Source organism: Topomyia yanbarensis, chromosome 2 (assembly GCF_030247195.1).
Source record: "Topomyia yanbarensis strain Yona2022 chromosome 2, ASM3024719v1, whole genome shotgun sequence".
Lineage (NCBI taxonomy): Eukaryota > Metazoa > Arthropoda > Insecta > Diptera > Culicidae > Topomyia > Topomyia yanbarensis.
Genome location: NC_080671.1, coordinates 146,784,896 through 146,929,074, shown reverse-complemented (window position 1 = coordinate 146,929,074; position 144,179 = coordinate 146,784,896). Strand labels below are relative to the sequence as shown.

At 37.0% G+C, this 144,179-nt stretch overlaps 1 protein-coding gene across 7 annotated transcripts; it reads left to right on the top strand.

Moving 5' to 3' along the window:
* Window positions 1–66,049: 66,049 nt before the first annotated feature.
* On the top strand, window positions 66,050–143,659 carry LOC131681663 (protein held out wings). 7 transcript variants are annotated; one of them, XM_058962604.1, is made up of 5 exons: window positions 66,050–66,936; window positions 67,008–68,069; window positions 115,412–115,579; window positions 116,565–117,171; window positions 142,410–143,659. In XM_058962604.1, the coding sequence occupies exons 2-3, from the start codon at window positions 67,101–67,103 to the stop codon at window positions 115,463–115,465; spliced, it is 1,023 nt and encodes a 340-aa protein (XP_058818587.1). In that variant the 5' UTR covers window positions 66,050–66,936; window positions 67,008–67,100; the 3' UTR covers window positions 115,466–115,579; window positions 116,565–117,171; window positions 142,410–143,659. The 7 variants fall into 7 exon arrangements, with proteins under 7 accessions (XP_058818587.1, XP_058818588.1, XP_058818590.1 ...); XM_058962605.1 differs by having other exon boundaries at window positions 116,547–117,171; XM_058962607.1 differs by lacking the exon at window positions 115,412–115,579 and adding an exon at window positions 92,059–92,110.
* The last annotated feature ends 520 nt before the right edge of the window (window positions 143,660–144,179 follow it).

Genomic DNA, 144,179 nt, shown 5'->3' with positions numbered 1-144,179 from the left:
ATATCGAAAAACAAAAATAATAGTGTTAAATTGCCACGTCAGGTATTTTATTTGTAACTAGTTACATTAAAATCGGTTCAGCCATTGCTGAGATATTTTATACATGACATTAGTGTACGTTAGACCGGCAACAATTTTGACTTTTTTTCGGAACACTGTTAAATCAAACGGGAACTGGCTTCACATACCATTTGTCAAATATGAGCTTTTTCCTAAAACTCTAGTTCACTCACAAGAGTTTTCAAGTTTGTATGGTAAAATATATGAAAAATGTGCAAAAGAAGCAACAAATTCATTAGAAAATGCCATTATCATCTTGTGTATTCCAGATATATAGCTTAAGGTGTAAGGATCAACATTGCCGAAGACTGCAAATTGATCCGATTTTGCAGTTAAAAGATACACTCAAGTTTTTTTTACGCTGTTTTTTTTGCGCGGTATTTTTTTACGCGGTTTTTTTTACGCGGATTTTGAAATTTACGCGGTTTTCATTTACGCGGATTTTGAAATTTACGCGGTTTTCATTTACGCGGTTTCATTTACGCGGCCTGTATCCCCCGCGTAAAAAAAACCTGAGTGTATTCTCATATAAAATTTTGGGTTGCTTCTCTTTCTCGCACATGTTTAGAATAGGTAATTTTGAAAAAATTGGTTGGTCTTTAAAATTAAATAACTTTGTCGAAAAACCTCCAATCAATATGTAACCTTCAACAAAGCTGTTCGTTATAAAATAAGCTATGTGACCAAAATTTGTGAGGTATGCAGAGTTACTGTGGATTTTTTAAAAATTAATTTTAAGTTTTTATTTCCGAGTTTCCATATATATTACTATGGAAACTTCGAACCTCTTGTGGGTGAACTAGAGCTATCGGAAAAAGCTCATATTTTGCATATGATTTGTGCGTTCAATTACCATTCGAATTAGCAGTGTTCCGAAAAAAAATTCAAAATTGTTGCCGGTCTAGTGTACATACATACATACACACACATACTTACAGACATTGTCCCAATTTGTCAAGCTGAGTCGATTGGTATATGAGACTCTGCCCTCCGGGCCTCAGAATACGTTTTCAAAGTTTGAGCGAGTCCTATACATGCCTTTTGTAAGAAATGTAAAAATAAAAGCCAATAAAAGATTTCAGCGGTATGCCAAACAATATTGGTCATGATTTTATGTAGTATCTAGTTTAGAAGAAAAGAATAGAAGAATATGCACTTATATCCACTATTGTCTTAAAGATAGACACAAAGCTGGTGGTTGGATAAACTGCACACAAAACAGAGAAGCCCGAAAAAATCGATGATAGTTTTCAAATAAAATTTTAAAATTCTGAAATAAAGATAATCGTTTTAAGCGGACATATCTGCGATTTGAAGTAGTAGTTTCTATTCTGCCTCTTTTATTTATAAACCCATATGCTGGTGATTCATACCTATTCCGCAGTGAATTAGGCACGTTCATTTCGTCGAGATTTTCACCGTAAATTATAATGTGTGGTATTCGTCCCACCTGATGTGTACAATGCCATGGGAAGTGCAAAAGTCGACTAGCACACCTGAATGACGTGGTATAAATGTGTGAGTGTGTAGGGTAACTGATCCCTATGCATCTCATTAGTTAGGTTTCCATACTAGTTTACCGATCACTCGGCATACATTTAATGGATTGCGCTAAACCCCTTCATGCCTGGCTTTTTTCTTGGATATTGGCCTATAGATTTTAAAACCTATTCTTTCCAAACATGATTGGAAGAAAGAAGTCGAAAGAATTTGTTTTTCGATCATATGTAAGATGTTTTATCAGTTTTTATTGGAATTTTAAGACAGAAAACTTATACCACACTTAAATGGTCGTTTACTGAAACTGTTCGTGCTTTGTAGCGAAAGCTTGAATCTCCTCCTTTCATCCTACCATTTGAGTTGAACAGAGCTAGCGGACGATTTTCTATTTCATGAAATTATGTGAATAATGAGATGAATTGGGAAGCTTGTACCCTATTTGCAAGACGATGGAGAGACTTGGCGACTAAAATCCATTTCCATCTACACGGGGAACTTTATTTAGCCACTGATAACATATTTTCCTATCTCGTTCTCTCGTTCCTTCTGCATTGGACATATCCGGTCTATCCACTAATTGAATGGTTATTGGAAGTATACGCTAGAAAATGCATAAAAATCACAGCAGAATAAAAGAGATGGAAATAGGAAATATGCTAACTCAGCATATTTTTGTTTCTCAGTGTAGCGCCGAGTTACCTTGCTAGGATCCATAAGATCAAAACGAAGCTGCAGACGACGCCGACGACGAATACGATGATGATGATGTCGGAGATGGCGGTAGCGGTAGGGAATTAAAACAAGCAGTTTATATATTTTTTCATCAAGATCGGTGATGAAACGCTGAAGGTTGCAAACTGTGTGCACTAAATTACAATGAATGTCGCTGATTGATTGAATAAGTGCTCGAGTCATAGGTACAGGCTGATTCATAGAGGCTTGGTGGTAAATGGAACGCTGCTTAAGTTTGATAAGATCAAGGTTTGCATTGTTATGTGATCAAACAGGTACAATGTAGCGTAACGTTAAAATAAAAGACATCAGAATCTGTGAAATAACAAAAAGAAAAACATTTCGCCAGGATATGGTTGGGAAATTTTGTCTATGTATATGTTTTCAAGTTTGACATGATCAAACATCATGAGATCACATCGTTGATCCCATTCATATAACTAACTCAGGTGCTCTGATATTTGTTTAAAATCGCAGGCGGAATTACTTAACGTTTCAACATCTCACAAGTGAATGTATCTTAATCTGCTTTGCTTTCACTGGTTCCCGTATGTACTGAAAATTATGCTAAGAAAAGATTTTGTATATTTTGTGTCTCGAAATTGGGTTCACTTTCAAGCACATCCATTACGACGCGATTTGTGACGGATAATTTATCGTAAACCGTGCCTTCTTGGTGTTGTCTTCGATCATTTTATTTGGCGCGAGAATACACGCGAGGTATAAAGGTAGGACACAAAATTTACTGAGGTGCGATAAAATGACGACAGCGTGCTGGTGACCAACAAGTCACATCCCACACTATATACATTCAGGAGACGCCCCCAGGGTACCGCGTGCGGTCTCGGCTAGTGATGCCCGTACACTTGTGAAATTTTCGTAGTTTTTTGATTTTCTGAATGTCGAGCTTGGATGGCTTTCAACCACCCCCACAGAACCCTTTCAAAAATATAAAACTGTTCGCCACGGTACCGGTAAAATAATGTGATGTTTGAGACTGTTTAGTTTCATTTATCCAGACTGGACTGTGGATGAGAAAAATATATAAAACATTAAATTTTAATAAATTTATATTTGTTGTTGGATTACTTTCTTGCATTGAGACATATCCTACAGCCACTGTACACTTTTTTTGCATACCGTCTTGCATATTACCGAAGCATAGTTTCACTGATATTAATTATTTTGTGAAACAAGGGCGCGTTTTTAACATATAAACTTTCAACAAAAGACTACAATTGGTATTTAATAATTCACTAGAAAACTCATAAAAAAGCCTTTAACTGTGTGGATCAATGCTACCATTTAAATTTTTCGATTTGTATACAATATAATTACACTTTCCCTATATCTAGAAATGATACCGTTCCATTCTATCAAGCGTGTTCAATTTGACTGTTTTCTCAGCATTGACTTAAAAAAATGACCTCGTGGTAACCAAATAATTGAACCAATCGATCTGAAAAGTTCAGTGGTTATTTACAATCACAATAGCCATTATTTGAATGTAGGAGTTTCAATTGAAATTATTATTAGGGGAATCAGGGGCTATTCGGACCTACCTAAGCAAATCGCCCTTTTAGGTGGATAGATTTGAAAGCATTTATCGGTCCAAGGTCCTAATTGTTAGTTGGAAACTTCAGCAACCTTTTGATGCTATAAAAGCTCATTTGCACCACTCCGTGGCAGCGCTAGGCGACGATTTACAAAAACTATACGTTTTTCGATTCTTTTACTATGTAGGGGTAATTCGGACCTCACTACGGGGTAATTCAGATCCTATGACATATTTATTGGAAAAATTGCTTAAATTCCGTTCTAAAACTCAATCTGGTTAGTCACAGCTGTCGATCAGCTATCATGTATTTTCTTTGCTGTTGCGCTTGCAATGGTATGCGTAGCCGCAAGCCGCTGAACGATGGTTGTTGGTGTAGGGGTTCCGAATAGTCCCGACGCTCATTTAGCACAAAGTGGTTAGCGTCCTGAAAATATCTGTGTTTTCACCAAATCAAAAATCATTCCATAAAATAGGAGACTCAAGTTCTCCAAAACACATAGTGTTATTTTTTAAAGTTTTATTTGATGCTTTAATCACGGTTTTACCATTATAATGATTTCTGTTTTGAGGATGCAGCGACGCAGCCAGAAATTTGGTTTGGGATGGGGGGGTTGATGAAAATCGTTGTTTTCCGAAAACGCTAAAATTAATTGTAAGTTGAATAAATTAGTGAAAGTTCAGAAACAAAATTAGTCTAACAGTCTTTTATATATTTTTTGTAATATGTCAATAAAGTCAAAGAATGCGAATATAAAGAGCAATTTTAAATGTTCAAAAACTTTTGTAACGGTCAAGATCACATAATTTCGAAATCATCAACTTTGTAGGTTTAACAACTTCATAAAATGCTCATATTTTGATATAATAATTTTGGTGATGAACACTCCTAGAAGTGATTATGGAGAAGTAACTCTTCAAATATATTAAGAGATCACCAAATTATTTTATTAGAAGATGCATTGCTTTGCATTGTAATATACTTCAAAGATACTTAACATCCAAAGTTGACAGTTCCGAAATAATATGATCGTGACCACAAACAATTTTTTTCGAGCAGTAATTTTACTTTTCTTCATTATTAAAGCTTTCAAATCCAAAACGAGTCCTCGTATGCAACAGTTTATTACACCATTCAATAGAACACTCAAATCTACACCATTTATAGCCACTAACTTGAAATATTTTGAAATTTTATTATTTCCAATCCTGCTTAAAGGCTATTTATATAATTTATTATACAACAAAAATCAAATGCTAATAAAAACCGATCCTGACCAAACGGAATAAGTAATTTTTCATCATTTTCCTTCTATTTTTCACAATATTATTATTGTAAATCACATTGAGGTTTTATGTCAACTCTACGTATGCTCACAAAATACATTTTAGCAAAGGAAGTTTGTTTTAAAGACAATCAAACTTCGCTTCCCATTCGATGCATTGTCCCTAATCCATATTTCCGAACATCCCACAGTGGTCCCAAAGAGCAAAAAGTGTTTTTTTAGATTGCATCAAAACTGTTGACTTTAGCAATGTGACGTCTTTGAGAAAGTTTCTTTGAATAGAACTTCCCTTCCTTCTGTCTTATCGGATTGATGATTAATCCCCCTAATAGTGAGTTATGAAATTTAACTTCTACAATCATTCAGATAGACAAATACTTACTTCAGCGAAGTAGTATAAAAACTCGTTACAAACATTTTACCTGAAGACTGCAACTCTCAATTTTTTAAGCTTTTTGAGATATGGGGCATTGTTTGCGAAAGGCCCCTTAAAAACAGTTTTTCATCATGAGTTCTCTTGTAGATTTTTTGCGTTATATAAATGTTCTAGAACATTGTTTGGACCGTAAAACTGCATTCATTTGCCGAAGATGGAAACTTGCTATATCTAGTATGTGTGGAGATATTCACGTTTTTTTTTATTGAAAATAGCTCTTTTCCAATACAGATAACTTTTAAATGGACAAAAACGGGCAAACCACTTGGTTAACAAATTAAAGTGCAAGAAAAGCACAACAAACACTGGAAATGTCAGATCTCCCTAAGGCGGCCCTCTATGGAAATACTCGAGCTGAAGTTTGTCTTATTCCGTCGACAAATGCATTTGATTACTTGCTTTTTGGTTGCACTTGTGCAATTGTTATGAAGTAGGAGCAACGGAATTGTTAGTTTAAGACGTATGCATTGAGTTTTTGACTCGAAAATTGCTGAGGGGAAGGGAGGGGGGGGGGGCGAGGAATTACCCACTCGAAAGTTTGTAACAAACCAAAACCTGAGATTAACCATGAAAATGTCTCACACACAAAATGCATGCGTCTGAAATTCTGGATGTAAAACAATTTCACCTTTTTATTCAGATACAAATTTATTTTGTTTACAATTTAAATTACTTGAAAATATGGAATAATAATGAGGATTTGTTTGAAATTTGAATTTATTTTTCGTATTTATATTAAGGGGAATTCATTTTGACACATCTACATCCTAAAACAAGTAGTTCAGATCAATAAATATTAATGCAATTTATTCAGACTAAAGCATGTAGTAAGAAATATTTTTATAGACTAGTTTTCCAATTTTCATTTTTAAGTTTTCATTTGATTAAAAATTGAAGCAAGGAGAAACGCTAGTAGACTGTTTATAAGAAAGACAAAAGACATACACAAGGAGGGGCTAATTCCAACATCAGAAGCAAAGACTGTATCAGGGGAAATAAAGAGAGGGTGGACAGGGAAAAAAGAAATTAAATTTGCAGCTTTTTGGAAAACGGAAGATCACTGGCAGAACATGATGAACAGGATCACCGACTGACCTCCTTGGATCCACTAGGAACAGTTGCGATCATATTTTCAGGTATGTAGCTGTGAGCATGTTAATAAAAAGAAAAGAGATAACTAAATTTGGATATCTAACGTGTTAAAAATATGTAAATGGGTGACATATAGGAGCGATAGTCACTTGACTGGAACGAGGTCGAAGAGATTCATTTAACGGAGATCTGGTGCTAGAACACTAGGCGCACGACCAGACAACATGATCTTAATACGCCGGAGATGCACATTCAAGGTACAAGGAAGTCACGACCTTCATCCATCCCCTTTAAACCAAGGTTTGTTAATACCTTTGGGATTCCTAAACTTCCCTACGAAATTTGCCATGTTTTGAGCGTCCTCTGACAAGAAATCCCGAAAAACTCGTTGAAGCTACGCGATCGTTCATAAATATTACCTTCTAATGCCTAAGTGTCCGCCTTCTCATTACCCGGAGTGGAGCAATGTGAAAAAACTTAAACTAATATTTGTATTTGGTAGGTTATCTGGTAAGTGCTTTCCATGCTTCATCAAACGAAGAGCCTCGTTGGAGCTGTACCGATGCCGTTGATAGGTTAATATAAAACCATAAGTTTTGTGGGGAGAATGTTTGCAGTACAGTCTCTTTTCTGATCACCCTCATAATAATTAGTATAGAAGCTATGCACAGTTCTCATCATCTGATGAACGTTACGATGATATGCGCACTACAATGCTTAGCGCGAGCATCGTTGCTGTCAGATAAATTTGTGTGTATAAAGAACAATCATTACGTTTATATAGAGTATTACCATTTCATCGCGAAATGTCTATCGTTTGAATGTGGATCTACAAGAAATGCAGTTCGCCGAAAAAGGATTCTTGGTTCCGTGTATTCCGATCAAAGGTCGAATCATCTACACAACGTAGGGCCTAGCCACCAGACGAAATATTGTTTTTCTCGTTAATCCGTCGACGAACCGGTGCCAATAACCGCGTTTTCAGCTTCATCAAGTTTTTCATTTGAGTTTATAACGTCGCGAATATTCGTAAAAATTCGGGCGATCCGACATCCAGAAAGTCCCTGCAAGACTTTTGCGCTTTCAATTCTGTGCACTCTCTGCCCACCACGGAGTAGGAGACTGTCCACGGTTGTTCGCGCCGAATATACTTGTTTCGTCTGACCTTTAATCGCATGTAGAGCATCAAGTCTGTCAAAACGTTGTACAGTTCCACTGGATGAATTTCTTGTTTTAATTCGATTGTTTCGGATGTAGTGGATGCGTAGTATATCATGGGAGTTGAAGTCTTTTAGAACCAGCTGAGGTGCGATGAATATGGAAACAATATCAATAAGTTTTTGCCATTGATTCGGACTTGAAAAGCGACAACTTTAGTGGCTGGTACCAAACAATGGCTAATCCGATTGAAATGATAACATGTTTTGATCCCCTGAACACTCCTACATAGTGTATTCTCGGCCCTGGCGAATTTTGTTAAAATTGTGGAAGATATACGTCGGAAGTTTGCTAGGTTTTACATAATGCAAATGCATTGTGTAATAACTAGGAAAATAATAGGCACATTAGAAGATGTTCCTACAATGGGGACAGGGACGAATGACCCCTCAAACAAAACTATCCATGCATCCCACAATGGGATTGTCAGAATCTTGCCGTGGCCGGTGGCGTAGCCCTTTTTAGCATTTCCTCTCGCAGGGTTCCTCAAACGAATGCTTCAGTTTTTCCATGTATAATTTCATAATTCTCTTTGCATTTTCCTTGCTGTGCCTTGTTTCTACAATGGGTAACTCTATAGCCCCATTGTTTGCAACGACGCGCAGCGCAAAAAGGCGAACAGGTAGACCAGCTCCGTAAAAAACAAGGTTTTGAAGAACAGATCTGGCCAAGACTGAACGCAATTGCTTGCATACTGACTGGCTAAAGCGACTGGAAGGAGCCAATCCCATATTTCGTAATTAAAGCCCCTCTCGGAGACTACACCATCAATCTCTACTTCCCGGGTAGGCATGTAGACAAAATACTCCTTCGAACACGCCCGACTGTTTTTTAGATAAATCACGCGATATATCGATGATGATCCAGGGGCCGGTTGTATTAAATGGGTATGGTTGGAATTGAAAAGGATTTTTTTGCCATCAAAGCCCATTAAGCCTGGAAGGATGTTTTTCGACGGAGCTACCTTCCCATTAGTTCACACCGGGCATTACATTTACCATTCATATAAATGAGTCCGAATAATTTGGCACTGTGGCAATAAAAACTCACATTTTCACACGAAAAGTAATTAGCACTCACATAACTTCACCGGATGAGTTCATCGCGGTATAATTTTTGCGCTCTCAGTCTTTCTACCGCCATTCCAAACCGCGAAAGAACAAGTCTATCGTAATTCTGTGTCGCTTTTCTTAGAAATGAAGTGTATATTTTGATACTTTTAATGATTTCCAAGAAAATAACATATTGAAACCTCCGGTGAAGACGGAAATTTTTTTCGGGAAAATCATTCTTACGCTATTTGTGGACACAAGGAATTTTGCGACTCATCTTATCTCGGAAAAGTTGGACATCGGATAAGCTTCTTCTCGCGTGAGTGAGTGAGAATTACAATGCCTGGTCCACACTATCATGCGGGATGTAGTACCCACCAAAGAAGGTTCTATCGCGGGGAATGGAAATTTTAAAGAAAGGAGTAATTGGGACTTAGCTGTGCCCATATAGTATCAAAAATCAACAAGCACGTTTTCGCTGAGCTGTCGGTCATACAAACCGTCAAGAAAGGGTGTTTTCAAATTACCATCAGCTATTATCAGGGAATTTTCATTTTCACTTACACACGCCAGTACGGGTAGAAATCATTTCGAATCTTACTACCCACTCTGAAAAAAAATATTCCGTCGGCCCTGGTCAGCTTTAAGTTTTTTTCAATCCAAACGTTGCGATTTGGGAGGGGGGGGGGGTTAACCCCCAAAACCCCTTTGGCTACGCCACTGTGAGGATGGCGAAAAAATGAATCACGTTGTATCTCCTTAAAAAAACTAAAGAATTTGATTCATCTGTCAAAATTAATGTTTTAGTATAGCGGTTCCACGAATATGTATGATAGTCAGAAAGCCTTACGATTTTCTGAGCAATCGAGGGGGTCAGAATTTCCCCCGCTGTCTTAATAGCCCCGGGTCGCTCGACTAATCATTGGTGCTCTCTTGATTATATAAAATGACGAAAATGCCTAAAATTTCTCGATACACATTAATACCTACACACAAAAAAATAATGAAATTTAAACGACATGTAAATCAATACGCATGTAAACATACCAAGATTGAATCGAAACTTTGATTGAAAATTACGTTAAAATTAATGCACTCAATTGGAGCATCAAAAAGCATACAATTTTACACGTTCATTCGTGTAATATTACGTGTCGTTCATTTTACAGCAATATGCGTGTAAAAAATACATTGAAGTGCATTGGTTTTCCGTTTAAAGAAACTGTAATTTTCAATCCACGTGTAAAATTATAATAAAATTCGTTGAAGAAAGCACGACAAGTCGTGTGGATTTATGGTGGAATTTAGATTTACATTTATATTCATGCTCCAAATATGTGCATGAAAATAAACTTAAAATTACAAAATATTTTTTTCTGTGTAGTTTATATAAAATACCAAGTAATACATTTTCTGACTAAGGACATAGTCAACATCTGTAACTCCCGACAACAACAATTTAAAAATTAGTACATATAAATCTCAAACTGAATGGAAAGTTTCTACTATTACGTGATCCATTTATTTCGAAAGATATACTTCTAGATGGTCTCCAATTTAATGCGCCAACAGTCACAAAACGAAAACATAAACATTTATGTAATTTCAAAAGTGTCAAAGCGAAAGCGCATCCCCCCTCTACAGAAATACAAACGATAGAGGAAGCTGGCGTCTTATAGTGTTAAGATTGTAAGCGCGGGTGGAAAGGCCATATACATGAAGCAAAGGGAAAATTCAAAATATAAACATAGGAAAGACACACGTTGCTGGCATCCCGCTTGCTAAATATAGGCGTACCTTAAAATAAAACCTCCAATTTACATTAGACTTCGTACATATGAACAGACGCTGAATATTAAGTCACCGTACGGAAAAAGCGTGATATATTTATACAGGAATCATCGGTGACTCCGGCTCTTTTGTATTTTTTCTTTTGGCTGAGAGATTTTCTTGTGCAGAATGGATTTCTATTATATCAAACTTATAGTCGCTTTGATTTCGTTTACAGCGGTTTATTCGATATTTATGACAATGGCCATTTGAACAGAACTTCAGCTTAAATCCATATTTTGAATCTTGTTCCTTAATGATGCTTTTCATCAGCACTACTAGGGTTGCCAAATGAACCTAGAGCAAAGTAAGGACACGACCTCGACCGAAACCAGTTGGAATGGTACAATAATAATGTAAGCCCATGTAGGCCTCAGTGTTGACAATAAAGCGCTGAAAGAAAGTGATCAATAAAGGACGATTGAAAAGTTCAAAAAGTGCCAGGGTTTAAGACTAAAATTACAGAGAACAGAAATCCAAAAAATACCTGTTAAAACACTAACGTCATCACACCAGCTTATCACGACAAGAGGTCTGTCATTTTGAAATCTCTATTTGATTACCAGTTAATGTCGTCCAACTCTTATAGCACCCCTGGTGGTAATATTTAATTTAAGGTAACAGTTAAACTTTCACGCTCGGGATAGACCTCTACTCAATATGTTAAAATAAAGGACGTGGAAATTAAGGACATGTCCTTTAAACTAAAAACTGTTGGCAACCCTAAGCATTACAGCATTGCTCGTGTAGTGTGTTGAACAATTGATGACATGTTTTACGTCACATATTGAAGTATCCAGTGGATTCAAAGCTGGACTCGACGATGATCACACGTCATTGTGTTAAGACATAACATTGTTAAGTATCCACGCATGGGTTTTTACACCGTCGCACTGAAACACAAGAATTACATTGGAACCGTATTCTTCTTTAAGACGCGGATAAACCCGGTCATATGCAGTTAAGACCCGTTTTTATCAACCCCTTGGATTATTTTAGGCCTACAAAATGGGGACATTGGCAAAATCTGGACATATTTTTTCTGTCATTTTAATAAACACAAGTTTTAAAAAACTTACGTTCAGGCTAGCGCCTTGTTGTCTCTTGCTGTATGCAGAAGCCGTCTCCGCTACACTCGGCCTATTGCTGCTTGTGCCAGCCTCGTCAGGGTCTTCGAAGGGTCCGTAGGTCGTCTTCTATATGGTCGATCCACCGTGCTCGCTGTGTGCCCCGTCTTCTTGTAGGGTCGCCCTCAAGAACCGTCTTCACCGGGTCATCGTCCGACATTCTTACGATATGTCCAGCCCACCGCAAACGTCCTATTTTTGCGGTATGCGCGATGGATGGTTCTTCCAGCAGCTGATGCAACTCATGGTTCATTCGCCAGCGCCATGTTCCGTCTCGAAGCTTAAAAATATTCTTCTTTAATCCCTAGCTATAGGGTCCATAACCCTTTCTGATTTTTTGGTATAAATTTCCCTTAAAGAGGTCACAGTCATTATTTTCCCGTACAAGATCAGAGCTTCTTTTTTCAAAACAGCCCTTATCTAAAAAAGAAATAACCAACTAAATATTTATAACTAAATATATTTTGACCATATATACAATACGCAGTGCCCATCTGGATGCTACCAAGAAAAAAAAATATTTCAAAGGATTTTGAAGAAAATTCTGAAAATAATTCGGAGTCGTCCTCTTTGTTTTAGTATATACATAACTGCCAACAATAGAAATTATGACGAATAGTATTAGAAACAATTTCTGACCAAAATGTATCACAATCATGCATTGCAACGATCATTTTTAGTTATGTCTACATGTTACTGATATATTAATAGTTTATGACATTAGATAAGCTCAATATGTAGATCTAAAGCTACCTACGAAGGTCTATTGATCAGTATCTGCCTAAAACTAGTGTAACCTACGAAGATCGCAAAAACCCACTCCCATGTGGGCTTCTAGTGAGTTAAAAGTTGCTATTTCCAAGTTACGAAACTGGAATGGCCCTATATCAACACCTTTGCACTTTGCAGACGAGAACATTCTTTGCCAAGCAAAGGTGACACAAGCTTTGCCGCCGCGCGAAACTCCGCCCGATTGACTGACGGTGTGGTTGAGGCGGCGCGGTCTACAGAACCACATCACCGATACGTGTGGACGGGAAGCTGTGGGCAGCACACAAGGCAACTTGCCATTTACCATATTCATGAATGGAGCCTGAACCTCCCAACAGTTTCTCTGCCGCTGTGCCAACAAGTTTTTACCTTTAATGTTATTATGATCTCAGCAGCGCGTTCGACATTGCGGCGAACAATCCAAACGAGTAAAAATGTTGTGAATGAACGATGGAATGAGATCAGGCGCTGGAACAAGTTCGTCCACGCACATTTTCAAGCTGAGAACGATGAATAGGATTTTTCAGCAAAATCGGATATATCTACAAAAATATGAAAAAGTCGCTTGTCAGTGCGGAGGTGCTTGGTTTGAGCCATACTGTAGCACTTATCTGGCGAAGCTTTACCTGACATTGAAGCATGATATTAATATTGAATCTATCGCACCTCATTACTATTGTGAAAAAGTACACTTTCCATACTAAAGAAACTGCCTACATTGAAAATAATCAATTTGAACCGCATGTGTATGGGTTAGTGAATTTATATATATTCTTCTAGAGATTAATATTTGGTAATAAGATAGCCAGACAATTTATCTTAATTGCCAGCTCGCAGAGAATGACAGACGGTAACTAATGCCTTTTGTGAGCATCAAGCTGGCACATGAAATCACCACTTAGGAAGCTTTAGCTCTGGCGGGGAATAAATGGAGAATTGATTGGTTTCATTAAATTAGTCAATAACTCATAAAGGTCAATGAAATTAGAAAACAGCATCGGAATTTAAAGGTTCCGCCTAGCTTTTACAAGCGATGATACAGGACGGAAATGTGTGTTTTGTCTAGGGGCTTTTGATAAGACATAATCACAACAACAACAATATTTTTAAGAAGATATAAAATACTCTTGGAATCTTATGACTTTATTTGTACAAATCTTTTTCCTACCAGACCAATTAGCGCAAACATACTTGATCATGTGCTATGCAAACTGGACGATGTAAATCGAGTGCGCAATGACACAATATTTAACAATCTGAGTGACCAGTAAAATAAAGAGCAATTACCTTCAACGTCTCAAAAGTAATCCCGCGGATCAACATCTAAAGCAAATGCTATTGCATGTATCCAAAAAGGTAGATGCCACAAAACGACGGGTAAAAAAATCTTTCTATGAGAACCTTCTTACTAACACACCACATTCAAAACTATGGAAAAACCTAAAAAGCACTTTTGGTTTAGCAAAGAAAAGCGACCAAATAAATCTAATTGTCGATGGTAAAAAAACCAACAATAATGTTTGTGAGACTTTTAATGTCTTCTTCTCTAGTATAGGGCAAAAACTGTCAAATGATATCCCCACCACCTCAAACATTTGTCCTTTAAGTAATGTTCGTCGCGTCCGTGAGTCAATATTTTTGCGTCCTTCATCAACAAACGAAGTAATTATGCTGATACATAGCCTAGATAATAAGAAGAGTAGTGGCCCTGATAACATTCCTGTCAATATGTTAAAAGGAAATTCTTGCGCTTTGGCTAGAATCCTTTCTCAATGTTTCAACGTAATTGTTCAATCTGGTTATTACCCTGACTGTCTCTAAGTGGCTAAAGTCATCCCTGTTTTTAAATCAGGTAAATGTTGTGATTGTAATAATTATCGTCCTATATTTACACTGTCCGTTTTCAACAAAATCCTCGAAAAACTATTTGTTGCTAGATTATTAGAATTTTTGAACAAACACAGCGTCCTCCATAGATTACAATATGGGTTTAGACAGGGCTCTAGCACCCAAACTGCTATAATTGAATTAGTTGATCTTATAATGAGCGAAGTGGATCGTAAAAACATTGTTGGTGCTCTATTCCTAGACCTTAAAAAGCATTTGACACTTTGGACCATACAATACTGCTGGCTTGATTGTTACGGTATCAGGGGCATTGCTCATTCTGTTATTCATAGTTATCTGACGAATAGAAAGCAATTTGTATCTGTGGATGGTTAACGTAGTAGCCTTGCTCCCAGTGTGTTCTCGACCAATATTTTAAAACAAATTTATTATCACTAAACCTTTCTAAAACTAAGTACATGATCTTCCGATCCATACGGAAAACTTTACCAACACATCATCATCCCAAACTTAGAGATTGTACAATTGAAAATGTGGACTGTTTCAAATATTTGGGTATACACTTAGGTCCTACGTTATCCTGGACACCACATATAAAATTTGTTGAAAAGCGTGTGGCATCTTCTTGTGGTATTTTATGGAGAATTAAAGCGTTTGTTGCCCAGCGAGCTCTGTTGAACTACTACTTTGCATACATTCATTCACAACTTAACTACTTAGTATCGGTATGGGGGCGAGCAGCGAGCTCTCACCTTAAAAAGCTACAAACACTACAAAACAGATCCCTGAAAATTATATTTAAAAAACCACTTTTATATTCGACTTTGTTGTTATACTCTGAAAGTGTCCACAATATTTTACCCATAGCCCACTTATGTGACATACAAACACTATTATTCTTACACGACAATCTACATAACTCCATCGCGCAGCATAATATACATTTTACAACTTTAACACATTCTCGTTCAACACGCCGAAATAGTAACTTGCAACGTATTCGAGCAGTCACAAACCTTGGCCAAAAGCGGATTCTTTTTATTGGTCCTACCAAATTTAATGCACTTCCACTTGACATGCAGAGAATCGACAATCGTACCATCTTCAAGGCTAGATTGAAACAGTACTTTAAACATAGGTTTAACGAAATATTTAATTAATGATATTGTTTTGTAATTTAATGTAAACATCCGTCAGCAGTATTTAACTTTAATTTAATTTATAATGTGGATCCCTTAACAGGAAATCTATTTCCACTGGGATTCCACCTTAGTTAATTATCTAATATTAACCAGATATAAGAAGTACACAGAAAAAAATATTTTGTAATTTTAAGTTTACTTTCATGCACATATTTGTAGCATGAATATAAATGTAAAATTAAGTTCCACCACAAATACACACGACTTGTTGTGCTTTCTTCAACGAATTTTATAATAATTTCACACGTCGATTGAAAATTACAGTTTCTTTAAACGGAAAACCATTGCACTTCAATGTATTTTTACTCGAAGACTGCTGTAAGATGAATGACATGTAATATTACACGAATGACAGTGTAAAATTGCTTGTTGTTTGATGCTCCAATTGATTTTAACGTAATTTTCAATCAAATTTTTGATTCAATCGTTGTATTTGATTTACATGTCGTTTAAATTTCATTATTTTTTGGTGTGTACGATGAACAACTCGAAAACGATTGGTTGTCTCACCATCCTGTCGTTTTTTATTTGTTCATAAGAAGCTATTTGCTACTATTCCAAAAATGTAGTTTAGTGTAGTTCAAAAATTTACTTGTATGTCAGTGGTTACGATGAAATTTGACATACCAATCCATAGTGTCCGGAGGCCGGACAAAACATCAAAAGTAATGTTTCTAATATTGCTGTTTTCTATTTTTCCTATATTCTCAAAATTTAAAGATTTTTGAACAAAAATACATTTTTAATAGCTATTTAAACGTCGCTGTGTTAAGTAATTTCAATGATTTTCATTTTCGAAATCACAATATCTTTTAAATGCATGCTGCTCTTTTCAATTTGGTTCCGATTCGAGCAAAGCTAGTTTCATTTTAAAAAGAATTTGAAGAGCTTTGTTTATAATTTTAACTTGTTCGCGAAATTAGATTTTAACCATGATTTATTTTACAAATATATCTTAAGAGTTCCAACAACAAATTATTTCTTAACAAATGAACTGTGCATACTAGACCTCTCCACATTTTGAAAAAGTTTTGAAATATACATGGATCAGGTCAGATTTAAAAACTTTCGCCAAAAATGACTTAATTTGGACATCATTTAGAGGTGTCTCCAATCAAATCGTGTTTTTGCTATGTTTCCATAGGAAGATCCCTTACACTCTGTGTTTTTAAATTCACACCTAGAATAAAAATCTGAGCTGACCCATGTATATTTCAAAACATTTTCAAAATGTGGAGGCAGGGTTGTTAATACGATACATTTTTCACGATAATTTATCGGCGTTACTCGTTAACGATAATGTATCGTCATCGGAAACTCCGTTAACGATAATGTATCGTCGCCTTCATCGTCATCGTCGATAATTGTATCGTCGTATTCATCGTCATCGTCGGTTCATCGGTTATCGCGATACATTTTGCGTTACTTTTCCTTTTATTGGAGTTGAAGTTGATGCGGTTAACTTTCAATTGTTTAGAAATAAATACCTATTGAAGGACATGTTGTTGGCAGTTGAAAATTAATAGTTTTGGACATTTTCTATACACAGCGGGGTCAAACGATGCGTCAAAATAATTTTTTTTCAACTTTTCGGGAAAGTGTATTATATTGAAGGGAAAGTTGTTGGCAGTTGAAAATCAATAATTTTGGACATTTCCATACGCAGAAGGGTCCGACGATGTGTCAAAATAGAATTTTTTCAACTTTTCGAGTAAGTTGGTGCACAGAACAGTCCCAGGTGCATAGTGTTTCCAAACGGCAAAAAGGTGATTAAAAGTTGTTTTGACCATGAAGAAAACAAATTTTGAGCTAATGTGTAATTAGTAATTTTTAGCACGCAAAACATATATTGAAAAAAACTACTAAACCACTAAGTGGTGTGGTGATTAACAGATTTTATTATAATTTTAATTTAAACTAGAATATTCTGGATTTTTAAAAGGAGAATATACATATTTCCAATGTTTGATTTCCTTTTCTAGTTGGGAAGCTTTTAGCCCCCTCCTCCGTTTCTTCTCTCCACTATGTAACAAGATGCTTCATGCTTTCTTCTTTTACCCTTAAATGTGTAGTGTAATTTATAAACGGCCTCATAATAGAGTTTTAGTCGTTTTTTGAATACAGTGAAGACCCGTTTTTATCAGCCCCTTGGCGAATTTTAGGCTGATAAAACGATGACATTGACAAAATCGGCACATATTTTTTCTGGTTCTGAAGAGACGAAGTCAAAACGCAAACACCTGGACTAACATTTTTTTTCTTTCTTTTTAACAAACCACAGCGATTAAAATATTCGTTCTGATCATTTAGTAATAATTTCCCTTAAGGAGGTCTTACAGTACAATATTATTATGTTTGTATATTTTGTATCTCTAAGATAAGAAAAATATACTAAAGAAGGAATTTACTCGAATTTGACTTGAACGTAGGCTAGAGCTCGTCAAACGATTTTGATAGTGTTTGTTTTACAGATTCGTATTGGTATTCGTCTGCGGAAATTTGCGGTTTCCATTCCAAAATATTGCTTTTTGGACACTAGAATATTCGATAAGTTGTAAGAGATACAAATAAACTTACATTACAAAAATTCTGTATTTTCTTATGCTGAGCAAAATCTTGGAACATTTTGAAATTCTACAAAATTACCAGGAAAAGTATTTTGCAAAAAGCAATTTTCAGGAAAGAAATCTCCACAAATGTAAATTAACATCGACAGATAGACACATAGTATCTTCAGCGAAGTTAATACTTAAGAAATTCTCAACAACTTTGCCAAATAAAGTTTTTTTTTATTTTCATAAATGACCAAACAAAAACTTGCTTCTCAGCTTTAGAGGGATTAATCACCCAACTTATACTTTTTAAATGCAAAAAAATATAAATAAACTTTTCTTTCACGTTTTTGCCACTTTGGAAACACTGTGCACTGGTGGATCCTCCTGTGAATTGAAAATGTCCAAAACTATCGATTTTTAACTGCCAACAACCTTCCCTTCAATATAAAAAGTTCGCGAAAAGTTGAAAAAATTTCTATTTTGACGCACCGATGGCACATTGAAAATGCCCAAAACTATTGATTTTCACTTACCAATAATTTCTTCAATATAATAAACTTTCCCTAAAAGTTGGAAAAATCCATTTTGACACATCGTCGAACCCCCTGTGTATTGAAAATGTCCAAAACTATTAATTGGCAACTGCCAATAACTTTCCCTTCAATATAAACTCTCCCGAAAAGTTGACAAAAAATTCCATTTGGACACATCGTCGAAACCACCCCCAACCCGTGCATAGAAACTGTCCAAAAACTATTGATTTTCAACTGCCAACAACATGTCCTCCAATAATTATTTATTTCTAAACAATTGAAAGTTAACCGCATCAACTTCAACTCCAATAAACGGGAAAGTAACGCAAAATGTATCGCGATAACCGATGAACCGACGATGACGATGAATACGACGATACAATTATCGACGATGACGATGAAGGCGACGATACATTATCGTTAACGGAGTTTCCGATGACGTTGACGGGTGGTTAACGTTATCGACGATGACGATTAATTATCGATTAACAACCCTGGACTGGAGAGGTCTAGTGTACACGCAGGTGAAGCAGATCGAAACGGTCACATATTATACATTTTATGGGAAATCATCATCATTTTTCGAATTTGAAAGTCTGGTTTTGCACCTTTTTCCCCAAAGGGTTTAAAAACGGCATATTTAAAATTTTGCTGGTATGGAGACGCATGGTAATTAGCGCTTAATAGCAAGATAATCAAATGTAAACAAATACTTTATATAGAGATTTAAAGTAGTTTTATACAATTATTATGTTGATATTGATATAATTAATCAGTAAATGAAGATATATCACAAAAATGTAATTTTACTAATAAGGTTCGATAACACCGCATGGGAAAATATCTCATTTTTTATAACTTTTGACATTGAAAATGAATTTAGCACCCTAAAATTAGCTCGACGTGTGATTTTCAGCCAGACTATTTTTGGTTTTTTCCGACTTTTATTTGGAAACCCGACACCGTGCAATGATGCGAAAATTTCTATTAAATATGCATTATATAGATGTTTGATAAATAGTACACCGATATTTTATTCTATGCAAGGTTATAGATAATATAGCTTAACCTAAAAGTTGTTCTAAAAACAATGCGGCACCCTTGTTAATGGAACCAAAGTAGACTCATAGCCCTACTGAGGAAAAACCATCCCAAAATCTTTAAAATTGTGACTGATTCTTGCTACGTTTCACCGGCATGGAAGACTACACATTTCCCACAGTCTATAAGATTATTTTGACTCAAGAGCAATTTTTTAAAAGGGCCTAAACGTTTCTAAGTGCATTAATTTCGGAAAAAATTTGTCGATTACTGTATTTTACACAACAAAACTATTTGAGAACGAGTTACAAGGATTGAATACTTCTGTACGGAAAAATATATACAGATAAAATATTGTATGAAATAAATATTGATTGTATTGAAATCTTTTGAATGCGATTGCATGCTGGAGAACTTATCGTTAAAAATGTTTTTCTTTTAATAACTTTATACATGTTTTTAAATTCCATACTAATTGACAATCAAAACTGTAATTTTATTACAGAATATAATGCTAAGTATAATTTTAAATCAAAGTTAGTTTAACAAAAATCTTCCAAAATGCGATAGTTGTGGAGATATTTGGAATTTTGCTCCAAGAAAAATAATTAATTCGTGTAAATATGCTCTTTTTAAAAGTTATTTGCGTTACCCCATCATAAAATGTCAATAATCTGTTGTTTATCGTTTTAATGACGCAAAATTAACTTTTTCAGTGTATTTGGAACATGGAGACACTTTCAATAAAAAAGTTTTCCAAACAATAACTTTTGACTTATTTTTATAATTTATACTATTTGTAGTCAAAAATACAATTTTCTCTTTGAATATGACTCTAAACGCCATTCTAAATCAAAATGCTCACAACAAAAAATTTATGAAATGTAGTAGTGTCTGCCTCTAGATGACATCATCTTAAGGTTGGTGGTTAATTAAGGCTGGAGTTTGGTGAGGCGAAATGGAATGTCAACGCCGCAGTGGTCTTATTGCTTTGTGCGTAACTGTCCAGAAAATGATACATAATTGTACTGGCGTCTTTAAAAATAAGAAATTTTAAGTAATTCAAAGTGGCATAAAGTATTTTGTTTTTACCAAGGAAAATGAAAATATTTAAGACAATGAACAACAGTGTGCTGATCCTTGGAATACTATTGATTTTGTGTTAAAAGTATGAAAAAGTTATCTTGATGTCGTGCTTTGACAGTGAGTCGGCGGATTAAAAATTTATTTATTCTTGACAATATTAAATTTAAAAATGTATTAAATGGTCCTTGCTAAAGGTTATTATTCCGTGAAAAACCTGTTTTAATCTACCTAGTGGTGCAATTGTGCCTTTCTCATTTGTCCAAACTACGATTCCATGGCTCATTATGTTCAATACAATGGTGGAAATGTATATTACATATTCAGTACGATTTACACATAGTTCATACAATGGATCGACATCCACGATTTTGAGATACTATGTATGTACACTGAAACATTGCTTGAAACCATCGGCGAATCAAGGAGTAAGGTCCGTTAAGAAATTTTAAACTATTTATAATTTTAAAGTAGCCCCCTTATTGCATACTCCTACCTGAGCCTACACAAGACAAACATTTTTTTGGCCCTTCCGAGATTAGGTTGACGATTTTTAGAGCGATTGCACAACCTTTCTATATGAGGAAGGCAAAAATGTGCCAAAATCAAAAAAGTCAACTTTTGTCAATTTTTTTTTCGAGATTACATCAAATCTCAACGTTTCATGCATTTTAAAGTCATTTGGCATTCAAAATAAAAATTCGATTTTGAAATTTTCCCTTTGAGAATTCTTCGTTTCAGTTTATATGGGAATTTGCTGTGTGGTCGCACTCTTCAACCCGCAACTCCGGAACCAGAAGTCCAATCAACAAATAATTCAATAGCAGCCGATGGGAAGGTTGTACCTTTCATTTGAGACTAAGTTTGGTCAAATCGGTCCAGCCATCTCTGAGAAACAGAGGTTTTCAACATACACACAAGCACAGACATTTACCGATCTCGACGAATTGAGTCGAATGGCATATGACATTCGGGCCGGGATTAGGTTGACGATTTTTAGAGCGATTGCATAACCTTTCTATATGAGAAAGGCAAAAATGAAGAGAATTTGGCCGATTGGATCAATAAGCTAACTAATAAGCTTCACTGGATGTTCCCAGTGGACTTAGATATAAACAATAAAACGCTTAAGCAAGAGTTTTTGCAATGCCTAGGGCTAGTTACTTGCGTTGTTGTTGTTTATTTTTACGAGTCTTGCGACATTTAAAAGTATTCGCCCAACTCAAAAATTGCATTATGTTCATGAATCAAACATTATGTTCAATTCTAAATCTGGTATGTTGCGATCTACGTAAGACGCTTCTTTTCATCGTTGTGTTAGGATTTTTTTATTTCGATTATAGAGGTTTTAAAAATTTCCAACCCTATGTGCGGGGTCGGGACTAGGGTTCGCAGTACCGACCCTTTTTGGCGAGAATCGGTACTACGGTACTGAAGCCCTCAGTACCGGTAGTACCGGCAAAGTACCGGTACTCGAATATTATTTTAAAAAATTCGAAAAAAGCTAAGTGAAATTGAACTCTCAAACTGATGACCTTATTCTCAGATGATTGATTTGTGCTGATCAAAAAACATGCTTATTGTTTTAATTGATTAGGAATGGCACGACTCATATCAGCAGAAAATATTTTTCGTATGCGTCATCTTCTTTTATTTCGAAATGTAGGCCACTTTGAAATCAGTAACTGCTAAGCGGTGCGACTTTTGTCGACTTCAACAGATGGTAAATGTAAGAAACACTATTAACAACAGTAAATAAAAGCGAGAATGGCAGTAAATCCGAGCAGGTTGCTCGCATTTCCTCTCTTGATTTTCTGTAAATTAATTTGTACCTGCATACCAAGGCTCCTTAGTTTCCTGTAAACTATGGAGTTTTGCTGAATTTTTCGATCACCAATAATTACAAATCGCCCCATCTGAAGCAGTTCACCAAGTCTAAAATTGTTACCTAATAAATCGCTGTTCGTTCTTTTATAGATAAAGGTTTAAGAGCAAACCAAATACAGACATGACTTAGACCATAGTCTTATTACGCGCCACCCAGTGAATAATGGAAACCAATTAGAATGTCGCTAATAAAAAAATCATAGCAAATGTTTACATCTCTTACGCTAGATGTGAATATTTTGAAACTTAGTACAAGTTCGTTAAAATTTATTTTGACAAAATAAAGCATAAATTTAAACATACCGTTCATTACAACGGGAGCTAGTAATGTTTAACTTATAGATGGTAATTAATATAATTAAAAGTCATCTTGCAGACCGATATTTTTAAACAGGTCCCCCTACAGAGTCCACATATTTTTCATAAAAAATTCTATGGTACCGAAAGTACCGGTACTGGCTTTTGTTCAGTACCGGTATTACGGTACCAAAATGGGTCGGTATTCCCGGGATTTTCGGTACCGGTATTACTGGTACCACAACCCTAGTCGGGACTCGAGCCCAGGTGCGCTGTGTTAGGATGCCACTCAATGAATATATAATAACTAGTTTTATTGTAGACAAACTGTACACAAAGTGACACACATGCTACATTTATGACAAATCATCTGTCCAGATGTGTAGTATTTCGGGCCGCTATGTAATTAGAATGACGCCCGTAACCTTCTTGCATCCATATGAAACTCGTGACTTTATACCTACTGTATCTGACACACATATGTTTTCTATTTCGGTACCCTCGAACGAATTACAGCTTGATCTTTTTCTCTCCACCCCATCCCAACAAACGGTAATGATACATTGGAATATCAGAGCCTTCGGCTTACTCACGACTTAAGCAAATTGGTAATCTTTTCCACAATTGTCCACAACCATGAGAGACAGATGCACACAAAGTTGATAGGTGCATCGGCCTTTGCCAACTGAATCTCTTTAATCAAGTTACAATACCGGCTTATCGTGGCAACTGCATCTCGCAATTCTCACTCCAGTGCGATCGCTAAGAATTACTAAGGTGGCTATGGCATGGTTTTTGTATGAATTGCATTATTGCGCGAAGAATAAATCATTGGGCTGTAAACATGAAGGCATGAGGTTTTTTGCGTATACATGAGTGTATCTTTTATTAGTGGATAATAAAATGGATTTATATTTTGGAATTAACTGCCGGAGATTGCTTGATTATTGCGAGCCTTTATTGAACAAAACCTCATAGATATACTTTTACAAGTTGATATGGTTGTTTTCCTTCCGAGTCTTCACCAGTTCATTTATAATTGTACAGTGTTCCAGTATATTTCAATATTTAATGGAAAATTAAATCTGAGCAAACTCGTGAAGCTTTATAAAAATCTACTACTCAGGTGATTTATATACTTTATATATGGGTATTTAGTGTTTCATTGAATTTTATTGGCTTTTGGATATATTTGGGTCTAGAACAAAAAAAAAACAAACAAATTCAGTTTTATTCGGTTTCTTCACGCGATATTCATACCGTTTAAATTGTAAAATGTTGCATATATTATCAGCTTTCAATTCCAAGAAAAAAAAATTTGAGCAAGCATAAGTTTTTTTAAATATTTGATTTTTTGTGTGACCCGGCATGCCAAAAACAACGCGCGCGCGAAACAGTCGCTTGTCGCCCAATCCGTTCTTAAGTTCATACATTAAAACATACTGTTTGTTGAAATTAGTTGTAGTACCCTTTCCAGCAGTACAAAGTTATCGAAAATCAGATGAATCAGAAATTGATTCGCGCTAAACATATTATTTTTCAGAAACAGAAATTTACTCACCAGTGCCGAAAAAAGAACAAACGTGCTCCTGTACAAACGACACCACCAAAACACCTGAAATTACGTCGGTACATTAGTGACCTAATACCCAACCTATCACTATAGATGTCGCTACTGCACCTTTTCATAAAAGGCACTCGGCCAACCTGCCCCTTCGGCCAACCAGCCCCGGTCACCCCTACTAGTAGTTGCCGATATGCGGTTCCGCAAACAGTTCTACATCATATCTCCACGAAACCCCCGCGCACAACTTAAGAGCAACAACTAACGAGGGTGACACATTTAACAGGAGCAGCACAGGCAGAGGCCTACTATGAACAGCTGTGCTTGCCTTGCACCCCTTTCAGTGGTCGTTTTGCCACTTTTGCTTGCCGTTTTGAACCTCGTCGATGAAAGTTCCGCAAAATTCATTGTAATTACTAAGGCACCGAAGAAAGTATTCCCGGGTGCATGCCGCTCCTTCCAAGGAATCTTGAGTCTTGCACGCAGATGGGGGTCTCTTTCGAGCGGCATTTTTCCATTTCTCACGTACACGTGTGGGAATACGCCATCAGATAAGTGACGATGGCGGTGTGGTGTAGGTGGGAGGTATCATGGTTGAGGTTTCAAGTTGTTTGCACTTGCTCAATAGACCTCATTGTATCGTGGGAGGGTCGGCTGGCGCTGTGTCATAGTTTCATTTCCACCTCTCCCCATCAGCTGAAGGTTTCAGTACAATATCTGGGTGTAGGTTTGGAGTGTTTGGTTTCAAATTAGGTAGATTCGAAATGAGATATGCTTTTTTCGACTTTTGACACGATGTAATGAAGCGCTTTGGGCACTACCCGAAAGACACAGATTTCACGCAGATTATCCGGGCATTGCTAACGTTGGTCAGTACCCTTTCAATACGCTCTGTTATATGTCGTTATTGAAACAGTACATCTTGATGGCGTCATCTGCTGACAATTATACATGCGCTTGTAGGCAGTTTATGTGGCTTTTACTTTTAAAATACACAATTTGTACGCGTGGAATGCGGTTCGTGTGTCGTCCAAGAGCGATTTCGCTGTCGCCGCCGCCGCCACTGCCTACGTCGTGATGTATCCGAGTTTGTGCAATATGCCGGTAGGCATGGTCTGCGGTTTCCTTTGTTGATTCGAACGGATGATACTGGGCATCTGTTGCAATGATGAATTTTCTGATTTCGGCATGGGAAAAATAGGAAGCGAGTTTTTTTCCACCAGATGTTCCGGAAAAATAGATTTATTTTAAGTCGAAGAGTTTTTGGCCAACTTTGAATAATAAGCATTAATCGTATTCAAAAAAACTAACATTCTGTGTTATTATCAATTTTTGAGTTACAACAATACTTTGTATGTAAAACTGAACATTTGAGGACTAAATTTAGTTATTCGTTTAGTAAGGTTGCGTACTCGAGTAAGAGACAGTCGTTTTTTAGATGTTCCGACATGATGCAACGCGACGCTACAATTTTTTTTTAATGATTAAATTTGGTAATGCTCAGTCTAGCTTGGGTAGTTGTCAAAAGACTATCTAGAGTCTGAGTTCTCCAGAAGGGACATGGGACAAACATATATTAATATATAAATGTAACGCCATTGAAACACGTAACAGTGTTTGCCACTGCAAAAATAGAGAAAGTGGTAACAATGATAGCTTACGAATTTAATTTAGGTGTTCCTTCCGAGCATAAATATCTCGAATCAGAACTATTTAGAAGAAGCAAAGAAGAGTTAAATCATATCACAAGTTCTTAGCCAGAAATGTTGATGGAGATGGCCTTTAAAACTTTAAGACATTATTTAATTAGTTAAATAATTAAATTGAAAAAGGCGCAGTGTATGTCGCCGAAACGTCGAATAAAAGTATATATACTGTCGTTACATTATCTCCAGATTGAAAATCGAATTATAACCTAAAACTAAAGACTTGAGATGCCCAAACTATTGGAAACGACATAACATTATTTTGTAGAGAAAACAAAACCTCAGCGATTTTGCAATTTAAAGATGATTTGAAAAAGACGTCGAAACATTTTCTCCAGACTGAAAGACTCGAAATATAACCTAAAGCTGAAGACTTGAGATGTCGAGATTATTGGAAAGAACATGACATTATTTTGGAGCACAAAACCTCAACGATTTAGTAATTTTAAGATGCATCAAAGATTTCTGAATTTTAATGTAAACTTAACCGTTTTAAAAATTTGGAGTTCCAGTTTATATAAGAATTTCATGTGACCAAAAATAGACCTACATTTCTACGCAATCGGAGCAAACGTCGTTGAGAATCACGGCGAGAGTACCACAAGGTTCTATATTCTGGCAACGCTTTCGAATATTATGTATTAGGGCATTGCAAAAAAAATTTTTTTTTGAATTCTCAAAGGCCCCCCTCTCATATTGTGACAAATGTCAAAGTAAGCTCAGATGCCAAATTTCACATCATTTGGACAATTTTAGACCCCCGCCCACTTCGCTTGAAATTTTTTGAAATTGGTGCTATGGGAAAATATAGAAGAAAAATACATTAAATGCTATAACTTTTGAAGTAGCAATCAGAAAATTACAATTTATACCTCTTTTGAAAGGAAATAATTTTAGTATTTGAATGGAGGTATTTTTGTCTCTAGGAAAATACGGGAAAGCGGGGTACTGGGTCATTTTGGCCCCAAAATCCCCTATTTTTAATGATTGTTCTGCTCCGTGATACAAATCATACATATTTTGTAGTTTTTCTAATGTGAAAGTCTCAAAAATCGATAGGAGCCTTTTTGACCTTTGTCCGAATACGAGAAGTTGGGGTTAAATGGCCTTTTGTCATTCATATTAAACTTTATCATTTTCTCGTGAACATATCTCTATTATTCTTCACTCAATTTTCATAAACTATACCTTGTTGAACGTGGAAAATCCTTAGGATTATAACAAAAATAGATTTGTTACCGGTAAAATTCAGGAACATCAAATTATCTGACATATTGTGTCGATTTCACATTTTTATCATAACATCGCACATATTAACTCCATTTAACAACAGAATTCTTATTTAATTTACTGCTTTTAGTGTAAAATATGCTTAGGGATCACATGAGAAAAGTTTTATTCCTAGAAAATAGGGGAAGTTGAGGTATTAGGACAAATAATTAAAAAAATGAGATTTGTAGAGTAAATATCAAAAAGTTTGATGTTTCTGAATTTTACCTCTAAAGTTTTTATTTTTGTTTTTTTCCACAGAATTTTACACGTTCAACAAGTTACATTTTATGAAAATTGAATGAAGAATAATAGAGATATATGCATGAGAAGATGATAAAATTTAATATGAATGACAAAAAGCCATATATCCCCAACTTCTCGTATTCGGACTAAGGTCAAAAGGGTTCCGTTCGATTTCTGAGATTTTTTTACATTAGAAAAACTACAAAATATGTATGATTTGCATCACGGAGCAGAAAAATCATTAAAAATATGGGATTTTGAGGCCAAAATGACCCAGTACCCCACTTTCCCGTATTTTCCTAGAAACAAAAATATCTCCATTCAAGTACTAAGATTATTTCCTTTCAAAAGAGGTATAAATTGTAATTTTCTGATTGCTACTTCAAAAGTTATAGCATTTAATGTATTTTTCCTCCATATTTTCCCATAATACAAACTTCAAAAAATTTCAAGCGAAGTGGGCGGGGGTCTAAAATTGTCCAAATGATGTGAAATTTGGCATCTGAGCTTACTTTGACATTTGTCACAATATGAGAGGGGGGGCCTTTGAGAATTCAAAAAAAAATTTTTTTGCAATGCCCTATTATGTATATTAGCGTCGAGACAGTTGAATTCGGGAATGATGTCGATCTAACTGAGCTAAAAGGATGACCATTCCAGTGGATTAAGGGAGGGTCTACGGTGTTCCACTACACCATTGGTCGGCGGAATTGCATTGCAACGTGAGAGTGAGGACTGGCGACCTAAAAGCCAGAAGACACGTTCAGAAAGCAAGATCTGAGTGTCGTATTCCATAAATTTATTCAGTAATTTAATTCAATCGCTTTTTTTTTTCTTCGGCAGACCGTTCGCCTCAAACTTATTTCACAGAATGAATTATTTCCCGCTCTCTCGCTAGCGTGTTTTTTGTTCAGTTTCCGGTTCGTTCCTCAAACGCTCGGTTTGCGTTTATCTCTGAGTGTCGATAAAGAGTAGACTATCATCTAACATCTCCTTTTTTTCGAAAAATGTATTGTGAGACGATTCAAAACGAATATTATTTTTTTCATTCTCAAAGATCCACTATATTACCTAAAACAAGTTCTTCTTTTTTTAAGCGTTTCTTTTTAACGTAAAAAAGTTCTTCAGCTTTATTGAAGAAGCTATGAATACGTGATAATAGAAGACTGTCAATCAATAATTGTTTCGAATTTTATGAATCATTATTGGTAGTTGACCTTAGTCAAGAAGTAGAATAATTTATTTTACATTTTTTTTAATTTATTTTATTTTTATTAATCTACCCTAATTACTACACTGAGGTAGTCAGAAAAGATTGTAAGGTGACATTCCGGGCGTCCACTTACTACAAGGAGCTGTTCAGAGAAGTAGAAGCTAACCACTGAGCAACGGTTACTGTATCGTGATGGCCAAGATCAAGGGTCCCATAACGCCAGCTGGAATGTGCACCGACAAATTGATAACACTAGTTTACAAGAAAAATTAAGCTTTAAGAAAAAGTAAAGTCTAAAAAAACTAATTTTGGGTCGCTGAACACGAAAACAATATTAATTTTTTTGCTCAAAGAAGCGATTTTGTGATTTTCTCAAAAAACTCGTTTTTGAGCACTTTTTGTAGTTTTTAGTCAATATTTCGTGTCGAAATCATTCAATTAATTTAGTCAATATGCAGGTTGAAAGGTGCCGAGATACCCTTTCGAAAAACATATAATATGTGTCGATCATATGTAAAATTTTTAGTGCTGCAAGCGACCAAAGTTTTAAAAAAGTGCATTTTTGACCATTTTTGAGAGTTACTCATTTTTAAATGATTTTTTTTACCGAAAAACAAATTTTTGTTTCGGACCTTTTAGAATCTGAGATGACAGATAATATGTTAACGTTAATTTTAAGCCTAATATCACCAACATCGGATGGAAAATGTTGATGCTATACCACATTGAGCGAAATGGAAATTTAATGATTTTGGCGGACCCTGCCCTTGTGCGGCGGTTTAGAGGGTCTCATAAGCCAGTCGTCAAATATTCGAGTCCCTATCGGAAAGGAATCTCAGTGGGATCGTAGCACTAGCCACGTAATATTCTGTGAACTGAGAATCTGCTGTGAAGCCGGTTGAAGCAGAAGGCGAAAATTCCTTTAATTCGTAAAATATGTACTCACCACAGACAAAACAAAACTTTTCCAACGATATTTTCACATTTTAAAAAGAGCACTTAGTTGTACAATGTAAAATCCAACACCTTTCAAATGCCGCAGGATGGATGGATGCAAGCTTGAGAAGACAGTACCCAACACAAACAATAACTAACAAGTATAGAAGATTATTTCAGCCGGAAGTATGATTGTGCGAAAATTAAAAAGTTACGATTTTCACTCAGTGCTTCATACCATCTACATTTTCATCCGATTTTTGTGACCATCTGTTTAAAATTTTCGCAAAAAGAATATTTATTTCATTAGACTCTAGAAGAATTTTCTTCTGTCCTTCATTTATTATAAAAAAATTACTAGAAATATGCATTTTTTTTAAACATTAGAGCATTAGACTTTTTTTACTTTAGTCGATTGTAATCATAATAAATGTACATTTCTCGACAAACATTCGATTACGGCTTAAAAGCCAACTGTCAAAATTCTCTTTGAAAGGAAATTCTGGACAAACCGTTACTGGCTAAACGCAGTTCATAGCAGTTAATGCAAGAGAAAACTTTTTTCTTTTGTTTACTATAAACATCTGTGACTGGCGGGTAAGAGTTTGTTTGAAATTTCCTATCAAAGAAAATTTTGACAGTTGGCCGTAATCATATGTTTGTCGAGATTTGATCTACGCATATTATACATTTTCAGACACGGCGCATCAATACCTTTCGAACTGTTTCGATCGGATCCTATTTGAATAAGATAATTGACAAATAACTAAAATAGTGCCCAAAACACCTTTTTCAAAGAAATCTTGAAAATGCTTCTTTGAAAAAAAAATAGACTTGGTCTTTGTATTCAGCGATCCAAAATTAACTGAGGAAACACCTTTCTTCTTAGCTTATCGCGATTACCTTAAAATTGTTAAAATCTGTCACATTAGATTCTGAAAATATAAAAAATTATTTTTCTGTACTAAAAAATAGAGCAAAAACAAAAAAGCTGAAGCAAAAGAAAAACTTTTTTTTAAACTCGAACTTCTTTGAAAGAGAAATAGAGTATTATTTTCGTATTCAGCGACCCAAAATTAATCTAGAAAACACTTTTTCTCGTAACTTCATTTTTCTTGTAAACTAGTGTAATCTTTTAAGACCAAAAAAAAACAGAAAACAGAAGAACAGAAAAACAGAGCAATTTTCACTCGGTGCTTAATAACATCACCAGTTTTTGTTGGATTTTCGTGATCTTTAGCTTTAAATTCACGTGAAAAGTTTGTCTGTCACATAAGATTTTAAGCAAAAATTTTTTTGCTGATTTATTTTTTTTATGAAAAATCAACTAAAAATTACTAATTTTACCAAACACTACTTTCTTGACTTTGGTTGCTCTTATCCCTAAATTGTTGATATTTTATCCTAACATGTTATACATTTTTGGAATGGGCACATCAATATTTTTCGAATAGTCAGTCGTTTGTGTTAATCGTAAGATTTGTTCCTGAGATATTGACCAAAACCTGCAAAAAGTGCTCAAAAACACCTTTTTCAAAGAATCACAAAAACGGTTCTTTAAAAAAGAAAATGGATATGATTTTTGTGCTCAGCGACCCAAAATTGACTTAGGAAACACCTTTTTTCTTAACTTCATGCAATTGACCTAAAATTTGTAAACTAGTGTAATTACCATGAATGGTTTCGTGTATAAAGTGTCCGTTTTCTCCGCGACTCATGCCAGCCTGTATCAGTGGTATAATAACTCTCATCGCGCTAATGTCATAGAAACCCTACCGTTTAAAGAGTTGCCATAGTGATTTCAGGTCTGCTAAGGTCAGTTATCTCACTAGTGTGATACGGAAGCAACAAAATGTAATATACTTTATTATTAGTTCGAATAGCAAAAATTTCGCATGAATTCATTAAGTTTAATTTTTCTGGTGTATAAGCACATTTTAATGCATCGTTTTACATTTTCTTCTCTTTTGGATCGTTTTGTACATATCCATGAACTATAATTTAACGTTCTATATATGAATCAATACATAGTATTTCTAATGTTCATTTTTACATTTTCTATGGACCAAGAAAAATTATTTAGCAGATTTTTATCAAATTTATGGATCTTTTTCTAACATTTTATTGCTCCATTTTTGTAATAAAGTGAAACATTTTTCCGATACTGTGGAACATTTCAACGTGTTTTATTGTGCATTGTTAATATTCTTTGGATCAATGTCAGTTAATTTATGTCGCGGAATGTAACATTTTATGGAACATTTCATTTATGGAACATTTTTATGGGGCATTGGTTGATTTTACTTGCTCTTTTATTACTATTTTAGTGTTCTTTTGCGACCATTTCATTTAAATTTTACATAATCTATGGATCAAATCGCCCTTTTTATGGATCATTCACACTGTTTTAGAGATTTTCAGTTTTGTTTTATGGAACATGGACAACTTTTTTTATGGATTGCTTTACAATTTCTTATGGATTATTTTAAATATTTTATATGCAAAAGTATATTTTCCCTTTCTCAAGGCACGACCCAACCGCATGGCCACCTACAACGTACGTTGATGCAGACGATGGAAATGCTGGTGACAATCGAGTCACTAATGACGAGCTCCTTATAGGCTGAAAAAGAAAAAAAGCTCTCGGTTTTGACGGTATCCCCATCTTGGCACTGAAGATCACGATCCTTTCATTTGCGGATATATTCAGGATAGTTGTTCAGAAATTCTTTAACGAAAGCTACTTCTCGGATAGATGAAAGATCCAGAAGCTGATGTTGCTGCCAAAACCAGGAAAGCCACCAGGAGATCCAACACCGGACACCTTATTACCAAAACGATATTCAACGCATCGAAGCTGTCCAACATAAATTTACCCAACCCGCTCAATCTCCCGGCCTACTCCGATCACTTCAGGTTCATCGATCTAGATCTCCTATCCGTTCGTAGAGATGTTTCCAAAGCAACTGTTATCGCCGATCTACTTCAATCATGAATCGACTGCCCTGATGTTCTATAGTTATTGAATTTCGACATTCGTCGTCGTAGCCTTCGAGCCCATCCACTCTTTCGTCTTCCTATTGCCAGAACCAATTATAGCCATTCGCCAGTAGGTGTTATTTATTCAACCGATGTTCCCACGTCTTTGACTTTTATCTTTCTCGTAACGTATCTAAGCGATTGTAAATTCCTTATCATGTTAGTTTTTGTCACTATGTTAGTTATACTGTAGCAAAATTATTGTGTTGGTTGTAGAAATCAGCTGCGAAAAGAATCATTTGAATGTTTGTAGGTTTGAATAAAACATAGCTCCGGGGGACTTTTTCCTGCTCCAAATAGAACAAGAAAACAATTCCTATCGGCATATATGCCTGCTGGATACTCTTGGTAAACTTCTGGGAAGGGTCATCCTCAACAGGCTGACGAACTACGCTGAAGGTGAGAACGGACTATCGCAGAGGCCGTTCGGATTACGGAAAGAGATCTCGACCGGGAATGCCAACCGCACAGTCGCGAGCACGTACCGAATGATATCGTCAGAGGTATGCGTCATTGCCGGGATGATTCCCACCTGCGTCACTCTGGTTGAGGACGTGGACTAGCTTCCCGCAGAGGAATACACAAAACGCAAGGAGACTGGCCAGAGCGGACTCGTTGGCTAAGTGGCAGCAAGAGTGGAACAATGCGGAGACAGGATTGAGGACCCACCAACTCATCCCAAATGTGTCGGTGTAGGTGCGTAGGAAGTTTTTGTCCGGGCACGAATGCTTCCGGAAGTACCTGCATCGGTTTGGACATGCTTCGTCACCCTTTTGCCGGGATTTTGTAAACGTGCAAGAGACAACGGAACACGTGGTCTTCAAATGGCCTAGGTTCAAAAATGTTCGAAAGGGTATCCCTGGTGTGGCAGTCGACAATATCGTCGAAGAGATACGCCACGTCGAGCATATTCGGAATGCTGTCAACAGAGAGGTTACAAGTGTACTCTTCGAGTTGAAGAGAAAGCAGCGAAGGTACCAACAAAATAGCACCGTCGGTTAGAAAGCTGCCGTTAAACCACAAATTGGGTTCTGGAGAAAAGCCGCCGCCGGGGAACTCTCCGCCAGTGTAGACTAGGCCCATCGTCGAGAACCAGTTGTGGAGTACGCGACGTAACACTGGGTTCGCGTCGTCGGGAGCCAGTGCACTGGACGCCAGGCTTGACCGGAATCGCCGGACCGATCTCGAAACCCTACCGGGTAGCTCGTGAGTACGTTAGATCCACCGCCGGAGATTAGAGCGAGTAGACCGCGTAGAATTGCTAGCAAAGGAGAAATCTACCGCCGAGTAATTCACAGTAAGGTAGATTTACCGCCATGGACTATTCGACTATATCGTGACAAGAATGGGAGCTAATTGGCTCACGAAACAGACATCGGTACCGAGAGAAATACCGCTGCCAGGAAACTCTCAGCCGGAGTAGGATAGATCACCGCTGGATAATATCCGAGTAGATCTCGATAAAGCCGGGAGCTGAATGGCTCAAGGTAGCGGGTATCGATGTCGGGAGAAATCCCTCCATCTGGGAACTCTCAGTTGGAGTAGAGTGAGATCACCGCCGGGGACTATCCGAGTAGATCGGGATATGGCTGGGAGCTGAATAGCTCACAGCACAGGAGCTAAATGGCTCATGGAACCAGCAACTAAACAGCTCACTGGGACGAGAGCAAAATGGCGACGTAATAGCTGGAGATGAAAAGTAAGAGAAGAGTCGAGAGTTAAATCAAAGCTCAAAAGTTGAGCCATTTCGTTGATCGCGTGAGGCTTCGAGATAGAGAAGAAGAAAGAGGTGCGACGAAAGCACAACGAGCCCCCCCCCCCACTAAGTAATAACTTGATGTTGTTCTGTGGAGAAGAAGGGCGAAAAACGAGTAAGGAGTGCTTTAATGGTTTGGCACGAAAGTAAGTCGTGAGTCTTACACAGTGCCAATACACTACAGACAAGTTTTTCGAAGCCTTACTAAAAACACATTGACTATGTCCCAATTTATTGATCTGAGTCGATTGGTATGTGAGACGCGGCCCTCCGAGTCTAGGAAAAAGTTTTCAAAGTTTGAGCGAATCTTATACATTTCTTTTGTAAGAAATGTGAAAAAAGAATGAAGATTTTTTTCGTGCTCAGCGGCCTGAAATTAGCATTGAAAACTTATTTTTTTGTAAACTAGTGTTATTTGTCAAAATTAGCGACGCAAAAACTTATATCTCGGTTATACCATTCTTGATAATTGACTAATAGATTACTAAGTTGTAACTGAAAAACGAATGGTGTATAATTCCAAAATTGCAGATGCAAGGTTTATTACGATTAAATTAAAATACGATAAACTTTTCAACAGTGTATGCATCGTTCTATTCGGTTTTTATAACGAGAAATGGGCCTCAGTTTTTTTTAAATACAAACGCAATGTGCAATTTTGCTGAAAGAAGTACTATGTATAGAAATTGATGAGTCATCCATACACTACATTTACATCTCAAAAACTGCATTTATCAAGAGAGGATGTAATTTTGGAACTTGACAGTGGCACCTTTTCCTGTTCCATGGACTATTTGAAGATGTCTAATGATCGAATACTTATACTGATAGCATTATAAGATCACCGATATTGCTGATGTTGGTGGTTACTACTATTGACAAACAATGAATGCATACTCCTAATTTACAACTAAAAATAGCAAACCCCATAACGAAAAAATCATTTGACGGCTCCGGTTGCCACAAAACGGAAACTCTCCACCCAAAATGCTCATCCTCTCGCCTCATTAAATGCTGTTCCGTCAACGGACTTCCGCTCATTACCGAAATTTCCTGATGAGACCAGTGAAAAAACCATCAGTTAAAGAAAACAGACAGAAAAACAAAAACAGAACGCATCTTGGGATGACTAGTTAAGGTTTGGTGTAATTGTCTTGGGGCTGATAACCTACAGTGTGTGAAACAGCTTGAAAATACAAAACAAAAACCAATTGACCTCGCTTTCTAGACGTGATTTGATTATAGGAACATACATAAAACTGCTCCAGCCGCACCTTATACTGTTTGATGGAGACGCATGATTGTTGTTCTTGCCACTCCACTTATGTACCTATATCGAAATGCTAAGAACTAAAATTAAAAACCTAACAAAATATCATTTAGTTAAGTTTAATAATGGAAAATTTCATCTTTTTTCCCACAGCTTCCGTCTTCATTGACATGTGTATCGTTGAGATGTGCCCACGTACCGCTCAGAGCGTTTATGTCCCCCTATGTTCCTATCTCTTACACGAAACGCCACAATTTGACCAAAATTCGATCAAGTTTATAGCTTCACTGACACTGCGGTAATTGGCATCAGTATCTGCCTCTGCGAAGCTGCCATTGACCAATTCGTCCATCGTTTGCCTGTTTTGGACATCGGATTTATTGAAAAATATATGCTTGTGTTCCATGGCGCACAAAGAGATATTTTCTTATTTAATTATCGTGTAGGAAGAAGCTTGTTGTTTTTCCATAATATACTACGGTTGGAGTCACAAGTTTGTGAGTGGATGGCTAGCTGATGTTTGCGGTGGCGCAATCGTTCAGCCTGTGCAAGCCAATACCAGTTCGGTGGGTTCCTTAGAAAATCACACTCGCAAAGATTTGACGACAATCCGACGCCGCCGTTGCCAGTCTTGGCCATATTTGGGCGCACGATGGCGTTCCGAAAGATTGTATAAATTAATTCCCGCTCGTTCTCTATATGGAAAAGTCTTATTTGTACATTTTGCGAAACCAAGATGAAACTCGCCCATCATGTAGACACTACTGCCAGCGCCGGTGCCTGAGCTGGAGGATTTCCCGAAGCCAGCAAACAAAAGCTATAGTAGACTATAGTTATAAAATTGAAAATTAAATATCCTGTTATGAACGAATAGCCTGTAGGTGAACAACCGAGTAATTTAAAATATCGGGAATGACATTGAATAATTCGACTTAATTCTATTACTACCAGTAAGCTATTGAAAATGTGTAGGGTGATTTCGTTAAACTTGAACTTAGCTCTGATTTAGATTTCACCTCAGTACCTAATGTCGATATCGCGAGTGCTGTCTTTATGCATGTCTATGATTTTTTTAAAGATTTATTATGAGTTGTCTGCACTAGCAACAAAAATTAGACATACAACCTCCACACTTCTGGTCCCAAAAATATCTTATAGGCTTTAATGTAATTTTTCACAACTTTTAGAGGGTCCTTCTAGTATTACGTGTCCTTTTCCATTATTTCCAGAAAAAGACAAACATATCTCAATGTAAACCAATAAGTTTTGGGTAAAATTGATTGAATAGGGGAAAAGTTATTGCAATATATGAGGAAACTTGCATATGTCGACGTTAATGATTAATGTTTACAAAAGTAATCAAAGTTTAAAGATTTTTATTTGGAAAAATTGTCTTTGATCCCTACAATATCGGGTACACTTGCTCTTAGCCGTTAGCTCTCATAAACACGTTCAAAATGTTCAGTAATACAAGAAAAATATTTTTAAAAATAACTGTCAAAATGGACACTGCTGGATGGATGGAAATTATTTGAATCACCAAAATAGCTTTCGAATAAGTTGTAGATTGTTGTAATGGGACTACCAAAACTAGAGAACTAGAAAGAAGAGGGTAGCAATTTCAGTTTCAGGCACCGGGAGACCAACCGCATAGATTACAGACTCGGACGGTCTTTATCAGGAAGCATCATCTACTGGGACGTCGGGTGGGTCTCCTCGACCCGGCAAGGGTTCCTTCAGACGATTTCGAGGTACGGCTCAGATGCGGATCAGCAACCCATCGAGATGAGCATATGATGTATTAAATCTGTATATTGATGCATTTTAGGAAGGTGTATACAAGAGACATATAGAGGAGATCGGAGGTTGCCAGTAAATCTCGAACCGGGACATTCGGTGATCTTCATCGGGCCAGAAAGGAACCCAATAGTTGAGATCGTGCAGAGCCGTACTTGGCGCATGTACAGACAATATGTTCGATCTCATGACAACCGTCGCCACAAGCACAGATACCACTATTCGGGTGCCCAATATATCGGAGATGAGCGTCTAACATATAATGATTGGAGCTGAGCTGAGATATCACATGAATGAAATCCCGACCCACATCCATTCCTCTGTACCAAGGTTTCGTAGATACTTTCGGATACTATTTATTCGGAATAGAATTTATGGAATTTTCATTCACGTTTCTAACGTACTGATGACAACTAGCGGGTAACTCGTACTGTCAATAGCTAGCGGGAGATCCGTTGTCCTGAAAAGTGTTGTACACAGAAAAAAATATTTTGTAATTTTAAGTTTATTCTCATGCACATATTTGGAGCATGAATATAAATGTAAAATTAAGTTCCACCATAAATACACACGACTTGTCGTGCTTTCTTCAAAGAATTTTATTATAATTTTACACGTGGATTGAAAATTACAGTTTCTTTAAACGGAAAACCAATGCACTTCAATGTATTTTACTCTAATACTGCTGTAAAATGAATGACATGTAATATTACACGAATGAAAGTGTAAAATTGTATGCTGTTTGATGCTCCAATTGATTTTAACGTAATTTTCAATCAATTTTTTGATTCAATCGTTGTATGTTTACATTCGTATTGATTTACATGTCGTTTAAATTTTATTATTTTTTGGTGTGTACGCGGATGGAAATACCTGTTCTTGTATATACACTCCGTAGAGTGTATTTGTTTACACAAAATTAAGCTCAACGCTTTTCGATACCGTTCACATTTAGTTGTAAATTTTTGGTTCATTTTCGCGTTTGTGAACGGTTTTGATCGTGTAGATAGGTTAGATAATTTTAGTTTTATGTTTGTGAATAAGTAACATAGGCTTAGATAGGCCACAATTCTTCCTTGCTGTCGAAAAGTGTGCTGTTTTAGCGAAACGGTGGGTGTCAGCGACAGCGGTGGTGCAAGGCGGGCGGTTTATTTACATCGTACGAGAGGCGGCCATCGTAGAAGCCCATTTATTTCCGGACCATGTTACAGTTCAGGTCGGTTCGTTTTCAGTGGTAACCGATTTGTTGCTGGAAAAAGACGGCCGTTTGTGGCATCCATCGGCTGTAACTCGACATTCTCCTCTTCGACCAACCTGAAAAGAGGCTTTCACAGTCAGAAGGCACGTCGAAAGCTCAGCTCGGACGGCTCTGAATTCAGAGATCATAACTGGTATTGGCGAAGAGATTGGTGTTTCTTCTCATTAGCATTACGCACCGTGCGAGGAAATTCACAAATTTCTTCAGGAAAAATTCTTCCTTGGTCTGTTGCTTTTAGCCACAGCAGAAGACATTCTCTCCTGGGGTTCATCAAAGTCGCATTCGTCAGTAGATAAGTTAGTATAGATGTTCATTGAGACCGGTGACGTCTTTGGCATTTCGGCAGAAGATTACGTAGAGTGTCCCTGAAGGAAACACTTCAGCTACTCCTTGAGCTGTTTGTATGCGGTCTAGTCGGGAGATTATGCGGGTTTCCCCCACAGTAGAGACACTATTCAACATCCCTTCAACAGGAGTCACCCACATGATTCCCACCTGATTTTCCACAACAAATCTTATTGTTACAAAGGAAGGCTGTGTTTCCCAGTTGTTTGTAATTAGTACAGTTCATGGCTAGCTGCACAAAAACGTACGAGAGTAGACTCGGTGAAGGTCACCCTAGGGGAAGCTGAGTTGACATTTCCGTCAGCTGCGACTTAGGCCTAATGCAATCGTTTGTATTACAGTATTCAAACTCGAATCGGAAACGACTCCACAGATTTCCGCCCTATTAGCGGGTATATATACTCTGTACTCATTCGTAGAAGGCTCGCAGCCAGAAACATTATTTGCCTGCTTGGAACTATTTAGCACCAGGGCGAATTTTCGATATTTCTGTCACGACCGAATATCGTTCCGTAAGAACTCGAAAAATCTTCAATAAATTCCAACACTTTTTGTCTTTGGTCCGGAAGAAGACCCCGAAAAGTCCGGTGGCGGAGCATGGACCTTGAGCCGGGGAGTCGATTTTGTGTCGAAACCCACCTCACGTTGAGGCGAACCGTTTTTTACACACTATGACTAGAGTCAATATGCGAATGATTGAGGCGATGTTGGTGATTATATTATTAGAGATATCACACAAGAAATACATCCAGTCGATTACAATGCTATCTTTTTCCAGTCATACTGTGATTTTTTTCGTTCGGAATTCGCGTTCCGAAGTTATGCATTAATCTTATACAAACCAATACCGGGAAAAAAATGATTCAAACTATAAGAATAAGTATTTCGATTCTTGGAAAAGCAATTGGCCGTTGGAAGTGTCCCTGAGTATATAAACTGTTTTTGAGACATGAACATTCTTGCAAATGCAAGTCTTATTTTATGGCAAATAAGTATACAGTAGGATATCGTTTTTGGAAACAATTTTATTTTTTTCAGTTGCCAAAACCGGAACCGTGCCAAAAATGGGACCTTATTTTTGAAGTTTGGATTTTCAATTTACTACTTCAAAAATGTTTTAAGGACTTTTAATCATGTGTGAAATGGAATGAGATGAAAGAAAAAAGTAAGAAAAATTAATTTTATTCATATTTTTATCAAATACAGTTGTCGCCAGTGTTCCGAAATTTCAAAATCAGTTACCTATTTCTACCTGTATTTACCGAAACCGACATTCAGATTCAACGCCTCCCTCATTCATTTACTTTCCCACTGACTGAAATTTCATGCAGAATCGAATGCTTGAGTGCAGAGGAAATATAAATTCATTCACTAACCAAAGCATTCATTTGTTATTATGTCGACAGTTTGAAGGCAGAACTTAACATCTTCTACATTTTCGAGCATAAGTGAACTGCGTAATTTATATCTGATGCACCTTTGATCAATAATCCCTCTCAGAGCTAGCATAGAAATAAAATTCACAATGCTTCTGAAACTGAACATGTCCGTACCTGAAAGCGCTGCGTCGGGAGAACGAATGACGATAGAAACGATTCAAAAATTTCATTCATCGCAGCGGGCGTGAATTGAATTTCGTTTTCTCTCACGTTCAAGCAGCGATGTCAATTTTTTTCGGCTCTGGTTGTCGCACAGTGATCACCTTCCATACAAAAGTTGGACAAAACCTCAAAGGGGTCCGAATTTGGTGAAAACTTCACTTTTGGGTAATTTTATGTCGCTGAATTCATTATTTGTGTTATTTTTATTTGCTTCAAAATTTTGGCCTCTAGGGTGGTTTGAAAATTCAACATTTACGAATATGAAGTGAAAATTCATTTTAAAAAATTGGTTTAGTGAATTTTTAGCAGAATTCACATTTATCCAAATGTTGATAATGCTAAGAGGCATTTATAAATTATATTATATTGGATAATCAAACATTACCATGCGTCTTCTTCAGACATATCATGAAAAATCTCCAGAAAGGGGCAAAACAATACATTTATTTTCGAAAAGTACACTAATTTTCAAGAGTCATGAACTACAAGCGAACTTTCCGAACTGTTTCGAAAAAAAGTGCAGCCACTTTGAATAAATAATATTAATTTAATGCACGATTTATTATTTGTTCTTCAGAAAGAGTGACTGAGAAGAAAGCCTTGTATCGACTAAATTGAATGGCAAATATAAGTCCACCGAATAACCTTACTAATGAAATCAGTTCGACCCAAATCGGAATCTTAACTAAAACGATATATTCATTTGAATAACATAGGTTTGAACATGTTTTTTTTCCAGAATTGATCATCTATTTCTTTCACCCTTGAAGGTCTGCAAAAAGTCTTTCTTTTGTCCTTAAGGCTTAATATTTGGAGAAGACTCTATGCAACCTGTTTACAAACAGAGAAAAATGTTAAATCATGAAAAATCCAAAATAAAATTTTGAGGTTTTGTACGGCTAGGCGACACTGTGCGTCGTCCAGTAGAATTCTCACAATCTTCGCGCACTTCTCGAGTATAATGCCCCTCATTACGGAGGTGTAACATATCATATAATTTCTTCGTTACACTGGACGTCAAAACACAGACTAACAGACATAAAGCTTAAAAACAAAGCTTCGCCCGCTTTAACGGTCATTTTAAATATATTTGTAGTTATAACTGTGGCCACATTTGAAATTATGGCGCCACTGACATATGAACAAGCATATAGGGGATGGACAACTAGTGAAAAATTGCTCCCAAACATGAGGGATAACCCACCAGTAACTGAGTGTTTGGGACCGTAAATAAAAGATGGAGCTAGTGTTCTGGAAAAATTGTCAGATAAATGTTTTTGAGGGGATTCCCTCATAGTGTTATGTCTGTTAGTCTGTGGTCAAAACTCAAATAATTCATAGCATGGTAGTGTTGATTTCGCTACTGGGGCTGTTATCTCTTCTTTCTGAAAATTAATGAACAATTTTTCAAGAGCCACCCTACCCCAAATCTTCAAAAAAATCATAATAAAATTAACTATTATAGACAGCCTTGTTTATTCAGTAAACTTGCCTCATTTTATTTGTGTTATTGTGTGTGCGCAGGTAAACTTCACACATCTAAACAGTCGATACTTTGAACACCCTAACCACAAAGACCACCCTAATTCCATTCATTTGAAAAAATCGTCAAAAAAATTAACAAATTTGCCAAAGACATCATAAAGCTAAAACAAACTATTATATCAGTTTTGTATTCCTAAATACGGGATTTCGATATGTACTGAAAATTTAATGCCAATTTTTGTAGTGACGTCGTAATAATCGAAAGAGAAAGAGGCTCGCAATGTTACTAAGGTTCTATTGAAAAACTACTAGGCTTATTATGCAGTGTAGCGCATTTCTCTGTACTTGACTCTTAAAGTTCACAGACTCTGGGTCTTACTATAAAAATTTATTCCGTCAGATACTAGTTACACTGTTACCACTTATATTATACATAAACATTACATTTCAATACGTACAGTAATCATTAAATATGACACGTATAGTGTAAAATATAGTTAACCCTTAAATGCATAACGCTGTTTTCAAACAACATTGCGAAAAACATCTCAAAATTATCACAGTAATGAATTAAAACTATGAGACAATTTTCACAAAATTTAAAAAATGAGTTGCGCCTTTGAGGGTTAATATGACTCCCATGTTTGGAAATAAAGTCAAACGTGCAATTGATACGAAAAAATATCTACTGCACATTTTTCAAAGACTTATTACGTACAACAAGAATGTTGCCAAAAACGGAACCCATTTGTTGGAAAAATCTTCTGAACATACTATTGAGCTAAACCCAACGATTATTTCACAAAAATGTTTAGTTCGTGGGAATCGAGTACTGATACACAACCATGCACTGCTAGGCCCCATGCAAAACTGACTCAGACATCGCCTCGTTAAAAGTTTAATAACTACTTTTATAAAGCCGGATTCGCTAGCAGTCTTCGACAAAGTTGTAGATAATTAAATTATCTTTCTTATTTTCACTTACAGTGATAATACGATGCATAAAGTCACCTAGCGGCAAAAATGCGAGTTAGTTCGTTTTCTTGTCGAAAAATCCTACAGAAAACTTCAGCCACGTTGGTCTGGTAGCTAGACTTGTCCGATTTGCTTCAAATTTGGTGCAAGTACTCCTGGTGGGACTATAAATCGAATTGAGTTTTCAAAATCAATCTATTTCTGGGCAGTCTAGTATACAGGGTCTCCATAACAACGTTTGTTACACTAACATTCCTTCCCTTCCCCGATGACTGTAACGACCTGGCCGGCGCCGTTATTAGAATATCAAAGTATAGAACTCTTGAAACGTGTACATTGAGGATGGATAGCTACTCCCAGGCTCCATGCGTTGATTCTCTGTGCAACTTCGCTTGTGCTGGCCAATCACGGAGTAGTAACTACGAATTGTACGATCATCATGTTCATGCTCAATAAATATGTCACATTGATCATGAAAATCGTTTGTTGCTTAACAGTAATGTGTATGACAAAACTGTATTCAGATCAACTATCAATGCATAAACTCTGATTGTAATCCTTGCTAATTCACTTGTAGAATACGGAGCACTCAAACGAAATGTGTTCAGAATTATCCACTGCCTCTCAACTAATTGTGATTGTCATTGAAACTTCAATTAACGCGTCCTTGACAACTGAAACCTATATATTCGCTATAAGCTAAAAGAAACATTATACTTGCTTACCCCATCAAGATTTTTTTGGGCTTTGATTCGTTGTTTTTTATAAAAGTTGATGCCTATACAATTTACATGCATTTTCAATCATATCATCCCAAAACAGGTATTCTTAAATTTCAAATGACATATTTGAATAAATTAGATACGTACATGTATGTCCCTTTTCAAAATTTTTATCTACAAACATCCATATTACCCAGTCAAGTTAAATATTTTTCTAAGATACCCAAGGTTTCCCTTTACTATAATGTATAGAAACACTCCGTCTAGAATTGAATCAAATTGGAGATAATGTAGTTTTCCATTTTTAGTCTTATACCACCCAATAGTGCAACGTTTTGAAGACATATCCCTTTATCTTAAAATCCTTCTAGGGGGATCAAACGCTTGAAATATTGTTCAAGAGAATACCAAACCTCCAAACTTGACTTAGAAATCCAGGCTACCGGTAGGATGGTGAGGTGGGGCGCTTCTCTAGATTCATCATTTCTAATAATAAATTCTTAAACCACTCTTTAGAACTGCGAAAGGAAGGAAGAAGCACTGCTGAGAGATTAGCGACATAAACGTTTAAAAATACAATACCTTCTATATATAGCAAGATTTGAGACTACTGGTAAACTAATGACTAACTGTGGAAAAATACACAATTTTGAAATTAGAAACCATATTCCACACGTGCCGTTGGCTGAAATGGTTTTTACCTTACCCGCACTTATATACCTACCTCCTAATACATTGATTCATTCCCATGCGTTACAACCAGCATGTTCAGTATGCCAGCAGCCAACACGGCAAATGTAATGCACTAATGCACCGTTCAGAATGACTTCACTTCCCTCAGCAGAATCCAGCATAGCGCACCCATCATACTGCCGCCAATAGGTACTTTTGCATTACCAGCAGCTTCTCTGCTGTCAGCCCATTCGCGATCGGCTATGCTGCATTTAGAACAAAATCATTAAAGAGAAATGAGCACAAACCTTTAATCGCTATGTTGCGTTGTATTGTTGCAGTTATGCTGCTGCCTTCGGCCGATTGATAAATGCGGGAGACGCTAGGCGGGAGGCTCACCCTTTTCGATGCTTGTTTCATGTTATTTTCGCCTTTTTCTGTCACACGACACGGACCCGTCACGGTCGCCCAGCTACGTGGTTCACCGGGAGCGGAAGGACGGAACAATTCAACGTCGTTGCCGATCACGCATAGTCAACTGATGGGTGTGGAAATCGGCGCAGGGGAAGAATAATGTTACAATCTAGCCAAAAGAAGTGGAAAATGAAAAGAGGGCTCTGTTTAGTTATGCTTTACTGAAGATGTCGGTGTGATTGGTATGGCACGAGGGGTTCGCCAACAATATCGTTCCAACAAAACTTGAACATGAGCCTTGCAATGTCAGATTTAGCTTTTTTTTTCCATACGTTTATTTGACACGGCATTTGCAAAAGCTTTTTACGCCAGTTTCTTTTTTTACATAGCACGTTACAAAAATCCTTAAGACTAATTTTAACTATACTAGTACTTTGTCTAAAACTAACACTGAAATCACTTTATTGTTTGCTTTTTTCCTTACATTGTTGTATTTCATAATGATCTAGTATTTTCGGGTGTATTTATTTACTTTTTTTTCTGTTATTGTCTAAATTTAAAAACTAAATATTCTAGGACACTTTAATTGGTGAATGATTAGCCTTGGATGAGAGTATGAGGAGATGAATTTAATTAAATTTTGACAGACGCTGTTTTTAGAAAATGATAGATAAGTTCCATGTATAGAGGATCGCGATACGCCAGGATGTCTCTAACAGGAACATGGATTGGTCTTCCTCGGACTTGTAAAGAATCTACTAATTGTGATCTGGCTTCACGATATTCAGTGCAGGACCAAACAACATGCTCAATGTCATGGTAACCTTCTCCACAAGCACAATGATTACCCTCAGCGAGCCCAATACGACGGAGATGCGCATCTAAAGTATAATGATTGGACATGAGCCTAGACATCACACGGATGAAGTCTCGACTTACATCCAATCCTTTGAACCATGCCTTCGTTGATACTTTAGGGATAATTGAGTGTAGCCATCGTCCCATATCTCCATTGTCCCAAGATGTTTGCCAACTAGCAAGTGTCCTCTGTCGAGAAGCGCTATAAAATTCATTGTAAGCGATGGGTCTTTCATATATTTCACCATCTAGTGCACCAATCTTGGCTAAATTATCAGCTTTCTCATTTCCCGCAATAGAGCAATGGGCGGGGAGCCACACTAGGGTAAATTTATAACATTTTCTTGTCAGGTTACTCAGAGATTCTCGTATCTTCCCCAAAAAGAATGGATCGTGATTATCAATCCTCTTTGAGCGTAGAGCTGCAATTGTGCTGAGACTATCAGTGAGGATAAAGTAATGGTTCGGGGGTAAAGTATTAATTATTTGAAAACTATAGTGAACTGCTGCTAGTTCCGCTATATAAACAGAGGCGGGTTCTGCAAGTTTGAGAGAAATTGAAAAATTATTGTTGAAAATACCGAAACCAGTGGCCTCACTGATTCGTGACCCATCAGTGTAAAACATTTTAAGGCAGTCTATGTGTTGATATTTACTTGTGAATATCTTAGGGATCTCCCGCGAGCGTAGATGATCCGGAATTCCACGAATCTCTGCTTGCATGGACGTGTCAAAGAATAAAGTGGATTCAGGAATATCTAGTATATTGACGTATGTGGGAACATACCCAGCAGGCGTTATTTCTTGTGACATGTGATTGAAATACACTGTCATGAATCTGGTTTGGGGTTGAAGCTCGACAAGTCTTTCAAAATTTTCAGTTACCAGTGGGTTCATAACCTCACATCGAATAAGTAAACGAGAAGAGAGATCCCAGAATCGGTCTTTTAAAGGAAGAACTCCCGCTAGTACTTCAAGACTCATTGTATGGGTCGACTGCATGCAACCTAAGGCAATTCGTAAACAGCGATACTGTATCCGTTCCAGTTTAATAATGTGAGTGTTCGCTGCTGAACGGAAACAGATGCACCCATATTCCATTACTGAAAGTATTGTTGTTTGATACAATCTTATCATGTCACTTGGATGAGAACCCCACCATGATCCAGTTATTGTTCGCAGAAAATTTATCCTTTGTTGGCATTTCGTTATTAGATACCTAATGTGGCCTCCCCATGTGCCTTTAGAATCGAACCAAATTTCAAGGTATTTAAAAGTCAGGACTTGGGCTATCGTTCTACCAACCAACTGAAGCTGAAGCTGAGCTGGATCACGCTTCCTTGAGAAAACGACCAACTCTGTTTTCTCCGTAGAGAAATCGATGCCCAGCTTTAAAGCCCAAATTGATAAATTATCCAAGCTATCTTGCAATGGTTGTTGTAAATTTATAGCTTTTGGTCCTGTGGCAGAAACCACCCCATCATCTGCAAGTTGTCTTAAAGTGCATGGGCTGACAATACAATTATCAATGTCATTCACGTAAAAATTATAGAGAAGGGGGCTTAGACAAGAGCCTTGTGGGAGGCCCATGTAACTTATTCTGAATGTCGCCAAATCGCCATATGAAAAATGCATGTGCTTTTCTGACAATAAATTGTATAAATAATTATTTAATATCGGTGAAAGACCACATTGATGTAGCTTCTCCGAGAGAACATCAATGGAGACTGAGTCGAATGCTCCTTTTATGTCTAAGAACACAGACGCCATTTGTTCTTTTTTTGCGTAAGCGAGTTGGATTTCTGACGAAAGTAGCGCCAGACAATCATTCGTTCCCTTTCCCCTCCGAAAACCAAACTGGGTATCTGATAGCAAGCCGTTCGCCTCAACCCAATTGTCGAGACGTCGTAGGATAATTTTTTCCAACAATTTCCTGATGCAGGATAGCATTGCAATCGGTCGATACGAGTTATGGTCGGAGGCTGGCTTTCCCGGTTTTGGAATAGCGATAACTCTCACTTGTCTCCAGTCGTGCGGGACAATGTTCTGCTCAAGAAGCTTATTGAATAAATTCAACAAGCGTCTTTTTGCTAGGTCAGGCAGATTCTTCACCAAGTTGAATTTAATTCTGTCTAGTCCCGGAGCATTATTGTTGCATGAGAGGAGTGCAATTGAGAATTCCATCATTGTCAAAGGCGAATCTATGAAATCGTTACTTGTGGGAGCATCGCGAGTGATTTTCTGCGCAGGAGCAGAATCGGGACAAATTTTCTTGGCAAAATTAAATATCCAACGATTCGAAAAATCTTCGCTTTCATTAGTCACGTTTCGATTCCTCATTCTTCTGGCTGTGTTCCAAAGAGTACTCATTGATGTTTCTCTTGACAAGCCATTAACGAAGTGTCTCCAATAACTAGATTTTTTGGCACGACGTATACTGTCAAATTTGTTTTGCAAAATGAAATAATTTTCAAAGTTCTCACGTATACCCCCTTTCTGTTTCATAATTTCTTTGTAGGCAACTTGTTTAGCTTCATATGCATCAGAGCACTCTTTGTCCCACCAAGGATTAGGGGGCCGTCTATTTATTGTCATTCCAGGATTGCATTTCGTTTGGGCTTGTTCTGCTGCTTCAATAATTAAACCCGCTAAGAATTCATATTCTTCGGTAGGGGGTAGCTCTTCTGTCGAAGCAAGAGAAGTGGAAATTAATGTTTCGTATGTTTTCCAATCAATATTTCGTGTTAAGTCATAAGGAACATTGATTGAATTCGTAAGGCCTAATTCACTGTTAATTGAAACAACGATTGGCAAATGATCGCTACCGTGAGGATCAGGTACAACCTTCCACGTGCAATCTAACCGAAGTGATGTCGAGCACAGAGATAGATCTAATGCACTTGGACGTGCAGGAGGTCTGGGGATGCGTGTTGTTTCGCCAGTATTTAAAACTGTCATATTAAATTCGTCACATACATTGTATATCAAAGAGGATCGATTATCATTGTAGAGGGAACCCCACAATACTCCGTGCGAGTTGAAGTCTCCCAGTATTAGACGCGGAGCAGCCATGGATTCCACTACCTCAAAAATTTGACGTTGTCCAATTTGAACTTTGGGAGGTATATATATATATATAGAAGCGATAGACATGTCTTTGCCTTTAATGTTCGTTTGGACAGCTACAGCCTCAATGCCCGCAAACAAGGGGATGTTAATTCTATAGAAAGAATAGCACTTTTTAATTCCTAGAAGCACTCCTCCATACGGGGTGTCTCGGTCTAGGCGAATAATGTTGAATTCATTTAAGTTGAAATTAATGTTTGAGGTAAGCCATGTTTCACATAGAGCAAAAGCATCGCATTTTAAATTATGCAGTAAAATTTTTAAGGAATCAATTTTAGGTATGATACTTCTGCAATTCCACTGTAAAACAGTGATGGAATCTTTCATTGGAGGAGGTGAATTACCCATTGAAAGATACAATCGCTGCAAGGATGGGCCATTGAGCAATCAGCTGCTCTAAAAATGTTCTAATTGTTGGGAGGAAAGCTGAAAGTATACTCTTTAGTGGTTCAGAAATATTGAATGCTTTAAAAATCCAATCAACAATTTCAGAAAATTTCAATAATCCTACCCCCGGCTGAGGCTCAGAGGAAGTCGAAATTTTATTATTTCCAGTAATGGTGTTCTGTTTGGATTGTACGTTCCCAAAACCGGGCGGAATTGATTTCGGTTTTGAATCGGAATTTTTCGGTTTTGGGCGCAGTTTATCTATTGGTGGAGAAATTTTAAGGCCCTTTCTTGGCAAAAGAAAGGGAAAAGAAGACTGTTTTCTTTTTCTGGAATTTCCGGGTAAAACAAATGATGTACCTTCGCACGCTCCGTCAGAGTCAGACTGTTCCGAAAATAGAGATGTGTAAGTGTTTTCCAAAAAGATGGGTTTAGGGGTAGCATTTTTCAACATTTCTGCATAGGAGCGCTTAGACCTCTCCTTCAAGGATCGTTTAATTTTATCCTCACGCAATTTATAAATGGGGCATGCAGGGAGCTCATGTGAGTTTTCTCCGCACATTAAACATTTTTCTGAATTTTCATTGCATATATCCTCTTGATGAGAACCCCCACATTTGCCACACCGTGCTTTATTGGAACAGTAAGTGGCTGTGTGGCCAAGCTGTTTGCAATTAAGGCAATTCATTACACGAGGAATAAAAAGGCGAACAGGGAGACGAATCTTATCGATAATGACATAGTTGGGCAGCGCAGACCCAGCGAAAGTCACTCGAAATGAGTCAGACAGTCGATAAACTTTTTTATCTCCTTCGTGTGATACTGAATGCAATTGCTTGCATTCAAGTATTTTTACGTCTTTAAGTATGGTGTCTTTGAAACGACCAACCCCATGCTTAATTATGTCATCAACAGTCAAACTCGATTCTGTGATGACCCCATCAATTTCAATTTCCTTTGAAGGAATATACGCTCTATACTCACGCGTAAAAAGCTCGCAAGAAGCAATTGCATTGGCTTGTTTGAGACTACCAACGACAATGCGTATTTTATCTTTATTGACTTTGACGATCTCTTTTACATCCGAGAATCGCGAAGTCAAATCTTTAGAAATTTGAATAATATTTAGCGCCTTTACTTTACGCCTAATAAATACAATCCATGGTCCCGTTGACGACTCTGGGTAAATTTTAATTCTAGTCGGATTTACATTTTCAGCATAAGGTTTAGGGGGAGGGTCTGTTACTCGTTCTCCCATCTCTTCATCCATTTTACCTAGCAAGAAAAACTATCACAAAAAGGAATGAAAAATATACCTGTTATACCTGTAGAACACACCTCATGTGTTACGTTGTAAACTCGGTGCCCGTTGTTTGACAATGTGACACTTGCTGTCCTTCTTCGTCGCGTTGCTTCTTCAGTAGAGAAATAGGCCTACCTGCAACACTTCAAAACTCTCTCCGGTTAAGCTGCTCGTCGGTATCACCACCACAAGCGCGCTCTCTCCGTTTCCACCGCCGCGGTAAACAAATGTGGCTACCTGTGGCTTGCTGCGAAAATCCCACTGTCGATGCGGCACTTTTCGGTGCCACTTGTTTTCCTTATTCGTCGTACCACTTCTGCGGTAGACGAATAGAGCAAATGAGTCTACCTGTGACGCTTCCCCTCTCGTCGATTAGAATTGCCCGACGACACCAATACAATATATTTTTTCTGTGTGTACAGGCACGATCACTGTCGATTTCTGCCACCGCGGTAGGCAAATTCGTCTACCCGCGGTTTGCTGTCAAAACACCGAGGATGTCGTTGACCACGCCTCCGACGTATCAACTGTCGACTCACACTTAACAAACTGGTCTCTCTCTCTCCCACAAAAACGCATACAGCGTCTCGCACTCCGTCACTCTCTCGAGAACAAAACCTTCCACCTGGAGGCACAACCGTCTCGGCCGGTTGCAAAAACTGTTATGAGATTTAGCTTGGTACTACCGTCGTCTACAACTTCTATGATTAGTAATATTTGGTAAATATTTGTTACATTAAAAAGGACGGAATAGTGTGCTACTATACCATAATGCAATGAAGAGGAACCCCTTGTTCAAACGATGGGTGCGGCATGGCGATGCAGACGGATATCTATAGGCCCACAGCATAAACAACCCACGACGCATGGGGCGATGCAACGAGAGATTGCTGGAGAAAACCGATGATGGCATAAGTGATCATCATCGCTTGTGGTGAGTAAATGACTCTTACTGAGTCGCACTTGAAGAATACGTCGCAGCCTCGCTCAAACCGGCGGCAGCGCCACATGCGTATGAGCTGAAATCGCAGCATATAATACGGATGAAGTCCTCATTTCGAACATCAGGCCACCGTGTACCAAACCATTTAAATGCGGCACAAACGCCATACCGCATACTTGAGCGTCTCCTCAGTAGGGTTTCGAAAGTGTACCGGGGTCTTATACATAGACACTTGATCTGTATATTAAGTCACAAGCCACGGTGGCCTTGCTCGTTTGCGCTTTTGTTTACTTTTGCAGTTTTCTCTCTGCGGCTTGCATAATTGGCGAATTTTTCGACACTTTTGGCATATTTTTATGCTGATTTCACCGAATTTCGAATTGACTCGCGCCTTTATCACGCGTGGTCGCGCTTTCAGCCCTGCCGGCCAACCATATGTTTATGCTTGACATGGGCGCTGCTGGCAGTGAGCTCATAGATGTGAATCTAAGCTAAATATTGAATTTATAACGAAATGATTTCAAATATCGCATTCAGCTATCTGTAAGTCATATGGGCGAGCGCATGAAGATGGAGGTGCGGCACGAGTGTGAAGTAAACCACGATGACGGAATCCGGCTGGGAGGGTACTATACATATCTGTATCGGGTGATGCTGGCCCGCACGGTGGAATATGCGGGATCGAGGGGAAAATGACTATAAAAAGAAGTTGGAATCAAAACAAGAGTCATCTACCCACATTTTGCTGCAAACTTATACCTATATGTGAGAACTCCTACTCTGATGTAGATGACTGCGTGAAGCGAAACTCGTGCAGTTGAGGGACGAAGAATGTGATTATTTCTCAAGTTTTGTTCGTTTGTATTCGATTTTATATACCTCTTCGAACATTTCCTTTTTCTATAATGATGAGATTTCATCCCAATTGTTACCGAAGAATGTCAATTGAATATGTTAAAAATCAAATTTTGTTTGAACATATTATAAAAATGCATTTCGTGCTACAACCGACCAAAGATCAAAATATGAATTGTTCTAATTATAAATCATTTGCAGTATCCTGTTAATCGGGAATATTACCTTGCGTCTTGAGGAACCTGTTGACGGTAGGGATAAAGCGCACGAATTAAATCGCTTCACATATCCTGAACACCTGAACGTCTGCTCCCTCCATCATTTGGATCGCTTTGATGCGTTTTTGTGCTTACACCTTCTATTTTTAACTTTCGATTTCGTTTTCATCTGGGGGAAACATTTCTCGAAATTGTGACTTCATTGGAACTGGTAAATGTGAGAACGAGCGATGGTCTAAAACGAACGAATCAAAAAAAAGGTCAGCCTAGGAAAGATTTTGGAATGAATTGCATTATAATGGTTTTCTTTTGTTCCACTGTTACCGTGTTTCATAAGCAAGTGTGTAACTTGTTCCCTGGGAAATCGAATGCTTGTTTATATCACGGATAAAAGACGCTTGTACCTAAATGTGTGTTATTTCAAATGAAGCAAACGGATAGAACAAATTTAGCAATGTGTGTTAAAGAAACTAAATAAGCTTGGATTTCCGATGTGCAGTTTAATGATTACACGGTGCTACAGTGATTTTGTACTTTTCAAATGACCTAGTATAGATTATAGATCTCATCAAATGTAACACAAAACAATGCATGAAAAATATTGTTCATCTTCAAAATCTTGATTTATAGGGGAAAGTGGTCGGTTGCCGGCACTGGTCGGTTGTTGGCATCCCGACGTAACTTTATGTAGCACTGCATACTCATAGGCGAATACACGACTACATTGGCTTTCTCTATGTAAACTATCAAAAAATCCCACGCAAACTTCAAGCACGTTGGTCCAGTACTTGGACTTCAAATTTGGAACAGACACTTCCAGTGGGACTAGAAAAACAATCGATCAGGATACCAGAAAGCATCTGATTTTGCCAAACGGTTGGATATACGTTCTATGTTAAAAATTCTTAACCCCTACGTTGAGTTTTTGAGTGAATTTTTCATTTAAGGCGGTGTTTATTCATAAAAACGCGGAATTGTAAAAATAGTAATTTTAATTTAAAATTATTATAAAACTCCCTTAATCGAAAATTTATCTCAAAAACTCAACGTAGGGGTTAGGTAATTTCTACATAGAATGTGTATGCAAATTGTGAAAGAAATCGGTTAAGTAGTTTCGGAATGGCAGGTAATACTACAAATCTTTTTTTTCAGAGGCGTTCTATAGAAAGCTTCGTCACCGAGTCGTTTGTTGATATTTTTGCATAGAAAAATTACAGCATGTTATTGAAATGATATACTATAACGTACAACAATTTTTTTTTTTTTTTTTTTTGATTAATTCGCTTCACGCAAACTTCTAAAAAATCGCAAAGAAAAGCGTTTTTTAACGCTGAAACCCGTAGCTAACCCCCCCCCCCCTTCAATTCTTTTACCAGATTTTAGCTAAGGCCTCTAGCCTTCCATATAGGTATGCTTATGTCCCTATATTAAGCAATTTGAATAATGTTGTGAGCAAACCGACAAGGTCCATAAATGACGTAGCATTTTTGAGTGTTTTAACACCCCCTCTCTCATCGTAGCATTTCGTCACAAACTTCTAAATACTAATTACGTAGCTTGACGGTAACCCTACCCCTGCTCTTGTCCCCGTAAAAAATAAAAAAAAATAAAAAAACGATGTTAGTTAGATGAAACGGGTAAGGTTGTCGTGACATTAGGTCAACCCCTATTCCCTTTAAAAAAGCTACGTAGCATGACATGATGCCCTACCCTCCTGTCGTCACACATCATCACAAAATACAAAACTCCCCCTCCCCCATATAATGCTACGTTATTTATGGACGTAGCACATTCTCCTATAAAAAAAACTATCTTTCGAGACTTTCGGCACTAAAAAAATTTCTACGTGGTCATTTTTGAACCGATTTTCATCTTTTTTAGTGTTCAGGAAAGAAGAAGAAATTATCTTTTAAACGATATGCTATTATATGTTCGTTTATTGAAAATACTATACGGTTTTGAGACAACAATATGAAAACAACCATTAATTTACGATTTTTTTCATGAAATTTATGATGATGGCTCAAAATTTTGCTTAAGAAGTGTTCTGTTTCCTTAAAAATGTAGAGAGAAAATTTAATTCCGCATCTAATGACCTATATATGATCAAAATTGGTTTAAAAATGGCAGAGTTATAAACTTTTCTTCCAAATTAGAGACTTGCTCGCATGAACTCTTAAGGGGTTAGCAAGACGTTGTCGCGCACTTTAGAATTCTAGAATTATATCTTCCGTTATTTTTTCTAATTTCAACTTCAAAATTCACACACATACTTATGAATGTATACGTAATCGAGCAAAGAAATTGAACTTTGGAAATTTTATGTGGACGGCCGCATTCATGCGAGCAAGATTCTAATTTGGTAAAAAATAGCTCTGCCATTTCCAACCGTTTTTTATGATAAATAGTTCGTTGTATGCGAAATTAAATGTTCTCTCTAAGTTTTCATTAAAATAAATGCTTTTGTTTAACAAAAATGTTGAGCAATTTTCATAGTTTTCATGAAAAAATCGAACAATAATCGTTGTTTTCATACTGTTGCATAGTATTTTTAGTAAAAGAACATTACATAGCATACCGTTGGAAAGGTCATTTCATCTTCTCCTGAAAAAATAGTTTAATTGACACTTTTTATTTGAATGCATATAGCCTTTGTTGAGCGATTGTGTTTTTGGATTATTTGTTAATCCGAATAAACCGTTAATGGTGTTTAGCACGCAACGAGCTAGATAGGAGCTAGGAAAATTGACCAGACCAGAGAACAGAAAAATTTCCCAGGTTCAGCTTTTCTGATAATACAACGTGTTTGGTCTCTTTCGAATATTGTACAAAAAATGGCGAAAGACAACATTTCGGGTTCTCTGAACGATAAATTAATTTCCATTATGAACTTAGAGCACATAATCACAGTTCAGTTGGTGAAATACTTCACAATAAATACTTCTGTTCTGGCAATCTACCGTTATTTGTTTTGTAGCACGGAATCGTACGCGTTGTTGTAATACACGTGTAGATTATCAGTCCTCTTATTGAGCTTGAGTTTGAGCTTGTGCGACCACCCCTGGCTACTACTCCGTTATCGATATGGACTAGCTGAAGTTGCACAGGGAATCAGTAGATAATTATGCTTGGGAGTAGGGAAATATCTTTCAATGTGCAACTCCTGGTAATCTTAAAGTGTTTATTGATCAATACCGACGCCGTCCAGGCCAGAACGTAGATCGCGGAAGGAAAGAGAAGGAATGTTAGTCCGATACTTGCTATTGCTAGAGGCCGTATGTACTACTGCGCACTCCACAAGTATCACGGGACGAGGATATTGGTTAATAAGTATAGAAGTTGGATGCTACTTCTTCATTACTGATGTCAGAGAGGTGACTCAACCACCAGGACTACAGATATCGATTCATCAACTGATGGACCGGGGACCAATGGCTTTACTTCCCTTCCGAAGGAAGACGTGACCACTGTGCTGTGACGCTTACCACTCAACCAGCGACCTTGTTGTCCCTTTGATGATTAATAACGGATCGTTGCTTGAATATCCGGTCCATCCTCGATCGTTCTTGTCGCAGGCGAACGAGCACAGTTTGCCGAACAAGACATACTCCGTCGACCTATTAAGAAGCGGAACGCCACAATTCTGCATTCAAGTATGTGACGTTTCTTGAACCTATTTGACTAGTCTCGATACTTATTTTCAGTTCATTCCGATCACCTTGTGTATCATTGCTTCAATTGAGTCACGTTACGTTTGGTTACGCCACTGTGAATATCCAAATTTCTCTAAGTGTTCAGAATATTTTTCTAAAATATCACACCCCATTCCACAAGTTGAGACCAGTTTGAATTACCTTTGGTCTTTGCCGTTGGTGGTTGAGTGAACTCCTAAGATTCGAACTTCACCTTCGTCGTACGTAGCTGTTCGTAGCATTATGTGTGCGTGGGGAGGACGCATAGGCTTGTCTGAGAGGAGCGATGACTTCAGTCATGTATGAGGGTTGACAATTGACCATTCGCGAGAGGGATCGAAGGCCAGTTATCGATATTCCTCAGTCATATCAGGCTGAAGAATTTTTTGGATATACCTGTCGCGAAAACGGCCAAGTTTTTTAGTTGTGGCCCAAGCTCGTTTTCACTCTTGTTTTTTCTATTCAATTTTTTTTGTTGCCTTTCCTTTTACTGGTTTGTCTTTATCACTCTGAACTGTAGTTCTGTCAACTATCTCATGTTTTTGACATTAAAAATGTCTTAGGGGGAAATGTGCATAGACGAGACGGCTATGCCGAGCAGAGCTGTCAATACAGAGCATTTAAGAGGTCAATCAAACAAGGAAAAATTATAAATATATGTGCTGAATTTCCTTTTTGCCTTATCATTCGATACTTGATGGTCGACGAGTACGGCCAATAATTGCCGCTGTACTGTACGGAACAAACAGATTCTTGCGTGATTTGGGAAATAATTATAACAATTGTGTAGCAGATTCCGTAGAAGATACGATTACCGTAAGTTTTGATAGAAATGATTTTGTAAAAGCATTAATTAGCCGTGTTTTGATTAGTGGTTTACTTGTTAGCGCCGCCTTTTTGACGATGAACCACATCTGAGATAGGTAAAACGAATTGTCTACAGGAAAATGTTTTCAGTTTGCATTTGATCATCGTTGAAATCAGTTCGCTTGTCGCCGGCGACCCGCTTCGTTAGGTCCTGGAAGGAATACTTCCCGATAGCAGCAGCAAACAAAGGCGCTCTCAAAATTGCCTCCATCACTGGACGTGTATAGAAGTCGCATTATTATCGGCAAGGAAACGGCAATATAATATTCACAACAAACGGTCCTTATTAGGACCACCAAATCGTTCTCAGAAGAATTACAATTAAAATTTCCATTTTGTGCTTTGGAAAATAACTTCCCTCTTAATGGGTTAGTTATTTTCTACAATAATATCCGAAAAATGTGTGATAAAACAAATAAACTGACCAATTGGACGGAAGCAAGAAAATACCTACTAACATTTCAATCAGAAAAGTGACATTGACGGAAAAATGCTTCGATCGTTTCTAAGTGTTTGGCAGCTGAAGTTACCGATATGTTTTCCAACGTCAATTATTTTCGCTGTTCTGTATGGAACAAACAGATTGTTGGGAAATAATGACAACAATTGTGTAGCAGATTCCGTAGAAGATACGATTACCGTAAGTTTTGATAGAAATGATTTTGTAAAAGCATTAATTGGCCGTGCTTTGATTGGTGGATTACTTGTTAGCGCCGCCTTTTTTACGATGAACCACATCTGAGATAGGTAAAACGAATTATCTATAGGAAAATGTTTTCAGTTTGCATTTGATCATCGTTGAAATCAGTTCGCTTGTCGCCAGCGACCCGCTTCGTTAGGTCCTGGAAGGAATATTCCCCGTTAGCAGCAGCAAACAAAGGCGCTCTCAAAACTGCCTCCATCACTGGACGTGTACAGAAGTCGCATTGTTTTTGCAAGAAAACGGCGATATAATATTCACAACAAACGGTCCTTATTAGGACCACAAAATCGTTCTAAGAAGAATTACAATTGAAATTTCCATTTTGTGCTTTGGAAAATAACTTCCTCTTAATGGGTTAGTTATTTTCTATAATGATATCCGAAAAATGTGCGATAAAACAAATAAACTGACCAATTGGACGGAAGCAAGAAAATACCTACAAAAATTTTAATCAAAAAAGTGACATTGACGGAAAAATGCTTCGATCGTTTCTAAGTGTTTGGCAGCTGAAGTGTCCAACGTCAATTATTTGCGCTGTGCTGTACGTAACAAACAGATTATTTGCGCGATTTGTTGGGAAATAATCACAACAATAGTGTGGTAGATTCCGTAGAGGATACGATTTGTTACCTTTTGTGTGTAGTCCTAAATAAGTCGATGGCATTACAGGATGTATCCACGAATAATATGGCTGGCTCACAAAAATGGTCGCATTTTTAATGTCATCGTGGTCGTGTCTTGTACACAACCCTTTAATTTTTTTTATACTTCTTTGGTACTTACTTGGCATAATCAGTAGTGATCATAACAACAAATAAATCGCACGCGGAAGTAATTGCTTAGAATCATCATTCAATTATTTGATTGAAATCGGCATTCTGTCATACTAATACTACGAAAATAGCCCAGTTTCCGTTCCTGGCTTCAAATTATTTTTGCAGTTTAATATTAATAAGATAAGGTTATTACGAAACCATCAAACATGTGTAATTACAATTATCTACTAGCATAATACCTGACACTAGAAAAAAAATAAGACGCACACAAATATCTTTTGTATAAGATTCCGCTTTTTATTCAAATGATCGCTGTGTAAAATCAGCACCGACACGATTGAAACTTTGACAAATTTGTCGCGTGATAGAAAAGTGAACGTGAAATTTATTAAAATATAAGCAATGCCCCTCATAGTTGGCTATCCGGAGTTCAAGTTGCTTATTCGACCACTTGTATTAATACGACAACTGATAAATTTCCTTAATTCTCGGCAGCCGGCTGCCCAGAGCAATTGTTACATGATAACGCTATTGGCACACTTACTAACAACCCTCCCCTATCCGTAATACATGTGGAGATGCAGAGGAATCCTCGGTCTATAGCAGCGACATGTAGCGGACTAACATTCCTTCCATTTCCAGAAGATCTGCATTCGGACGTGGCCGGCGTCGGCATTGATCAGCATGGAGGGATCAATATAGATTGCCCAATGTGACTCATCATGTTATTTCCAAGCATGTTATTCCAAAGAACAATTTGCAATCTCAATTGGTTCCGGTCAATATCGGAGTGCTTATGCTCAAAGACGAATGGCCCTAAGGTTAAATCTAAAATAATACCAGAGGGTTCTAAGCTCGCTTTTCAATTTGAACGAGCTGCGTAGCCGATTATTAGCATATATGACTTATATTCTACATACGATATCAATAAAAAAATTTTATTGAAAATATAGAACCATTTAATACGTAATTTTGCATACAAAATCAAATATTTTTGAAAGTTTTCTTGAACAACATCAAACAAGATTTTCAATAAAAATCGTTTCAGCGTTGAGAAGTGATTAATTTTTTAACAAATCCTACTTAAGGATATTCACCAGTTTTTGTACCAGCCTAACGTGGAAATCGACAGCCTATCGGCGAAATAAAAGAACGAACCCTACCAAATATTACGAAATTCTAAGAAGTCGCATGACCAATTTACCAATGCTTTGCTTTGTACTTATTTTAAGATTATTAGAAGAATAGTTGAAATAATATCTTGCAAAGTTTTCTATGACCAAATAACCTTAACACCAGATGTTTTGTTGAAGCAGTTGGTCAGATAAAAATAAAGCCTGTCTGTGGATAGTCGATCTCGCCGTTATCTTGCAATTTTCGGCAAGGCTGAAAAGTAATCATCGCCAGTAAAATTTAAACCGAACATCGTTGGATCTGTCTGACGCACGTTTCCTACCAACAATTTCCTCCCTGGGTGTGGTGGATGTAACAACAACAGACGCAGTCAATGCACATATGTGCGGCAATGTTCTTTTGCCTTTTTTACCAGCAGCATAAACCAGAAGCAGTGGAAACGAGGCAAGCAATAAGAAGGTAGGTATGTTGTATAAGTAGATACAAAACCCCAGCAAAGAAGTTTGTTCGAACCAGCGGATCTGCCGATGACCTGCCCGTTGGTTGTGCAGCACCGCGTCCATACCTACCATAAATACATCAAGATGGGATAAAGTCGCAGACTCGCTTTTACTGTTTTCCACACAATCGTGTTTTGAAGGGGGTGAGAGACGCTGCGGAAACGAGAAAAAATTACCGAAGAATGCTGGAACGAAATGAACAGTCAAATATTATGCTTCACTGGCTGAGCGAGCGCACCCCGCAAAGAAAACAGTCGATACATACCATCACACATAGTCCCACCCGAGATGCCTATCGACATGTGTAGACTTCTACGCTAGAATAGTAAACGCATTAGCATCTCGCAGCATAGATTATACTCTCGCTGCTGTGAGCTTGAGAGCAGTAGCACAATCTGCGCTTTGTCATCGGACACCAGCATAACAAAAACGCCCATGAACCAACATGGAGCGAACCGAATCTCCCTTGAAATAAAGAGAGAATGCGGTAAAAATTTTAAATGGTGCGAGAGGCTTAGCCGCCGGATTCGATATGTGCACTCTCTCACTCTGCCTACGCAGAGTCATTAGAGAGTCGCCAGCAACCCTGCATAGCGTCGCAGGTAGGTATTGGTGCATGCGTAGGAATAGTGTTGATTCACAAAACGGTGCACACTAGCATGCAAACCAGAAGTTGCTGGCCAACAACGGTATCGCTAGTAGTAGTAAGTGTGGGTCGACGTTTTCATGGGGCGTATGACTGTGGTGGTAAGAATAAGAGACGAACATGAATGTTTACCGTTACGTAGAGCGTGGTTGAAATGGCATTGACGGTGGAAGGGAATTATTTGCTTGGTATTATTATCTGGATTTTGATTAGCATTTGATAATGATTGTTACTTCATCTGGCATATGCATTAAGTAGGGGAGATGGCCCAATCGTGGGGTTACCATCGTTTTGGAATCCGCAAAGAAAAAGCATATATTGCAAACATTTGATACTATTACTGCCAGAGGGGAAACAACTTGACAGCTTCCATACAAATCATTGAAACTTCTTATTTTGGGTCTGTGGGTGTAAAATTCCAGTATAATTGGAAATGAAGCGGTTGATAATAATTGATACTTGGGTATATCACTTGATAGAGACATGCAGATAGGCAACTTTGTAGCAGTATACCATTCCCCTAATTCAAGCGATCCACGGTTTTTAGAAATATTAAAAAACTGGTGGGAGAATTTCGAACGATTTCAATTGTTCATTGGTTCGCTGAGATTTTTTTTAATTTCAAGCAAACAATTAGTGAGTTTACAAGAATTTCTAGACGCAGTAGAACATTGATAGATTACGTGTATATCATTTTTTATGGGGTTCATTCATGTGTGGAGACCGATTGTATAATTTCATAACATGATACTATTTCAATATTGCTGGACAATGAACCCAACCACGAGGAGGATAAAGTTACTGGTAGGTAGGTACTGGAAAATACATTCGTAACAAGTCGTGTCTCAACTTGTTTCGGGAAACCTGAATTTGACGGAATTGAACCAACATTTAGATAACAAGGCAGCTGTTCTTACTAACGTGTTAAAAGAGCGTTTATATAATTTAGTTTCTAAAAAGTATGTTAAATTATATAACTCGAACAGTTGGTACTCATCAAATATTTTGCGCCATGAACGTCTTTGGAATGGGGACACACACTCGCGAAATGTTTATTCACGAGCTTTGAAAATTACCAAATTTCATATATTCAAAGGATGGATGGATTTAATCCAATCACTTTCGAATAGTTTAAGGATATTTGTTTTTCTTTGAAAAAATCGGTTGGTATCGATAATGTAAACGCAAAAATAATCATCGAACACAAGCTGCTGGATGTGGTAAATGAATCACTAGAAACAGGGCACGTGCCGAAAGTTTGAGGTAACTCCCCATTTACATGCTTCTCACATTAGAGAAAGTTTTAGAACTTGCTGTGAAGGGCCAGTTGATGAGTTATTTAGATGGTAATAATTTGCTAATTCCGGAGCAATCGTTATAATGAGAGAGGCACATTTGCGAAACTACTTTGAACTAGGGGTAGATCACTTTAGAATAGTATAACAAATTTGCATCGAAATCAAAAATATGCATTTAATTTCCATTTTTGCATCAACTTTGCACTCCATTGCAGAAAAGTGTGCACAATAAACGTTCTACGCTGATCCACTTCGTTCGACGTTTTATTTGATGTTGAGCTATATTTCTTGCAAAACTTTGACGTCTTCCACGCAACGAAAAATACATTCTGAATTTGAAATTTAATAGAAGGAAATGTCTTAACATTGAAAAAATAGCTATTTCCCATATTATTATTTTTCTCAGAAACAGTGAAGTTTGACATTAGTTTACTATATGTATGTTCAATTAAAAAATTAAGGGGTTACACCACAGAATTTTTTTAAAAATCGAAAAAAATTTAATTTACCTAAAACATACTCTACGGGTCTTTGAAATGATATGTCAAAAGATGGAAGGCGATAATGATAAATAAATGTCAAAATTTTCAATTCGGCCGCAACGCTTCTGTACACTCTAAGCGTACTGAAAACTTTAATCGCGCTTTTCTCGAAACCACTTTTTTGAGCTGGGCGGAAATGTAACTCAAACAAATGATTTTTGATCGTTCTGAAATTTTGACAGAATGTTCAAAACTACTTTTTCCAGTGACGTACGTAGGATTTTATTTTTTCATTGTGCATTTTTTCAATAAGCAATTTTGTGTCGATATTTAACACATTGTTAGCCTTTAAGTGTGCCATTTCGCCAAAAATCAAAATATTGAATGGAATATCGCTTGCAATCGTTCTAAGGAATCGAAAAAACATGTCAAAAATTACGGGAGATAAATTTCCGGCCGTGGACTCTTTCCAAAAAAAAACTCGCCGCAGGAAAATGCTGCACTACCGCCATCTTGTGATGCAATTACTTGAAAACACTACTAGTATTACAAATTCCATTTTAAAGGATCTCGATTCGTCCCTTCATTGAGTCATGAAACATTTCCAAAATATGCCTAATTTTTCGTGCTCTACAGTGCAGTAACCACTGAATTGTTACTAGACGCAGTAGAACATTGATAGATTACGTGTATATCATTTTTTATGGGGTTCATTCATGTGTGGAGACCGATTGTATAATTTCATAACATGATACTATTTCAATATTGCTGGACAATGAACCCAACCACGAGGAGGATAAAGTTACTGGTAGGTAGGTACTGGAAAATACATTCGTAACAAGTCGTGTCTCAACTTGTTTCGGGAAACCTGAATTTGACGGAATTGAACCAACATTTAGATAACAAGGCAGCTGTTCTTACTAACGTGTTAAAAGAGCGTTTATATAATTTAGTTTCTAAAAAGTATGTTAAATTATTTAACTCGAACAGTTGGTACTCATCAAATATTTTGCGCCATGAACGTCTTTGGAATGGGGACACACACTCGCGAAATGTTTATTCACGAGCTTTGAAAATTACCAAATTTCATATATTCAAAGGATGGATGGATTTAATCCAATCACTTTCGAATAGTTTAAGGATATTTGTTTTTCTTTGAAAAAATCGGTTGGTATCGATAATGTAAACGCAAAAATAATCATCGAACACAAGCTGCTGGATGTGGTAAATGAATCACTAGAAACAGGGCACGTGCCGAAAGTTTGAGGTAACTCCCCATTTACATGCTTCTCACATTAGAGAAAGTTTTAGAACTTGCTGTGAAGGGCCAGTTGATGAGTTATTTAGATGGTAATAATTTGCTAATTCCGGAGCAATCGTTATAATGAGAGAGGCACATTTGCGAAACTACTTTGAACTAGGGGTAGATCACTTTAGAATAGTATAACAAATTTGCATCGAAATCAAAAATATGCATTTAATTTCCATTTTTGCATCAACTTTGCACTCCATTGCAGAAAAGTGTGCACAATAAACGTTCTACGCTGATCCACTTCGTTCGACGTTTTATTTGATGTTGAGCTATATTTCTTGCAAAACTTTGACGTCTTCCACGCAACGAAAAATACATTCTGAATTTGAAATTTAATAGAAGGAAATGTCTTAACATTGAAAAAATAGCTATTACCCATATTATTATTTTTCTCAGAAACAGTGAAGTTTGACATAAGTTTACTATATGTATGTTCAATTAAAAAATTAATTTTTTTAAAAATCGAAAAAAATTTAATTTACCTAAAACATACTCTACGGGTCTTTGAAATGATATGTCAAAAGATGGAAGGCGATAATGATAAATAAATGTCAAAATTTTCAATTCGGCCGCAACGCTTCTGTACACTCTAAGCGTACTGAAAACTTTAATCGCGCTTTTCTCGAAACCACTTTTTTGAGCTGGGCGGAAATGTAACTCAAACAAATGATTTTTGATCGTTCTGAAATTTTGACAGAATGTTCAAAACTACTTTTTCCAGTGACGTACGTAGGATTTTATTTTTTCATTGTGCATTTTTTCAATAAGCAATTTTGTGTCGATATTTAACACATTGTTAGCCTTTAAGTGTGCCATTTCGCCAAAAATCAAAATATTGAATGGAATATCGCTTGCAATCGTTCTAAGGAATCGAAAAAACATGTCAAAAATTACGGGAGATAAATTTCCGGCCGTGGACTCTTTCCAAAAAAAAACTCGCCGCAGGAAAATGCTGCACTACCGCCATCTTGTGATGCAATTACTTGAAAACACTACTAGTATTACAAATTCCATTTTAAAGGATCTCGATTCGTCCCTTCATTGAGTCATGAAACATTTCCAAAATATGCCTAATTTTTCGTGCTCTACAGTGCTGTAACCACTGAATTGTTACATGAACTTTAACTGTATATTTACTGTCCTTAAACAACGTCAAACATTATAGAAACACCAATAACCACATGTTCTATTGTTGTACGATCGTTGGTGGGGCAAATGCTCTTGTTCATTACTTATTGGGTCGCATTTTTGTGTCAGCTTCGTCTCGCGCCCACGCTGTAGTCACTCAAAGTCACCCCACCGGCCGGTATGAGTAAGCACAAGTGCGCGTGAATAGCATGGTGGACAGTGCGCCAGAGCGAGAAGTTCAATAGAGTATGAGCAGTCAAAGTAGATTAAGTCAAGTACAGTTACACCGACGCTGACTTGTTGCTCGATCGTTCGTTGTATGCGTGCGCTAATGGTCGTCCGAACTTGGCTTAGGCTGATGTCTGTCTCTGTCTGGCTACCTACTGTTCTGTGTCCGCTGGGCGACTGTGTTTTAACTCTCTGTGCTCTCGGGGCCAGTTCCGTTCGTTTATTGTCAACCTAACCGTACGTCGGATCAGTCGAGATTCTGTCGGGCTCTTGAAGTAATATTTAAAGTAAAATAAGCACATACAGTCACCGGAGACTGAGCGAAGCCCAAGAAGAGAAGAAAACAGCACCAGTTGTAGAGTGGTAGATTTTTCCTCTTGTACTTAAGTAACACAGCCAGGCTTTTTATTTTTCTTCTCACTTTCGGACGGTGAATGTAACTCTCATTCGTGGTACGCGGACTCCTCGATCGGTGCAAAAATCAGCAGTAGAGATAAGTGCAAGTTCCAAAGGGAGAAATTTTCGTGAATAGCACGTAGTTGGTGATTTGTGCACGATCGTAGAAACTCAATTAGTGCTCGTTTGAAGGAATTTCTGAAACAGATTGAGCTCTGCGCAGCAAGTAAAGCTGCACTCCCACAGAACGCGACCGTCGACGACGCGGGGATTGTGCGCGTGGGGCTTGGGCCACGAGCGAAGAAGTGATCGAAAAGCAAACGCAAAGAGTCGTCACGAGTGTTTTGTGAGCCGAATACTCGAGCACGGGTGCGACCAAGTGTGTTGGTGAGGTGCTTCCAATCGCGAGTGTAGTGGCGAATTTCTTATTAAAATTTTTGTTTCCGATTTTGGTCGATTTTATTGGAAGTAAGTAAAGAAGAAAACGGGTTAACTAAGGAAAAGAGTAGAAATTGAGCGGTTGTGGCGAAAATATAGGGAAACGAAATAAGTTGATTCATAGGCATTTCCTTACATACACTAGTACGAGGAACGTGTGAGAAGAGTGGTTTTTTTTGTTGCCGCTCCAGAATATTAGCGACGAACGCAGAGGAATTACTGAAGGGATGGAACGGCAGCACTAGATTATACATTTAACGAGTGTAGAAAAAGGTTGTAACCTGAACAACAAGCGGCAGAATAGAGCCTTAATTTACTATCTTCTCTCTGTTTCTTCACTGCAGTGCATAATTTGAACGAACGATACATACCAAGAGAGAGAATAATCATTGGGCGAAGTGTTCTGGAGCTATACCTGACCGAAAAGATAATACAAAATGAGTACGTATTGCAACAGCATCAGCTCGGATAACTCTCAGACGACGCAAAGCATTGCGGACTATCTGGCACAGTTACTTAAAGATAGGAAGCAATTGGCCGCCTTCCCAAATGTGTTCAATCATGTGGAGCGTCTGCTGGACGAAGAGATATCGAAGGTACGGGCTTCATTATTCCAGATCAATGGAGTAACCAAGGAACCTCTAACCCTGCCAGAACCCGAGGGAGAAGCGATGACCTTGAACGAGAAGGTCTATGTACCCGTTAAAGAACATCCCGATTTCAACTTTGTGGGTCGAATTCTTGGCCCTCGAGGAATGACCGCGAAACAACTGGAACAAGAGACGGGTTGCAAAATAATGGTTCGGGGGAAAGGCTCGATGCGCGATAAGAAAAAAGAGGAAGCAAACCGGGGTAAACCCAACTGGGAGCATCTGTCTGATGATTTACACGTTTTGATTACCGTTGAAGATACCGAGAACCGAGCTGCAATGAAAATCAAACGTGCTCTGGAAGAGGTCAGGAAACTGTTGGTCCCACATGCTGAAGGCGAAGACGAACTGAAAAAACGGCAGCTCATGGAATTGGCCATCATCAACGGAACATATCGGGACTCGAGTGCAAAGGCCGTCCCTGCCGAATTGAGCTTTGAAACAGCATACGACGGATGGAAGCAGCTGGCTGCTGAGCAACGTCTAATGAACCCTGCAGCCTTCACCGGTTTGACGACGAATCATCTGGCTGCTGCCGCAGCACGAAATGCCGCCAATCCGCTCGGTGCTCCCCTGATTTTGTCGCCACGAATCTCCGTGCCTACCACTGGTGCCAGTTTAATGACCGGTGCGGCACCACCGACAATCGACCATACCACCGGACTGATATACACCACATCACCGTACGGCGACTACACCAGCTATGCTGCGCTTGCTGCCGGAAATCCGCTGCTCGCGGAGTACGCCGATCACAGTGTAGGTGCAATGAAAACTCAAAGAAGGCAATTCGCGCCTAGAGATCATCCTTACTAAAACCGGGCAATGGGGCAATAATCAGCAATCCAACAAACACGCATAAAACACATAATTTATATATATACTTCTATTGTATAACTCTATTTTTAATAACTTTTTTTGTTTTTAATCATTGTTAATTCTGAAATAGATATAAAAATGCACTCACATCTAATAATTTAGAAGATCTTACATCTGATATAACTCGATAGAAGCGTTTAGAAGTCTATTAAAACCAATTTGTCAATAACGTTCTAAAATCAAAGCATTAAAACAAACATCGAACGAGGAAATCCAACCAATCCTTCTCTTTTATTAATCAATGTTGATCATTCTTCCAATCTTTACACCCTCCTTCAACAGCAACAATTAAATCATCCAATCGAATGTCCGAATGACTAACACACCGACACTAGTTACGACAGTAGTTGCAACACATTACCATATTGATCAATAACTACCTTTTCCTCTAATCACAATAAGTAGAACCGGCTGGATGGTTGAACTTAAACGCTACATACCGCCACCTACATTTACACACATATACACAACTTCCAGCAACATTAAAAATACAAACGTATATCAACAAAAGATATAATCAAAGTATGCCTTGCGAATGAGCCGATGCATAATGATTGATTCTTTTCGTATTAACTTGGTGCCATGGTAGTCTCGAAATATTTACGAAGCAACAAACAGAAAGAACTTCGCAAAAGAAATGTTGGAAGAGGGACTCAAATGAGAGCAAAGCTTTTGTTCATATGTCTTCCTGACGAAACCGAGCAGGAATCTTTTCGATAAGTATTCGATTAATAATATATAATATATCCACTTCCCTTAATACACATATGTGCAACAAAGTAGCGCAAAATCGTTGACGTTAATGAGCAAGTTAAAGATGTGTGCTAACACTGTTTGTTTTATTAGATGAAAACGATAACAAAAAAACCTGATCGAAGTAAGCGAGAGATTTTTAAAACTATTATTTAACAAATCCCTTTAGTGGAATGCAGAGTCCCCGATTCTCACACAACATGTCCGTGCTAAGAAAAAAAAAAAAAGTAGGACAAGAATAACACGTAATCTCAGAAATTATTAAATATTAGATGTGTTTTAACTTTTAGAGTTAACTTATACATTGTATAGTGCGCTAAGTGGACCGATAGGAGCAAAAACAGTAATTTTTTCAGTAAGATGAAAGCAAATCTATTTTATATATTAACGTATTAACAAGAAAACAATTGCAAATGAAATTGCAAATAAAACAATAACGTAACTAGCAAAAGAAGAACAGTAACACTGAAACAAAAAGATGCGATTAGGATACAAACAAACAAGAATCCAATAATAACTCATCTTCAAACAAAAACTAGAAAACAATCTCTTTTTATTCTTATCATGTTGTTATTAATGACGCTATCACAATCTCTGGATTAATACTTTTCTCTTTAATACCAATCGCTACCATTCACTTGTCTGGCTCGATGAAAAACAGGAAAAACTATCTACAAATTAGCAAATTGTCTGTTGTACTATAGTACTAAACCGCCTCAAGAACCATACGTGTCTCTGCAAGTCTGTCTAATTAACCACCCCGAAGCTTTATATGAACTTTTAGATGCGAATGTGTTGTCTTCACCGAAAAAAGAAAATCGAATATCAATAACACTATTAATAGCGCAACAGGAATTCAGTTGAAAGGAGCACCGTGTATTGAAACTAAGGAAACTTAACCCATCATTAACATTGTATTCACTCTATTAATTTGAAATAATATAATTGTCTCTTCTCTAATAAGTAATATTGATTATAGTAACACAAGGCACACATTGTTTTAGCTACCAGAATTTATTAATATCAAATTTCTAACCAGAATATGGGCGAATAATAAACAAAATGTCAGCTGAGAAACTCAAAACGTTATTATTAATATTTACTATCTCTTATCATTATTAACGTTTCTTAGAATAATAATACAAGTGCACTTCTAGTAATAATTGAATAAAGTTAATATCTAATAATATAACTCTTTTTATTTACTCACTTTTTCAACTCACCCAAATACTTATGTATTATTCTCTAATCGTTAACATATTTATTTGTTTTTTTGTTGTTTTTGTTTACCTTTAGTCTATTTAATATCTTTCATGTTTATAACCAACCTTTTAACTTACCATCTAGAAAAAGGATGCTTTACTCGCTGGAAAGAATAATCCTTTCATATCACATCGAGATTAACACCTTTCAACGTACGTCGCAAGTAACTCAAATACGGTTCGATTTTCATCTGCTGGATCAACTACATATTTTGGTGTAATAAGTCGGTTTGTATGCATTAGTCGTCAAGGTGTATGACCCAAATCGAGGATATGCTGATGCGAAGAGGTACTTTGTTTGCATTTCTGTTCGCCTTTGTAATGTAAATATGCTAGTGCCGACGCTTGCTTCACTACTAAATAAGTCTGTGCATATCGGTGTGTTAAATGTATGTAACGCACAAAACAAAATATGACAGTTTTTACTCTAGTAGGACTGATATGACCAGCAGAAGACTATAGAAAAATACATCCGCGTTGTGCTAATTGCATCTGTAAATTTATTTTCGTGACATTCTGATACCGACCTGCTGACAAGCGAGGTTACCTGTTTTCAACCGTGCATATCTTCGGATGGTGGCATCTATATAGTAAAATGTTTTATTCGTACAATGGCTCATTTTTCAATTAAACAGAGATGTCTATACAAGCCAATACCACGGTCAGTCTTCAGGTCTTGCGGTCTCAATTAACATCGTTAACTTTTGGTGCATTAGGGGTCAAAACTCGTGAAATATAATATGGCTTCTCTTGTTTGTTTTGCATGGGCTTTCGGTTACCCTGGAGAAAATTAGATAAATCAGAATTTTCAATGTTTGTAACATATACAGAAACATTTGATGCTATATTGGGAAATCATTGTGTCGCTCAAGATCTAAATCCAACTACTTTGTAAGAATCGGATATATTAATTAGCGGTTTTTATATTCAAGATTTTTATTATCCGACTCTTACGGAGGAGAATCCCTCCGCTTTTATGCTTGAAGTTTATATCTTTTTTTATATTCTAATATATTTGAAGCGGCTTTCTCGAAGCATTTTCTGTCCCTGCGACTTTTATTTTCGGTCGCTCATATAAAAATAGGTTTTATGTGTTCTATGCATTTTTTTTATTTTCCATTGGTGGATTCAGGTTTTTTTTTATTTTGATTATAGAGGTTTTAGCCTTTGGGTCATTCGTATCTTTTTGGGTTAGAGAAATCTCTTGGAAAAATCTCTATCCCTATATACGGGGCTGGGACTCGAACCCAGGTGAGCTGCTTACAAGGCAATCGATTTACCAACTACGCCACCCCCGTCCCCAAAGAAGACAAATTTATACTAAATAATCAGAAAGGTCAACTATGCCCGCCATCTTTTGCCATGAAAATTTCTTGTAGGGTTACTGTGCCCTAATTCATCTTAGCTAATGTATTCATACCACCCATTTGAATACATTAGTTAGAGCAGTGTCTGCTATCTCTATTCAACGCATTAGGTCAAATGGTAGGTTGAATAAGGGTGCGTTGTACTCAACTTTTTGATCCGCTCAAACGCGAGCAATTTACATTTTTCAAGCCAGATTTTTTATGTTACTGCTTCTTAGAAACGAAGCAAGGCTGCTGATGCCTACTTTAGTGAAATCCAATCACCGTAAGCCGAGTTACAATCAAAATAGCGTGACATCCTGACTAATGAGATGAATAAGGGCTCGTCTACCCTATGATTAATTTGGAGTTGTGTTCATTGCATGTAACCGGCGGTATTGTATGATATAGATGTGCATACTATTTTATTTTGCATACTGAATAAGCCTTGCATGCTTTCTGACCTAGCTTTGGTATATCGCAAATACTTCTACGGTTCTTTTAGTTCATCAAGATTTTACTATTCTTTTTCACTTTTGTAAACAAATTTAATTTAATCATTTCTGCGATTTCTTTTTGAGCTTTTCAATTTAACATCAAGAGTATGAGTCACAGCAAAGGTGTAATTTGTACACATAATTAGACAAATAAGAAGCCCTAATCAATTATTTGGTTGAGATTTGATGATTCTTAAAAGGATTCGTTGTATAAACAAAAAGTTCCACACCACATTGTAATAACTTGAGCTCTGTTGGCACAGTTTGCTTCACGGCGTACGGTACGAAAAGTAGAGTTGAGTTAAACAGAGGAATCATTTCTCTCGGAACAATACAGTTAAGAATCGGGCAACAATGCCGTGCCATACACGAAAGATGTAAACCAAAAGCTTTGTTGCCAAATCCCTAACGGTATTGTTTCGCCGTTTGTAATGTACATTGCACACTGTTTCACATCCCCTTCGCTGTTATGGACACTGTAGGTAACGAAAGTATCCATTTGCGTTTTTCACAGATTACAAAATTCAATATAAACATTTCTAGAAGTTTTCAAATGCTTCTGACAGCTACTGTTATTACCAAATACGTAAATTATAACAGTTTCTTTCGAGAAAACGTCAATACATATAATTTTTTTAAACAAACATATTAATTAAAACCTTAAAATTGTTGATCTCTGGAAATATTTCTAGGTCGATTAGATTTACTGTTTTTTTTAATACATTTTCTGAATTTTGTGCTATGTTTTGTCAAACGGACACGCTGATGTAGGGAAAATGAACATATATTTTATACGAATATAAAGCAGAATGCCATCAAATTTCATGACCTTGAGTTGTTGCTTGTGATCACATTGTGGTATACCGAACGAAACAAAAATGGTTAGGAGGAATGCGTCTCGCTATCAATACTGATGACGATTTTCTACCTGTTTTTCACAATTATTTTAAACATCACTTGGTTTGCAAATTATTATAAGTTACTAAGGATTATTCGCGACAAACTCTGGACAGCCAAAAAAACACATAGATCTCTTGAAATATTTAACCAAAAAATGAAATATTTCTCACAGATATTGGCCTATATCTGTTCTATCTAAAAAACATCATTCGTGGATACGTTAAAAACTTTTTCAAAAATAGCATCGAAAGAGATGCGTGATAGAAAAGTTACTATGTGTTGTCCGAACGAAAATCAGGGATAGCCAATTTTGATGCTTTGTTTCAAAATTTTTGACATTTTTCTTTGGTTGATACCTGCTGTTGGCATTTTGACTGCTCTCTCATCACGAGAGCCCATTTTGCATTTGCTTCTAGACATGCAAAACTTCACTGAGAGAGTGAGAAGATGCCACATCTGGCCAGAACAAAAAGAGTAAATAATGACTGCACTAAAATCGTTTCTGTAAGCAATCTTTCTGGTAGATATTCTTGAGTACCCTCCTGTTGGCACTGTTGCAGATGACCTGCCAAACCAAATATTTCTTGGGAAACTTAAACTTCTTTATCGTTTATAATTACTCAAAAAGTGTTGTTGACTTATATCGACAAAACATAACAGTAGGCCATATGTTAGAAATCCAGAGACTAACTAAGCTATTTTGAACACGAAGCAAAATCTATGTAACTATGATGGCTAAGTTAATGGATAATGAGCAGGAAATTCACTTGATACCGCACAAAAATTGTTGGAATAGGAAAACTACGTCATGTTTATTCGCACGCCTTAAACAACATTTTACACAGTTCCTGTACACTGTTTATTTACGTCTAACATCATAATCATTGCAAAAGTATTTCTCTGTTCTTGTTCGACGAAATTTTCCTTTCCTAGATGTCTGTGGCCCATGAAATTTGATCTCAAGCCGTATTGAGGCATCCATTTCCGAATTGTTTGCGATGTCAACTGCATTTTAAGTTCATTATCAAACTGCTTTATGAACGTCATGATTATACTTAATTGTTGTCAAAATAGGCTAGTTAATCTTTGGATTTCTAATACTTGGCCGACCCTTACACTTTTTCGGTATAAATCAACCTTGTGCATAACTTTTACAATAGAATTCTTGCAAAATAGGTGCATTTCGGGAAATTCGTTATCATTTTATTCAGTTTCGATGATGCTCTATCATGTATTTTCGAATGCTAAAAAAAATCAACATTAGTTGGAATTTTGTCCATAAATCTGAGAAATTTTTCTGCCGGTAATAATTCCAGTGATGATACAGTTTTATATACTCTAAAATGTAATTAGGATCATTAGTGTGGATAATTTTTTTTGCATCTTTCCATTACCTACTACTATTTCCAACACTACAGATTCTCGCAAAGAGAAAAATGCAAGTATTTTTGTAGTAAATTTGATGAGCTAGCGCATAAACAATTAATTTGGCGACTGGGGTGGATAAATGTTTTACTGTATATTGAAAGAATATGATCTTAAATCACGGCTTGTGTGCAATTTGTGAGCAATGCATTGTTGTACTAGAATTTGACATTTAACCTTACGTACTTTCCTCTACTGCTTATAATCGCTGAACGCTGAAGATTAAGATCGCAATAGAACAGCATGGAATTAAAGTACCTAAACACCCGATAAGAACTACTTTTCGAAAATTGTTAGCATTTGAATCCATACCTAAAAAATTGCGTCTCTTGCTGAAAAATATAGTTTAAAACAAATTTCCACAAAACGGTGATTTTAGAGATAAATTAAAATCGTTCTCCAGAAAGTTGTCTACAAGTCGCACATACGCCACATTCAGACAATTTTCATAAACTCACTCGTTGGCTATCTTCAGTTATATTGATTTTCAAAAATTTAAGAAGTTTCAGTCTGTAAGAGAAACCTCGGTGCTATGATACATTCCATGCGGATCATGACCCTATGTTCGAAAAGATTTTATTACTGGTTCTCAATGTATACAATAATTAAAAGGCTAGTGATCCGATTCTACGGACCCCTAAGGAATTTTTCTGGGTGGGGGTTTTAACATATGACAATGTCTGTACACTAGAGTGACAAGATGATATTTGACCCCCAACGGCCCACAGTGGGACCAATCTAAAAAAGGTGGGACAAAACCTATTTGAGGCCTTAGATGTCATTTTAGAGCCAGAATTTCTTCGTAGGATATGTTCACAATATTATTCTGCAACTTTTTAAATAGAATATTTTGTTGTTGGACTAAAGTAGAGTACCCGAGCAAAAAAAAAATTTTCAAGAAATTGTTTTAGAGGGTCGATGTCTTCGACAAAGTTGTAGAATATTATGTTTTGAATAACTTCTTCAAAGATACCACAGACATCAGACCTCATATTTGAGGCAAAATTGTTGTTTTTTGGAAATATGATCAAAAAATCAGTTTTTCGATATTTCTATGCCAAAAACCTTAATTGATTAATTTAATATGTTCTACAAACTTGCAGGTAACACTAAAATACAACTTTTTGTTGAAGGAACTAATAACCTAAAATCAATATTTTGGCTTCTAAAACTATTTTTCATATAAATTTATTCTATTTTCATCAAAGATTTCTGTTTTTAGGTGCACTTTTGTGCAGCCAAACTTCGGCTATTCCGATACTCCATTATTCGTAGAATAAAATTAATACTACATAGAAACAGGATATAGTTGGACGCGTTGTTTGGGTGACCATTCATGTACGACGGTTTATAACAAAAAATGTGTTTATATTATTTTTAATTTATATGCATTATTAGCTATTAACAAAATCTTATATTTTGCACGCACTTACAAGCATGTAGAACATATTGAGTTGATCAATTACGGTTACAATATGGAAAAGTGAAAAAATAATAAAAAAATTTGAATTTAAACTGCCAAAGAACAACGATTTAAGAGTAAAAAATAAATCTGCCGTATGTATTAGGTATGTTTAACAAAAATATTCGAAATTGGATATTATACAACTTTGCTGAAGTCCTCAACCATCTAAAAAAATAGAAATGATTCAATTATGTTGTGAATATTTTTCCACACACTTAGGTTCTATAATATCTAAGGCCTCAAATAGGTATTGTTCTACTTTTATGAATTTGTAGAACTAATCTTATTGGTTAAACTAAAGTAGAAATCCCGAACTAAAAAAATCAAATTTTCTTTAAATGGTTGAGGTCTTCAGCAAAGTTGTCAAATATTGTATTTGGAACAATTTTGTTGTAAATACCATTTATTTATTTTTTGAACCGAAATCGTTGTTCTTTGGCAGTTTAAATTCAAAATTTATATTATTTTTTCACTTTTTCATATTGTAACCGTAATTGATCAACTCCATATATTCTATATGCTTGTAAGTGCGTACAAAATATAAGATTTTGTTAATAGCTAATAATGCATATAAATTAAAAATAATATAAACACATTTTTTGTTATAAACCGTCGTACATGAATGGTCACCCAAACAACGCGTCCAACTATATCCTGTTTCTATGTAGTATTAATTTTGTTCTACGAATAATAGAGTATCGGAATAGCCGAAGTTTGGCTGCACAAAAGTGCACCTAAAAACAGAAATCTTTGATGAAAATAGAGTAAATTTATATGAAAAATAGTTTTAGAAGCCACAATATTGATTTTAGGTTATTAGTTCCTTCAACAAAAAGTTGTATTTTAGTGTTACCTGCAAGTTTGTAGAACATATTAAATTAATCAATTAAGGTTTTTGGCATGGAAATATCGAAAAACTGATTTTTTGATCATATTTCAGAAAAAACAACAATTTTGCCTCAAATATGAGGTCTGATGTCTGTGGTATCTTTGAAGAAGTTATTCAAAACATAATATTCTACAACTTTGTCGAGGACATCGACCCTCTAAAACAATTTTTTGAAAAAAATTTTTTTGCTCGGGTACTCTACTTTAGTCCAACAACAAAATATTCTATTTAAAAAGTTGCAGAATAATATTGTGAACATATCCTACGAAGAAATGCTGGCTCTAAAATGACATCTAAGGCCTCAAATAGGTTTTGTCCCACCTTTTTTGGATTGGTCCCACTGTGCGGCCCACCCTTGAGTCGATTCCTAGTCCTATCAGGAGTGTATTCCAAATTTGAGCCAAATCGGACAAGTTTAAGTAGCAGATTAACGAACGTGAAATTTGTATGGGATTTTTCTACAATTTTCATTGAGAAAACTCACTAGCTGACATTTTCACTGCTATGTGGCACTATATGCAGTAGTTTATTACCACGAGAAGTTAAGAAAGATAATTTTATTGCCTATAGCTTTGTCAAATACTGCGATTAAATTCAGCTTTAGTAGAAGGCGTTATTAAAATTTTAATGTTTGGGTCAGGTTTGCACGGGACCAAGCAGCGTATATTACTGAAACAGTCGTAGAATTCCATGAACTGTTGTTGTTTCCGAAATAACGATCAAGTTTAGCTAAACAAATTGTTCAGAGCAATTTCAGTACATAGTATGAGTCATATCTTAACTAGAAAATTTAAGTTCCACATTTCACCGCATAGAGTGTGCCAACACTAACTTTTCAAAGGTATGATATAGAAACATACCTTAAAACCTACTGTATAACTTGGCAAAATTGAGAGAATGTCAAAAATATTAAAGAATTTTGGCGTGGATGACAAATGGCAATATTTATGCCTACCAAATAAACGAAATGAATAAAAAAAATGGTGATATTTTAAGGAGTTTTTTTCATGATATATCCAGCAGTATCGCTTTCAAGTGATGATGACTGTAAAAAATAAGACAATATTATTACAAACGTAGTTCAGCACAACCGTTTGTATAATTCCAGTCTAAAACTAACTGAAAATAGTAGACTTGCTGTGTATTGCACTTACTTTAAACAATACCTTTTTTAAACATTAATTCCAAATTTGCATGATAAATAAGTTACATTATACGGCGAGATCCGGCAAAGTTGATGAAGCAGTATTATAAAACAAGATTTCAGTTATCCAAAAAAACATTCGAACTCTTCCTATCTTGAACGATCCGCAGATTTCAAGCGATTTTAAAATATTGAAATTTTGACTGATTTGAGGTACACCAAAATTCTATAGTGGCAAATACTATGTTTGGAAAAATGCATCTCTATGAATACATGCACATGCGTCCCTTCTACTCTCACTTTTCCACTAATCATCTGTTTATGCAACTGGAAAAAACAAATAACAAATTTATTCACAAAGATCACTTCGAAATTACTAGTATTCGAAAGGATATAGAAAATTGACCTGCACTGGTAGGTGAATAGATGCCAAATTGATCCAAAAACTAGTTATAGTCTAGTTAATAACAACAATAGTAGCAGCAAATAATTTTGGCCGGAATTCGACCCCAGTTACTCCATTGTGCGCTCTTTCGCCCCTTGAAAAACTGACTCAGACATCACTTCGTTAAAATGACAATAACTTCTCCTAGTATTGCTGAATTTATTCGCAGTCTTTGAGAAAGCTGTAGGCAATAAAATTATCTTTCTTTTTTCCAATAAATTAACTTTCTTATTTTCATTTGTTCCGGAAATAAACTTGTCCGCTTTGGCCTAAATTTTAAACAGATGCTCCTGGTGAAACTGGGAATCGACTCAGGGGTTGGCCGATTGAATTTTCAAAAATTCTAAAATCGAATTAGTTCCATTGAATTTGAAATGAAATTGCCTGATTACAAAAATATTGATTCTTGAACATAGTAACATCGAGTGACATGTGCGCAGCCGCGCCACGCCGCCGCCGCCGGTAATTTTTAACATACGCCGATGCCGAACGCCGCCTCTGAAGCATTCTTCCCGCGCGATAATTCGCGAACTTGAGAATTACGAATATGTTTACTTTTATTGAAACAATACAAACTACTATGATATCAGTTCGCAGATTATTCGCTCTGCTTCGGAAGTTTTTATGTTGAACACCACGGACGGAAAAATGAATTCTGGAACAATTATGTTATTACGTAACGTAAACAAGACTGTGAACAAAAATGTTTTATAATTGTGTTCGATTTTATCTATATCGCCTGCATAACGCTTCTGTGTGTAGATTTACAATTTATTTATATTACAATTATATTACAAATTTATAAAATACGTTTCCACTTTCAAGATATAGTTTATGAAATTTGCGATTTTGTTCATGTTCTTATTGGTTGTACGTGAATAATTTCACGGAACTTACTGTATCTTACATATTTTTCGAAATTTACTGCATATTTTTGCATGAAAAATTGAAATGGTCACTATTATTCATCATAGTAATGCACAAATCTTCGGCATCAGGCTGCAAAACATTGGCTCAATTCATCAACAAATCGAGACCAATAGAAAATGACGAATATTTGTGGGATGATATAATTAATTGTTATGGATTTTTTTTACTTGAATTCTGAGTTTCAAGTATTTTAATGGAGTTTTATCCAATCTGACGATTCAGAGAATTTAGTGAGCAGCACTGCCCATAAAGGCATAAAAGTTCCACCAGGGAAATCACGCGCAGTAGAAAACAATGATTGAAAGTGCAATCTTTCTCTTGTTTATCTTCTCCTTATTTTCTTTGGTTATGAAAGCATGTCAATTTCGGGAAATCTAAATGAAATTAACTTGGGAACTAACATAAGGAAGAGGATCTCGTATAAAGAACGACCGGGCTTGTCAAGCAGTATATTTTTAATGGCGAAAGTCACAGTAAGCTCTATTACGAATCAGAAGAGAGGCATTATAATATTGATGTGTAGCTAGCTTAAGGGGGTCTTAGACTCGCGAGGCCTAAAATTGAGCACTTTTTGGGAATAAATTGAAAAGCATCTACTCAATGGATTTTATTTTGAAGATACATGTTTTAAATTTTCAATTTTACTTTTGAAGACGAAAAGAAAAATCTCTCGCTACCCTGAAACTTCATTAACGACATTGATGTTGAAAGTGCATGGGTCCCGCTTAAGTAAAGTTGTGGCAAATTGGGTAATCTGTAATCAGGAAACTTATATTTTTGTAATCATAGTCACGTTGGCTATGTTTAGACGAGAGGTATTTCTTTTATTTTAAAATTTGTAAAAGTTATGTAAAGACTTATGAAAATTTCTAATATTTACGTTATTTTTTGGCCTGTTTAGGGACCATTAAAATGGAACAAATTGACATTTTGCAAATCCCTCTCGAGCAAATATAACGGTATGTTTTCTGAACAATTAGACAAAAAATGAAATCGGCCCAGTACTTCTATGAAAAGTCTTACTTGACCGCTTAAAAAACTCTACTTTCGGGAAAACGTGAAATCATAAAGTACGGTGTGTAACTCGATAGTAGAAACTTACTAGATAATCTACTATACCGGGTCTGCATAGCTCACCTTCCTCATCACGAAAATGTTCTTGGCTTTGCATACTTTGCCCTCTCTGTTTAATTCGGGCCTGTTTTGCCGCGACACTCACTTTATGTTCAGAACGAGTTATACGTTCACTGTCGAGTCGAGTAGCACATCTTTCAGCTACAATTCCCAAGGTAATTCCTATCACCTCCTTAGCTTGTATGATCTATGAAAATCCTTGATTGAAGATACTGACTGCCAAATAAGTCACAACATTGACCACTTGCCTGCCAGAATTTGTGCATGTGTTTTGGCGCTAAGGAACAGATTCCACTATGCAGAGACTCATTGATGTTTTGAGTGTGAGCTCCTAAGTATCTTTCTAATGAATCATTAGATGATACACTTTCGTTTTTTTCCTGAATTGTTCGAAAGTTTCCAAAGTTCCTTTTGCATCGGTATGACGCTACTTGCACCAACTGTCCTCACTGGGTGGACTTTTTGAGTCTTGGAGATTTTCGTTTGATGACGAGCGGTGTTCGAGGGAATCCCAGATTGAATTTCGCATGTGTTCTACAGAAAAATAAAATTTTGTTAGCTGGCCGATTGATTTGTCCGTCAGCTTTCCCTTTCCTTTTCCACCGATACCTTTGTTTTCTTTCTTCAGTTTTTGAAATCTCGTTCCCATACACTTCTTAACATGTCCGACGCATTCTTTCTTCCTTACAATAATCTCGTCCCCAAAAAAAAAACAAGAAACTATTCACAAACGCTCACATATACATAAATCGTCAAGAATGGACCGGTGAATTCTTTGAAAAATGGTTTTTCTATAGACAAACGCCATCGTGGTGTGCCGCGCTTAGTATCTGAGAAACGGCCGAAGATGGGTACCTTCCGGTTCCCAGAAACATGCCAAAGAGTATGATTTTCACCAAATCCTTTCTGTGGCGTATTCTCAGATACATATAGATTGAAATTGAACAAACCATGAGAGTTGAAGACCCCCTTAAGATAAACAAAGTTACTCTCTAAAACAACTGAAAAGTTGTTTCAATAGAATAGGATGTTTTCCGAGTTTTCTAGACTTCTGTGCCCTCTTAATCTTTCGATTGGGCTGTTGTGTCTTTATTTTTCGTAAGGGACCAACACAATTTGCTATTTTTCCACACCTCTTTGGTACAAACATCTATATTTTACATTGAATTTTAATAGTATGTTTATAATTAGACGATTTGTATACTTTTTGATTTTTTGGAAATCGGTGAAAAATGTCATATGGGACTGATATGCTTTTATGGGCATATCCAATTTTGAGTAGCGACTTTTGATGGGACATAGAATTTGCTCAGGGGTGCAGGCCAATTGAATTTTTTAAAAAGATAGTATTTTTTCTGGGCAGTCTACTATACATTTTCAGTTTAAACAAATGACCAATATCGTATAAGGTTTGACTAGCACTATTTTGGCATCTCGCGATTATTTTTGGATTCAATTATTTTGGTCTCATCACACACCAACTAGAAAAAGCAATAACAGAGTGATGTTATAGATATCATCCGACCCGAGTTGTTATTTACTGTTTCTACAATATGAACACTTTTTCCTGATTCTAGAAGGTTGATTTCATTAGTTTTCTTCGGCTTTTGCACAGGAACATTCTAAGCTAAAGTAATTATATATTACTGTGTTCAGACAGTTGAATCAACGGGCAAAGAAGGATAGGGATATTATATAGATTCGTTCCGCGTATCTGCGGAACTGTTTTCAAATATACCGCAGTGTTCTAAATATCTTCTTCAGTAAACTTCCTCCGCCCTTAACTAGACAGATGATTTGAAATCAATATAGTGATGTCATTTCGAAAATAAGAAAACATGCAAACGTTGGTCGAAGCTGACTCAACCGAAGTATGCATATTTTGTTTACTTTTTCAACTATCGGCATCATTGAAATTTCACATGGCGTCGGTACACTCGTAAGGTCGGTCAGAAATATATGGTAAACATCCATTCCATATACATAGGTACCGTATGTGTGATAGTGATTGCTTTACGATGTGCCGCAGCTATGAGCTGTGTTGTGCATTATTTCATCGGATGTGAGATGAAATCTATGTTCACTGAATGAATTTTATAATGGCGATACATCCTCAAGGTGTTTATACAAGGAGACAAGTGAACGCAAACGTGCCTGATCAAATAAACTAACTGAATAAAAGAGTAATAAGCGGAACAACAGATTTTAATGTAACGCATTGTAATACATTAAACTTAGTTTGCAGGACTTTAATGCGCTTCATAAGGCGTTTGAGCAGCTTTCAGGATTCATTGGATACTTGATTAACTTTCCTAATATTCTTAAAATTTATTTGTAATTCGCAAAATTCCTCTGAGTTGCGATTCTTTGGTAATCCCTAGAAGTGTTCTAAAAACGTAACATTTACATGGAGTTTGAAAAATCATCGAGAAAAGTATTAGTAAGTAAACGTACTATATAGGATACGTATTATCGGAATATACCTGTACCAGTCCAAATATTTAATGATCTTTTAGGAGCTTAAAAATTATACTATTTGACGAAATGGCATTCAAGTTAATAGCCCTCCAAATGAAATCATTAAAATCCATAATTTAAAAAAAGTATGATACAGCGACTTCTTCTAAGAGGATATATTTATACGTAACATAAACTTTGAGCCATCCTTATCCCGCTCTTATCAGACTAATTTCTCAACTGAAACAAGCTTGTTTTTTCCACGTAACAGATCGTAAAAAGCAGCACCAACGCACACTCGGTCACTGCTCAAATTGACATATTCAATAACTCGCCGCCGCAGCGATGTTTTCGAATCTTTTCATCCCGGCTCGTTTCGTTCGGTTCACTCTCGTATGTAGTTTAGCTTTCCAATAAGCCTGTCTGAAAGGAACTGGTTTTCATCTCGAACTGAAACGCCCTCATTAACATATCATCAACTGGAAGTGTTACTTCCCTCTGCGCGGTCGACTTCGGTAACAGACTTTCAGAAACGCATGGCTTGCTTGGATTTGTGTTTTGTTTGTAATAACTAATTCGTTAACTGTTGGTTAACAGGATGCTCTTTGGCTGTGTATAGAATTTTCCGCTGAAATTCGTCGATTTTCGGGCTATTTTTAATCAGCAGCATAATGGTGGTCTTAAATTATAACCCGTTAGTTATCATGGAATGCGAAATATTAGAAGTTTGTTATATTTTAGTTTCTTTTCAACCAAATATTACTGAATAACCAACATATTGCTGAAGAGCAACAATTTGATATTAAAATTTCCATGGTGTCGAACTAAAAGCCCTTGTAAAGGAAAGATAACTTAAATAAACCTGATTCGAGATTTTGTGCAGACTTGTTGTAGGGTGAAGTGCCTATTTTCACCATACTAAGCAGGGTGCCTCTCTAATTCATTAATTTCTCGGCCTACAATCAATGGAATGCGAAAAAATTGACACCAACAGCTTTGCTTCGTTGTTAAGAATCAATATAATAACACAAATGCGCTGAAAACAGTGAAATTCTCGCGTTTGAGCGCAACGATAACTCGAATCGAGTGCCAATATTGTTGCGCTATCATTTGACTCAATGCGTTGAACAAAGATGACAGACACTGCTCTAACCAACGACTTCAAATGGGTAGGGTGATAACAGAAATATAGCGTAAATGGTCTTATCACCCTATGTGTCACATACACATGTATTCGCACCTAAAATATTCAGCGCAAGGATAAATTATGGTTCGTAGGATACATGAAGATTTTTTTCCACATATGTCCAACCTGCAAATGAATGTTCTCTTTGTTTATTTTCTATTCTGTAAATTACTCGCTCGATTTTCCGTTTGCCCCTCAACTCTTTGCATAATAAGCTAGTTGAAACCATCATCTTTCGATATATTCTGAATAATGCAGATAGGACCTATTGAAAAAAGTCCTCAAGTATAGTCTCTTTTTCTGATCGCTAGTTTCTTAAAACTCGTCCAGATAAGCTAGAATCCGAGAAAGTAGAAGATGTCATAGAATTTGTTTTAGGTAGGTAGCTTAAAAATGTACGTTTGTTGAACTTTGTTGGTTATACCAAATTTCGTTCGTCAACTTGGTACTTTCTCGACAATCACTGCGGCCCATGATTTATTTATGCATTATTTGATGGTATCTTTGGATTACTATGCTAAAAAGCGTACGGAAGAATAAAATTAATCGATCGAGAAAAAATCCCAAAAATCAACATGTGAAGTAACCGCATCATTTTTGCCAAACCTTTTGAGGCAATGTGTTTAAATTTGAAGTGAAAGGTCAAGTTTGTCGAGTTACGCTAATTTAATTATTAGGAAGCATAGTGTTGAGCATCAGCTGGTGATGTAAAATTTTGTCAATTGAGAAGAAAATGTTGGAACGTTGATAGACGAATCTGAGAAGATAGAAAATCTTTATTTATCAAATTTAAGACATTATTTAGAAAAAAACATAGAAGAATTTTTAAGATGATATCAATTTGTATCCACATGTCGTCGAACAATATTTTCAACCATATATAACTAACTATATGTTATAGGCAATGGTGAGCTTTTTATGGGTGATTTGCACAAAAAATAAATTAAATACAATAAGAAAGATCAAACTGGACATCCAATGGAGTATGTTTGAAAAATGGCTTGCACATTTAGTAACCATGAATTTATAAACTGGAACCACTTTCTGGAAAACTTGGCGTCTAAATTTCATGGATATTTTCCAACAATTAGTTAACTAAACGACTTGAATGACGTCGTGGGTAGGACAAACTCGTTCATAGTAGCATTCTATGAACAAGCTTTTTCGCTTCGTACTGAGAAGAAACGGAAACCGGTGTCCCGGTGATGACTCCAGGGCTTTCAGGTTAGCTTGTAGTGCTTATAAGAAGTCTTAGATCTGCAGAGCGGGCTGGATGGCATGCAAAATCTATGCACTAATGTCACTAGTCTGAACGAAGCTAACAGGGTAAATAAAATTCTCTCAAAATCGATTTTTTTCAAATGAACGCGCGGTCATGGAGTCTCTTTATGTATCTCGGGTTGGATAAACTCCATGCTTAGTAACCGCATTCTTTGCTCGTCACTGAGACAGGCAGAGACAAGGAAGTTGAGTATTTGCAGGTTATCCTCAGAGTGACGTTCTGCCACCTTTGCTGTGGAACCTGGTTGCCGACGGCTTGTTAAGGAAACTGAAATACGGGTTTGCTGACCTTTACCAAAGATTAATTACTGGACTTTATATCGGAAGAATCTTTGACTTAATGCAATAAGCATTAAGATCTGTCGAACAGTAGTGTCGACAAGTTAAATTACCAGTTAATTCAAGCAGAACTTGAATGGTGTTTTTCACGAAAAAGTGAATGACCGCCGGGGTTCGTCCGTTGTAGTTCTTTGATTCTGAGCTACTGTGTGCGGATCAGCGCTGCGAAATTTTAAAATCAGTTACTTATTTCTGTTTGTAATTACCGAAACCAACATTCAGATTCACTGCCTCCCCCATTCATTTACTTTCCAACTGACTGAAATTTCACGCCGAATCGAATGCTTGAGTGCAGTGGAAATATAAATTCCTTCACTAACCAAAGCATAGGTAGAATAGAAACAAAATTCAGTTTGTTCCTAAAACCAAACATGTCCGAACCTGAATGCGCTGTGTCGGGAGAGCGAATGACGAGGGAAGCGAACCAAACATTTCATTCATTGCGGCGGGCCTGAATTGAATTTTGATTTCTTTCAAGTTTACTCGGGGATGTCAATTTTTTCAAGCTCTGGTGCGGATCAAGTCAAGTACGTTGGAGTTATATTGGATTCCAAACTGAACTAGTCTTCTCACATTGAATTCAGATTCAAGAAAGCGTGCATGGCCTGTAGGCAGTGCAGACGGACTTTTGGAAAGATCTGGAGTCTCAAACCCAAATTCATCTATTGGATTTACACGACAAATTTTAGTCCAATTCTTCCATATCGATGCCTTGTGTGGTGGCAGAGGGAGGAATTCGGCAAAGCATGACGCTCATGGCGTTGGCTGGTGCTTTCACAACAACTCCGACTGATTTCTTTGAGGCTCTTCTAAATATCAAACCATTACACCTTAAACGAGAAGCACTATCATGTACATACAGACTTCAGGTTACTGGTGTTTGAAACAATAACCATGTTGATCCTATCGTAGACGACTGTGGTCACAAATGATTACATGGGGTGCAGAAATTCTTGCTACCAGTGATGTTACATGTAGTTTCCTTACATGACATTCCATGTGAAGATTCCCTCTCAAGAAGAGTGATTGTCTGGTTATATGGAGAGACAAGGGGCGGATCCAGAAAATTTTTTCGGGAGGGGTCTGAGATTTCGATTTTAAAATGAACATTGTACAATTCGTAATACGTAATAACCATAATGCAGTTTTGTTGGTCAAGTTTGATTTGGAATGATTTTTAAGTTAGAACTAATATTAAGTTTAAACAAATTTAAAATTTCTCTACAAGTAAAAACATTTCGGAGGGGGTCTGGACCCCCAAGACCCTCCTCATGGATCTGCCACTGCGAGAGATAACAACAAACGCAAATGACCTGTCACACTGACGGCTATCTGATGGAGGGATGTGCTAGCGCTGGTGTCTACTGTCGTGAAATGAGATTGGAACAGTCTCACTCGCTAGGTAGATACTGTCCTGTATTCCAAGCAGAAATCCTCGCGATTATGTGCGGGGTACAATCGGCCCTTCAATAGAGCTTGTCCAGCAAAATTATAAACTTCTGCTCAGGCTGCAATCAAGGCCTTAGCTCAGACAAATCACGGTCTAAACTAGTGATTACATGCCGAATTCAAATAGCAAAACTTTGCTTTTGCATTACCGATACCATACACCTAGTTTTGGTGCCAGGACATTCCGGTAATGAATCGGTAATGTAAGTGAATCGCCCGATGAATTGGCCACAGCAGGCACAGAGATTGACTTTGTTCGTCCTAAGCCTGCTTTGCCAATTTCAACAAGTTGGATAAAGTAAAAAATTTGGTCTTGGGCTTCAACCGAGCGCAGCAACTATTGGCGCTATTTACAAACTTGTCGTCAAACAAAAGCTTATTTTTGAAAAAAAAACTGAGCCCAGTGATTTCGAAAAACCTCTTACACTTTTCGATACAACACTGTGGCATGCTGATCAGGGCTTGAACCAGGCACTGCAAGATCAATTATCACATGGCTACTATTCAGCGGGCTGAGTCATTTTCATGTGATCTTTTTGTATCAGCCTACAGAACCTTATATCATCTGATATGCAACTACCCAGCAGTAAAGCAATTGCGAATTCGAGTTTTCCGTTGTACTGTGCCGTAACTGACGAAACTGCGTTTGGGTGACTGAAACTTGGTAACATACTAAAGCTTTTAACCTAATTAACTGAAGAGCTGTAGGCTTTCTCTCAGGCGATTGTGAGGTTAACTTACGTGTTGTTTGTTTTTGTGTTGTCATTTTTGCCACCCTTCCCATTCTACTTGTTCTTTACTTATTTTCTTCCGATCAGGGAAATGATTAGAAAACAGCAAGACACAAATCCTCGGCTATATACGGGGAACATATCATTTGAGCCAATATAGTCTTATTTCTGATTCCTATAAAATATACGGCTTAAAAGTAAGCTAACATAAATCCGAGATTACAGTCGAAATTAATAGATTCATTTTCCTAGAGACTGTTATTACATAACATATTGTGCGATCATCTAATCATCATCCAACCCAATCATCCAAATCCAAATCATCCAATTATCGTTACACCACTGGCTAAAGATATCGAATTGTCGCTGTATGAAATAGGTCCATGTTAAATTTGGATCGACAAAATGTTAGAAATTAATTTACGCACAATATAATAAATCCGATTGTTCATATCAGGAGATAGACTTACATTTAAAATAGCAAATTTTGATAACATGTCATGATGTACATGGTATTTTTGGAAATCATTGAGAGGAGTTATCAGCAAAAGTCGGTTTAAGTTCGGATAGTACAGTGACGGCATAGCTTACCAATAAATTCGTTATTTCTAAAGCTTATCTGACTTAGTGGAATTAAGGTAGCAAAGCGGTAATGTTCTTCTAATAAAAGTTTGAATGATAGGAATTTAACATTTCCAAATGAGCAAGGAATCTTTTTTGGGAATTTTAATTGGAATGACTGACTGTATTTTTGATATTTGGAAAACCCAACACTATTCAAACAATTATGAAGCTCACTATTACATCGATTGATAAAACGTTTTGTTTTCGATTTTAGGAAATAAAACAAAATACGTTGAAACGTATATACAATTGAGTGTAGGTTCAAGTATGGCCAATTTTTTTTAGAAAATTCGTTTGTCGCTACTTTAACAAAGGTAGGGAAAGCTTCTGAAGCCGTTCTTCGTTACAGATTCGTCTGTTTATGGTACCAGAAGTGATGGAGGGTACACTCATTTTACCTTTTCCACAACCAAGAATTGTATTTGCAAATTATGAAATGAAGTGAAGCTTCCTCGTATATTCTATACGTCACTGAGAGATTAAGAATCTATCAGTGCGGATCTTCTTCCCTATACATTCTTATATAACTTCACTGTCCAAGCATCTGATGACGCTCGAAATAGTGCACTTAATAGAGGTAATGTGATTATAGTTATAAACATTCTCGTGAAACTGTGTGTCATTATTAATGCTTGTACTAACATCTGCATGCCGAGAACAAATAATTCGTTTAGTGTAATTTGTTAGTAATACCCGCCAGGTTTTATTCTAAACTATAAGTTTTTGCTATACAAACGTCGTCGGTTTGCTTCATTGAAGATTGAAGTGCAAAAGAAATCGTAAATGCAAGTGTTTGTAATAATAGATCATGTTGTTGGCGCTTGCCACTAAGTACGACCCTAGAGTTCGCTGATCGAGATCGCAAAAAATAAACAAACCCGCGGTGTAGTAAAAACCCCGGCTTTATTGATTGCGACTATGTTTTTCTTTCAAGAGTAAAATTATTCACTTCTTGAATGCCTTCTTTTAAGCTATAGTGAAGTAATAACCCGATCGCACGCTTCTGCCGATTATCTGTCTGTTCGCGTCTGTCTAATCGCTCAAGTAGCTTCCAGAAGCGAATGAGTGTTCGATGATGGTCATAAATTTTGAATATTATGAATTGAAATTGATATAAGGGAACCCCCAGGATATATGTAACCTTCCAATATCAAACCATTAAAATCTCAATGGCAGATACATACATACAATGTTTAAAATTCATTATTTTGAACAACCCTTTCACCCATACCACCGAGCTGACATCAATTCTGGCAAGTGCTGCGCACAGGCTACTGGTCCATCGCCATCCAGCCGCGATGCTGCTGTGTGTATGTGTAGAAAAAGGCCGTGCTGCCGTGGGTTAAACCATCTTTCTTCCACGCGATTCTGCCCGTTGCCGTTTAGTCGTTTGGGGTGCACTAATATACACACTAGCCATGCCGCAGTGACTACGGGCGAACAGAACAGGCGGTGCGCCGCCGTGCGAAATTATTTATAGCCACGACAACGAGACGAGATGCGACGCAACGCAACGCTCTGCTCCGAAAAAAAAAAAAACATCCGCACCCATGGTCTCTCGCGATTTGTCGATGATTACTAAAATAAACAGACAGACCGGAGAAACAGCAAAGAAAAACAATAGTGCCATTCCCTTGGAGCAATTAGCCGAGATGGTGGTTTCGCGCAGTGCATCGCTATCGAGACAGACGCACGGTTAAGTGAAATGACATTTGCCGTAACAATACCTTGGGCTAATTTGGATCATATAGGTCTAAACTGCTTTAGAACAATTTCTTTTTGCAGCTCTACTTATGAATTCGTGTCAAGCATATGTAGGTTTTTAATTTAACAAATGCCATCAATTCTGGTGTATTTCGATTTAACATACACCACCGGCGGTCATGACCTGACTTTTTTTCGTGGCGAATGACCGTAAATATGTTATAACCAAAATTTGTATCTATATGTAACGTTAAGGCTGTCTAAATCTATGGCAATTTCGTCAACTTTGCCAATTCTGGCGGGAAACTGATGGGTTAATAAATCCTCGTGGCAACGATGCCAGAAGCAGTACAGACATCCGCCAAATGTAGCCGTCACTCAAGTCTAGATAAGCCGGTCAGCTAATTTTGGATCATCAAACCCAACCTGACGTGCTAGTGCTATTGCGGTACATTGATTCATGTCGTGCACGAAGTTTTGTTGCCGGTCTATTTACATCCATTCCAACTGCGGGCGTGGCGGGTTAGATCTGACCAAAGTTTCAACGAAACGCGTGGAGTGATTGATTGGCCGGCGTGTGAACAGATTGAATTAAACAATATTCGGTCTAAATAAAATTCGTCCTATAATATAGAGTACTTGCCGCCTGTCGAATGAGTCGGTTCAACGCCCAACGAAAGGAGTGCGTTGAAAACATTTTTTTCATGAAAGTATGCACCATGAGGTTTTTTGAAGAGGAATAGGTGTTGTATCAAATACTGCTACCTAAATTAGCCGATTATGGTAGATGTAGATGAACTGATTGGATGAGATGTCTAATATTGTAGACAAGCGTAGTTGGGGAAACCTCTTGTCTACTCAGTACGCAGGAGCCGCGAACTCGGCTCTTAATCATTGGTGGCTCCAGTTGGGTGGTAAAGCGGGGGGCTGAGGTGGCACGCTTTCTTGATAAAACGTATCTGATGCGTGATCAAAAAAGTCTTTAATAAGGTATTGGCACTTTAGTCAAAAACAAAAATACAAAACAATTATTTGCTTAATTCGAACGGCAGGTTAGCTCCCATCATACCTCTGATAACTAGGCAAGGGACCAGAAATCGACAGTCTCCATTATCTCTATCATCTACCGAAATCCGATGGGTAATGAGTTAAATTTAGAAAAACCGGGATTTGAAATTTAGCGCGAAAATACAATAGATCAAATAGGTTAGGTGGGGCTGCGGTTGTGGGCATTGTGCATTGAACCGGAGTCCCAAGGGTTACAGGTTCGAATACTGCCTATGCACAGTGGTTGTTGTCGCCAAAAACACACGAAAAATTATTCACGCGAAAACGGTCTAACGGTGATCTAAGACCTTCATTTTGATGATATATTTATGATGATTAATCCCCCTTGAAGTGAGATATTTGCTACATTTTTTTAAACTGCAAAAAAACAAGATGATGTGTCTTCAGAAATGTTAAAGAACTTGTTTTTTCCAACATCTTTACTGCAGACCAAAAATCTTTATTCACAGTGCACTCGCAGTTATTGACCGTTGTTTTCGAATGACCCCTAAAACATTTTTTTCAACATAACTTCTTAAATATCGTAGAAGTTTGTTCCAAAATGTTGTTCATCTTATCAAGATACATATCTTTCCATAAGAGATCATCGGTCTATCTCTTGCGACTAAAAAGTTATTGGGAATTCTTTTGGTAAAATTAGGTAAAGGTTAAAATATAATAACTTTTGAATGGGCAAAAACGGGTAGCAAGCTCTAGTTTCAATTATAAATGCTGAATCCGCACTACAAAACTCAATAAAGTTCACTTGTCTCTCGTTGTCTCCAGCTCCCCAACTTTTCCAAAGACGTCAGCTTATTTCTTTTATCACAAAAATAATTAATTAAAAAATCTCACTTATAGGAGGATTACTTACGAAAATCTTAGCAGCAAATGGTAGACATTTATATTTTTGGTAAGTATCCCAAAAACACTATCGACGTAAACTCAGTCGTTTCACCGTAAATAACCCATCACTATTTGAAAGTTGATATTTTTCAAAAATTGCCGAATTACTTCGAAAATACACGAGATCAGCCAATGTTGTAACGCAAAAACTTGTCCATTTCGATAATTCAAAACTTTTTACGAAACATACCGAACTTGTCAGAATGGAATTTAAAAAATAATATAACTGATTTGGCTTTAAAGGGATCATCCACAAACAACCAGCAATAAGATTGAAGATATTAAAGATAAAGACTTTGTGTCTTCAGCGAAGTTGTTGGCAAAGATTTTCTCTACAACTTTGCCCAAGACATAGTTTTAATATATACACTCACAAGAAAGTTAGTAAATACCTATATCTCATTTTTAAGAAGATTAATCATTAAAATAACAGCACTATATGAAAGGGCTTGCAATGTCAACAAATTCTTCCGAAGACATCATTAACCCAAATGTAACGATTTAGGCGTAATTAATAAATCACACGATTTTGGCCAAAAAATCACTGTGCTCTGGGGTATTTTTTCACATAATTTTTTCGATCTGTTTTCCCCGTTGGATTCCGCCAAAAAGTCTGAAAATTATCGTTCTTTTATCTTTTGTGTTCTCTGTGGAAAATATCCTTTTATTTGTGTGTTATAGTATTCGTTGTGATTCAGCTATCCTCGTGGTTCACCTATTCCCACTATAATATAATTAAATAGTTTTATTGTTTTCAAAAACCACAACAAACGCTTGGTACTATCGCATCCAGAGACGCGTGTGAGGTTAGTTTACTGCAAATAATGTGTGCAAAGGAATTATTAGAATGGACATATAATATTCTTAGTGATTCGCCTATACCCGTAGCTCCATCTTACACCACAAAACTGTTTTTTTTTTGGAAAATGCCTGACAAAGCTAGATATTAATAATGCAAATAACTTTATTGAAGACGCCCTGTGCCTTTCTTCAGTATTTTCAAAGCTGCAATTGTTATTTGTAGATACGATAAAGAAATGGTCAACTTCAACATGACGCATTTTTTTAAGATGTATGTGTAGCATAACGCCTACTGTTTGATTTGACATTCACTCGTGCAAAAATGTAGTCGATGCAAAAAAGAGCAACGGAGCAAAATTTTGCTCACGTTTCGAGAAAATCCGAACTGTTGCACGCTAAGAGTAGTCGAAATTGTTGAATGTGGCCAAATCAATCGTCACCAACAAACTGTACATGCTGACGAACTTTGATTTCATGGTACAGGATGACGAAATCCGTCGACTGGAAGAGGGAAGATGGCAGAGACTTTCAAACACATTGAGTTGTCGAAATTCGCAAAGAATATCTTGTGTGGCAGGCCATCTGTTCATGTGGTCTGAAGAGCAACATTTACATCACAACCGGAACTATCAATCATAAAATTTATGTGCGGAAGTACCTGGAAAAACGGCGGTTACCTATCCTTACAAAACACAGTAGTTGCGTTCTTTTTTGGCCAAATTTGGGGTCTTACCATTACGGAGAAAAGTATTGGAGTGGTATGCCATGAACAATTTCCATTTAATGTCTAAGGACATGGACCCTACTAACACGCCAGAGCTCCGTCCAACAGAAAAATTTTGAGTAATCGTCAAGCTAAAGCTAAATACGCGAAAGACAGTTGTCAGCGAAATGCAGTTCAATGCAACCAAGGAGGCTGTGCAAAATTTGACGAAAGGTGTCAAAGTTTGCGCTAAAAGTGCCCAATTTTTTCCTATCTGTTTGAGTTTAAAATGTTTCAAATAAACCACATATTTCCAAAGACACTGATTTTCAAAGAGCTCGTAGAAGCAATTATAATGAAATGATAATGGCTCTTAAATTTTAACTCCTATTTTTTGGCTCCTGGCTATAGCGCGTGGTTGAAATTTGTACAGCATGTTTGAAAGGTCATGAAGGCATTCTTATTCATTTTGGCCTTTTCAATATTAAAATTTAAATGTTGCCTACTATTTTAAAAATGTGGTTTGATGAGAGATAATACAAAACCAAAAGTTTGCTTCATTTTATGAAGTATCAGTGGGACGATGAGAAATGCATGCTGTAGAATTCAGTGAAAATTCATTTAATAAAGTGAACAAGTTGAAAATTTCTTTTTGGAAAATTTAGTTGCTTATATTTAAAACACTGTTGGAAAGAACCTGTTCGAGTGTTTTTAGGTTGCATATTTTTTACGGGCAGTAGAAGGAAATTGACGCAAAATGGCGTTTTCCGTTTGCTTCTAGCACGTCAGGATGGTGAATTATTACATTTGATTTTTTTTTTATTATCAATTCTAAGAACCGCAACATGGTGGGATTTAAAATCAGAAAAAAACATTTAAAAAGGCAAATATATTGCTAAAAAGGCTATTTATAGTGTATATTTGAATGCTCTAAGAAAAGCAAAAATAATCACCAAAATTATTTCATCAGAAGATGCGCCGTTTCGTGTTGAAAATCATCTTCAAAGATGCAAAACCTCCCAATTGACGGTGTGGAAAATATGTGATCTTGATTGCAAAACTTTAAGAGCACACAATTTGACAACAAAACCTTGTATGCAAAATTTAATTACGCCATTCAAATGTACACTGTAAGTAGCCACATAGTTGCTTTTTTTGTTTTTTTTTTCAATCCTACTAGGTGACTATTTTTATTATTGATAATACGAAATATCTTCAAATGATAATAAAAACAAGTTTTGATTCTTTAGACACAAATGGATCATTTAATTCATGCATTCCAAAAAAGCGATATCAGCATACTTAAGTTGTTTTTTCGTCGAACAGTGCTATATTGCCTCAAAAGATAAGAGTAATTTATTATTTAAATTCATCAATCATACCTAACGTGGTTGTCCTCAAACTTTTCAATGCCGTCTAAAGAGACTCGAACTATAACCTCCAACATCCATAGCTCTCTTGACGATCATTAACCAATTATGCGACATTGTGCTTAAAAATACCTGTCAAGATATTGACTATTAATAAGAAAAGAGTGTGCCGTCAAATAACGTATCACCCGCATGACCGATAAAACATATCTCAGCCAGCTCCCGTCTAAAATTGCATCCCAATTAAAGACCGTTTGCGCTGGGGGCAATAAGTTAGTAATTTGATCATTGTGTCATCATTTTCATTATTATCACTTGCGGAACCAGCATCATGTCAGCCGCCCGCCTTCTGTGATGACGAGGGAACGGCAAAACGGCAACACATTTACGCATTGTCACCATTGCACAAGGCATCGGGTTCATTCTCACGTACTCAAACGATAATGTTGCTACGCTTGGCAATGAAAAACAGTCGTGTATGTGTTCTAAACTTACTTCAAGCGATGAACTTAAGCCAAACAGTATGTTAATATTTAGTATTTATGTCATGTTGTTTATTACTAACACCAACTATGTAACAGTCTGTGTACTTAGGCCATTTTTTCATTCAATGTATTGCATTACTTTGCGTTGTTCTATACATACTTTATCTTTGACAGTAGTCTAATATCGTTGATTAAAATTGGTAGCGTCCATAATATTCATAGCTCACAGGAATACAATTTACTATTTTGGTGCTTTTTAACTATACAAATTGAACATTTGGCTCCTTCAACGATTTCAAAGATTTAAGTACATATTTGCATACTAGTTAGAATATACATAGCTCATGCAAAGCAGTACACTACCCCCCGAGGACGTATTGCGATAGGTGTGCATAGCGTCATAGAGAAAAGCAAAGTAATTAATCTGTTGTTACTTACGCGTTTCAATACACTTTATTTGATAACCGCATCGAGCTAGCGAAAAACAAGAACAGAGATGGAATCGCAATAACCCAACGACAAGTGCTAGTAAGTGATTCTAATTCGTTTGAATATTTTAGTGAAACTTATTGATACAGACACTTAAACGATACTAAAAAGAGTACAATACTAATTAGTTAATTATATAGCTAAATCATTTAATATTAGGAAAATCGATGCCATATGTTAACATAAATCAGGCTAATCCTTCAAATACATGACAGTGAAAAGCTATGTATTCAAACTTACAAATTAATAAAATACTCACGTACTACCGATCCTAGCTTACTTGTTTGATATGTATGTTACAACTAAAGAAAATGGTACTATTATTACTCACGCAATGCAACACAATTTATTCAAGATTGAAATGTTTAATTATCATATTGTCAATAACAACAATCTAAACAGTAAAATAAAATGAAACTCACAACTTTAGTTTTAATTTACGACCTTTCTTGACTAATGTGCCTAATTTTTGTATAGTTCCTTAAACTGATCAGGCCCCCAGTATGTCTAATGCTCCGAACTGGTGCCATTTTTTCCCTATCAGCAAAACTAGTTTTTTTTTCTATGTTCGAGGGCTGTTGTGTATGGTTTCTGCTATACATTGAACTTACTGAATATTAACATCGCTGGGAACTAACTTTTCCGAATTTACACAATAAAAATTAACGCACATTCGAATTACCAAAACTATCATCGACATGTATTCGGAATTTTTCTAGCGTATTATCGTATATTTTTTTCTAAAATGCACCATCATTTTGAAAAAGTTTTTGAATTTTCAGTTGATAGCTTCGACTGATCAAAAAATAATACAATTATTCATTTAACCGTTATGTGTCCAACAAAAACACCTTTAACAGGCCAACGAGGGTACCGGGGTATCCACAAATTGAAATGCTAATAACTATGGCTTTTTCTAACCGATTTGGACACTTTTAGATGTTTTGGATTCAGGATCTACTTTTTGATTCTATAATATTGAGCCGGATGAATGGATCTGGTTCTTGGTAATCCGGATTTTTCGGAGTACTGTTCAGTACTAGAAGGATATGATTTGTAAATTTAAATAATGTATCAAAACTCTTCAAATGGTCTCGGAAATCTGTTATTTATTGTTACGTGACCTTATGGCAATTTGCAAAATGGAATCTGAATGGAATGGCCACTCATGGCCCAAAAGGAACCTGCTCCGGAATGTCCGTTCCGGGGTCAAATTGCCAAATGGTTCCAAAACCACAAGATACAGCCTACTGATGCAATTCCAAGAATGTTGATACCCATATTGCTAGTATTCCATTGATGTTTAAAATTCGGAAATCCGGATTCCCGGGATTCATTTTTACCAAGTCCAAAAGTGGATGAGTTCGTGAATCCAAATCACCCAAAAGCATCAAAATCGGTTGGAAATTACCTTAGTTATTGGCTTTTCAGTTTTGTGGGTACCTGGGTACCGACGTCGGCCTGTTACGCAGCAAAAAAAATCAGGAGCCTCACTCCCCCTTACTATATCAAAATATTATTAACCCAAAAGCTTGATTTAGTGAAGTTCTAAGATTTCACAAAGTTTCAATTTACTGCTATGGTTAAAACATAGGAATTTCATTAAATGTCCTAAATAGGAATTTCATTAAAATCCTAAAAAGGTACCGCGGCGGACACATAACGGTTAATTGGGTCGTTTCCCATAAATAGACATAATACCTTTGATAAAGTTCCTAACTTTTCATTAGTCGTATGTACTTCGATACTAATTCTCCGCAAACTCTAAGCGGGTTTTAAATTATTAGAAGAAAAATAATAATGTAAGGGTGCACTAGTTGGTAAATAACTTTACATTAGCAAAGAAGGAAAAATTTCAAATGTCATGGATGAAATATTTCAAAACTGAATTTATCTTTGAATTTGAATTTAACTTAAAATGATAAAAATCGCCTTTAGCATGTGTGTGCGACGTAGTGTAGTTGGTAAATCGATTGCCTTGTACGCAGCACACCTGGGTTCGAGTCCCAAACACATAGGATTAGAAATTTTTCATAAGAGATTTTTCTAACCCGAAGAGGCGAATGACCTTAAGATTAAAACATCTATAATCTAAATAAAAAAAATCTGGATTCAGAATAAATCGACATGTTCTCTATGATTTTCGATGATGAAATTCTTTACTACATTCGACAAGAAATAATAACGCATGCATAAATATTAGCTTCCTGTAGATTAGTCCATGTTTGGGAACCAACAAGTGCAGGAGAATGCTCTAATCTCATTTTAGTAGTATAACAAAGAACTGCCAGCATAACAAACTACGTGTTCTTGAAGGTAACTATTCCTTTAGAAGGAGGAATTATCACTTTGAAAGTTGAAGAAGTGAAAATACACGTACCACATATAGTGGTGCGATGTTCAAGAGTAGTTCTAGAGTAGCAGTAGGATTTATCGTAAACGCACCAGAGTCAAAATTTCATAAACGGCCCAAACGGATTAAAAATACAATATCAATGTTAGATCCAAATTTTGATTTGTACTTATCAATTCCAGACCAGAGGGATCCGGCGAAAAAGAAAATTCTTAGTAATATTAATATTTGAAGTTTACATATTGATCGTTTTGCTTTATATTTGGTTTATTTGATACGCCTCATTGCAATAACTTAACGAAGCCGTGTTTTTTAAAAATATTTTTACAATATGTAAAAATAAAAACTAATATTATTAAGTGTCCGAGAGATTTCGTATATGCAACTTTCTTGTGCGCATGGAAGAGAAACTTTTTTTAGTCCTCCTGCACCTTGAGGGCATTTATTTCTTCATAGTCGTTCACGTTAAAGTGGCCTTGGGGCTCATGATCATGCATTTATAGGTCACCAACGTCCTCAGTCCTAACTTCCTCGCCAAAGGTGCTGGCTGTTGATTTTGGTGTGCTGGATGACTCTTTGCCAAAACAGTAACTTGCTTGAATTATTTGGAAAAATGTTATTTTGATTTTAAGAACCAAGTTCCTTGCAGAAATGTTTTGTATCTGCCAATACTGCAAATGCGTTACCAACACCAACAATTCATACGTTGATATCAAAAATCATTTGAAAGAATTATCCAAAATTATTCACTGAATCACGGAAATATGGTTGCAAATCTATTCCCCGATTCATTTCCTCTAACAGTGAGATTTGACCGATTTGGTATTATTCTTCACATGTGTATTCACTCACTCAATCAATTGCTATAGTCTGGCGATACAAGTTCAACAAATTAGCCATTGTTTGTGCGAATTCCGATCGATAAATATGTGCACATTAGTGTTTTCGACCCACTTATTATCCATATTCTGGGCTACCCTTTCATCATGTTGGTCTATGCTGGAAAGCTACTTAACCCCGACTTCGCAACTTTCACCAAAAACTGCATGACAAATTCACGTGGAATCCCTCATGCACGTGAAATGCCTTATGCACGTGAAATGCCCCATGCACGTGTAATTGCGAATATTGCCATTGACTCATGTCTTACATCCGACTTCACCACTCGCGATATTTGTGCTGTCACAGTTAATTTGACTGTTGAAACTGGAAATATGTCCATTGTTCGGCATATTTATCGCATCATGAATCATCACCTTCTGATGATTTCAGAAGGGTTGATTCCTACTGTGACCGAAATGGGCTTTCACTCGTAATCTACAGTAATACAAGTGCTCATCACATGATTGCGACAGCTCAGATAGTAATTTGAGAGGCACTGAATTTATGGAATCTTTGAGCAGTACAAATCTGCATATACTCAATAGAAAAAATCGCCCAATATTTGAACGATACGGCAAGGAAGAGGTTTTAGATGTAGCTCTCTGCTCTGACAGTATTGCGTATGAGTTGGTAAACTAGCTCTTCTGAACGAGTTCGAGCCGTTGTTATATATCGTAATCCCAAATCTACGAACGCCTTTGCGATAGATTTTAGCGGTATTTTCAACGATTCAAGCACCACGTCATTTGGATGTGGTCATGGTTAAAAGAAACTCATAGTACGAGCATACAAGAGGCTTGTTCGCATCTAGTTATGCGTGATACTAGAGGAACCTCTTGGTGGAATGCCGAAATTTCTAAACTCAAAAAGTTATGTCTACTACTCGTCTGATGAAGATGAATTGCCTTTTTGACACACACTTTTCGGGCTGTACGGAGCCATCACGGGCAACTGCCCTTGATTTCTTTTCAGGTAGTGCTATTTCTTTAGCATTTGCTCGTAGTTTATCGTTGTTGTGCTATCTTATGTCAAACGCCATTTTGAGGTAAAGTGTGTTAGATATGCCATGTTACTTGTCGAAAAAATCTCTACAAAGGTGTGTTTTCGAAATTTTAAAAGTCTGCTTGGTTACTGAGATATAGCGAGAAACGTGATTAGAATTTGCGAGTTTTTTGCTTTTGAAGTTTCAAATGTTTTTATACGTAAACATGTCTGAGAAAGACACTGTTCTAAAAATTTTCTAAGGAAAAATACATGTACTGCGAGAAAAATGCAGTTTTCTTTTTAAACTGGAATCACTAAATTGTGGCAATACTGTAAACAGAAATTACTATTATTTCTAGATTCCTTGACTAATTTCCTAGATTCCTTGACTAATTTCCTTTAAAATGCATATCACTGATTTTTTCTACACCAAATTAAGCCAAAGATATCAATGTATGACAGGTCATACAAATTTTGTCATCAATACACAATTATGACTCGCGACTTATGTTTACATTTATAGCAAAAACTCTTAATATAGTCAATCAATCTACATAATATTTAAGAGATTAATACAGAATAAATAGAGATATAAACTGTCATCTCTGAATTGTTTCTATCATTTAAAAGTTTCAAGAAATTCAATCTCAAACTTTAAAAATCGTTTTTCTTGAAATATGCTAAATGGCGCTTGTCATAAGATAGGACAACAGTGATGAGTTATAACAACTGAACCGAATAAATGGGCGCTCGAAGGTTTTGCTTCCAATAAGTTTACAGGAAATATGAATAAAGCACAGGACTCGCTCTCGGGCTGCATCCGAATATGTCAATCATTGGCGTAGCTTGCAAACATGCCGGATATGAGTCCGAATTTATTGAATTTTTTTCAATTTTATTGCATTTTTCCAAACACAATTGCTGTATTCTAGTCTGAGCAGTGACTGGACATTGTAAACTCAATTATCACATGGCTACTATTCAGCGTGTTGAGTATTATTCGGGTGATCTTTGTGAATCTCATATCATTTGATATGAAACAGCCGTGCAGTATTGCAACTGCGTATCCGAATTTTTCGTACTCCATACTTAGTCGATTCTATGCACAGGGAGCTAAAATTCAAGGACATGTTATTGTTGCTAGCTCAGTGTGGTAAAAATCTATTGGCTTTATCAGTAGGGTGCTTTACCCTCTGGAGTGAAGAATCCAGTCTGTTTACCATTGTGCTCCCTGCCTTTTTCTTTCGTCTTCTTTTCGCTTTCCATCAGGAAAAATCTCCAAATAATATGGGGAACGTTCCAATGAAGCAAATATATTCTGATTCCTGATCATCTAACAGTGCGATTTAACCAATTCGAAATTATTCTTCACGTGTATATTTATGGAATCAATTGCCTTGGTCTGGCGATGTCAGTCTAACAAATAAACCATTGTTTGTGCGTTTCTGCACACTGGTGTTTTCGGCCATCTTATTATCCGCATTTTAAGCTTCATCATGGTGGTCTTTCAATTAAAGTGAAATAGTGATTTAAATGAACGGATTTTTATTTCCATTCAAACTTAAAACGCGATGCGGAAAATCGTGCAGTAATCAATTACCTCCAAAAATTTAACAGTGACGATCGCAAATTAAATTCTTTTTATTTCTTCTATACAACCACGCTCTTTGAATGTATCTTATTATAAGACTATAATTGACAATTTAACCGACTTTTAATTATGAATGAATCGATAAACTGGTTTTCTAGAGATTGAATAATTAATTTTTAAACTGTTTTTAAAATGAATCCTTTCACATTTTTTCAGAGGGAAACATTTTAAAACAATTCTTATGTTGAACCTTAGTTCGATTTTTGCTCTTAAAGTTTATATCTTTTGCAATCTAACTGCGCAGGTTGCAAATCAGTCAGGGTTTTACGAAGCATCTTTTGTTCATATAGCTTTTATTTTCTGTCGCTCAGCTCAAGCTTCGGTCAACCCAATTATTATAATTTAGTGCAGAATCGTGAATATGAAAACAGACTAATAATATAACCGCATTTTACTGCGAATCAGGAATCAGAATATTTTGGCTCAAATTGCACGTTCCCCGTGTATAGTAGGGGATTTGTGCCTTCTTGTGTCTTCTCATCTTTACCCAGAATGGAAGAACAGGAGCAGTGGGAGGAAGCAGAATTGGAAGCGTGGGAAAGTGATTATCACGCCGAAGGATCTGAGTTTTAAAACTTGATGTTTTTCACCGAATCGCACAATTTAATAAACTACTTGATTGAAGCTGGATCTGCATTTCCTGCTTTTAATTTCAGAATCTCAAATAAAAGATAAAGTTAACATGATTGAAAAACAAAACCAGTCTGAAGTCATCAAAGCAACACGAATGACTCACAAACTGTGTCCACCGGTCGATATCACCGCTCCAAATTTCACTCCCCCGAAGTGTCATTTCAAAGATTCTTAAAAAAGCCGGTCTCTTCCCGTCTTCTCGGATTAACCGAAATCCTCTATATTGCCGTCAGCATAAAACCAGCGAAAGCTTACAATTTGAATAGACACTCGTTTTGGCTGCTGATCAAACACGAGTGATGGAATCAAATGGGTTGGAGATACTTCCCACGCACCACCTCGGAACACAATCTCAGAAGCAGGTAATGGGCGTTCGCTCCAACTATAAAATAAATACCTACAACACCACCGCGGCAGCGGTTTCAATTCAACTGGTCACATATGGAATACTAATTTGGAGTGAGCCACAAGTCATCGGCAGTGCAAGCAATGAATAAGCTAATACTTGTCGATATAGTTGCGTCCCGGTTTGTCTTTTATGAATCACGACAGGATTTATTGGAGCGTCCACCCCACATACTGTTCAGACGGGACAAGACTTGCTGCTGTCCGGATAGTAATGGCGTTTGGCAAAAACGTGCAACCCACCAGTGCGCAAATGTGTGCGTGTGTGGGCGATTTGATTTATTGCGTTTCCTTTGCAGTGCGCGGCTGGCAATAAGTGGCCAAAATGGGAGACCTCTGCGCATGGGCGTTTGGGCACCTGAAAGGTCGTTGCAAACTAAATAACGCACACACATACCCGCCGGTTCTAAGCATTGACATGAAACGCTTTCCTATGTGCGTTTGACAATGTGGGAAACCGGAACACTCAGGACAGATGCAATAATCGTGGGTTGAAGTCCATTGCCCAGAGCACACGCGTGCTTACGATGAAACGTAATGGAGCTTGGCAAACATTTAAATACAAAGTTGTACGTATCTCCAACGGGTAATTTTGAAATTTACTTCGGCGCCAAGATTACTAGTTTATTTCATGAGCGTGTTGGAAGTGGACCATTGAAGCAATCAACAGCTTCGAAAACATATTTTTCGATTCTTGCATTTAATGATTAAGTATGGTCACTGTGTATCCAAAGTCTTAATGAACCAAAAAATATCGTCAATTCGCTTTTCGAAAGTCTCCGTGAATTGCAAAATGGCTCATAGGGAGAATCAAAAGATAGAACGATAGGAGTTTAACCCATTTTTCAAAAGTTGTTCATCAGGCTAAAAGCATACACTCATAGGTTTGGTCTGGCGTTCATTACGAAGAATTATATGTTGTACAGTTTGGTATCTGGCACTTTAGTGTAAATGAAGAATTTCGGTAAAGAATTGGAACACTTAACTGTTAAGAAAGACGAATTTGTTGATTATTTAGATGCGTGGAAGAATAATTTTCCAAGAAGAAGAATTTCCTTCGGTGATACCTAATTGTAACTGAAGGGTCACCATTTTAGTCAGCGTTGTCGTGTTTATCCATGGCATCATTGTTGTTGCTACTTATGCTCGGTGACGGTGTTATTCAGAACCAGGAAAGAAACTCTTACATGTGTCGATTCTAACGGAAAACAGCTTTCTGTATGGCGTGTTTGGAGATGCTGTAACTTTCAATCGATTATATTTTGCTAAACTCATACCTTGTGATCATCAAAAAAACATTCACGGTGAACAATGATGCGAAATTTCATTTGCAAATGCCAACTTACAGTTGTATCTAATGCAACCAAAATTCAAAGCCTCCTTCAACCATTCACTTTCAAATTATCGAAATTTTCATGTAAAAACAAATGCCGTCATTTTAAATCGATGCTTTTTGATTCACCAACCAAAGCTGTTGCTAAAAATATACGAAATTCTTATGAAAATTGCTATATTTTTTGCTTGAGTGTAGCGATACAATATATATGTCACTGTAAAAATAACTCAAGAAAACTTATTGAAAAGGTCCTATGTGCAAATGAGAGCCTCTCTTTGTTTACTTTCTCTTCCGCGAATAACACGGTCGCACCTGCGTTTGCTGCTTAACTCTTTGCATAATATGCTAGTCGAAATTATGCTCTTCCAAAATGTACTGGAACATCATTGGAAAGATTAACGGTAAAACCGTGATAATCGAAAGAGAAAGTAAACAAAGAGAGGCTCTCTTTTGCACATAGGTCCATTTCAAAAAGTAGGCGAGAACTGTAAAGTTTAACATTTATTTTCATGCACATATTTTTAATATTTCATGAATTAAAATGTCTTGAGTATGAGATCATGTAAAATTTTATGGCTTTTAGTTTTAAATAAATTCATCATCATTGGGTCATCGTGTAGTAGTTTTATAGGTGAGCTCAAGTTTACATTACGACACGAGTTCCGCCTAGTAAAGGTGCCGCTAATGAAGATCTTCTTTACGATTCGATAAAATGGCGACGTATTTCAGACGGCGATAAGGTATGACGCGATGGTTTTCTTGGTACTATAGACTTGCGTTTGACAAATTATTCTTGGCGATGGCGATTCAAAACTTCCTAATTATTCCACTTGCAATATCATAATCTCCTACGGCACAGACATAATCCACACATTGGAAAGAATGATGGGATAGAACTGGATTAAAGAATGGAGAATTTAATGGATGGAGGCTCTAAGATATGCCAGTCGCGTAAGCAGCATTTTGGGTATTGTTTGTACTGTGTTATGCGAATATCTGACACAATGAACCATTATTATCTAATTAATTTTAATTAATTATGTTAATTTTAATTAATTTTAATCTTCGCAAATCGTGGGAATTTAATTATGATCGTGTCCCATTTATAGCTCTCTATATGCGTTTACATTCCAACTTCCTTGGAGTCCTCTAGTTGTTGAGCAATATATGTTGGAAATGAAATGTAAAATTATTTATTCAACAATGGTTAGAACAGCACAAATCCATCTCCAGCATAAAAATTAAACAGCAACTATGAAACTATCTCGACTTATGCAGGAAGGTAACGCTTCCATCGTATTGCTTAAAGAGTCGTATTTCCAATAAGGGAAACGTCTATATTGAACAGTTACCAAACGCTGCCTTTATGGCTCACAACAAGACACGCATGATTAATCCACGTGAAATGCCTCGTGCATGCATTCTTGCAAATAAGGCCATAGATACATGTCTCATATCAGAGCTTACAACGCACGATATCTGTGCAGTCACAGTTACTCTGATGGTTGGTAACGTAGGCAGGAAGTTTATAGATTGTTCAGCATATCTGCCGCATAACGAGTCAGCACGTTCTGACGAACGTTATATTTATTGTAGCAAAAATGGGCCTCAGCTCATTACGGGCGGAGATGCAAATGCTTATCACATCATTTAGGGTAGCTCAGATATCAATCTGAGAGGCTGTGAACTGATGAAGTACAGTAGGAAACCGACAAGCTTTGGGAGGTTTGGAAGAGATGGTGTGCTAGACATAACGCTTTGCTTTGAAAGAGTTTTTCTGTATCCGATCATAAATATGTAATTTTCGATCATCTTGATGTCACCCTTAACGTGGTAACATATTGTATCCCTAAATGTACAAACTGGGACCACTTTTTGTAAAATTTGGCGACAAAATTTCATGGATATTTTCCATCAATTAGTCAACTGGACAGTCGACAGCTCGTCGCTGTTATGCTATCTTATGACAAACGCCATTTTGGGGTAAACTGAGTTAGATATGCCACATTACTTGTTTGAAAATTCTCTACAAAGTGGCGTTTTCAGAATTTTGAAATTCTACTTGGTTAGTTGGATATAGCGAGAAACATGATGAGAAATTGTGAGTTTTTTTGCTTCAAATCACTGTATCTAGGGATATTGAAGTTATATTGAAGTTTTAGATGTTTTATGTGTGAAAATGGCTGAGGAACACAATGACATAAACATTTTTATAAGAAAATTACACGAGTTGTGAGAAAAACACAGTTTTAGTTTTAAACTGGAAATAAAGCATATTTGGCAACACTGTAATCAAAAATAACATTTTTTCTAGATTCCCTGACTCATTTCCTTCAAAATGCATTTCACCGATTGTTTATAGACCATATGAACGCAAAGATATGAATAAAAGTCTAAAATTGATGATTTTTTTCTATGGAAAATTTTCCATGCACGATTATGACACGTCCTACAAATTTTGTCATCAATACACCTATGACACGTGTGACTGCGACTTTTGTTTACATTCATTGTAAAAACTCGCAAAATAGTCAACCGATCTTCGTAATATTTGAGAGATTAATGCAGAATAGATAGAAGCATCAATTGTCTTCTTTGGATTGTTTATACCATTTATAAGTTTCAAAATATTTAATCTCAAACTTTAAAAATCGTTTTTCTCGAAAGGTGCTAAATGGCGCTTGTCATAAGATAGCACAACAGCGACGAGCTTTGCTCCTCTCAAATCGCCTAGAAAAGATGGAATCTTCCCCGTACTGCTGCAAAAAGGATATTCTCAAACATGTCTTCAAAAAGATTATGATTACCAATCTTGCTACCGGATATATCCTGAAAGCAAGCCGAGAAATAACTGTGAGATTTATTCCAAACGGTGGGCACTCAAGCTATGAAGAAGCCAAGAGTTTTTTGTCCATCAGCTTAAGTTCTTTTCTTCTAAAAGCTTTGGAATGAACAATCGAACATCACGTCAGCAACGTTCGCTTAGTTGAATATCCACTGCACAAAATGCAACATGCACATCAGTGTGGGAAATCCACGATCACTCTGCTACTCGATGTTCTTTACAACGTTGAAAAGGACTTCTAGTTCAAGCAATCTTGCTTGGGTGTATTCCTAGATATTGAGGGTGCTTTTGCCAATGTATCTTTCCAGTTTATTCTGGAAGCGACTCACGATCATGGAATATCTACATCTATTTCGGGTTGGATAAACGCTGTGTAACCGCATTATATGCTCGTCACTGAGAAGGACAGAGATAAAGTTGAGTTTTTGCGGTTGTCCTCAGGGTGTTGTTCTGTCACCTTTGCTATGGATTGTTGAAAAAACTCATTGAGCTTGTATTTCTAACCTACGAGTTTGCTGACGATTGTTAAATATTAAATACTGAACTTTGCATCGGAACAATCTTTGACTCAATGCAAAAAGCTATTAAGAGCTGTTGAACAGTACTGGCGACAAGTTAAATTATCTGTTAATCCAAGTAAAACTTCAATGATTCTTTACACAAAGAAGCGAAGAATCATTCATCTCATAGTACACATAAGTATTAGATTCCAAACTGAACTGTTCTGCTCACATTGAGTTCAGGGTGAAGAAAGCGGTCATGTCTTAAACCCAAATACATGTAGTGGATTTACACGAACACAACAAGTCCAATACTATCATGCGGATACCTTATGTGGTGACCGAGGGGAGAGGTGATGACGGTACAGTAAAAGCTTAACCATCTGCAAAGAATACAAAGTTGACTTGTGCTTCCACCACAACTCCAACTGCTGCCCTTGAGACCTTTCTAAATATCAAACCATTACATATACACCTTAAATAAGAAGTACTATTGTGTGCATGCATACTACAGATCACTGGTCTTTTGAGCAGTACTCATGCTGATCTTGCTACCAGTCATACACGACTGTGGTCACAAATGGTTACATGGGGTTAAGATATTCTTACTCCCATCGATATAGGCATTCCATGTAAAGATTCCCTCTCGAGAGGTGAGGTTGTGTGGTTATATGGAGAAACAACAACTAACGCAAGTGGCCTGGTATACTGATGGATCTCTTGTGGAGGTACGTGCTGGTTCTGATGTCTACTGTCGTGAAATAAGATTGGAACAGTCTCACACGCTAGGTAGATACTGTACTGTATTCCAAGCAGAAAATTACAATCGGCCCATCAACAGAGCTTGTCCGGCAAAGTTATAAACTTCTGTTCAAGGCCCTCAGCTTGAACAAATCATGGTCCTAGTGTTATGTTTTGGCATAACTATTTTGGTCTAGTTTTTTTCTCAATACAAACGCCCGTACTTTCTTCCATCATGTTTTGTACAGCATCCAGCACATGGTTTGGTGCACCATTCTGTGTAAAGCTTCCTAGTGCATGTCATAACAACTATATTTTTCTTGTCATTTCAATCCGGTACCTTTTTTTTCATTTCGTGCTTTTATAGTTTTACAGTTTTACATTTCTTACAAAAGAAATGTATAGGGTTCGCTCAAACTTTGAAAACTTTTTCCGAGGCCCGGAGGGCCGAGTCTTATATACCAATTGACTCAGCTCGACCAATTGAGACAATGCCTTATGTGTGTGTATGTATGTATGTACAAAATGTCATGTAATTATCTCAGCAATGGCTGAACCTATCTTAATGAACTAGTTTCAAATGAAAGGCCTAACGTTGCCATTTGACACTATTATTTTTGATTTTCGATATGTTGTTTACTTTCTGAGATATGGGCGATTTTGTGAAAACATAGCAAGTTTTTGACAAATTATTTTCGAACAAAGCAATTTTGTCCTGCAACATGCACATAAATAAAAGTTAGTTTGTGAAAATACCTTTCTAACAAGCTATAGATTGTCAAAATCCATTCGCGAGCGGCGGAGATATTAAACATTTTGTAATTTTTATCTCCCGCTTAGCAATTTTCACAAATTAAAAAGTAGACCGTTTCATACAAAGCTTTGCTTTACTGGTATTTTAGGGGCAAAACTAAACCGATTTTGAATATCAGGGTATGAAAACACATCTACGTGCTTCAAGGAACTCTATTTTGAAAATATTTTGTGAATGCAGTATTTCACAAAAATCAATATGCTCACTTCAAACACAAAATAATGTGTTCATTTCTTTTTTTACAGTAGGTGTTTGTATAGGATTTATTTATACCTATTTCCTGGACGAAAATTCCGAACGAAACAATATTCAAGCTATAAGGATGACTGGAAAGAGACTGCATAATAATCAACTGAATGCACGTCTTTATGCTATCGACATAGCCTAGACACTTTACACTATTTATTTTAATGCAAATGAAAACTTCGAAATATCTACCTGTCTTTTTCTATGGCTTGAAAGCCATAGAAAGTCAATTGTACATTAATTAGCCTTTTATCAGAAGCTGGAATTTTCAAATACATTTCATAACTTTCCGATGGTTCTCAAATTCGTACAATCCGATTTATTCATTTTCATTATTCAAAAATGTTTTTTAGCTTTAAAAATATGATCATTGCACTTTAATTTATTATTTCATTCAGCATTTTTTATTTATTTTGTTTATCTGCGTTCATTTTATCTATTTTATTCGTTTGATTCTTTGAATTCACTCTGCTCAGATTATTCTTTTCGTGCATTTTACTCATATAATTCATTTAACTTATTTTATTCACTGTTTTCATTCTATTTTTTTCAGCTCATACATTTTGTTCATTTTAATAATCCGACTATTTTTCCAGTTTTATTCATTTCATCTAAATAATTTATTCGACATAATTTTTTTTTCTATTAATTAATAACCTTTCAACATCTTTAATTTTTCATTTTAACCAATGCATTTTATTCTGCTCATTTTCTTATTTTTATTCATTTTATCAATTCAGTTCAGTTTGTATATTTGATTCGTTTGTTTCATATATTCATTTCATTTATGTTTTATTTTATTCACTTTGTTTATTTGATCCATTTAATTTATTTGATTCGTTATATTCACTGGATTCATTAAATTATTCATTGATTTGTATAGGACTTAATCAAATTGATTCATTTGATTGGTTTGAATTTGATTCATTTGATTCATTTAATTCATTTTGTTTTAATCTTCAATTTTATTCATTTCATGTTCAGTCATTCTTTTATTTATTTAATTCAATATGTTTATTTGAGTCAATTTATTCTATTAGTCTTATAACGGGTGCGCGACGTTAGGCATAAATACGTTAGGCATAAGTACGTTAGGCATAAGTACGATAGGCATAATGGACGTTAGGCATAATGGACGATTGGCATAATATACGTTAGGCATAATTGACGATTGGCATAATTCACAAAAAATATAAAAATAATCGGTTTTCTTTATTGTAGAGATTTCAACCTTATGCTTTGCGGGTTAGAAGCTTTGATGTATAAAATTGCATACCTTCAAGAGACAGCAAAATGAAAAACACCAAGCAAGATATTTATTTCTTACAAGTGTAGAACTTGTTTTATATATTTTCCATGGATGAGCTGAATGCTTTCTTCATTTGAGTGAACAGTTTTGATTCACTGATTCAAGTTTGGTGGATGTATTATCAATACTATTATATCCAAATATTGAACAATAAAGAGTAATAATGAACAGCCATGATGTTATGAAAAGTTGCAGTGTTATGGACAGCATCAGCATTAGCATACGGATGTTACGTTTGTACCGAAACCTTTATTGTTTCGGTATCTCTTCACAGTACACGGAAAAACTCTGCTTCGTATCTGACAGTTTCCGTAGTTTTATCTTTGATGGGAGATAATCAATATAAAAGCAACAAATTCATCATTCTTTCTTTCATGAACTGTTCGCCAAGATATATATCTAGAGAAAATTTAGAATAGGACGTAAGTAACAATGAGAGATTCTCTTTGGGGTCTTTCTCTTCTGTTCATAATTCGACCATTTCAACATTTACTACTCTACTCTTTGCATAATATTCTAGAAAAAACCGTCGGCTTTCGATATGTACTGGAAAATTAGTGCAAAGTGTTGTAATGACGTCGTAATAAACAAAAGAGAAAGTAAACAAAGAGAGGCTCTCAATGTTACTTACGTCCTATTGAAAATTTTCTCTAGATATTTTCTTCTTGGACAATTGCACCATGCACGTATGTAAGAACTAATCAAAGTTAATGTGCGTTAATCATACCTTAAAACAAATGAGATTGATTTTATTATTTTGATTTATATATTTATTTGAAGCAGGTAAAAGCCTCCTGGAGCTAGGTTTCATTCAAAATCTCTCTCCAACAGGCATAAAACCGCCTTATTTTTACAAACAGATTGAATCTATTTTAGTTAGGTGCAATTTATCGGCTGTGCGTCGAGAAATACACACAGGCTGTATATCCGTATGCCAAGCATTCGGTTTGCTTCGTTAAATTGAGCAAAGATTTCTTCAACTATATACAGTAGAATAATATTATGATCGAGTTTGATCAGCTACTATTAATTTCTATTGAGTGATACTTCAATATGGTAATTTATGCCTAACGACCATTATGTCAATCGTCCATTATGCCTAACATCCATTATGCCTAACGTCCATTATGTCTAGCATACGTATGCCAAACATCCGTATGCCTAACGTACTTATGCCTAATGGGGTACACCCTCTTATAACTATTTTTAAATTTAGTTTAAATTTTCATTTAATGAACTAATCTAATTTGATTCGTGTAGTTTATAATTTTGGTTTACAATAGTCATTCTGCTCATTTTATGAAATTGAACACCTTTTATTTCATTTTTTGCTTTATTTTTTATTTCGTTCGTTTTATTGATTTTCTATAATTTATTCAGTTTATTTGAGATTTTATTCGTGCAGGAAGAAGAAACTGTTAAGTTGTTTTGTGAACAGAAATTACTAAACACTTTTTTAACGAGTCGAGCTTGAGCAGAATTATTGCAAATCGTTCGAGTCTACCAACAAGCGAGATTATTCCCTCTTTACCACGAGAAGCGCTTTCGATGATCCGCATCGCAGTAACTTTGCCTAAGCTCCACTCCTACCAGCAGAAGGTATAAGATCAGTATTACTCTAGATGTTTATCAGCTTGAATCCGCTATCCAGCCTGAATGAAGGAATCTTACTTACATTAAACACAGATATTCTACACTTTGCAAGATTGCGGAAGTGTAAGGAAATATCCATAACATACTTCGACTTTTACGTAATCGATCTGGTTTCGTTCCCTAACACCCACGCACATGGAAACCAGGATCCAAACTAAGAAATAATCTGAAACTGTTTTTTCTCTCAGTAACATGTTATGTTAATTATTTTAAGATAATTGTCAAATGTAGTGAAAGAGATAACCAAAATTTGCTTCTGATGTAGTCCTAGTTTCAAGATATTCTACATTGTGATACTTAATTTCTTTCTATTTTATAGCACAGTTTCGAAAAAAAAAGAAAACACATAATGACGCAGCTTTTTGGAAAATTTTTGAATCCACTTCCCATTTTAAACAACGTAACTCTTGTCCAGATCACCAATTCTCTACATTGTTGTATGTTTCTTTTAAATACATTTCCTACAAATTTGTTGATAATGACTTTCCAGAACGTGAAATTGTATAAAAAAATCCACCCTATTCAGAAAAAATATTCTATAGAAAAATTTGCAAGGAGTTTTTGTATTACATGTCACTTGATGATAAGTTCTATTTAATCCACTGCCGCAAACTTGCTGTATATTTACTTCTGCACATTCAGCATGCGCTCATGCCCCAATTTACCAATACGGAAAAAAAAAATTGAATTCACCTACTAAACCAAGCCAATTAACTAGTGAAGTGAATCTTTTTTAACTATCTGGCGGAGGACACATGTCGAATAAAATCCATTCAATTCTTACAGGCTTGAAATTCCACGAATCGCAAAACCACATAGCTGCGTGGAAGATGAGTTGAATGTATTTCCACATCTCCATGGTTTATTTCCCTTGGGTGCGTGGAAACATTAAAGTGTTTTCTGGAATACCATCCCCTTCGTCGCAAAATCGTCATAAGGGGAGTTCTCACCAAAATGTTACGCCGTTTATGCATGACCCCGACTATTTGTTTTTGTGTGCTTTCATACGGTGGTACATTTAAATAAATGAAAGCCGACTAAAAAACGAAACATGTTTGTGATTGTTTATAATGATAGTTAAACATAACCATTGGCTTAAAAATTGTAATCTCGATCCTAAAATTGAAAGTAACACCAAAGTGTGTGGAAAACCAGAATTATTATTCAAAAACATATTGGATGCTGCGTGGTAGATACTAAACAGTATCGAAAGGTGTTTAGAAAATCACAGACTCGGTCCACAGTTGCGATTTCACAAATGGTCTATTCGAATGCGTGGGATGCACAAAAACACATCCCACTGTGCTTTATAGAAAACATGCGCCCAAATTTATCTTAAAACATCATTGGGTAATATACATTGACGGAGTTAGGGTTGGTTGAAGTTGAAAATAGGGCACAACATGTGGTAAGACGAAAGACACACACAAACCGCGATGGCAAATAGGACGGAATTCCTACGCACTCCAGCGCACAAAACGACGTGCGTCGGTAGAGACACCATCTGGCATTGCATGTTTGCAGTTGCGCAAGCCAAGGCGGCGACACTCGCCTATTCCGTACCTGGCCATCGAGGTACATATCACTACCAATACAGCGTGGCTTTCTGACAGGCCTAACGAATGTCGCCTCGCTTACGTAGTACGTTGAATTCACTGCAAAGGGAGATTGCCCAATTTCTCATTTAAATCAATCTTCAAAGAGTCCAAAGGAAATACACAGTTCGTTAACTGCCTGTAACACCGCTGATAGGTGGGTGACAAATGCACGGGTTTGATTTGCATTTAATTAGCTAAACCGGAGTTATGTGGGTAGTAGCTCAGGTAGCCACCCACCCACGCGCGATGCATCGCTTACGATACGTGGTGCTGGGATTGACAACTGATACCTTGATCGATCACAGCGATTTGACGCCCATTTGAATTGCGAGTCGTTTGTGTTTGGGATTGTTTATGGAATTAGAAATTAGTCGAGACGGTATCATTGTATGATCGTTCTCGTAAAATGTGGGAGTACCAATTCAGCATAGGGCAATTGGTGTAGGAGCGCGTTTCGGTTGGCGTAAAAGTGAATCTGATTCGATTCGAATCGTGCACGGATGTACAGTTCAGAAAGAATTGCCTTACAGGTGATGAGGATATGAGTAGAATCGCTAATTTTGAGCACAGCTGCATGAGTGGGCGAGGTTAGATTTTCCATTTGGCACAGTATTCGAACGAGGTTGAAATTGAGTTTCTTCAAATTGAGTCAACATAGCCTTGATTATAATTTGCGTTTAGTGCAATGTGCCTAGAACGCATGAAAACTAACTTCTTGGGGATGCTGGGCCTCGATATTGACAACTTTTCCCATCACTTAATTATTTTAAAAACTGTTCGTCGCTTATCTATTACCAAAATGAACTGTTTACCTTGTGCCCGACTTGATATCCTAAAGAGTATGTATGTATATATATATATATATATATATATATATATATATATATATATATATATATATATATATATATATATATATATATATATATATATATATATATATATATGTATATATATATATATATATATATATATATATATATATATATATATATATATATATATATATATATATATATATATATATATATATATATATATATATATATATATATATATATATATATATATATATATATATGAAAGATAGAGTTGTTCAAACAATAATAGAATTAATTGAAAGAGTATATGTAGAATATATACCGATTTTAGGCTAATATACAAATGTACCAAGCATAGAATTAACTTTGCAGAATATTTAGCTTTTTTTAAATAAACTATTTATCTCGGATAGACCTTCATTTGTCATCGCGATGGATGATAGCATTCATTACGCAAGCTGCTTTCTGCATCATAAAAATTCTCTAATTGCTTCTAACAACCTTAGTCTTTGTTTGTTGTGACTTTTCTCCTTCTGTTATTAATACACTCAGTCAAATTTTACAACTCGTTGAACCTCCTAGGTATGACGTATCAGAAGAATGTACTATGCTGTTTGGTAGCCCTAGCCACTTAACAAAAAATCCTCATCTTTCTCTTTCTCTGTCTCTTTTTGTGATTTCTCTTCTAGTTTTCCTCCCGTTTCCAACCATTTCCGCGCCATCTAGGACAGATGACGGTTTAGCATGGTGGATGATATTTCGCGACTAGTCACACCCATGACTGTCTTCTGTCATGTGCTCAAAATTTATGATCTGTGCTGTCCTACCAGTGCCGTGATGCCGAATAATTGCAAACGGTAAACCCGTGTGAAGCATCTATTTTTATTAGCCCCATTCCTGATGATCCGCTTTGAGTCACTGAAAATGTGTTTCATGTTTTCTTTATGTTCTGTGTCAGAAATTTGTTCTTCATGCACCTGTCAATAATACTGTGCACCAACACCAAGCAATATCGTTCAAGTATGCTGTTTACTAATCGAATAGTTTTTAACTCGGGAAAAATGGCAAAGTTTTTAATCCATCTATAATACCACTGAGTCCCATCTGTCTGACCTAACTATTCTAATAACATTCTGTGATGACCAATACGTGGTCATTATTTGGAACCCGCTTACTATATGCCTAATGCCTTCAGGCGGGATGCTTTCCCAGAAATTTAATACCTTTCAAGTCTATTCTTTCTATTGAGATCTAATGTTAGTTAACAATGCTAACAAACGTAAATTAACACATCTTTTTAAGTGCCCTGCCGCTTCTGTCCGATCCAAACGGATGTTGCGCTCTGGCTAGTGAATTTTTTCTCGGTGGTTTAATCACTGTTTGCTCACCTCTCGTCTAACGCCGAAGGTGTTAAATGTAGCACCTGAACTCGCCCCAAAAATATGTCATGTTTCACTACACTAACACACACGCCATCCTCATTCGCCATCGTCCCGTTTCTGAACAGTCAACCACGCCCAACTATCCGTCCAATTGCTGTTATCTTCACGCCTATTAAATTCAATCCTAATGCATCGAAACTATTTTCATCCGATAATTTAAACCCTTAGAAAGCCACGTGCCTCCCAATTTATCGTTAAACCAATTAAAACCCAGTCTTCCTAACTAGCTTTAATTGGGATGATCTCACATTCGCTGCTTCTAGATATATGTAATTCCCCTCAATGAAATTCCACAATCAAAACTCCAGCTCCATTTCCCCAACCATTTCCTCCTGCAAGCAAGTGTGTGTGTTAGCTAATTTATAATTCCAAACTATCTTAGTCTCTATCCTTGTTCCAGGTCAGACAGTTTTGATGGACCCGATGGCACATCCTTTCGTAACTTTCGTTCCGTACTTCTTCCCTCAAACCGAACCAACAAATCAGTGAGTCAGTTCATCCGGGGTGCTTTAGTTGACACCTTTTCCCGTATGTGTGCCATGTGAAGTGCCTGCCTGATGCAAGCCTGAATACATTCTCAGTATTCTCAGTGAAAATCACAAACATTCACCATCAAGTGAAGAAAGCGCCCGATGCCGACAGCAACCCATGATTGACACGTGTGGATTCCAATGTTTGCACATGTGCATCGAGATAGTGATGCAATGCCCGAAGTGAGAAAGAGTGGATGCAAGCTGAGTAAAATCGTTCGAGTTGTGCTTAGTTGTTTATTCAAGACAAATTGTATAATGTAATTAGTTAGCTATTTAAATTGTTGGTAAATAATGCAAACTCAGTTAGTAGAATTTTGGCAATTCAATGCAATAATATCTACGGGAAAGAAGGAGCAGTGGATGCGGAGATATTTCGTACAGTAAGCTGTTGCATATTACGTTGTTGCTTTCGACGACATTGTGCGAAGCCTGGAATACAGCATGAAGCGACAGATTCTTCTACATCATCATCAGGTAGGTCTGCCAAATAGTAAATGTTTACGTTAGTCGTTGAATAGAGATCTTGAAAATTTCGAAAAAAAACTCTTTTTTTATTAGGGGAACTCGGGGCTAACCGACCCTACCTAAGCAAATCGCCCTTTCAGGTGCATAAATGTGAACAAATTTATCGGCCAAATCCTAATGCTTAGTTTGAAACCATTCTGGTGCCATAAAAGTTCATTTGCACCACTCCATGGCAGCGCTAGGCGACGATTTGTAAAACTCTACGTTTTTCCATACTTTCACAATGTAGGGGTTCGGATCTCCCTACGGGGAAATTCAGAGTATCATTTTTTGCCATGGTATTTTGTATACCTATATTAAAGAAACTCCTTAAGAAGCAAAAAATAAATAAATTGCGTTGCAACAACTTAATCTGGTTAGTCACAGCTGCCGATTGGTGCATCATGTATTTTCTTTGTTATGGCGCGCACAATCTTCTGCGTAGCCGCAAGCCGCTGAACAATGGTTGATGGAATAGGAGGTCCGAATAACCCCATACGCTCATTTCGCACAAAAGTTGTGAGCGTCTTGAAAATATCTGTGTTATCACCCAAACAAAAATCATTCCATAAAATAGGATTCTCAAGCTTTCTAAAATACTTATCTGTTATTTTTTCACTTTTATTTGTTACTTTAATCACGGGTTTACAAGCTGCATTTTATTTTGAGGAAGGCTAAAAAATGGAACACCTTCCTAAAAAACTCAAGGAATTAGATTTAGATATAAAAATTAATGTTTTTGAAAAGGGGTCCCACGAATATGTACGACAGTCAGAAAGTCTTACGGTTTTCTGAAAAATTGCGGTGGTCCGAATTACCCCCACGGTCTTAATAGCCCCGGGTCCCCCTATGCATTGAAAGGGTTGGTCCTTGCGAACATCATGCGACATTTTTTAAATCGCTATCTTATAATTTATAATTTATGTCAATGTCTGATAGGAAATTAACTTTACCAGTAATTGGATTTATATTTTTTTCGCCACAGTGGGCATATTTGCAACTTTTTGTGGTTTCTTTCAGCAGAAAATGTACTTCCAATACTTTGGATACTCCATTTAAGTGGCCGGGGGAGGAAGGTTAATTTGGGAAAAAAGGCACCTTTAAAAAATCGTTGTGTCGATACGATATAATAATGCCGCAAGAACAATATTTCCTCAAATATTCATTGCAAAATACTGAAAATTGCAAAATAACTCAAAATCTACTGGGCCACTCGATTTCAAATCTCCCTAGGTAACTATAAGAGCTATTAGTTAGGCAATAATTTGACGCCAAAAGTCTGATTTTCGCTATCATGTTATAGAAAATGTTGGCAGTACTTTCACGCCAAATTCAGATCAGTAAACATTTTATTTTAAAAATAGTAATAATAATAATGATTTTATAAAAAGCTCCCCTAGTTACCCGTGCAATGATGTAAAGAAGAACTGTGTAAAATTTCAGAACGATTGGTAACGGAGATTTTTAGGTATGATGTACACCGTATTTTTTGGAAGTGGCTCCTGAAGATCCACTGTCAATAGCCTAATTTTCAAAATTTTGCGTCGAAACTCAGGAAAATATTGTTCAAATATTGCATTAAATAGGCTGAATAGACTAACACTCTCTGCACCGCCAAAAAATTTTGTTGATGATATTTTTGCACCAAAAAACATAACCCATAACATTACCACGATGTCTCTGGTAGAATAATATTATCACAAAAAACATTGCGCTGCCATCCTTCCCACGGTTGATTGGCTTCATTGTATCAAGCATCAGTGCTAAAGAATCTCTGACAGACAATTGCAATTGCGTTATTGCATTACTCCTCGATAGTGGTGTATCGAGGATACCGAGAGGGCTTATGGGTCATTTTTATGTTTTGTGTACTCTGCCCTCGCCCTAACTAACGATCAACTATTAGCCTGTGCACGCTGGCATGGCGACTAGCGGGTGGACGTGGATTGACTTTTGCTGTGGGCTGCGTTTGAAAACATTGTCCCACAGTTTAATAGCAGTGTTGGTGGACACAGATCACAGTAGAGTGGGACACGGTTATATGAAAAAAATAAAATTTTGATCCGAGCAACTTTTTAGGTGCCATTTAGGCCCTAGAACAACTGTGCAAATTCTTAACTCGATCGGTGAAACCATATTTTCGCGCCCACTGTTTAAAGTTCACATGGGATCTCATATGGGGAAAATGACTTTCACAAAATAATTCCTCTAGGAGTCGCCCATTGCCTCCTACAAATAAATCGAAATATTTTTTATCAAGAAAACAAACTCTTGAAGACCATGAAACGATCTGACGCTTGTGGAAAAAGATATTAAGCAAAAACCGCTTAATGCTCTGACGATTGATGAAAATTTCAATTTTCATAGCATCACTGCTGCTGACGGTCGAATTATTTACAACATTTTTTAACTCTCTCTTATACAAAAAAAAACCTCATTTAATCCCTCAAAACTCTTGTGGTGGGACCAAAAAGCTCAGGTTATTGATTTGGACCCAATAAGATCAAGCAAAAATAAATAGCATCTAAATCGAGATCCACCAGCAGTGGTGCTAGAAAAAATGATTATTTTATAAATAGTCAGAGCATCAATCGGTTTCTGCCTTATAACTTTTTCCACAAGCATCAGATCGTTTCGAGGTCTTCGAAACTTTGCTTCTTTGTTAAATTTAGAAGGCAATTGGCAAGCTAAGAATTTGCACTGTTGTTCTAGAACCCGAAAGGTATCCAAAAAGTTGCTCGGAACAGGAATCTAATTTTTGTCCCACCCTAGTGCGCAGGCTAATTAAAAAATGTTACAGTAGAAGCCTATTAGTATTAATGTATCAATAACTGTACTTTTTAGTACTAGTGTACAAATGTTATGTGCTAGTCGTACGTTTGTCTCTTCATTGGACATTTTCTTCCGGTTTTCAATTCGTGCATTCAATTCGACTCATTCGAGAAGATCGGATTGGGTAAATTAAGGTACGATCAATTTACCGACGCATGTGAATCATCCATTCTCGGTCAGAATAGAATGTTAACATTCAAACAGAATGCAATTGTCGTTAATGGTAAATAAATATTAGTCGCATGTTACGTGTTCTTTTCTTTTATTAGTCTGTTTTTGTAGTACTTCTATTGGTTTACTTTACAACTACTCATGTATACTAAAAATATCAGTCAATTTATACGAACTCTTAGAAAAAATGAAAATTACATATGACGTAAATAACGTAGCGACGTATTTTTCTGTATGATAATAGGATTTTACATGTTCTGATATGTGAAATTCAATTTTGTGACTCATTTGATGTAAAACTAGGACTGAAAGAATTAGTAAAAACCTATTTTAATCCACCTAGCGGTGCAATTGTGCCTTTCTCAATCATGAATCACGAGAATGTGTGCGTTGTTTATATTCATTAAAAACTTTTAAATGCATATATTACATTATATTATTATACATCACATGACAACTATATACAGAAAAATAAATCATTATTCGAGTTCTAAAATTTTGAAAAAGAAAAAACAGCCATGGTAATATTGAACTGAAAAAAGGTGCGAAATCGGCAAAGTCCCAAAAAGTCGATTTTTATAAAAAAAATTTTTCGAGATAACATAAAATCTCGACGTTTCATGCATTTTAAAGATGTTTAGCATCAAAAATACGAATTCGATTTCTGAAATTTCATGGGGTCCCCCCTTTGAAAAAAAATAGAGTTCCGACTTATATGGGGATTTCATATGTGACCGGACGATTTAGTCTATATTTCCGGACCCATATAAGCGATCCGTACGAAATTTTATAGACATCTGTAGGGATATTATAGCTATCATTTGGGACTAAGTTTGTGAAAATCGGCCAAACCATTTCCGGGAAACTGATGTGAGTTCGTAAATTTTGAAAGATGGCCGCTTTTCCCGGGCACTTCCGGAACCATCTATGGTGGTCAATGTAGTCAACGAAAGTTTGGTTGGCCGTCGGTGATCTAGAACAGCAAATTTAAGTTGTTTGAGAGACATTTTAGCAAAATTTTTACCTTTTTTGCTTTCATCGGAGTATCGGTTTGAATCACAATTTGCTATGTGATCGCATGCCACAGCCTGTAACTCCGGAACCGGAAGTCGGATCGGGATGAAATTAAATAACCATTTACGGGGACGCAATACCTTTCATTTGAGTTCAAGTTTAGCCGAATCGGTCTAGCCATCTCCGAGAAACCGATGTGACTGTTATTCTGAATTTAGATACTTCCGCCGGGGCTTCCGGAACCGATGATGGTGGCCAATGTGGCCAAATAGACTTTGAATGGATGTTAGTGACCTAATACTACAAATCGAAGCAGTTGTGGTCATATTTTGGAAAAATTTTCACCATTATACATTCATTGCAGAATTTATTAAAATCGACATTTTCTGCGTGTTCGTACTCATCACCCTGTAATTCCGGAACCGGAAGTCGGATCCATTAGAAATTCAATAGCAGCCTATGGGAACGTTGCACCTTTCATTTGAGACTAAGTTTGTCAAAATCGGTTCAGCCATCTCTGAGAAAAATGAGTGACATTTTTGGTCACATACACACACAGACGCACATACACACACACATGCATACATACACACATACATACACACACAGACATTTGCCGAACTCGACGAACTGAATCGAATGGTATATGTCACTCGGCCCTCCGGGCCTCCGTTAAAAAGTCGGTTTTCAGAGCAATTGCAATACCTTTCTATTGAGAAAGGCAAAAAGGTGCAAAATCGGCAAAGTCCCAAAAAGTCGATTTCTAAAAAAAAATTTTCGTGATAACATAAAATCTCGACGTTTCATGCATTTTAAAGATGTTTGGCATCAAAAATACGAATTCGATTTCTGAAATTTCATGGGGTCCCCCCTTTGAAAAAAAATTTGAGTTCCGGCTTATATGGGAATTTCATGTGTGACCGGACCGTTCAGTCTATATTTCCGGAACCATACAAGCGGTCCGTGCGAAATTTTACAGACATCTATGGGGATATTATAGCTATCATTTGAGACTAAGTTTGTGAAAATTGGCCCAACCATTTCCGGGAAACTGATGTGAGTTCGTAAATTTTGAAAGATGGCCGCTTTTCCCGGGCACTTCCGGAACCGTCTATGGTGGTTAATGTAGTCAACGAAAGTTTGGTTGGCCGTCGGTGACCTAGAACAGCAAATTTAAGTTGTTTGAGAGACATTTTAGCGAAGTTTTTACCTTTTTTGCTTTCATCGGAGTATCGGTTTGAATCACAATTTGCTATGTGATCGCACGCCACAACCCGTAACTCCGGAACCGGAAGTCGGTTGGGGATAAAATTTAATAGCCATTTACGGGGACGCAACATCTTTCATTTGAGACTAAGTTTGGTTGATTCGGTCTAGCCACCTCCGAGAAACCGATGTGACTGTTAGTCTGAATTTGGATACTTCCGCCGGGGCTTCCGGAACCGATGATGGTGGCCAATGTGACCAAAGAGACTTTGAATGGCTGTTAATGACCTAGTACTATAAATCGAAGCAGTTGTGGTCACATTTTGGAAAAATTTTCACCATTATACATTCATTGCAGAATTTCTTAAAATCGACATTTTCTGCGTGATCGTACTCATCACCCTGTAATTACGGAACCGGAAGTCGGATCCATTAGAAATTCAATAGCAGCCTATGGGAACGTTGCACCTTTCATTTGGGACTAAGTTTGTCAAAATCGGTTCATCCATCTCTGAGAAAAGTGAGTGAGATTGTGTTCGCGTACACACACACAGACGCACATACACACACACATACATACACACACATACATACACACAGACATTTGCCGAACTCGACGAACTGAATCGAATGGTATATGTCACTTGGCCCTCCGGGCCTCCGTTAAAAAGTCGGTTTTCAGAGCAATTGCAATACCTTTCTATTGAGAAAGGCAAAAAGGTGCAAAATCGGCAAAGTCCCAAAAAGTCGATTTCTAAAAAAAAAATTCGTGATAACATAAAATCTCGACGTTTCATGCATTTTAAAGATGTTTGGCATCAAAAATACGTATTCGATTTCTGAAATTTCATGGGGTCCCCCCTTTGAAAAAAAAATAGAGTTCCGACTTATATGGGAATTTCATATGTGACCGGACGATTTAGTCTATATTTCCGGACCCATATAAGCGATCCGTACGAAATTTTATAGACATCTGTGGGGATATTATAGCTATCATTTGGGACTAAGTTTGTGAAAATCGGCCAAACCATTTCCGGGAAACTGATGTGAGTTCGTAAATTTTGAAAGATGGCCGCTTTTCCCGGGCACTTCCGGAACCATCTATGGTGGTCAATGTAGTCAACGAAAGTTTGGTTGGCCGTCGGTGACCTAGAACAGCAAATTTAAGTTGTTTGAGAGACATTTTAGCAAAATTTTTACCTTTTTTGCTTTCATCGGAGTATCGGTTTGAATCACAATTTGCTATGTGATCGCATGCCACAGCCTGTAACTCCGGAACCGGAAGTCGGATCGGGATGAAATTAAATAACCATTTACGGGGACGCAATACCTTTCATTTGAGTTCAAGTTTAGCCGAATCGGTCTAGCCATCTCCGAGAAACCGATGTGACTGTTATTCTGAATTTAGATACTTCCGCCGGGGCTTCCGGAACCGATGATGGTGGCCAATGTGGCCAAATAGACTTTGAATGGATGTTAGTGACCTAATACTACAAATCGAAGCAGTTGTGGTCATATTTTGGAAAAATTTTCACCATTATACATTCATTGCAGAATTTATTAAAATCGACATTTTCTGCGTGTTCGTACTCATCACCCTGTAATTCCGGAACCGGAAGTCGGATCCATTAGAAATTCAATAGCAGCCTATGGGAACGTTGCACCTTTCATTTGAGACTAAGTTTGTCAAAATCGGTTCAGCCATCTCTGAGAAAAATGAGTGACATTTTTGGTCACATACACACACACAGACGCACATACACACACACATGCATACATACACACATACATACACACACAGACATTTGCCGAACTCGACGAACTGAATCGAATGGTATATGTCACTCGGCCCTCCGGGCCTCCGTTAAAAAGTCGGTTTTCAGAGCAATTGCAATACCTTTCTATTGAGAAAGGCAAAAAGGTGCAAAATCGGCAAAGTCCCAAAAAGTCGATTTCTAAAAAAAAATTTTCGTGATAACATAAAATCTCGACGTTTCATGCATTTTAAAGATGTTTGGCATCAAAAATACGAATTCGATTTCTGAAATTTCATGGGGTCCCCCCTTTGAAAAAAAATTTGAGTTCCGGCTTATATGGGAATTTCATGTGTGACCGGACCGTTCAGTCTATATTTCCGGAACCATACAAGCGGTCCGTGCGAAATTTTAGACATCTATGGGGATATTATAGCTATCATTTGAGACTAAGTTTGTGAAAATTGGCCCAACCATTTCCGGGAAACTGATGTGAGTTCGTAAATTTTGAAAGATGGCCGCTTTTCCCGGGCACTTCCGGAACCGTCTATGGTGGTTAATGTAGTCAACGAAAGTTTGGTTGGCCGTCGGTGACCTAGAACAGCAAATTTAAGTTGTTTGAGAGACATTTTAGCGAAGTTTTTACCTTTTTTGCTTTCATCGGAGTATCGGTTTGAATCACAATTTGCTATGTGATCGCACGCCACAACCCGTAACTCCGGAACCGGAAGTCGGTTGGGGATAAAATTTAATAGCCATTTACGGGGACGCAACATCTTTCATTTGAGACTAAGTTTGGTTGATTCGGTCTAGCCACCTCCGAGAAACCGATGTGACTGTTAGTCTGAATTTGGATACTTCCGCCGGGGCTTCCGGAACCGATGATGGTGGCCAATGTGACCAAAGAGACTTTGAATGGCTGTTAATGACCTAGTACTATAAATCGAAGCAGTTGTGGTCACATTTTGGAAAAATTTTCACCATTATACATTCATTGCAGAATTTCTTAAAATCGACATTTTCTGCGTGATCGTACTCATCACCCTGTAATTACGGAACCGGAAGTCGGATCCATTAGAAATTCAATAGCAGCCTATGGGAACGTTGCACCTTTCATTTGGGACTAAGTTTGTCAAAATCGGTTCATCCATCTCTGAGAAAAGTGAGTGAGATTGTGTTCGCGTACACACACACAGACGCACATACACACACACATACATACACACACATACATACACACAGACATTTGCCGAACTCGACGAACTGAATCGAATGGTATATGTCACTTGGCCCTCCGGGCCTCCGTTAAAAAGTCGGTTTTCAGAGCAATTGCAATACCTTTCTATTGAGAAAGGCAAAAAGGTGCAAAATCGGCAAAGTCCCAAAAAGTCGATTTCTAAAAAAAAAAATTCGTGATAACATAAAATCTCGACGTTTCATGCATTTTAAAGATGTTTGGCATCAAAAATACGAATTCGATTTCTGAAATTTCATGGGGTCCCCCCTTTGAAAAAAAAATAGAGTTCCGACTTATATGGGAATTTCATATGTGACCGGACGATTTAGTCTATATTTCCGGACCCATATAAGCGATCCGTACGAAATTTTATAGACATCTGTGGGGATATTATAGCTATCATTATTTTGAAAGATGGCCGCTTTTCCCGGGCACTTCCGGAACCATCTATGGTGGTCAATGTAGTCAACGAAAGTTTGGTTGGCCGTCGGTGACCTAGAACAGCAAATTTAAGTTGTTCAATAGCAGCCTATGGGAACGTTGCACCTTTCATTTGAGACTAAGTTTGTCAAAATCGGTTCAGCCATCTCTGAGAAAAATGAGTGACATTTTTGGTCACATACACACACACAGACGCACATACACACACACATGCATACATACACACATACATACACACACAGACATTTGCCGAACTCGACGAACTGAATCGAATGGTATATGTCACTCGGCCCTCCGGGCCTCCGTTAAAAAGTCGGTTTTCAGAGCAATTGCAATACCTTTCTATTGAGAAAGGCAAAAAGGTGCAAAATCGGCAAAGTCCCAAAAAGTCGATTTCTAAAAAAAATTTTTCGTGATAACATAAAATCTCGACGTTTCATGCATTTTAAAGATGTTTGGCATCAAAAATACGAATTCGATTTCTGAAATTTCATGGGGTCCCCCCTTTGAAAAAAAATTTGAGTTCCGGCTTATATGGGAATTTCATGTGTGACCGGACCGTTCAGTCTATATTTCCGGAACCATACAAGCGGTCCGTGCGAAATTTTACAGACATCTATGGGGATATTATAGCTATCATTTGAGACTAAGTTTGTGAAAATTGGCCCAACCATTTCCGGGAAACTGATGTGAGTTCGTAAATTTTGAAAGATGGCCGCTTTTCCCGGGCACTTCCGGAACCGTCTATGGTGGTTAATGTAGTCAACGAAAGTTTGGTTGGCCGTCGGTGACCTAGAACAGCAAATTTAAGTTGTTTGAGAGACATTTTAGCGAAGTTTTTACCTTTTTTGCTTTCATCGGAGTATCGGTTTGAATCACAATTTGCTATGTGATCGCACGCCACAACCCGTAACTCCGGAACCGGAAGTCGGTTGGGGATAAAATTTAATAGCCATTTACGGGGACGCAACATCTTTCATTTGAGACTAAGTTTGGTTGATTCGGTCTAGCCACCTCCGAGAAACCGATGTGACTGTTAGTCTGAATTTGGATACTTCCGCCGGGGCTTCCGGAACCGATGATGGTGGCCAATGTGACCAAAGAGACTTTGAATGGCTGTTAATGACCTAGTACTATAAATCGAAGCAGTTGTGGTCACATTTTGGAAAAATTTTCACCATTATACATTCATTGCAGAATTTCTTAAAATCGACATTTTCTGCGTGATCGTACTCATCACCCTGTAATTACGGAACCGGAAGTCGGATCCATTAGAAATTCAATAGCAGCCTATGGGAACGTTGCACCTTTCATTTGGGACTAAGTTTGTCAAAATCGGTTCATCCATCTCTGAGAAAAGTGAGTGAGATTGTGTTCGCGTACACACACAGACGCACATACACACACACATACATACACACACATACATACACACAGACATTTGCCGAACTCGACGAACTGAATCGAATGGTATATGTCACTTGGCCCTCCGGGCCTCCGTTAAAAAGTCGGTTTTCAGAGCAATTGCAATACCTTTCTATTGAGAAAGGCAAAAAGGTGCAAAATCGGCAAAGTCCCAAAAAGTCGATTTCTAAAAAAAAAATTCGTGATAACATAAAAATTCGTGATAACAAAATCTCGACGTTTCATGCATTTTAAAGATGTTTGGCATCAAAAATACGAATTCGATTTCTGAAATTTCATGGGGTCCCCCCTTTGAAAAAAAAATAGAGTTCCGACTTATATGGGAATTTCATATGTGACCGGACGATTTAGTCTATATTTCCGGACCCATATAAGCGATCCGTACGAAATTTTATAGACATCTGTGGGGATATTATAGCTATCATTTGGGACTAAGTTTGTGAAAATCGGCCAAACCATTTCCGGGAAACTGATGTGAGTTCGTAAATTTTGAAAGATGGCCGCTTTTCCCGGGCACTTCCGGAACCATCTATGGTGGTCAATGTAGTCAACGAAAGTTTGGTTGGCCGTCGGTGACCTAGAACAGCAAATTTAAGTTGTTTGAGAGACATTTTAGCAAAATTTTTACCTTTTTTGCTTTCATCGGAGTATCGGTTTGAATCACAATTTGCTATGTGATCGCATGCCACAGCCTGTAACTCCGGAACCGGAAGTCGGATCGGGATGAAATTAAATAACCATTTACGGGGACGCAATACCTTTCATTTGAGTTCAAGTTTAGCCGAATCGGTCTAGCCATCTCCGAGAAACCGATGTGACTGTTATTCTGAATTTAGATACTTCCGCCGGGGCTTCCGGAACCGATGATGGTGGCCAATGTGGCCAAATAGACTTTGAATGGATGTTAGTGACCTAATACTACAAATCGAAGCAGTTGTGGTCATATTTTGGAAAAATTTTCACCATTATACATTCATTGCAGAATTTATTAAAATCGACATTTTCTGCGTGTTCGTACTCATCACCCTGTAATTCCGGAACCGGAAGTCGGATCCATTAGAAATTCAATAGCAGCCTATGGGAACGTTGCACCTTTCATTTGAGACTAAGTTTGTCAAAATCGGTTCAGCCATCTCTGAGAAAAATGAGTGACATTTTTGGTCACATACACACACACAGACGCACATACACACACACATGCATACATACACACATACATACACACACAGACATTTGCCGAACTCGACGAACTGAATCGAATGGTATATGTCACTCGGCCCTCCGGGCCTCCGTTAAAAAGTCGGTTTTCAGAGCAATTGCAATACCTTTCTATTGAGAAAGGCAAAAAGGTGCAAAATCGGCAAAGTCCCAAAAAGTCGATTTCTAAAAAAAAATTTTCGTGATAACATAAAATCTCGACGTTTCATGCATTTTAAAGATGTTTGGCATCAAAAATACGAATTCGATTTCTGAAATTTCATGGGGTCCCCCCTTTGAAAAAAAATTTGAGTTCCGGCTTATATGGGAATTTCATGTGTGACCGGACCGTTCAGTCTATATTTCCGGAACCATACAAGCGGTCCGTGCGAAATTTTACAGACATCTATGGGGATATTATAGCTATCATTTGAGACTAAGTTTGTGAAAATTGGCCCAACCATTTCCGGGAAACTGATGTGAGTTCGTAAATTTTGAAAGATGGCCGCTTTTCCCGGGCACTTCCGGAACCGTCTATGGTGGTTAATGTAGTCAACGAAAGTTTGGTTGGCCGTCGGTGACCTAGAACAGCAAATTTAAGTTGTTTGAGAGACATTTTAGCGAAGTTTTTACCTTTTTTGCTTTCATCGGAGTATCGGTTTGAATCACAATTTGCTATGTGATCGCACGCCACAACCCGTAACTCCGGAACCGGAAGTCGGTTGGGGATAAAATTTAATAGCCATTTACGGGGACGCAACATCTTTCATTTGAGACTAAGTTTGGTTGATTCGGTCTAGCCACCTCCGAGAAACCGATGTGACTGTTAGTCTGAATTTGGATACTTCCGCCGGGGCTTCCGGAACCGATGATGGTGGCCAATGTGACCAAAGAGACTTTGAATGGCTGTTAATGACCTAGTACTATAAATCGAAGCAGTTGTGGTCACATTTTGGAAAAATTTTCACCATTATACATTCATTGCAGAATTTCTTAAAATCGACATTTTCTGCGTGATCGTACTCATCACCCTGTAATTACGGAACCGGAAGTCGGATCCATTAGAAATTCAATAGCAGCCTATGGGAACGTTGCACCTTTCATTTGGGACTAAGTTTGTCAAAATCGGTTCATCCATCTCTGAGAAAAGTGAGTGAGATTGTGTTCGCGTACACACACACAGACGCACATACACACACACATACATACACACACATACATACACACAGACATTTGCCGAACTCGACGAACTGAATCGAATGGTATATGTCACTTGGCCCTCCGGGCCTCCGTTAAAAAGTCGGTTTTCAGAGCAATTGCAATACCTTTCTATTGAGAAAGGCAAAAAGGTGCAAAATCGGCAAAGTCCCAAAAAGTCGATTTCTAAAAAAAAAATTCGTGATAACATAAAATCTCGACATTTCATGCATTTTAAAGATGTTTGGCATCAAAAATACGAATTCGATTTCTGAAATTTCATGGGGTCCCCCCTTTGAAAAAAAAATAGAGTTCCGACTTATATGGGAATTTCATATGTGACCGGACGATTTAGTCTATATTTCCGGACCCATATAAGCGATCCGTACGAAATTTTATAGACATCTGTGGGGATATTATAGCTATCATTTGGGACTAAGTTTGTGAAAATCGGCCAAACCATTTCCGGGAAACTGATGTGAGTTCGTAAATTTTGAAAGATGGCCGCTTTTCCCGGGCACTTCCGGAACCATCTATGGTGGTCAATGTAGTCAACGAAAGTTTGGTTGGCCGTCGGTGACCTAGAACAGCAAATTTAAGTTGTTTGAGAGACATTTTAGCAAAATTTTTACCTTTTTTGCTTTCATCGGAGTATCGGTTTGAATCACAATTTGCTATGTGATCGCATGCCACAGCCTGTAACTCCGGAACCGGAAGTCGGATCGGGATGAAATTAAATAACCATTTACGGGGACGCAATACCTTTCATTTGAGTTCAAGTTTAGCCGAATCGGTCTAGCCATCTCCGAGAAACCGATGTGACTGTTATTCTGAATTTAGATACTTCCGCCCGGGTTTCCGGAACCGATGATGGTGGCCAATGTGGCCAAATAGACTTTGAATGGCTGTTAATGACCTAGTACTACAAATCGAAGCAGTTGGGGTCACATTTTGGAAAAATTTTCACCATTATACATTCATTGCAGAATTTCTTAAAATCGACATTTTCTGCGTGATCGTACTCATCACCCTGTAATTCCGGAACCGGAAGTCGGATCCATTAGAAATTCAATAGCAGCCTATGGGAACGTTGCACCTTTCATTTGGGACTAAGTTTGTAAAAATCGGTTCATCCATCTCTGAGAAAAGTGAGTGAGATTGTGTTCGCGTACACACACACAGACGCACATACACACACATACATACACACACACAGACATTTGCCGAACTCGACGAACTGAATCGAATGGTATATGTCACTCGGCCCTCCGGGCCTCCGTTAAAAAGTCGGTTTTCAGAGCAATTGCAATACCTTTCTATTGAGAAAGGCAAAACCGAACAATTCACATATTTGCATGTTATTGAATGTAAATTTATGTGAATTGGGACACTCCTTTTATGTGCATCTGGCAAGACGTAAAGTTACAAGATTTTTTTGCTGTGCGCTTCAACTTAATCTCTTTGCATTTTTTTTCTTTATGCGGCATGTTATATTTTCTTTTATTACTATATCTTAAATTAGATTCACACTAACAATCACTAGCACAATCAATTCACAACACGCATATTCTCTCATATACACTATACGTTTTTGGGAAAACAGAATGTCGAGATAATCCCGTTTAATGTTTCAAGTATAAGCCACGCCTCCGTAAAAGAGCAATATGAAAACGCTATAACTTTGCGTCTACTGCTCCGATCTCTATAAAATTTGAGATAACATTCTTAAGAACCTTACGATCAAAGAATATAAAAATTTCGATTTTTGGGCCGAACTCAACATATGTAACCCATAATTCAACTTCTTATCGCATCAGATCAGATAAATATATAATATGAAAGTTTCCGATATCATCTTTCGAAAGGTAAAGTGATTTCTACCCATTATTTACATTACGATGACGTCGAATAAATATGCAAAAAAACGTTTTTATACCGTAGTGGAACAGTTCAGTACCGCCGTCCGCTGCGCAGTAAAATATTGCTATGCAAACTTCTTGATGGCTTATTCTAAATGTTTTTTGTTCATTTAGGGTAAAATGCCCCATATTGGTCATATTAGAGAAGGTGCGGTACTACTCAATTAATTACCTGACCTATAAACGATGGAATGCGTATAAATAGACATAAGAATCTTTGCTTCGTAAATAATAATAAAATTGGCATGAAAATGGCGATTCTCGGCTTTAAATGCATAGGGTGATAATAGAAACAGTGCAATACGCTCAGTATCCTTTATTTTACCCGTTTTAAATAGTAATTAGCGACCCCGAAAAACCCCTGAACTACATTCGACTTCATGTATGTGCATTTTTGCGAAGAAAAAAAATGGTAAAAAAACGAAAAAAATCGGAACCCAACTTCGTTAATCAATAATAGCTGGAAGTTTCGTTTTTTGGGCCTTTTGCAATTTAAAAAAGCACAGTAAAAATTTCGGTTTTTAACAACTTTACGACCAAAAATCAAAACGTGGCCCAATTCTTTCTAAATTGACCTACTTTTTTTTAAAAATATGAATTACGTCTGGCCAACACGGAGAACTTATTTAAACCTGGAAATGTATTTCAAATCGATTCCAAACCAGCGTAGTGCTAAACTCTTCGAAATATGTTAGTGGTTTATCTAAAACCTTGCATAATTGTCGATTCGGAAATTTCAATGAATTTGATGAAATTCGTGATTCCCACATGCATTTCGTCTGAAATCCATGCAAGTTCATTTGCATGCTAATAAAACCGAGGAAAGAGGAAAATCGGCTCATGAAACTGCTGTAGCTACACATACGCCGGGATGTTCGAGTAGAGCGCGATCCAAAAAGTTAAAAATATCCCTGGAATGTGCTTGCCATGATGAGAATAAGAAAAGAAACATCTTGAAAGCAAACACGCGAGCATACTGAATTTGATGCCAGTGCGGGGGTGCAGTCTAATCCAAAATGGTGAATAGCCCTTCGCCTGCGCAGTAATGCTAGCAGGGTCTGCCAACTTACGTTTCGAAAATTCCTCCAATTGGGATCAATTGGTTTATATTAGGCTACAGTACTGTAATTTATTTGTATCTTCGCCAGTGAGAAAAAAGAATTATCGCTTCTATCGGTATAGTCATGACAAGGCTCCAACTCGTTGGAAAAGCAGGAAAAACTTGTTATAGTAGCAAACAGCGCACTGACCCTGAAATGCTGTCGCATCGAAGTGTGTAATATGTTGCAATAGATGAGCTGTCCCGGAGAGAACAAATCTTTCTCCTTTGCCGGTTTGGTGAAAATTATTTCTCGGGATGGAAATAAATTTCGAGAAGAACATAAAAACCGTTAAATTACGGTCTGTATCAACTAAGAAACCAGCCGTGGGCGGATGTTGTAATTTTGTGTGGACAATGTATGATACATGCTTCGCACTATAATGTTGAATAACGTTTGAATCTGGCTCATCGCTGATGTTAATTTTAAAATGAGTAAACTATTTGATCTCCCTGTAATATGGTAGACTAGCCCTAATTTTTCTATGACCCTCTATTCATCTCATTTTCTGTAGTTGTTCTAGCTAATCCAACGCGGCAACATCAACAGTATTGGAAAAGAACAAACAAAATCCATAGTGAATATTTTTGTGGCATTGGTCCTGTCGCCTCGTGTGCGAACAGCTTAATAACTCAATTACGTCAGCTTGTAATAATGTTGCATGATTTTTTTTGTTGGAGACGAATCACTGCGACCAGTATTTAGATCTATTCTTGAGCGTTTTTACAAAACGTCATATCTGCAATGAGTTACTCTCTTTGTTTACTTTCTCTTCTGTTAATAATTCGGTCATTTTAACATTTATCCCTCAACTCTTTGCATAATATGCTAATTAAAACCACCTTCTTTCGATCTGTACTGTAAAATAAGTGAAAAGTGTTATAGTTATAGCCGTAAAAATCGAAAGAGAAAGTAAACAAAGAGAGTAACTCATTGCAGATATGACGTTTTGAAAAAACGCTCAAGTATTGTGGTACATGGTATTGTTGCATAATTAACGATCATACAAATTTCTTTATTGCAACTAGTAAAATTTTCCCACCACAGGTGTTTGGTACCAGATCACCGTCCACGAGATTTATATGGAATTTATATTTATATGATTTATTATAAAGTTTGTCAAACTAGCAAAAAAATCAAAAAACAATTATTGTTTGAAAACAATTTTATTTAAATGTTGACTATAGTGCTTGAGGCGGTTCATTCGAGTGGTCCAATTTTTGATAACATGTTCGAGAATTTAGGTAGTATCTGGCTAATTACTCGAGTAATATCCGTCTGAAACTGCACTATCTTCTTAATCACCTCGCTATCTGTCTTTTGCATCACTTCCTAACATCACGTTATCTTTTTGCATCTTTGTCTTAATCTGTCGCACCTATCATGTCCATATACTTCGATGGTTGGTTGTCTTAAGCGCTCATTCCTATAAAGGGTACCTGAACAACCCAGGCTTTTACGAACGGGCAAATCATTGGTCAGTTCGGTCATGTTCGGGTAGCTCTATCCGGTGGGTATTTGACATGTTAAACGTCTTATATTTTATAGCCGGTTTAGGACCAGAGACTGAGAACGCGAGAAAACTAAGCCTAATGTATGTTTTATATATTGGTAAGGTGGAAAGGTATCATTGTAACTACGTTACAACGGATACCATTTACCAGTACCCTAAACGACATTTGATTAAGAATATTAAGTTCCTCAAACAATTTGCTCAACGATGTATGGAGACTTTATGGTAGGGAGTAGTTTTTGCTACCTTTCAGACACTTTGGAAATAGTGAAACTCCAAGCGCCTGTTTAACTTGACACTCACTGAGTGGATTCTGATACTTTATTAAAAAATCCCGTCCAACCTAGAGCTTTCTTGTTTTCGGTAAAGTTTAGTTAAGAGAAAAGTTGCTTTACCTAAATTCTACGTGAAAAATGTTCCAGAATTTGTGAAAAATGCCATGAATTCTGAAACAATCACAATTTTATAGTACGAAAAAAGGGCGAATTCACGACAAAAATCATGTGTTTCCTTCAATCACCCTTATTCTTGCTTACGAAGAATGCGAGACTTGTTTGAAAGTGGTTTGAATTCCCGTTTACGACAGAAAAATCAAATGGGCTTACTATTCGTTCGAATCGCTTTCATTTGTTAAAATATGTCCATTGTTATAATAAATTTAGTTATTCATTCTTCTAGAAGGAATCATGGAGAATTAACTTTTCAAAACATATTAAGCAACTTCTTGTCTTCAGCAAAGTTATTGATAATGTTATTTTAAATAACTTTGTTGAAAAAACGAAAACTACATGTATGCAGCACATCGAGATATAAAACGATATTTAGAAAATTTTCTTAAATACAGTTCAAGATAACTTTTTATCGTAAGCTTCGGAGACTTTTATGCCTTGAATGGAATGTGAGTATTCTTGTTAATTAATAGCAGAAGAGAAATCTCTTATATCATATATAGTAATATCAGAGTGATACTACGGCACAAATCCCCGACTACATACGGGGAACGTGCTATTTAAGCCAATATATTCTGACGTTCACATCATTTTTTAAAGCGCTTTATGCAACTTTTTTTTTTGAAAAAGCAAAAGACAGCTCGTTGGTAGTGCTATCGAAGTTCAAAAAAACAAGTTGAATTAAAAATAATATTGAAGGTTGGCGGAGTTATGGCCCATCCCCCATAGCGAGTTTTTTTTGGCAAAGGTTTGCGGTGAACGCTCTCCAACCCGAACCGTTAAACTGAAATCAAAAAAGTAAAAAGATTATCGAAGAAAAATGTATTGTGGTGTACTTGAACGGATTGGTTTCACAATAAAAAATTTTTCCTGCAGATAAAACGTGTTAACCAAAACAATGAGTTTTGTGGTGTTCAAAATTTTAAACAAAAGTTCATCGCAAAGAAACAAAAAAATATGGATAAAAAAGGATCCATTCAAGTGCACGAGAATGTAAATACAAACAATTCAAAAAAAAAAATTGATGAAAATCGGATGAATAGTTTTTGCGATATCACGTTCACCGCAACGGTACTTTCCAAACAACTTAGTTTCGAGATAATTGCGTTTAAAGTTTTGTGCTAACTTCTAATGCTCCGATCTGGATGAAATTTCGTAGATATTTTCAAAAGTATGTACTTTCAGAATATTCAATAAAACTTTTTTCGATTTTTTGAGTTCCAACTTTGTATATAACCCCTTACAAGCACTGGGCTGCCGCTAATCCACAATTGGAACTTTTCAAATTTCGCTTCCCATTTGAAAAATTGTCCCTGATCTACATTTCGGAACATCTCTTCAAAAACAGAGCTCATAATAATTCATGTAGGTGGGTAAGGGGGAGCGCTGGTCCTGACCAAATGTTGGAGTGCTTGGCTCGTAATCCTTTGGCCAAATATGGGTTGCCTTCCTTTAGCCCACTGGCTGGAAATTATTAGGGTCCCCTTTTCTCTCGGAATATAATTGCTGACACATCCACTACTACTCTTTATTATTCACTAACAACACTTCAAGTATTATTTCACTACTAGCTCCAGCGGATCCAGAAAAAAATTCGGGAGGGGTTCGAAATTTCGATTCTAAAATGAACATTGCACAATACGTAATACGCAAAAACCTCATTTAATGACGATCAGTATTGGTGGTCAAATTTGGTTGAAAAAGATTTTGAGTTTGAAACTTATATAAAATTCAAACTAATTTAAAATTTCTCAACAAGTTGAAAATTTTTCGGGAGGGGCCCGGACCCCCTGGATCCGCCACTGACTAACTCGCTAACCTTTATTCTTTCTGAAGCCTATATTTCTAATATAGCTTAAAATTGAAATGTTAAAATTAATTTTTTTTTTATGGGAAAACACTGTTGATTTTTTTTTATGGGAAAACTGTTTTTATCTATTTGGCTCTCAACCAATCACGACACAGAAGCTCTATTTATTGCATATTGGTGTGTTTTATACACAACCATCGCTCATCAGCAATTCACACTGTCGCAACACCGCAATACGTTCCACAAACGGGGGGCGCTAACTTGGTCAATCTATTATGTACTACATTCGTCAACACAGGTATTTTATTCGACATTGATATGATTTGACAACTGTGCGATCTCGGTTAAGAGATCAGTTACAAGATCCCATTCCCACAATTTTCCAAAAGTCCTTATGATGATGAAAACGGTAAGTTCTCATTGTAGTGTTCAGACAATACACTTCCAAAATTAGCATTGTACAATAAGGCCATTACAAATCTTTTTTAAAAATTATGTCCAAGTACAATTTTTTTCTGAAGGGGGTGGCAAACAAAAAATAAATATTTATTTCTATTAAAACAAAAAAAGTTTTTTTTCATTTTACATTTTCCTGCGATCGTTCTCGTGGACGTTTCCGCAGGGTGATTTCGGATAGCGGGGTTGTTTTACTAAAGCAATTCAAGTAAACTTTATTGAATCAATCAAAAGTTCATATAAGAAAGGGATGGTTAAGTTTTTCGTTTTAAATAATTTTCCGAACAGTATGATTTCTAATAGCGGTTTAATGTTTCTAAATTCCCAATAAAAGCTTGAATGATCACTAAGAACTTAATATGAACATTAAGGAGTACTTTTAGGTATTATCCGAACTTTTGGTTGCTTGGATAGTTTTCGTACTGTTGTAGTGGCACATGGACCGACTTTACACAAAAAGCATGAAAATTGGTTAAAGATGACCCTGCTTGATAACAATGTACAGAAACAGGATTGTAGCATTTTACATATGGACTGGCGAACGTACATTCTGTGCATACTATAATTTTTCGAGCTCTAGTGGAAACGGCAGGTTTGGTTTATTGCTTGTGTTTGAAAACTTGTAGATTTGTTTGTTTGGTACATGATAGTCATTTGGCTCTGTTCCGTGTACATCTTCAAAATACTTACATTTTCCCCCATCTTGTTGTGGAGTCGTTTGGATTTATGAAACGTATAGGAATCATCAGTTCATATTTGCCTTTTTCATATAAGGAATGCAATCATTCTGAAACTCGACTTGTCAAAGTAGACCCGGAGTGTCGAGTGTCATATATCACTAGATTCAGTTCGTCGATGTTGAAAATGTCTATAAGTGTGTTTATTATAGTAAAGTTGAAAAATTTCAAAAGTGCATTGACAATGGCTGTGACTCACTTTCGTGCATAACCACTTAAAACAGTCCTTACTTTTCTTCCTTCCTTCTGCCCCAAGAGAGTGCGTCAAAGCGTGGGGAGACTGATTCGGTCTTGAGATACAGTGAACTCAAAAATAGCATGATCACTGGCACTACCTAGTGGTAGAGTTGAAAACTATTTGGTCTTTCACAGCTCTTGATCTTCCGAACAGGTTTTCCGAAGATAGATACCCCGTACAAGATCGAGATCACGAGCTATTTCGAATAGAATGTTCTTATGTTGAAATTTCCATTTCGCTTATTCCATTTACATGATTTTAACAATCTATTTCACCTTTAATGGTGGTACTTAAGGTATGTCTTTGTATAAAAATGATCATATATTGTCCAGGACAAATTATGACAAAATGATACAATAGAGCATACATTCGAGCCGTTTAGCTCCGAACACTTATTTGGTTAATCGCAGTTGAGAACTTCCGTGAGCCATTTAGTTTCTGTGAGCCATTTAGTTTCTGTTTACGCGAGTCATCTCAGTGAGTCATTTATTCCTCGGCGGCGGAATTTCTCCCGATACCGATGCCCGTTGCGTGAGTCATTTAGCTCCCAGTTTTGTCGCAATCTACTCGGATAGTCCATAAATCCTACTCAAATGGCCAACCAGTACTTGGCGATGTTGGTTCGGCGATACCTGATGAATCGTAGCTTCTGGTTCGCTGCTTCCGGTTCGCTGAAAACTCGACGATCAACCGCTGGCGCTTCACTCGATCTAGTTCCTGACGGTGAAACTAGTCTGCTCACGGGCTTCGGTCCGGCGATTCCAGATGGTTCGTGGTGCCCGGTACACTGGCGCCTCAACCAAAGCTGTGATTACTCTCATAGTCTTCCCCTTAGCATAATCGTCGTGACTTTAAAAGTTCGAGTCGATGATATGTTCTCCGACGGCGATTTTCGCCTGTTGCTGTATTTCGGCTGCTAGTAAACACCTGGTGGGTTACTTAAGAGCTCTAATTATACAGTGCATTCCATACCGGACATCTACGGAATCACACTGTGCACTTGCACTCATCGTAAGTGACAACATATGCAGTTAATCCAAGCAATCTTTGACTCTGCCTCTTACAGGTTTCAACTGTCCTACAGGTAATACGCGATTCCTTTCTTGACAACAGTTCAGACATTCACAAACACCAACTCTGTTTTATGATGGGCAATCGTCTCCGTGGCGAGTACCTCCAGCTCTTCTAGTAATTCTCCGATTACTTGGAACACCACATTATCCGCGAAACCGAAAATCGTTACATCTCTGAGAAGGTTCAGTTTCAATACTCTATCGTACACTGCGTTCCACAGCGTTGGGCCGAGGAACGTCAGTCGTAGTTGTCATTCTTTCTTGTCTGTTTCATACATCAGTGTTCGCTACTGAAAGTAGCTCTGTAATATCCTGCTGAGTTACTTATGCTGTACAACGAATGGGCGATTGCTTCCTAGCTAGTACTATTGAAGCATTCTTCACGTCTAAGGTAACCACCACGCAATAGCGATATCCTTTTCTCTGTTGTCATCACAGCTCACACAACCGTTCGGGTGGAATTCACTGAAGACCTGCCTATAACGAAGTCGAGTTGCATGACAAGCCGTTCTCACGGTCCGTGTACTTAGTTAGCTTGTTCAGGATTACTCTCTCTAACAGTACCAAGAGACATATTGACCTATACGCTGGAAGATCTCCAAGTTTTCCTGGCATCGGAAGCAGCATCAGCTTCTGTTGCTTCCAGTTATTGGATCATTCTGAACATATCCGGGTTCTCCTATATCGCTTTTTTCAGCGATATATGAGAGGCTGGTACTGGGTCCTTCCACTCATGGCTTTCGCCATCTCGATCAGCTGCTTGTCGGTAACTCGAGCTTCTTCTTCGTGATCATCTTCCTCACTGTACGGCGAAGATTGGTTCAAGTTGCGGGGAAAACCTTTCGATGGTGACCTCTAGCTTCGGACACCTTTCAGGTGGTGCAGCTGGGCCTTTTACCTTTTTTTTGGCATAACTTAGCAGGCGTCTCCTCGAGAATTCGCGTTGGCTTTGTGGCAAAGCTCATCAATTCAAGCTTTCTTGTTCAGCTCGACTGCTCTATTAAAAGGGGCTCGTGCAGCTTTTCTTTCGGTGTCACTACGAGCACTATAATTTCTTCTCCAAGGTAGGAATAACTTATGCGTAAATCGGTAATCGTCGTATTACAGCCGACGAGCGTTTCTCGGTCTCCCATTTCTCGGTATGGTCGCATTACACGCCCTTGTTAGTACTACCATTAACTCGTTCGCATTTAGGTTGAAGAGGATGTCCCCAAATTTAAATTCTTCGACGGACACGTCCTTGTGAAAGATAGCTCTTTTCCACTTTCACTCGTTATTCAAACCGTGTCCGGTTACCAATGCTGTACCAGATCGCTTGATGGTCGCTGTGGGTATATCCTCGCACACTTTTCATCTTTCCTGTCACTCCAAGGCTACAAACATTAACATGGATAATGGATTCCCGGTACTGATGATACCTTTGTTTGTAAGATCTACATTTAGCTTTGCTAGAGCCTTCTTGATCGCTGATGGTCAGACAAAGTCCTTTTGATTCCAGCGTCCTTCTCAACAATTTTGCAAGTTCCTAGTTTTTGGAATATTTCAGAATTAAAGTCTCTTCGGTTCCTTGGAAAACGGCTGAATCGATTTTCACAAGCTTAGTCTTAAATGGAAGGTTTAGTAGCAGACTTTGATCTGGTGAAGTTCATACGAATCGCACATATGGGTGGGGAAATACGGTATGAACACTGCGATCCCATATTAAATCTTTAAATTTCAAAAGCCTTTCGGAAAATCTCATGCATATTGAATATTAAACCACAAATAAATCGCCAGGAGTCTTATGTGAATTCAGATTATTTCCTTATAGAAATTATTTTAGAGTGCAAGTACCGATCTCTATCGACTGTTGCGATTCAGAAGTCGGTGTGTTAGCCTTGCCATGAGATGTTTGTTTGAGAATTCACGAGCGGCTCCTTCCTTCCGCGAACAGTAAACGTTTCGTTTGATGTTAGACTGGATCGACGATTGTATTCGGATGTCCTATCTACCATATTGACCATTCTTGGTCCAAATAAAAAAAAATCATGGGATGGCAATTTCCAAAACTACTAGAATAGTTTTCAATGAAGAAAAGCAAAACTCTATGAAAGCTATTGTTTTTTTTTATAATAAGTGACAATTTTTTTAATTGAGGTTATTAACAAAAATTATTTGCCCCCTGATTTTTTCTAGCAATTTTGAAGGGGGGGGGGTGACATAATTTTTAAAAAAGATTTGTAATGGCCTAATTAATTAAATTAGTCAGCATCAATTAATTTCATTTCAATCCAAATAATTTGGGATTGTAATAGGGTTTTAACCCCCAACCTACCCTGGCTACGCCGCTGTACCGAATCGGTTACACTTCTATGATCCAGTTCATATTTGTCACGTTACTTCGAATTAAACATTCGATAGTAACCCAAAAATTTCAAGACGAAGAGGAAATACGAATATCATAATAAAACATATGTATTCAATAACATATGAAATGGTATCAATTTGATTGTTTTTATCATACATTAGCATTAATAAATAAGACAGTAAATTCCACATATGGAAAGGTTTTGTAAGATAGAGAGAAATCCTTTTTATTTGACACCCAAAATGCCTACACTGATCAAGTTACGGTTGAGATATAGATCAATTAAAAAATGTAGCAGTTTCATGGTTTGAAAGCATTTACTAAACATGCTATATCTCAGCCCCCGACCGAATTTTCGGAATATTTCTTCACGAAAATTTGTCTTTGGTTTAATAAAGAAAAATTATTGATATTTGTTTTGTGTGGATTATCTTCAAAATTGACTAAAAATTTTTTTTTTCGCTGTTGTATCATTGATACAAGCACGTTTTGCAAAAAAAAACTTTTAAATGTTATTGGTTCGTTAAGGTTCACAGAAAAAAATTTATAAATAATGGGGTTTTCAAAAAGTTGTGAAAACCGCTTATATACGACAATTTGACTCAGAAATGGCCATTTTTCATAAATCGCATTTTTGGAACCTCTAGATGATTTTTTAGAAACTTGATTTGTTCTACAAAAGTGCTTCAAATATCTTTTATTATAGGGTTGAACACCATGACTTTTCGAAAATGGATTTTTTTGGGACAGCCTATCCCATATACTTTCTAACTATCCACAACAAACGAAGCCCGTGGCGAAAACAGCACTGTTTATCAAGTTACTAACGACATTTTTGTTACTTTGCACTACACCAGAGATACACTTATCCAAACTTCGATGTAATCAGTCTATCTGTTTTACACTACACTGGTGCACCACAAAGTAAAAACGAAGTTGCTCTTCTGACGCTAACAATGGCGGAAGAAACATTTCGCGAACACCACCAAAATTTTAATTTAATCAAAAGGATACTTTCACTTTAATATACAACATTCGAATCAACTACTAATGTATTCTAATATTTCATAAACTTTTTTTCTCAACTTTCAGATCTACATATTCAGAGACCCCAAAACAAGATGAATGTCGCTCTCAGTCGTTACCGGTTTGCATCTGAATGTGGATCCACGATAATGCTTTATCCGTTGAAACTTTTCTATGATGGCGATGCAAACCGTTGTTCCGGGTGCAGCATGCCCCATCGCTGCACGTCGATCGACACAGATTCGTGAAACAATGCAGAAAAAAAACAATAAACAACAACAGAAAAAAACGTCCACAGCCCGGTCAAGCCGAGTACGCCGAAAAAGAGAAAGGAGTCTGTGCGCGAAATGATTGCAATGTGTACAGTAACGCGAACGAAAGAATAAAGCAAGGGAAAGAAATATCGAATATGTACACAAAGAAGCTACAAAAACATGAATTAACTTGGCGAATGCTGAAAAAATGAACGTAAACACCAGTTTTGGATTGATGAGGAGACATTCCATACAAACCGTTATAAAAGCCAGAAACTTGTGCAGTAGGTACCGCGTTTTAAACTAGCAGCAAGAAAATGTCCATGGTGCTTTTGAAGCGGAGAAAACAGAGAGTGCCAAATCGACCCCCCATCCCTCAATCTGACCACCTTCTCCGGTTACCGTCTCACAGAAAGTGTGACGCGGTGGGAATATTGGCATTCAACCGACAACGGTAGCAGGAAGACACATGAGGGGACTGCATCACGGTCGCCGAAGCAGTCAGCAGGCAACCGGTTGTCCGGTAGGTGTGCAAGTACATTCGCACGAAACCAACCAAGCCCGGAAAGTAGCTCATCGTTGTCCGCACAGCCAAAGCGGGGGATGCACTTCAGTGCAGCTAAGTAGTCATTTTTTTTACCTATATTCATAAGAAATCGACCCAAAATTGCAGTTTTATACACCAGTTACCAAGTATTTAAAGTCGTTGGTCTATTCTTTTCTACGTACTCGTATTGATTTTATTATTCGTAAGTTTAAGATATTTTAAGAACGTGAAACAATGCAGACTCGGTAGAAAGAAAAAAACAGGAGCATCACGCTAAATTTTGACGAACAATGAGATGAAATACTTCCACCATGTGTAGAGAAAGTTTAGATTTTAAGCAGAAATGTTTCTTATTTGCTTTGTTAGAATGTGGCGAACTAGTCTATATTAAGTTTAGGTGTGTATGGATGAAAATCGTATCGAAAATCCTTCTTTTGTATTGTAAATGTATTAGTATTTAATGACAGCTTTCTTAGTATTATTAAATAAGTAAACTATTTATGTATAGCATAATATCTTTTCTATCACATTGTGGCATTTTTTATTGAAAGAAGTCCCTCTTTTTTATATTTATTTCGACTCTCCTCGGGCACCCGTGGGTATATTAAGGGACATGAGCAATAAACATATTTAAGATAAACATATTTTATGTTGAGAAAATCCACTGATATAAACAACATGAAAGCAAAGATGGCACGGTACGAGATAGTTGATTATCAAGTTCCGAACGAATTAAACAGGTCCAGTGTAATCAGTATGAAAATTTTAAAATGAAAATGCTTATCTATTCGTTCTAGGGTTGGTAGTAACGATATTGTCGGTAAACCCGGTGTTTTCAGTAAAAAAAGAGTTATATTTAACTATATTTAATTGGGTTCTGTCCTAATGCATACACTGTGATTAACAAAATAATCTTCCTTCCCACGAGGAAAATAATGCGTTTTTTCGCTCAGCAGAGGATGAATTACACTTCTGAAAGACTCGAATATCTAAGATTCTCACAAATTAACAATGTTAGTTTGATTATTACCATGA

Bases quoted from the DNA above. Each gene is read 5' to 3' on its own strand.
- LOC131681663 (XM_058962603.1), top strand. From the start codon at position 67,101: ATGAGTACGTATTGCAACAGCATCAGCTCGGATAACTCTCAGACGACG.